Genomic DNA, 143475 nt, shown 5'->3' with positions numbered 1-143475 from the left:
TGAAGTTCATGTTTACATACCTCATTGGCATATCAGCGCCCTGGTGGCATCAGCCTGGCCATGTGATTTGCCTCAGCCCATGAAATGTGAACAGAAGTGATCTTATCCATTCCCAGAAGACACTGTAGGACTATGGTTGGGCTCTGTTGATGTCTCTCATCATTTTCTGTCTATCTGGATAAGTTCGTCAAAGGTCAGTTCCCAGGTCAGATCTTAGACGAATATGGCATGGAGCAGGGCTGTGTTGAATATGGACACCCGTGACCACACGCAGGAACTCAGATCTGGCTGAGTCCATTACTGAATTCTGGGGGTGTTTTTTGATATAAGGAAATCCAGTCTGAGCTGGCTGGTGTGGTTTATGAACTGACTCAAGAGAGACAAAGGCAGTACAAACTCAAAGCTGGGCTCACACTCTGCTGCTCCTGCCTGGAGCCAGAAGTCTTAGAGCCTCATGAGCTGCAACCAGATCTGATCCTCATCCCACACCTTGGCACCAGAGAAGCTTCTCTAACTGGGCCGTGTTTGTTCCCAGAGAGCCTTACTCCACGGTCTTGTCTCCACACCTCAGGCTCCACAAACTCCTTGAGTACATGTCCCCTTCCCAGTTAGTGTGAATGCCACTGATGAGACACTGGGCCACACAGAATCTCTCCGGCCAAGCCTTTTATGCTCTGCTTAAGTGGAGTCAAGTGTCTTGTTCCTCACACCTTAGGTTGTCCATCCGTTGCCTTCTTAATGGCTTAGTTAATGCCTATCCTGAGAACCTGGTGAAGGTTGGCATCCATTCCAGGACCTTCTCTAAGGCTCTCAGCATTCTGGGAAACTGGGGAGGGAGGGGCTTTTCCTCTAGTTTCTACCTCAGGTGGTCTCTGTGTCCTAATTATTTTTTGTGGTTCTCCTCACTATGATTGTCTCCCTCCTGGCTGGCCTGTGGTAGAGACTCCTTCTTCCATTCCACACTGCTTTATACTGATGCTGAGACACCTGGAAGCCTGGTAGAACAGACAGAACCACAACATGGGACAGAAACCTTAGATTTAGGGACTCATGACAGTTGGGAAGAGCAAGAATTACCTGGGTGCTGGAGCATCTTCCCCAAGGGGCTTCCTCAGCTCCCCAGATGGGGCTCCCCAGCCTGCGTCTACCCACCTAGGGACCACTCACTTTCTCTTCTCTCCAGTTTCAGGCTACTATCCCTCCCAACCTGGTAGTGCCAGGGAAACACTTTCTGACTGTGCCTCTTTGCAAGGCAGATGGGCCCTCTTCTCTGTCATTCTTTCCCATCTAAGTAGAAAAGACACAGCTGTTGCCCGGAGCTGCCTGAAAGCTGTACAACCAGGGGCATATTCCTGCGGGACAGACTGGGACAGACTGGGCGGCCCCCTTTTCTCCTGCAGCAGGACTCAGAGCGCTGGGGGCTCCATCTTCTGCTCAGCTCCCATCAAAGGAGCATCTTTTCCCATCTCTGCATACAGCACGTTGTGTCGGACAGGGCAGTAAAGCCCCAGCATTTCCTTTGCTGGCCCTGAGCTGCAAGCTGCCTGTCCTGTGAGCCATTTTGCTAGTGGGGATGTCTGTCATATTCACTCCCACCTCTGACAGGCTAGCCTGGCTCTGCCTGAGCTCAGCAGCAGGCAGCCTCACTTGGAGACAGCTGGGGTGACAGGAGCGATTCCCAAAGCCCCCAGCACTGAACCTCTCTGAGAAGGCAAGGTGACTTTTGGGGGGGGGGGTGCAAGGCAGAGGAGGTGGGGAAGACACCTGTGTGAACACTTTGCGGAAACTTATAATGATTTTAATCAGCATTTTCCTTCCATTTAAAACCCCAAACTCAGCTACTTAATCAAATGTCATGCTTAAGACACATTTACCTCCTTGGGAGAAAAATGAACAACGGCAGCTCAATTTGGCTTTGGATGGGTTTTAAAAATAGTCAAGTCTGGGAAGGCCATTAGGTAAATGGCCTCAGAGAGCTTCAAGGAGGACCTCCTGCGGGGCTGTGGCTCCTTTGTTGAGAAACTGGGAAAGGGAGAGGTGAGGAGATGCTTAGCAGTTCCAGGCCCAGATGTCTGCCAGGCAGAAGGGAAACTGGCAGAAGCCACAAGAGGACCTGCACTTTGCACAGAGAGCCCCGGTAAGGGGTCCTGTCTGCTCACTGAGGCTGGCAAGTGTGTGCCTATGCGTGATGCATGCATGTGTTTGCATTCATGTGCATACATGTATATGTCTGGTGGAGTGACAACCCCCCCACCCCCAGACAGCTAGCTACAGGACAGCCTTGAATTCTAGGGAACAGGTCACACATGGTGAGATGGAAGTTTTAATGTTTTCCCATCTGTAAAATAATCAGGGATTTTTTTTTTAAATCAAGAGATAAAGAAAAACAAAGAAATAATACACAAGGGCTTGCCTTGGGGAGGTTTGGATGTGTGTTACCCTAGGGAAAGCTGACGTTTCGTGCCCAGGTTCCGGGTTCTAAAGTTATATCAAGTCCTGGTGTGGGCTGAGGGTCCCCTCCCTTGCCTAAACAGAGAGGCCCCATTTTGTGTTACTGTGGTTGGTCCTTTTTCTTTTTCTGGAGAATTCTGCCATTTAATGGACCCAGCCTTGCTTGCAGAAAACGCTTCTAGCCGTTGTCTTTTTTAGTCCAGCCCTTCCCTGTCAGGATAGTATCCATCAGGTCTGGAAACTTGGGCAAGCAAATGTGATCTTGGCTTCGTTAACTCTCATGGAAGTCGGGCATTTCCTTGAGTCATGACTGTAGGTGGCCAACTGAGGGCTGAGTGGTACCTGTGCCATCAAATAGAAGCTACAGGCATTTTGTAGGCAACTGAGGTTGCAAGCGTCTCAGAGTGCATCTGGCTGTCGGTTTTATTGGCAATTGGTAGTTGCTTATTTAATGTGTCAACAAGAACATGCATGTTTAAGTCGCACGCTGGCTTCATTAATCTGTTTCTGTGCATGTGCTGGGGATTGAACCCTGGGTCTCACCCAGGCTAAGCTGTACAGGCTCTTCATCTAGCTGCATCCCAACCCTGATTCATTAACCACTGAGACTACACTTCACTAACACCATAAGCTTAATGGGGATGCACTTACCACATTCTCAGGGGGCAGTGGATCTTGTAAGGCTGGGAAGGGTCTGTAGAAGAAACCAGGTCAGAACCCCACTCCACCCCCACCCCTCCCCCCAGCCACCTGGCTGTTGAGATGCCACCGGAAGGACTCCTCGGGCTGCTGGAAGGTCCTCCTTTGCAGCACTCCAGCTTTTCCCGCTAGGTGGCAGCAGTGCAGGCATCGCCTTCCTGGTTGGCAAGTGGGTCCAGCTTGTCTGCTAGGCCCTCCCGGCCTTCTGGCTTTGTAAGATCATCTCTCCACAACCCTTCAGGACCAGGATGGGAAGATGACCCCAAAGTGGCCAAACAATCAAAGTGCTGAGTCACCTGGGTGTCTCTGGACCACAGACTGGCACACAGCTAGTAACAGTTGCAGGTGTGCCCGGCCAACTCATTTAGTTCTAATTAAAACCTCCAGAGGGAAGCGACAGGAAACGGGTCTTATAGATGAGAAGACCACGAGTCAGAGAGGCTGTATAATACACCCAGGGCAGTGGCACCCCATACCCATGTCCAGGCTCTTGCCACCATGTTGCTCTTTCTTTAGGTCCCGAGAGGGAAAACAGAACCACCCTGTCCTGTCCAGCCTGGGTGGGGGGAATCTCTGGCTGCCAAATACCTTGAGCTGGAGGCTGGGGGATGGGCCTGCCTGGGGCTCACTGTGAGTCCCAGTCAGACTCTGTTGGCTCCTCCTCCACCACCACCACCACCAGCAACCCTCCTAAGGAGGCCTCACCCTCTCAGAGGAGGCCAACTGCTGGGCTGAAACCACTGCACACAGCACTCTGCGGAGTCCGGGCTAGCTTCTCTTTACCCTCCTGATTTTGGCTCTCATGTCCATTCAGGAAGGCCGCTGGCTGCAGCTCATTTCTAAGGCTCTTGACTGCACTTCTCCGCCCCGGTGTGTGGAGTTCAAAGCTGAGTTTTGTCCCGACAGTTCCTCAGGGACTCAGCAGCTCTGGCCTCCATGGGAGCCTCTGCCTCGGTGTCACGTCTGTCAGAGAAAGAGGACCTCAGAGTGCCTGTCTTTCAATAACCGGCCATGCTGATACGACTAACCAGGTAAGGCACCGGGAAGTGCTGGATCGGGGAGTGGACAAGATTTCTGAGAGTCTGGGAGACCCAGGTTCCGAACTCTCTGGCTCTGAGAAGGCGGCAGTTGTCATAAAACTAGGAGGGAGAAGGACGCTGGGCTGGAGACTAAATAACCAGGCGGAAACACGCTCCAACCGAATGCTGAAACTTCATCCGCCTGGACGGAGGCCAGGCCCAGGTAGTGGGGAGGACTCCCCAGAGGGGAGGACCCTCCCCAGCCTCCCACAGCTTCTCGCATCACCAGCGGCTTGCAGCTCCGCGGGAGGAAACTTTTCGTACAGCCCTAGCTCCCCGAGCCGCACAAGAACGTCCCCTCCCCAAATCAGCCCTCCGCGTCCACTGGGCGTACTTAGAACCGGGTCCGAACCTCTTAACTGCTTCGCATGCCATCCGGTTACCGTGGCAACACCATCCGGCGGCGCCCGGCGGTCCAATCGGAGCCTGCGGCCTCTTTCGAGCCTTTCCCAAGGTGGAGACCGGGACGCGGCTAGGGATGGGGAAGGGGCGGGCCAGAATCCTGTCTCCGGCGCCGCCCAGGCCACTCAGAGCCCAGGTCGCCAGTTCAGCTCCAGCGAGGTGGGCTGGCGAGCCGAGCCGGCCGGCCGGGTTGGGGGCTCCGACTCCAGGTTGAGGGGCGGGGAAGGAGGGTGACGTGAGCCGGGCCGGGCGGGCGGAGTTGGGACCCGCTCGCGGAGGCGGGGGCAAGCGCCCGGAGGCAGACGCGCAGAGGGAGGCGGCCAAGCGGCGCGGGCGGCTCTGCGGAGGGCGCGGTGGGCGCGGGCGGCGGGGCCCGGGATCCCCGCGCGCCTCCTCCGCGCGGCGCCGCCGCCGCGCGTCCCCACGCCCCGCGCTCCACGCGCCCTCGCCCCGCGCCTCCCCTGCCCGCCTCCTGCCAGCTTCCCGGCCTCCGCCGTCTGCAGAGCGAGCGCTCAGACGGAGCTCTCCGGCAACTTGATCGGTGTCGGAACCCGGGACGGAGCCCCCACCGGGATCTGGCGGCGCGTGGAGGCGACCCGCGTGGGCCAGAGGGGTGATCTTCTAAAGCCCCTCGGCCACGCCGATCACAGCCTCGCAGGTCCTTGCACGGTGCGTCGCACCACCGGCTTCGCTGCCTGCCGCCCCGGAGGGCGAAGCCGCGCTCCTCGGACCCTCGAGGCCGGTGACAGCTCCGGAGAGTGCCAGCATCGCCGCCGCCCGCGCCGTGTGACCTGCGGAGGGGGCCCTGAGACCCGGCGGGAGGATGTGCGCCCCCGCGGGCCGGCCCGCCTGAGCCATGCGCCCCCTCGGCGGCGGCGCGCCGGCCGGCATGGAGCCCCGCGCGGCCGCGCTCTGACTCGCTGTGCGCCCCGCGGCCGGCGGGCGGCGGGTGGCGGCGGCCCGAAGCCGGCGAGCGGCGCCACGGGACGGGAGCGAGCGGGCGCGGGCGGATGGCCGGGGCAAGCAAGGTCTGAGGCTCGGCTCCCCGAAACGTGACCATGTGGATCCAACAGCTTTTAGGACTCAGGTGAGCGACCGATCAGGAGGTAGGGTGCGTGGGGGTGCGTGGGTGCTGGGCTGGGCTGCTGCTCACTGTTGCAAACGAAGGCACCGCTTCTTGCCTCCCTGAGGCGGCTCGCGTGGTGCACCCGAAGCCGCGCAGCGCGGCCGCCTGCTGCTGGTTCCTGCGGCCGGGCAGGGAGCTCCGCGAGTCTGGGGTCGCTTGCCCCAGTGACCTGGAAGCCAGGCGCGCCCTCAGCTCGGGACGCCAGCAGCGCAGTGTCCTGGCCCGTGGCCCCGGCGCGCCTCCTCTCGGGAGCCCGGCGCGAGTTGCGGGCCGTTGGGCGCGGCGGACTCGGGGGCCGGGCTGACGCCGGAGCCGCTGGGGAGAGCCACCAGCCCTCCTAGTTCCCGAGCCAGCTTTGCTACGGAGTTGGAGGAGCCCAGAACCCCACAGCTGCTCCGCCAGCCCTTCTGTTGGTCTCTCGGGGCCCTGGGGGCCCTGAACAGGAGTGTAGTAGGAGCCCAGCTGCCGACCCAGCTGCTTTGGGGGTGACCTCCGGGCAGAAGGTCGCACGCAGCTGAGGGACAGCTGGGTCTGGAGAGCTTGGGTTCTGGGGAGCGATAACAGGCAGACACCCTCGAACCACCTTTCACAGACACACGGGCACACAGGGCTTGTCTGTGTCTGGGACGTTAGGGCCAGCAGGAACTCAAGCCCTGCGCAGTTAAGGGGCCGGCCAGAAAGACCCTTCTCTGCAAACTTTGCCCACCCACTGAGTCACTCTGTTCTCTGGATCCTGCCCTGGGCAGCCTAGGGGTCTCTAGGATGCAGTTGCCCCTTTCGCAGGGCGGGGTGCCTACTACCCTTGCCCTCAAGTAAGGGGTCTTTGGCCAGAGCTGGTGCTCCTGGGTCGGGGGTGGGACTTAGGCTGAAACAACGCAGATGGAAGCAGAGAAAGGCTACTTGCGCTTCTCGTGTTTGTCCACTGGGATGCACTGCGCTCCCGTGTTGAGGATACAAGGGGTCGGTGGCTGCTGGAGCAGGCTGCCTCGGCAACCCCCAACAGCATGAAGCTGGGGAGAAAGTGGGGCCAAAGGAGGGAGGAACATGTGTGCGACCTGATTTTGAGAAGTCTGAAGGAGACTGGCATGCGAGTGTTTTCTAGCTGTCCTTGATTTACGAGTGGATTTGGTGCCTAGGAATAGATGCTGGTCGGCATCATCTAGTGAGGATTGTCACACGTCATTACTGGCGTTCCTTTTCCTGATGGCTGGGTTTGTTTGCGCTGTAGGCTTTAAGAGGTTAATCATCAGGCTGATCGGCTGAGTGTCGGGCGCTGGCTGGGCCTCAGTCCATCAGTGGACTGTGGTGAGATAAGTCTTAGACTCCGCAGTTCTGGGGTGTGGACCAAAGAAAACAAGAACAGCTCTTCTGGCATGACCCCGATCTAGATGCCCCATCTGTCTGTCTGTCTGTCTGCCCTCCCTTCTGGTCCCGACTGTTCCAGTGCTCAGCTAGATCCCAGGGCTTCGAGGGCAACCCAGCGGATTCCCTCCCTGCCCAGAGGCAGCTTGAGCTCCTAGCTGCTTTGGGAGCTGCAGTCTGTCGCTTGCTCGCTTGCTGGTGGCAACTTACCTGCACAAGTTGTTAGACTGAAAGGCTAGTACAGTTTGATAAGGGGAGAGAACAAACACCAGCAAAGAAACCTCCTTTGGGGCTCAAAATTGACTTAAACAGTTACCATAGCACCACAATCGCCGTGCCAGGTTTTCAGAAATGCTTCTGTTGGTGATTTTGAAGTTTGACCTTTTAGGGTCCCTCCCCACCAGATGTTAGCATGCAAGGTTTTCTACACATGCATCTCCCTTCCGCACCCCGGGAAAGGCTGCTACCTTTCAGCAATCCCGATAGAGCTAGCCGAAGGTTTGTGGCAGGGGTCTAGGTGATTTTGTTTCCCTCTGGGCGGCCGCCCCGAGCCTGAGCCAGGAGTTGTACTTCTGCTTTGCAGCCCTTCATCCTCTCTTGCTAACTGCTTCCCACGGCTCCCTAGGTGAGCACTGGACGTCTTGCTGCCAAGCTGGGAGCCTGGTTGGGCCCAGGTGGCAGAGCAGCATTCATTCTGCCTGGGAAAAGGTGGTTCCCTGCAAGCCCAGGGAGGGCCTTCCTAGCTCCCACCCAGAAGAGTCAGGGTTGGTTACTTCTGTGATGAAGCCAAGCTGTACGTGGAGCCTTGATCCTTTAGGAGGCAGAAGCAGATGGAATTGGATTTTTCTGCTTTTACGTCTTTATGTATTTATTTGTTGGTGGGAGTTGTATCAGGCTTCCTTGGGTCCAGAGAAAGGCAGTCCTTGAAGGAGACTTGGGGTTTGCTGTCCAGCCCCTGAGCAGCTCAGAGGATATGCTTTCTCAGCAGGCAGCCCAAGTCCCCAGGTCTGGCGCTGGTGGCTGGTTGCCTCTGAGGCTATGACCTGAGGAAACTTGGAGTAGCTGGGAGCAAGCACCCACAATGTTTGCTGGGTTGTGATCAGGACCAGGCAGACAGTCATAGACTCCACCCTGGCCATGTTCCTCAGCGTAGTTCCTGTCTCCCAAGCCTGACCTTTCAGCATCCTTTCTGCTCAGAAGGCCCTAAGTACGCGTTCAGAACACAATTCACAGTTTTCTCAAGCCCTCCCAATGTGTGCTGTGTTGTGTCTGGGCTTCCCGGCAGGAATCCACAGGGCTGGCTGTCACCAGCCCCAGCACGAAGTCCCCCAGCAGCTGGGACTGCGCAGCCAGGCTTTAGTGGATGGAGTCAATGCTTTGCCCGCAAACACTGGGCACAGGGTGAATGCTGGCTCACTCTCATTTCCAGCTGCTGCTACTGAATTGATTGCAACTGGAATCCATCTAGGGTCAGAGGCCATGACACTCATCTGGATAATAATGCTGGAATAAATGGTAAATTGAGGAGATAGTGGAGAGCTTCCAGCAACATCAGCACACCCCACCCCTCTCTGTCATCCTTGGGCCAAGTGGAGGAGCTGGTAGTAGACATCCCTTCCGGGTCTGTCTCTATTTATTTATTTTATCCCCCGCTTCCTTCTCTTCTGTGCCTTGGGGAAAGGCGCAGGGCACACAGCCCATAAGCAGCTCTACACCTCCCTGAGATGTCTACCTCTGGTCCCTGGAGACAGGACAGCTTGCTTATCCCTCTGTGTGCCTGCATTCTCCTAGCTGGGACCACTTGGGGGCAAGCTGCCTCCTACCCAGCCTCGAAGCCTCAGTGTCATCTCCGACCCTGACAAAAGCAGGGTGTTTGCTAGACATGGCCCTGAGCGTTCTTTGGGAAAAACACGAACGCCCAGAGCATGCCGTGGAAGCCTGGGTTCTTCCAGAGCCTACGGAGTGGGTCTCCTGAACCTGGGGCTTTTCTCTAGGGGTTACGGGGGAGTCACATGGTTTTAATACACCGTTGCTAGGTTTGCTTCAAAGGGTTACAAGTCAGTAGAGACCAAACTGATGTAAAGATTAGCTGAGAAAGCCAAATATATCCCTGATCTAGATTCCAGTGTTTGAAGTCTGGCTGGAGAGGGTTTTGCTTGCCTCCTTTCCGGCAGGCTGAGGGGGAGACAGGCTGGGGGCTTGTGGGTCTAGAGCAGTCAAGTGCAAGTCAGGCTTTTCCTCCTCTGAGACCCTGTCCAGGAATTCAAAGGGGCTGGTGACTCATGAAGTGTTGGTGGGGAGCTGCGGTTACATAACTCAGATAAACTCAGCTAAGCTGCCTGGAATAGAGTCAGGCCGGAGTGTGCCCCTGTCAGAGCCCAAGCTGGTGGCCCCTAGGTCCCCTGACTGGCACCCATATCAGAGGGAGGGTCAGACTAGCTGTAAGGATTGACCTAGTTGCTGAGGAGCCTCATTAGGGTAGTAACGTGCACCCCTGCCATCATCAGCCAGGAGTAGGGAGTGCTTGCTTCTTCGGGGTAAGCCATAAGGGCTTACCAGGACAGTCCTAGTAAGCTGAGGACAGTCCCCTACTTCCAGTAGGGCAGTGTGGTAGCTTCTGAGCTGTGGGCAGATGGCCTGGGTTAAGTGGGACAGGCAGGTGCAGGGAGGTGGCTAGAAGGCTATGCTGGCTCCTCACTCCTCCCCCTGCAAAAAGTTCCAAGGATGGAAGTAGCTGTAAATCCACCATGGGGCTGTGGGACCCCCAAAATTCTTCATTAGAGTGAAGGACAGTGTCCAAAATTGTAATTTGTAAGAGATCTCCTGTGCCCCCTCCCACCCTTCCCCTCATCTCACTCTTATTCTCCCTGGGTCTAGGACAGGCAAAAGGAGAGAGGAGCATGCCTGCACCCTGCAGAAGTCCACTTCTTCCACTTTTATCCCTTCCGTTCCATGAAAAAGTTGGGGTGCAGAGCTGGGATTCACCTGCTTCCATGATTCCTGCCAGCATGACATTCATCCATGTCGCCTCCAACCTTCTCGGTTGTGCTCATTGTCACACTTTCCCTCCAGGACCGACCTGCACCCGCTGACTCCCCTCCCCCTTTCTGACCCCAGCCTTGCCTTGGTTGCTTGGGCGTGGTCCTGAGTCAGTCTTGGGGTGTTACCTCCACTCTTGCTCTTTTGTCCTGCTTGCATTTGGCCACAGGAGCCACTGGAAAGGGGCAGCAGCAGTGGCGGGAACGTGTACCTTGCTGTGGGGACTGGACACGGTGGGGAGGGAGGTGATGCCATGTAAAGAGGCTCAGTGACATGCACATGAGCATCCTGGGTTGTGCTGGATGGGATGCCCAGGGTCCATGGGCTGACGGTGTGCCCCATTCCTCATCGCTTCCCGGGAAGATCGCCTGACAAGTGGTAGATGCACGGGAAATGCCTGTACAAGCTTAAATGTGTCAGCATGGCACAGTGCCCCTATTTTATCAAGTCCCACTTTTGTGCTTCTCGCTGGATCGCTGCTGAAATCCAGGAGAGAGTTTCCAGCCTTAGGCTTAGACGTCCTCCTGCTCCAAATAGATACTGCTTCTTCAACCTGGCTTATTGGGGGTGAATCACATTATTGGGTTTTTACCATTAGAGCTGCACTCCTTTGGCTGGAAGATTTTTCCCCACAATTAGAATACAGACATGCTTGACAAAACAATCCCTTCCAACCCTTTCAGTTATTATCAGCTCAGTATGAGAGACTTTTAACTATTTGGGAGAAAGGGTGCTTGTGGGTGAGAAGAGGGCATGGAGGTGGTGTCTGTCTGGCCATGGGGCTGGGGAGGAAGGAGGGGAGAGCCCTGAGGGGCAAGGTGGGCAAAAGTGCGTCTGACTTTGCAGTTTGCCGGTGCCTCTTGTCTCTCCCTGTCTGCAGCTTAGGCCAGTTTTTTACTGCCTTTTAGGATGGCAGATCCTTGTCTGCTCATTCTGAAGATGGGTCTCTCTGTCTCTCTCTCTCTCTCTCTCTCTCTCTCTCTCTCTCTCTCTCTCTCTCTCTCTCTGTCTCTCTCTGTGTGTGTGTGTGTGTGTGTGTGTGTGTGTGTGTGTGTGTGTGTGTGCAGGAGAGGCTAAAGGAGGAGTCGGTTAATGAGCTGTGGCCAGTACACATCCAAGGAGCTGCCTGCGTGCTGGGCCAAACATGTGTAGTAGAACCATATTGCCCGCTGCTCTCGATGCCTTCTGTGGGAGAAATGCCCAGCTCTGCCCTCATCTGCCCACCTCATTCATGGAGAGCTTATTCCTGATGTGCGTGGCGAGACCAGGTACTCACAGATGCTTTCCCCAACCCACACACCAGTCCAGCCCTCAGAGGTGTAGCTGACCAATGAGGGTGCTCTTCAGGGGGTCAGGACACACGGAACATGGGCTGAACAAAGACTTTGAAATTTCTGTTAGCCACATTAAAACAAGTGGAAGCCACTCAGAATCCGTTTTGTCTAGACAAATAGCATTGTGCCATTGCAAGTCAGCATAAAATCAAGTTGTGACTTGTACAAATTTCAAGTCAGGTGTCTCTGCCCTTCTTAGGACACAAGTGCTCAATTCCAATTGCCCAGTGGCCACCTGGGACCAGTGACCATTATGCTGGATGTTGGCTCACTGAGCATATTTCCTACAGAAACACAGGAGGGAAGTTATTTTCTTGAAGCCTGTCCCCTTTGCCCTCAAGCCTGCCCCTAGGACAGCGCTGACTCAACATAGGTTCCGTGGCCAGTCCTGGCTGTGGCCCTCTTCAGTGCTGAGGGGCCCTTGCTCTGTGAAGGCTGAAGCTGTGTCTGAATGGCTTGCAGCCCTGAGAGTGGAGCCACTGACCAAGCTGAGCTGGCTGGGCCCCTGGGCACCTCTCCACCATTTTAAATAGTTGTCTGACTCTGGGGACCTAAGGGCGGTTCCCTTGGCCACTCACTGTCACAGAGGCCTCCTGAAGTCAGGATGGGGAAGTGACTGGCGGGGATAAGAGCAGCATATGAAGGGCATAGGTTACCCAGGAAAGACCAAACTGGCCTATGTGGTTGACATCTCCAGCATCCTCCTCCTGTGAAGTGCCCAGACAGCACTGGGGTGGACCGTGTATCTGCTGAAGTGATTTATATGGCATGAGGCACGGGCACCCCAGGCTGCCCCTCGAGAGCTGTAAGAGAGAAACGATGCAGTAAAAGTGTGTGTGTGTGTGTGTGTGTGTGTGTGTGTGTGTCTGAGTATGGAGATGAGTGTGTATCAGAGCGTTTGTCATTAGTGGCTCTCTTATTGAGAGAAGAACCAGCTTCTTCACCGAAGAAGGAGACTTGCGTGGTCCCAGGATGAAGTCTGAATGAGATGCTGTGGTGTAAGCTATGGCTGCCCCCGGCGCTGCTGCTGCTGCTGCCGACAGAGAGGCAAGGGTCTCCATGGGGATGACGGGCGTACTTCTGGTACTGGGCAGATAGCCAGGCCCAGCCTCTGGAAGATGGAGCTTAACTTGCATAATGAGATGAGCAGACAAGAACATACCCAGGTGTCTGAATACTGAAGGGGTCACTAGTGGGCACCTCTCTTCAAGTATTCACATAAAGAATTTAGGTTGCATGGCAGTTTGAAGTTATGTCTAAACCAGACAGGAAACCAAGTTCTGATAAGTAACATTGATGTGGCTTAAATTATTTTGCATTTACTGGCTTAGTTAGCAGGGCAGATTCTTTTGAAGACCCCTAAATTCAAACTTGTGAAACTTAAGCGTCTCAAAGGAGATCATGTGGCTTTGCCATGGCCGGATCCAAGGCTACTGTCTCTTTCCTCTGACATATGGACTTCCTCCGCTGCCCTGCTAGATTCTGTTAAAGAAGGCACGTGCCTCGGGCTGCAGGAGCAGAGTGTCACCGGAGGAGAAGGGACTTGGTGTTGACTGGTGAGCCACAGTATAGTTGGACTGTGGAGGCCATTTTCATGCTACCTCCGGCAAGGTCTGATTTAGAAAAAGTGTGTGCTAAAAAAGGGCCGCGGTCCTCACAGAGGCAGCCCAGCATCAGTAAAAGGCTGCTCAGAAATGAATGTTCTTATGAAACATTTTTAGATTGAACAAAGCTCTCTCTCTCTCACACACACATCCCTATAGACTAATAATGTTCGTGAAAATGCACAAAATATTCTTTTAAAAAACATGTGTAGGAGTGTTTTTTCTGCTTATGTATAAGTGCACCACGTGCATGCAGTACCCAAGGAGGCCAGAGGGTGGCATCAGATCCACTGGAACTGGAGTTTCGGATGGTTGCAAGTTGCCACATGGGTGCTGGGAATTGAATCCGGGTCTTCTGCAAGAGCAGCAAATACTATTAACTGTGAGCCATTTCTTTCCACAAAATATTCTTAGATAATAATAAATGTCAACAGTATGTTAAAAAAATGTTCACAAAGTAGTGAGGAGTATTCTGTGACTACAAGGATGGTTTGATATCTGACCATCACCTAATGTGGTCTGCCCTATTAAACAGCTAAAGGAAAAAGCCATACAATCATCTCAACGGATACAGAAAATGAATCTGATAAAATCAACCTATTCTCATGCCAGCTCTCAGAACAGGAACAGGTTTTTGTTGTTTTTTCCTTAGCTTGATAATGAACATCTGTATTGGCCTATGACTAACATCATTCTTAACACTGAAAAAACAAACAAAAAAAAACTGGCTTCATTTCTTCTGAGACTGGGAACAAGTGACAATGTACATGATCATCACGCTTATTCCACAGCAGGAACTGAAGTGGGTACAGGATGACAAAGAAATAAAAGGCAGACAGACAAGGGGAAAATGATCCTTCTTGTGATGTTCTGATTGTCTACTAGAACATAATACATAGATTATTGAAAAGCAGCTTTTTGGAACTTCTAAATGTGTTCCATAAGGTCTCAGAAAACAAGATAAACGTACACAGTCAATTGTATTTCTATCTTTTGGCAATAAACATGTGGAGAACTAAGTAAGAAACATGATACTGTGCATTTCGATTTGCTTTCTCTCGATGTGATGAACTTGGCCAAAAGCAACTTTGAGGAATGGATTTATTTCATCTTACAGGCTGCAGTTTACCATTGAGGGAAATCAGGGCTCAAGCAGGATTTGAATCAGAAACCATGGAGGAAGACTGCTGACTGGCTTGCTCTCGGCTCATGTTTAGCTACATTCTTATACAGCTAAGACCCATCTGCCTGTGGATGGCACTGTGCATAGTGGGCTGTGTCATCCTACATCAATTACCAATCAGGAAAATGCCCCACAGACACACCCACAGGCTGCTCTGATGGAGGCAGTTCTTTAAGTGAGGTTCCCACTTAGAATTCTGGGCTATGTCAAGTTGACAGCTGTCACTGACTAGAAGATGGTGTTATCAGCTTTCCTTTCTTTTGGCAAATGATGAGTCATCCTAAAAAAATGGAAGACTTATTTTAGTTCATAGTTTCATAACTTTCAAACAACATCACTCAGTTTGTTGCTTTGAGTGCATGTGGTGGCAGGCGCTGCCCGCCTCGTGGTAACTGGGAAGGCCTGGGCTCCTAATATCTGTTCTCTCCTAGTGCACACCCCCAGTGACCTAACATCTTTCCACTGCCCCCACACTCAAGGGCCCACCACTTACCAATAGCATCATCGAATGACAGCCACACCTTTGACACATCTTGGGGATACATTCCAGTGGCTCAGAATGAAACAATTGTGGATATGTCTAAGAAAGAAATAAACTTGACTCTGTGTGCTGAAAACTATACAGTACCAGTAAAAGATGTCAAAGAAACCATAAGTGGATGGAGAGACATACCATGTTCATGAATCAGACATTAGTTCTCTTCAGCTTGATAAACCTTCCTGAACACTACTCTCATCCATAGATCAACAAATTACATGTGTTGTGAGAGGTGAAGTTTTCATGCGAAGCCAGAGGAACTAGGCTACCTGATGGTAAGATCCACTGTGTGATACCAGTGGTGTCTGTGAACACAGAGACATTTGGTCAGGGACACAGAACGGGCTCAGGAGTGGAGCCCAAGCCCACACAGTGGCAGGAAGATTACTTTTCCCCAATTGGGGCTGGTGCAACCACACACCAGTGCCACAAAAGAATAATGAACCTCAATTCTCATGCTCTAGTAACAGATATGCTCAGAATGGTTCACAGAATTAGGTATCAAATGCAGAACTGTAAACTTTTAGGAAACAAATTCTTCTGGAAATGTCTTTAGACTTGGCATTGAAAACATGACTCCTACAAGGAAAAAAAAAATAGGATACCTTGAACTTTATCAGAATTCTAAAGTTTGGGGCCTGAGGAAGTGGTCCAGGAGGTAAAGTCCTCCCTGCTTGGCATGAGGACCTGAATTTGGATCCCCAGAATCCATGTAAAAATTGAGGGGTAGGAGTGTGAACCTGTATACCTTGTGCATTGAGAAGCAAAGACGGATGGATTCCTGGAGTTCCCTGGAGAGCAAGCCCAGCTGACCAGCAAACTCCAGGTCCAGTGAAAGACTCTGTTTCATAAACTAAGACAGGGAAGGATTGAAGAAGACGCTGATGTAGACTTCCGGTTTCCATGTGTATTCACACATGTGTATGTGCACTCACACCTATACGCATGTGCATCCACACATGAAAACACAAGGCAAAAGTGGGAGGTGGTATTTTCCAGGATCGCTCTTCTTAGCACAGAAAGTGCCCTTAAACCTAGAACTGCACTAGCAAAACCAGGCAGAGGGCCCCCTCATGGGCAAAAATGTTTACATGACCGCCCTCCAAACCCAAGATAATTCACATGAGAAGCTGTGAGGAAAATATTCATGGAAACGCCAGCAAGACACACTGCCTGCCCGCCCATCAGAATGGCTGGGATAAAAAACAAAGTTGGTTCCACCAAGCACTGGCAGGGATATGGAGAAACTGGGCCACCCCTTCAGCATGGGTGGGAGGGAAATGTCACGGCTGTGCTGAGAAGATCTTGGCAGGGTCTTCTGAAGTTAGACACCTGCACCTGTCATACACCGAGCCTCGCTTTTCTTCTCATGGGTGAGAGAAATCTGCATGCGAGGGTTTGTAGCTTGTCTATGTGCAGTTGGAGCAGGGCTTCTAGTGGATGACCAGCTGTACAAGCAGGCACAGCCCCGCGCAGAACGGGGGCAGACGTAGGGTTACAGCCAGCAGCCTGCAGGGACCTCCAGCGAGTGACCCTGGGGGAACCACTTCCAGAAGGATGCACACAGCGAGAGTCCCAGGCCAGCCTGGCAAAGCTCTAGATGGCTGGAGTCTGGTTTCTGGGGGCAGAAGAGAAAAGAGGGAAGAGGGGGCAGAGAGGTTGTCATGCAGGGCAGAAGGAGGGGTCTTGGAGGTGATGGTGGGCATGTTTACCTCTGCCAGTGCCAATAACCCGATTGCATTATTTACTCAATTGTAGTTTCTCAAGATGTCACCATGAGGGAGAACTGAGTGAGTAAAGGTGCAGAGGAGGTCACCATGCTTCGTGTGACCATGGATGTGAATGTACGATGAACTTAAAAGCAAGCATTTAATTAAGGAAAGCAAGCTGACGCCGTTTACTCATGTGTGGGAGACTAGCACCTGGTGATGGCGTGCGCCTGCGTGCTGGGCTCCTCGAGGACACAGATCTGGATGCCTTGGCAGGGATGACTTGGAGGTGGGGGATGCTCCTTGACAAAGCTGGCTGTGGATGTGAGCCCTGGAGTGGGCCCTGTGTGTGGCTGCTTCGGGCCTCTGAGTGTAAGCGTGCAAGCCTTGCTGGCTTTGAGATCCACTGTCAGTGGAGGTAACAAGTGACCTGCAGCATAATTACAGGATCAGACGAACTGTCCAGATCCTTACATAAACCAGGTCAGCTCCGGAAATAGAGCAGCCATTTTGGGGTCAGTCCTGCCATCCTACATTGGCTCCAGTGTTCTGAGACCAGACTCGGGGATTTGAAGTTAGATAGGAAAAAAATCAGTGTCTTCCTTCTGGTTCAGTGACGAGCAGAAGGTAGGCTGAGGTGGAGGCCAGGGTGGTCCTGGTCCTCACATTCTGGTTCTGATAAGAAAGAACTGGGTCGGGGAGGGAGCCCATCAGCATGAACTGATTGAAGTCAGAAGCATGGAGGAAGCTCCACCTTGGACTTGGCCGTGGGCTCGGGTGACCTCATCTGCACCTCGTGAGGTGCTGAGACCAAACGTCTCTGGCTTTCTGCATGGCTTCCCTCCACCCTGGTGTTGTGCCCAGCCTCAGTGAGCCAGACACTTGATCCACCTTGTCTTAGCCCTTCCTCCTGGCGCTCAAGTAAAAACAGGAGTGGCTGCCCTCGTTCCTCTCCGGGACGAAAACGAAGCAGAAAGAAACGGATTGACTTACTAACACCACACAGCTGGAAAGTGGAAGAGCTTGGGTTTGAACCCAGGTTTCAAGAACTCCAAGGTTCACCGTTCCTCATTGCAAAACCCCTTTAGCTTTTGTGTTTCATGTAAAATGTGTTTCTCTTTCCCTTAAGTTACTTACTGGCTTTTAGGGAAAAAAAAGAAGAAAATAAAAATAAATAAATAGATAGATAGATAAATAAATAAATGAATAAATAGATAATATCTAGAAGTTCCAGCTGTGGTGACAAATTCAACACCGTGATTTAGCCCCACATGCAGTTGACTCTAAAATCACATCTCTCTGGCACCCACAGTCTTCAGGAAAATGTTCTCAGATTATTTTGCATCCTCTGTGTTGTGCATGCATGCATGTGTATGTCTGGCGTGTGTGTGTGTGTGTGTGTGTGTGTGTGTGTGTGTGTGTGTGTTGATGTGTGTCTACGTGTACATTTCTATGACACAGACATTGATGTCCAATATTTATTTGGTAAATAGAAATAATTATCACCACATCCTGGAGGTCTGGCTGGAGGGTACTCACTCACGACATGGTGTATGTCATATAGAGAGTGTTCAGGAGAGCATTAAGCTGTGAGATTTGCACTCCTCGCATGGGTGGGAAGGCTGCCCATTCCCGGTGTCTGTGTGTTTGAAGAACAATGTTCACAGTGTGAAACCCCAAGCCAACAGTTCAAAGGTCTGTCAGCTCTCTCCTGTCTCCACAGCCTAGCGTAGCAAAGTTTGAGCCCTGGCGTGCTCCCTCTCGCTGTGCCTGGTGAGTCTGGGTTCTGGAGCCTCCCTGAGACCCTCTGACCTGGTTCTGTCTCTCTGGATTCTGCTGTCCTGAGATATCCTGCAGGTGGAATTCTCCACATGTGGTTTTTATGTTCGGCTTGCTTTGTTCAGCCTCCAGGTCTCAGGGTTTGCCCACATGAAAGTACACTGCCTTCACTTCTTTTTCATTATTGAGTAGTATTCCACTTTTCTGGACATGCCACAGTGTGTGTCTATTGCATGGTCATATGCATGCCTGTGTGACCATTGTCCTCACTGCCTTTGCCTCCATTGTTCTTCTATTTTAATTTGTATGTGGGTGCACACACATGGACACACGCACACACACACACACACACACATTTACTCCATGGTTGCCTGCAGAGGTCAGAGAATAAGCTCAGGTATTGGTTTGTATCTGTCTTGTTGTTTACCACTGCACCAGGCTGCCTGGCTGCAAGCTTGTGGGGGGGTTCTGTCTCCACACACCCCCCCACCCCCGCATCATGTGTGTGAGGACGACACTAGTTCGCAGCTGTGTCCACTTCTGTGTGAGTTCTGGGAACCTGAACTCTGGCCCTCAAGCTTGTGTGGTAAGTGCCCTAACCACTGAGCTCTTTCCCCGGCCACTCCGTTTTGTAACAGCAGGTGTGGATACCACAGCATCCCAGGAAGCTCTCTGTGTGTGCTCAGATTGATGGGAAATGCATGGCCAGCTGTCTAGTGTTCACTCCTGGCTGGAATCTGCTCCTTCCTGGTCTCTGAGGAGACATGTTCCCTGCAGAGACTATTGTTCAGTTGTTCATTTCTCCTTCCAGAAGCATTTGTTATGTGTCCTCGGTGTGCCTCCTCAGTGCTGTGTGTCGGTGTGCTTAGTCAAGAACAGAATTTTCCACTCTCCTTAGTAAGGAGAGGCTGTGGACCAGGGTATTTAGCTCTTTAGAAGGTGGGATCTTGGCCAGTGCAATGCATAGAGTTGGAGAGGACATGCCATCAGGGTCCCATAAGGGGTCCAGTGTGCTCCTCCCTGTGAACGGGGGTGGCATGGCCCCGTGGGAGAGGAGAAACAATGTTGTAGATCATGTGCCTCCTTCTGAGAGCCTCTGCGGCCATCTGTCTTATGGAACGTTCTGTGGCCAGGGTCATTATTTAGGTACATGGAGCCGGAAAAGCACAGACGAGCTCCAGGCAAGTCCTGGGGGAAAGCACAGGCCTCTGCTCTGCCCTGTGTCTGTCTACAGAAGGACATGGAATCCCAGACAGGATTGTCCCTGTGGGAGCCAGGAGCTGAGGGGACAGTCACCTTCCTGGCAGGACAGGCCAGTCGCCTGGGCACCGTTCACTCCTTCTGGGGCTGTGGCATGCCAAGAGCACAGGCTGCAGCGGCCTTCCCAGACTTGGCCCTCTGTGCAAGCCTGGGCCAGCCCCACGGGCCAGCACAGTCTCTTAGACTCCGTCCTCCTTGGCTCCATGCTGAGCAGGACTCTGTGGCTCAGAGGGGAAGGTGCTGTTGACCGTTGTCACTCTGCGGGAGGGCACAGGGTGTAAGTATGATGACCTGAGCAGTTTTGTCTCTCTGGAAGGATGGTGCAGTGTACACTGCAGTCCTGAGCCAATGCCCTCAGTGACATCTGTAGGTCCTGCTGGTGAGTATGGGCTGTGAGGTAAGCGGCCACATTCTCAGTCTTCATCTTCAACACCTGCCACTCTTCCTAGTGTATTGCTGGCCTGCGGCACTTGAATTACTTCCTTTTCCAGGGAAAACCAGCGAGGTTCCAGGACGGGACTCAATCAGCTCTTCCATATGCTTGGCCACACCTTCCTTGGGACTGCTGTGGGGTGGGTTTGGAACGAATGCCATCCCTGTCCAGGTCAGAAGTAGCCCAGAGGTAGAATGGGTGATTCTACAGATGGACAGAGTCAGCTAGGCCTGCCTCAGTTTCCCAGGTCCCACTTTTTGGTGACTTTCCTCTTGGCTCCCAGTCGTTGCCTTTGGAGTATTGGGATGGTTCCACTCACCTTGTTTAGCAGTGAATGCCCCATTTCATGCTCATCATGACAGCCGCCACCATGAACCAGCATGAGGACTGCCGGGAGCCTCCAGGATTTTATTTGTTTTGGGTAGGGTAGTCTGTCATCTGATGTGTAACTGAGCATGGTCTTGGCCTTCTGATTCTTCTGCCTTACGTCTGAGTGCCAGGACTGTAGGCGTATAGCACCACACCTCGTTTACATGGTGCTGGGGATGGAATCCTGAGTGTTCCTGCATGCTAGGCAAACACTTTACCAACTGAATTACATTAAAGCCCAACTACTCGATGTTTTAAACAGCCTTTTCGTGCATATGGATCTTTTGCCTGCCTGTATGTCTGTGCACCATGTGTGTGCAGTACCCACAGGGGCCAGAAGAGGGCATTGGCTCCCCTAGAATGGGAGTTACAGAGGGTTGTGAGCTGACATACGGGTGCTGGGAATCAAATATGAGTCCTCTGCGAGAGCACCCAGTACTCTTAACCACTCTCCAACTTCACAACTGGATATTTTTTTTAACTTAAATTTTTAAAAGAGATTTGTTTATTTTTTATGTGTATGAATGTCTTGCCTGTATGTATGTATGTACACAACCACATGCATGCCTGGTACCTGTGGAAATCAGAAGAGGGTGGTTGAATTCCCTGGAACTGGGGTTACTGACAGTTGTGAGCCACCATGTGGATGATGAGAATTGAACTCAGGTCCTCTGCAAGAGCAGCCTCTGCTCATAACTACTGGGCCATCCCACCAGCTTCACAACTAGCTATTTTCAAATGAATATTTGAGAGTTAATTTCCAGGCCGGTCTCTGCATCTGTGTATGCAAAGGACTTCCCCAAATTTGGAGGTAATCTTTGAGAGCCTCTGTTTCAGGATCGACAAGGGCCAAGCTCTCTCACAAGATTGTTACCTGGATGGTGAATGTCCTGTCTCCAGCCAGTGCTCAGTCCCTGCCCCCTCTCCCCACCTCACCCCTCTTCTGTAAAGAGAAAGTTCTAGGCTGTGCTTCCTGCTGTGGGATGCTGCGGTGGATCCTTCAGGGAGCCAATTACACAAAGAGAGAGCAAGAATGTTTATTTTTACGACACTGTTTCAAACCCCCAGAAATTGATGATGGAACGGCCCCATTAGGTCCCTGAAGCTGTGGCATTATGCCCACAGGCTTCCTGGGCCTTTGCCTGGCTCCCAGTGCCTGGCCTGGGCTGGTGGGCTGATTGGCTCAGATTCCACCCATGAGGTCACTTCAAGCCCCTGCTAAGGGCTCTGCTCCCCGCATTCAGTACTTTCTAGCCCTGTCTGTTTCTCTCGATGGAGGCCAAAAGTCACACACAAGCAGACCAGAGTTGAGTTTGTACTAGGGTGGGCTAGCTGCAGGCCAGGCAGCCCATGGCTCCGGCTAGGTAGAGTTGGGGAGCTGTCTTGTGTGTGCTGAAGGGCATGTGAGTACAGGAGGAGGCAATCTAGACCCATTCCCAGACGTTCAGGAGATTGGAAGGCTGGAGTGGGGTCAGGTGGGACGTGACGAAGCAGGACCCTGCCTTGGAACAGTGAGGAGAAGAAATGTCAAATGGAGTCTTGTGAGCCCATGAGGGCTGAAGGAGGAGGGGAGGAAGAGAAGAGAGAAAGGAGGGGGAGGGGTTTCAGGCAGAGGGGGAGAGAGAGAGAGAGAGAGAGAGAGAGAGAGAGAGAGAGAGAGAGAGAGAGAGAGAGATATTCTTATTCCTGCTTACTTGGGAAGGTGTATCAGGGACTCACTGATCCTGGCCTTCCCTAGTTCCCCCAAGGTGAAATATGGGTTCTGGGAAGGGAAACAGGTCCATCTGTCCTCTAGGGGCTTGTAGGAGGGGCTGCAGAGACAGTGTGGTCCTCCAGCTTGGAGCAATGTTCTGGACAAACATTCTTGACTTACATGTTCATGGAGGAGGAGAGATAGACCACAGGAAGGACACCCCATGGCAGCTGTGTGTAGAGTCCAGTGTCTTGGGGAAGCCTGCTCAGAGGAGAACATTCCAAACCCAGAGAGACACAGGGAGAATCTTGGAGGAGGCCCTGGAATCCAGAGGACAACAGCCTGGTCAGGCCATTGCAGTCCTCCCCTCATCCACATTCTCAGGATGCTAGCCAAGCCCCAGCTCAGCCCGCTCTGCTGCCTCCCACTCTGGTCCCCACCTGCAGCTCCCACCCTTAGACGACACCTGGGCCCTGAGCTCTTGTCCATCACCTATCCCTCTCAGGGCCATCACCACCCCACTATCATGAACTCGGACGGTCATCGTGCCAAAGCTTGTGCATGTGAAATGGGGCTGAGCTCCTGAGGTGTTAGGTGGTGACCCACCAGTGGGAGTCAATGGGAGTTTCCAGTGGAGCTGGGCTTGCAGCTTCCACTGTCTCTTTGTGGGGCTGACCTCATGCAGTAGTGAGGCTGAAGGTCTTTCTCTCAAGGCAGCAAGTGGGAGGAACAGCATGGGAGAGTGTGTTTCTGTGCCTAGGAGTGTGTTAGGTGCATGAGTTCATGTGCATGTGCGTGTGCGTGTGCGTGTGTGTGTGTGTGTGTGTGTGTGTGTGGTGTGCATATGTGTGTGTGTCTTGATGTGCATGTGTGTGTATATGTGGTGTGTGTTGGTGTGTGCATATCTTGTTGTACGTGCATGTCTTGGTGTGTGTGTGTGTGTGTGTGTGTGTGTGTGTGTGTGTGTGTGTGTCTTGATATGTGTGTATATGTGGTGTGTGTTTTTATGTATGTGGTGTGCATATGTGTGTTTGTCTTGGTGTGTGTGAGTGTGGTGTGTGAGTGTGGTGTGTGTGTGTCTTGGGTGGTGTGTGTCTGATGAGTGTACATCTCAGTGTGTGGTGCTGTAAGGGTGTAGGTTGTGAAGCACCACTGAATGTGAAAATCACTAGTTCCTCTGCATCTGCCCTCTCTGTCTACAGCCAACCAGCAGTTCAAATACTTTAATTAACAGACCTCTCAGCAGTCTGTTGAGGTCAGGGAATATCATTAGCCTTATTTCACAGATGGGTAAACTGAGGCGGAGCAGGGCTAAGCAATTCTCTGAGGTCTTGCAGAGTCAGCAGAGCAGTGCCTGAGGATACCAGCTGAGTTCACCTAACATCTAACCCGAGTCCATCCACCACAGCCTGTCGAGGGAGCAAGGCTGCTCTGTGCTTCTGCAGGCCCAAGGGCCGAGCCTGCCCTGGCTGGGCGCCATTGTTACTCTCATTTATGTGGTGAGGGGGTGGTGTTCATGCAGTCTCTAGGGTTGTGGGAAATGGGGGCTCATGCCTGCCTCCTCCATCATCCCACTGTCCCTTCTACTGTTCCAAGCCATCCTGGGTCGGAACACCAGACACACTAGGTAGGATTTATGTCCATGGCAACAGGCATGTTTAGGTTTCCAGAAAGGACTCAGAATCATAAAGCGGGACTTGGACTCTGCCAAAAGGAATGGGAACTCAGCTCAACTAATAGGAAGGACTCAAACTCGACCAACCACCCGTCTATGGCCATATTTACAGTGCATACCCCAGGGACGTTCAGCTCACCCCAGTCACCACTACACTCCAGTTCTAAACCTTCTTTTGCCATCCCATGGGCAGCTCTGCACTGTTGCGTGTCCATAGCTCGTCCTGCTGGTGACAGTCCAGCTTAGCCACTTCCTGTGGATTGGTTAGTTCTAGATGTTTTATATAAATCTTGGGCGACATTTTCAGCCTGGTTTCTTTCATTCGGCATGGTGCTTCTGAGGGTCACTCACACTGGTAGGAGGAACCAGGGACTGAATGGGGGTCGTGCCTGCCTCTGTAACAATCTGTGACCCCCCCAGTGCTGTTTCATAGGCGCCTTTGTTGGTGGGCGTCCAGCGATGCTGTCTCTGGCTGTTTTGAGTGGTGCTACAGTGGACATGTGTATGCAAATACGATTCTCTGTTTGCAGTTCTTCGAGGTACACACTGCTTTTCTTGTTGCTCTGACCAACTACTTGACAGAAACAGATTAAGGGAGACGTTCATTTTGTTTATGGTTTGGGAGAGTGTCATCCACCCAGGAGGGGATTCTGGAGGAGCAGGCAGGAAATGGGGTACACTCTGGAACCAGGACACCATAAACTGCCTCTAGAGGCCTTTTGCCAGCCAGGCCACACTTCCTAAAGGCTCTACAGCCTTCAGAATAGTGCCATAGGCTGGAGGCTGAATTCAGAACATGAGCCTTTGGGGGCGTTTCAGAGCCACAGCACAGCAGGGTCACACTTGGCTTCTGTCTTAGATGGGGATTTCCTTGTTCTTCCAGGCCAGGGCACTGCCTGGGTTGCTACTTGATCCTTGTGTGTTTTCAGGGTCCCTCTGAGCTCTGCAAATGAAGCTTCCATCACTCACTGGAAAGATGGAAGGGACTGGAGTTTTTGAAGTATGTGATTCTGATCAGTGACAGTTCTAGCCAGGCCAGGTCCCTGGACTATCCCACTGCACACAAGCCCTAACTCCCGAGCATCTGCGTTGGTGCACAGGCTCAGAGTGGCCTTCCTCTCATTTTCTTACCTAACCAGTCCCCTGGGAGGGAAAAGGCATTTTATAACTCTCTGCTAAGCAGGGATTAGGAGCCATTTGGGGAGTGGATTAGTGCAATTGCCCCTGGGATGAGTTCCTACTCTTCATGACTTTTGCTTTTTCCTCATCCTGGACTTTAGCGCTGAGCCACGTGGTCTATTGAAAGCGCGTAAGCTGACACTGATCCTTTTGCTCAACACCAGCCTGGACCCAGGGAAACAGGGAACCTGTGACCCAGCCTCCATGGCGAGCCTGCTGCTTCCCTGGGGATACACTGGCTTGGGAGCCTGCCTGTCACTGTCTGTTTAAAGCAGCTTTCTAACGGACTGCTTTGCACTGCTCGGTTCTCTGTGGGCTCTCCACACACTGCCGGCCACGGCATCTGCATCTGAGTCTCTCACAGATCTGGGACAGGGGTCTTCACTCCCAGCCTTGAACATCTGTAGGTTCTGACTCCAAGAACCTGCTGGAAGATCTCCTCAGGAAAAGCACATGAAAGAAAGAGCAAGCCCCAGGTAACTGGAACAGGCGTGCCCCAGTTAACTAGAACAGGCTTTCACAGTGTGTTCTGGGGTGTTCCAAAATGTTCTGGATGTTTTGTCTCTTCCCTTCCGGAGAAGCAGGGAAGAGAATGAGAAACAAAAAGAGGTAGACGTTAGGGGCTGAAGTTTTCCCAAAATATTTCTCAGGGAGCCCCAGCATGCAAAGTATTCCAGCCAGTGTCTTGAAGCCCTTTCCTCTGCCTGAGGGGTACTCATGGTCCCTTGGCTGGAGATCACGCCTTCCCCAGACAGTTCCGTTGTTCTTCACGGTGGATAGAGCTGAGTCGGGCTGTGCCTCCTACAGAAGAAGCAGAATAGAGGCACAGAGAACGGCAGCAGCGCCTGCATCACCAGATGACGTTAACAACATGGCGGCGGCGGCGGCGGCGGCGGCGGCGGCGGTGGCAGCGCTGGGCCTCAGCGGGGTCAGATCGCACGTCCCAGCACACGCACGTCCTCTCCTGTGCTCCTCACCCCCATTCCAGGCCTTCAGTGCCTTCAGAACCCAGCTCTTCCCCAATGCTGAACCCACCTTGGTCCCTCAGTTCCTCCCCAGCATGCTTTCTAACTCTGAGTCCCCATGGCATCCCTGTTCATCCAAGAATGTTGGTGTGGAGACCAGGAAGTCGGGAAACCCCCTTAGCTCTAATTCTAAAAGCTGTTAGCCTGTCACTTGTTGTCGATTCTGCAAGTCGAAGCAAAAACGGATTCCTGGGTATTCAGGAGGGTGATTAATGGGAATGTGGTATTTGGGGGGAAAGTTGATGGGGCCCGATGGTACTGTAGTGGTCCTATCCACAGGCTGCAGACTGCTCCATCCTGCTCTCCCAGGAGCTGGTGAGAGCAGACTTGGAAGCCAGTGCTCTATCACCACAGGGTCAAGGTCCCTGTCACCTGGGTGTAGTCGCTTCTGAGACTCAGAACTGCTGGGAACCCTGTAACCACGTGTGTACTGAGTGGCCTGCCTTTGCAGCCTATGCTGTGTGTGGTGATCTGGGGCCCTCAAACTGGCTTGGAGTAGACTGAGCACTTCCAGTCACACTGGCCTCCACAGTGGACTTTATTTCAACTAGTTTCCTCTGGGACTGTTGGACCCTAACTCATCCCAGCATGAATGGGACTAAGGTATGGCAGCAGCAAAGTCTACCAGCCACAGCTGCCTCAGCCCCAAAGGCCACAGGCACACACACAGTGAGTCTAGACAGAGCTGGTCTCCCAGCCTCAGTGCAGGGCACAGAGGCCCACACAGAGGTGGATGGTTTGTTTTTCTGTATTTGTTTCAAGCTCACCCCCCCGACCTGGAGCCCCAGGAGAGATTGCCAGATAGGCACCTGAGAATCCAGGGCAGAGGCACTTCCATGGAGGACACAGCCATCTGGGGTTGGGACAGGCATCTGCAGGAGTGTGGCTGGCTCCCTGGTGTGTGCCCCTGTCATGTAGATGGCGCAGGAGAACTTCAGGTCCCACTGAGATACTTCACCACCTTGGAACTGCAAGTCTAATCAGAAGCCATACTTATTGTCTCCTCTCACGTCACTGGGAGCCTGATGCCCAGAGTGAATCTGGGCAGCTTTGGCTCAGGTTCCCACCTGCAGGGCTCAGGGTCCATCCCAGGCTCAGGGCCAAAGAGACACTGAAGTAGCTATGCCGGGAGGATGCAGGACATGGTGTGCAGGCCATGTCTTCCTCTCTCTCCCGCCCATGTTTCTGGATCTCTGGCAGAAAGTTTGGTGCAAAAGAAAGGCTTGCTTCGTCTCCGTCTCCACGGGCCTATTTCTGTCGCGCTGTCTGCCTCTGCTCTCCTTTTTTGACATTCAGCATTTTCAAACACAGATTTTGCACAGATCCAGTGTGAGTCACAGAGCTGTGTGGCCACATGGAGAATTCTGGAGTGCAGGCTCTAGGGTCTCTCTGCATGCAGACTGGAGAGCACCGCCCCTTTGATGGGAGACAGGGACAGGAGAGTTGTGTGACTGTCATCGCTCTGTCCCTGCCCACTGTTCTGAACCAGCACTGGGAGCACCCATGCTAACCCCCTCACTCTGGCAGTCACTGCAGCTCCTGGGGTCTGGGACCCTCAGGCTTCATTACAGCCAGACAAGCAGGGGGCAAATAATGTCATACTGAGAGCTATGGTGGTCCTAGAAAAGGAACACGGACCCAAGTCCACTGGAAGAAGAGTCTTGTGGGGCAGTGGCCAGGATTCCAGAGAGTTTAGCTGCCCTGTTTGCATAGTCGAGATGTACCACTTTCCTGCCATGTCCTGTGGGTGACAGCATGTGAGTCTATAAGGCTCAGCCACATAGACATGGCTGAATGCTGCACGGCCAACTTCTGTCTCAATCCTCTGGTGGTTGAGGGACTAGTGTGTGACAGAGACATTTACCTTGGGCAGGACAGCCCAGGGACTTGAGCCTCCCAGGAGCTGAGGTAAAAGACCTCTTCGGGCCAGTGTGCCAGAGACCAGATGCTTCAGAACCCCACAGTCCACAGTGGGCAGTCGAAGGCAGCTATGTTGCTGGCAGAAAAGCTGGGGAGAAGCCGCCAGGGCTGCATCATCACAGCAGGACAGGCTGAACAGCTTCCCTATGGGTCAGACGCCTGTGTCCAGGGGAAAGCCTTGCCGTGTCCCTTACAAAGACAGCCAGCCCGAGGGTCACTCGCTGACCGTTTCACACCTCCTCCTTGGCTTCCCAGACACTGACACCCTGTACAGGGAGCTGCTTTCCTCTGACTTTTCATTGCCATGGAGACAGAGGCGGGCCTCACCTCCTTGTTTCATTTCCGGTGCCTCGGTCTTAGTCACGCTCCTCTGACTTCCTCATCTCCCATACACTTGCTTGTTTGATTAAAAAAAAAAAAAGTTCCAAAAAAAGACGATTTGTGTGAAGGGAGTGAAAATTGAGTTTATTTACGACAAATCAGTAGAATCCAAACTTTGGCAAAGAACTCCAGAAGAGGCCTCTGGCAGCCGAGGCATGCATGTTGTGTCATGGAGTGTGATGTTTCTGGTCCAGCTCGATTGAGGAGGCTCTGACCTGGCTCTGGCCTCTTAGGGCCGGATGCCTACTTGGGCAGCACCTCTCCTCATAGATGTAAAGTTGCCACCACTGAAGGGACTCTGCAGAGCCACCCACCAGCTCCAGAGCAGGACAGGAGGGAAGACCTAGTCCCCTGGGGCATCCAGCTCAGAAAGTGCTGGACTTGGGGATGTGGGAATGAGGGGCTCAGGGTGAATAGGTGGCCCACTTACTTGTCCTCTGATTTGGGCACAGCACACCCTTAGACAGGTCATCTCCACGTCAGTCTGCTGGAGAAGCCAGGAATCAGGACACACAGGGAGCACTGCGTGCTAGAGCTCATGGGGGAAAGTGTTATTGAATTTGCCCAAAGTCGGGAGGACAGTTGCAATGGTATTAGCTCCAGAAGTTAAAAAGAGAAGAACCAAAATCTGTGTTCAGAAGGGCCATTGATGCTCTGTGTCACTTTCCCAAGGCGAGCAGGGGACAATCTGGCCACAGGGCTTTCCAGAGCACAGCACTGGCTTGTGACTGGATTTTCTAAGCTGAAGAGGGCATGGCCAGGCAGAGTCCTGGCTGCCCCAGGCTGACCTTCACCCCACCTCTACACTCCAGCCTCCAGGGCCAGGTGGCTCCACCTCTGCCCAGGGTAGAGCAGCCATGCCTCATGGCTTGCCCACATTTGTGAGGTACTGAGTTTGCAGGACATCTCCTGGAGAAGACCCTGGAGTTCCTGACCCATACCTCCTACACACCTTTCTGTTTCTTGGCAGAGGCAGCTAGGCCAGCAAGTTATTCCAAAAATCATGGAGAAAACATTCTAGAAGCAAGAATAGCTCCCCAGAGGGCTGGCTGCCCGGCACTTTTCTTGGCTTGCTAGCTCCTGCCTTGCAGGTTCCAGTTCCAATGGGTTGTCTCTGGCCATCCTGCCCATGGGCCTGCCATGTTCTCAGCTTACCCTCCTCTGTGGGGCGCTTAGGTCACCTATGGTGACTTACCCTGTTCCTCCCACAATAACAGGAGCTCTGGAGTGTGTGTAGCTTTGTTGGTCTGCTTTTCTTGGGTCCTGGTGCCAGGCTCATGCTCTGCTTGTCCCTAGTGATGCTCAAACATGGCATGCTAGTCACATGGGTAGAGAATGGAAGGCAGAGAGGAAACTGTGAACGTGTATTCATCCAAGATGGGAGGCAGCTTGGGAAAGTGGAGGGTGGGGAGGTCAAGGCCATGAAAGCTGGCATCATAGGTGGGAGGGCTGGATGAATGTGTGTGCAGACCCCAGGCTAGAAAGGGAAGCATAAGCAGGGTCACACAGAAAGCTGGGGCAGTTCAGAGTAAACAGTGATGTCATTGTAGGATAGGTCTGTCGAGGAAACGAGCTGCGCATGGTGAGGATGAATTCCTCAGAGGAGGTGAGTAAGTCCACGGCTGGCGTGTGGCAGGGACAATGTGCATGCGGTCTACCTAGGCTGTGACCTTGTGCAGGATTTTTCCTTTGTAGAAACCCAAAGGCAGAGGGTTCCAACCTCACACCCAGCTTCCACCATGCCCACTTGTAGTAAGGGGAGCCTTCATGTGAAAGAAGGGAGCCTCCATAATGCTTAGATGGTGGCCTCCTGTTCCCTTTCCTAGAAAGAATTCCACTCTGCTTTTACCTGCCCTGCTGGTTAAGCCAAGATGACAGATTCAAGGGGTGGGGAGGGAAGGAGGGAGGGAGAACATTATAAATCTCTGAGGTCTGACACCAGAACTCACCGTGCTGGGCATGCAAATGGCCTTAGCACGTGGGGATAGCTCATCCTCCTGGGGTGGGCGGAAAGGTGATGGGGCAGTGAACAGGGAACAGCATGTATGCATCCAGGCCATAAGCAGCCAAGACTGAGCAGGTCCCCAAATCGATGGTGGCTAGTTCCTTCTGCGGCCACGCTGCTCTAGTTGGGTCCAAGTCCACACATTTGAATACACAAGGCACATGGTGGGCAGTGCTCCTTGTTTGAGTGGGATAAAGGTTTTCCTGGTGGCTGCATGAGGTGACTTGGACTTAGCAGCCCCCAAGCAGCTGATTGACACTTAACCCCATCCAGCAGGAAGAGCCCTCCAGCAAAGTCTGCAAGGTGGCTTCCCGTTTCCAGTGAGGGGGTCTAGTTGACTTGCTCACCGAGTTTGTGGGATTTCTTCGCGCAGATGAGGAAGGATGAAGTCCTAGGTCAGTCTGTAGAATACGTTAGAGATAAGTACCCAACAGCTTGTACCGTGAACCTTTGCCCTTCTGGACCAGGACTGTGCTCTATCAGCCCATCTGTTGCTACCTGGAGAACTACTACAACTGGGATGTTTTGATAGAAAAGACATTAAACATGTGACATGTTACCCAGGTCAGGTGTCTGGGCATGGCTCATCTGGGTGCTGTGTGGGGCTGAGGTCAATGTTTGGGGCCAGGGGCATAGCTCAGCTGAGTACTGTGGAAGGCTGAGGTCAATGTCTGGAGTCAGAACATTGGCAAGGCTCAGCTGGGCACTGTGTAGGGATCCATCCTGGTAAATGGGGCTGTGGTCTCAAGTGCAGTTTGGCAGATAAGGGTGGTAGCCAGGCTGATGGTGTTGATGGTGAGTAGGATCTTGAAGGCTGGCTGGCTCTGCTTTATGGAAGCTATAAGCTCCTCTTATGGCCCCTGACACTGGGCTCTTCCACCAGCCACTGTTGCCTTACAGTCAGCAGGGAATTCAGCTGCAGCAAGATGGACTTTGCAACAGCAGGCCGTGCCGTCACTTCCATGACCACAATTCTGCTGTAATCTATCTGTTCATTGTGAGCAAGGCATGGGTCCTGCCTCTTGACAGGAGGGGGTCTGTGTAACATGTGAACCAGAAGGTAGAGACTCCTGGTGACTCCATATATCCTCACCACCTTCAGCAGTTTGTGAGGGGTCAAGCTTATCCTCAGCGGTGACTGAATGTGCAGCCCCAGGTCAGGTGCACCAGCACAGGGATCCTTGTGTTTTCTGACTGGGCTAGCTGTTGCCCTTGCTCCGTTTCACAGCCTAGGGATCCGACTCACAGGCAGGCTTAGCAAATACCCAAACCCTGCACTTGGGTGTGCCTCGCCTCCTCAAGTCCTATGGAATTCCTCCCTTGATATCCCGATTCTTGGCAGAGTCTTGGTCTTCAGGGTTGGCTTGCTCTCGGGGCCTCCTGTGCCACAGCCCTCCTTTCTTACCTAGCTGTGTCTGCTGCCTTGTGATCTCTGGGGTGGTGAGTTGTGTGTTGTTCTCCCAGCTCCCACCACAAAGACCCCTAAATGCAAGGCACTAAGTAAACAGATGACAGGAAAATGAGTGAACAGAGTACCCATATATCCTCAGCTTTGTCAGGGCACCTGTCAGAGTTGCTTCTGTGGCTGTGATAAGATGCCACAACCAAAGCAACTTGTAAAAGAAAGAGCTTATTTGGGGCTTACAGTTTCAGAGGGCCAGAGTCCATGATCATGGGGAGGAGAGCATGGCAGCAGGTAGCAGGCATGGTGCCGGAGCAGTGGCTGAGAGCTCACGTCATCTTGACCTGTAAGCGTGAGGGTGAGAGGACTAACAGGAATAGGGAGAGTCTCTTGAAAACCCACAGCCCACCCCCAGTGACACATTCCACCACCAAGGTCACACCTACTAATCCTTCCCTAACAGTTCCACCAGCTGGGGACCAAGTATTCAAGCCTGTGAGCCTATGAGGCCATTCTTATTCAAACCACTCCAGCCCCAGTGGTCCCAAACTTCTGGGCCTGCCATCATGAAGAGCTGCTCACTATACGTTTGTTCCTCTTGCAGCTCTCCAGGCCAGATGCCAAAATCGAGCTGAGGGCAGACACTCCTTCTGAAGATGCTGGGGAAAATCTTCCTGCCTCCGCCATCCTTGGTGGACACTGGCATCCTGGGCACTCCCTGTCATGTGGCCTCATGTCTCAATCTCTGCTTGTCTTCAGAAGGCTTTTTCCTATTCTGTGTATCCTGTTTTCTCTGTAAAGATGCACATTGTCTTAAAACCATAGTGTGTGTGTGTGTGTGTGTGTGTGTGTGTGTGTGTGTGTGTGTATGTGTGTGTGTGTGTGTATGTGTGTGTCCATGGACAGTTTCTGACTAATAATGGCTCAGCTTACAGTTTTTTTTTCACTTTTTGATGGACTGAAAGTTGTACACTTACAGTAGAAACTGTTTATTGGATTTTGAGTTTGACGCTTAGACTGGTGACAGGTCTTTCTGGAGATGCTCGGCAGTCACAGCCACTCAACAGGGTGCTGTTATGTCACTCCATTGACAGAGTGTCTTCAAATGTATTAAAATTATATTTATTTATTGTGGGGGGGGCACTACTGGTGTGTGTGTGTGTGTGTGTGTGTGTGTGTGTGTGTGTGTGTGTGTGCAGGGAACTGGGTGGGGAAGAGAGAGATGTATAAGGGCTCAGTTATTAGGAGAGCAGAGGCTGAAAAGTCCCAAGATTTTCAGCCTAGCAGCTGGAAAAAGACTGGAGCTGCCTGTGCAACTCCTGTCTGCTGGCAGGGAAGTCCATCATCTCGGCTGGAAGGGAGCCCTCCATGCCATGCCTTTTGTGCTTGCAGGTTCTGCATCAATTGGACAAGCCTACTTTGCCCTCACTGGAGATGCATCAGCTTTACACATCTGTGAACTCAGAGATTCCTCACAGAACATCCAGAGTGATGTGTGACCAAAAGTCTAGGCACCTGCATCCCAGTCACATGGACACACCTTATCCTTGGTACCACTGGGTCCAGGGCCTCCTCGATAGGACGTGGCCTCATCTTCTCTTAGGCACGTTTTGGAAGATGCTATTTCCAAATGTGGTCACAATTTGAGGCTCAGAGAGACAAGATGTGATGGGGATACTGTTGGGCACAGTGCACAGCTGCAGGAGGAGGTAGTGGCTGAGCAGGTTTTGGGGTATATCTTTGACCTGTATTTTCTTCCCACTCTGTGTCAGGAATTTAGCAAAAGAGTGATTCTAGCAGAGCCACTGGTTCCACCATTAGCTGTCATCTCCACCACTAATGTCCGTCTTCTGTCTCTTGGGAAGCTACCTTTGAGTCTGACACTGACGCTGGGTGTTGGCGCCTTCCTGGGAGAGGAAGATTAACAGCTGTATTTGCAGGCACGCTGGCGTTTTTATACAGACATAAAATCTGTTTCCATCCCAGTTAAATGGTGAAGTTCAATGTCGCGTGGCTCCTTGGGCTCCTTGACTCCGTCGTGGGTGTCTCTTCGACAGTGTTTTTATATGGACTTTTGGCTGAAGGGAGTGTAAATGGCCCATTTCTCTTCAGGATTACACTTTACTGTCTTATAACCTGTGCAATATATGAGCTAAATAATGGGTCTTTGGCATCAGAATCTTGGTGGATTTGGAAATATAACAAAAATAGACTTCTAAGTAGGTTCTGTTTGAAATAGAGTGTTCGCCAGCACCCAATATTGGCTTAAAATCCTGGGGGGAAGAGTTAAATAAATCAAAGAGACAGGTGCAGTTTTTAGATTAAACAGCCAAACTCATACAAAATCCCTTTGTCTAGACTGGACAAACACGGAGTGTTATTTGAGACTCTTTGATCAAATGCCCCACTGTTAACCCACAGCCCGCTAAATGCCCACAGTGTTTGGGAAAGCCCGTGTTTGGGGCACCTCGGACAGTGTGCAAAATTGCCACAGACTGTGACAGGGAGGAATGCCAAGTGGGCCACACTCAGCATCCCTGTCACCAATCCCCAGCCAAGGAAAGGAGGCAGAGTGGCAGACACACCCGCACAGAATGCAGGCGTCTGGGGAGACTAAGGAGGTAGCCAGAGGGTCTGGGGAGAGGCCCAGTGGGCAGTTTTCCTGCCTCAGGGGCATTGGGAACCGAGCCTGCAGAAAGGCTAGATCTTGTCTGTGATCCAGGCACCTCTTCCTGCCACACCTAGATAGATGAGCCCAGCAGGTGCATTAGCATAAGCTTAGAAGCTGTGCTGGGAGAGAATGCTTCTCCTTCTGCCAAAGTTCTGCTCACATCCCTAGTTTGTGCACCTCAGAGATCTATGAGCAGGAAGCTGAACACCTGGGCTCAGGTAAATACAGAGAGGAAGCCAGCAGCTGGTGGTTCCAAACACCCCCCACCCTTGTGATCTCTGTGTTGGCCTAGGCACCCAGAGATCCCTCTGCCTTCAGAGTCCAGCACCAGCTGCATCTGTACCGACGGCTGGAGACAGAACTTTCTAAATGGAAAGCAACAAGGTTCAGTGTCGCCTGCTGTGTGACCATAGGCACCTAGCCTATGTCTTTGGTCCTTGTTAGGTGCACCAGGTAGACTGACTTGTGTCATGAGTGCAGATCATTTGCCTTGGCAAGGATGGACCAAGGCTTTCCTTTTGCCCACAGAGTTCTGAAGTATGATTGCAAAGCCCATGTTTGACTGGGCCCAGTCTATCACATCAGAGTCACAGGTACAAGTGGCACTGATAAAGTAACTTTCCCATCAGGCCTTGAGTGATACTGGCACTACTGAGTTGGGAACCCCATTCTTGAAGGTCCCTGAGACAGGCCCTCAATGCCCATGGGTTTGTGAGATAAGAGGTGCTTTAAGGATAGGTGTGACTCCCACTGCCCAGGAGAGCAAGCTAATAGGGCTGCTTTTCTGTGCAGTTCAGGGAAAACAGGGCTTGTGTTTTCTCCATTATATTCTCCACGTACGTGGCGGCTTTCCTGAGACTAACCTGACTGACAGTGAGTCTCCATTCTTTCCCGTATTCATTCCACACATCTGAGGGAACTGGGACACCTGCTGGGACTTGGACAGGGCAATGTGAGAATATCAAGGTTTCTGGCTACACAGACCTGGGAGTGCGATGGAAACCAGGTCTGGGGGGAAGAGGAGCAGCACGGACTGGAGCCTGGCTACCCAGGGACTGACTCAGACTGGGTGAGCTTCTGCCTTAGGTAGGGCCCAGGGTGAGAACGTGGCTAATCTTGCTTGTTTTGAGGGCAGCTGTGAGCAAAGTGTGGTTGTTCATTGAATGAACTAGTTCCACTGCTCTTGGCTCAGCTCATTCCCAGGTCAAGAGTTAGGGCAGATGCAAAGGATCAGGCCAGTGCTAGGGACTCATGCCGTCTTTGTAGGTGGGCTTGGGGACATCGGGTTAGTAAGCTGTTGGAGAGGTCAGGATGCCTTCCGCTAGAATGCTGCTGAGGTGAGAACTCACAGGCGCACTCACACGTTCCCACTGTCCTGCACCCAGGAGCTTCTCCACTGTTTCGAGTCCTTCCCCTGAAGCTCTTCCAGGATGATGCAGAGCCTCTGGCTGGGGCCTCAGAGCAGCTGAGCCTTAACCTTCCAGATAGACAGTCCTGTCTCTGTCTCTTGGAGGTGAACACCAAGGCTTAGAGATGTCCAGGCAGATAACTGAGACTGGACAACAAAGACTCCCTTGGCCTAGGCCTGCTGGCTAAGCCTTGCCTTTTCCACCTGGGACTGTTGAAGAGGCTGCCAAGGTGGCAAAGGAAGAATAGAGGTCTTGTTCCCTTGAACGGCAGGGTACAATGGTGGACTTGGTGAATGGATTTACAGACCACATCGCAGGCCATTGTCTTTTCTGCCTTTGCTGCTTAAGTCACCGTGGCCAGAGTAAAAATGGTGGAACACCAAAGCCAACTGGGCTTCCAGCTCCCTCTCTGGTAGAACTTCCCTGGAGAGGTTGAGAACAGTGTCCTGGCCCCTGGCCCTTCTATCCTGCATGCAGAGCTGTGATAGCCAGTCTTCCTGGGTACATTGCTGGTGTGATTGTGTCCAGCACCAGGGGCTGCCAAATGCTCCAAGTTCATAAATCATAGGAAACAAGGACACAACCTTGATTCTCTGTGCTGCCAGTACATTCCTAATCCAATCGTGAGATGGAAGAGCAGCTCCATTTGTATAATTTCCTATGAAAAACAGCAGATCTTTGCATTTTAAATGCTGCCCGTGCAGCCTCTCCATGGGGACGGCCATGGCCTCCTTTTGATGGAACAAGTGTTGAACAGAAATGATATAAACAAGGCCTGGTGTGGCTACCTTCCTGGGGACACTTATTTGGGGGTCTTCTAATGCCTCCCTGTGATGGTTTCTTTGAAAATGGTGTGCAAGATGTCAACATGAGCATTTCATGATTTGTTGGTGTTGGGAACAGCCAGAGTGCAAACTAGAGAGGCTGATCTGTCTTTACACTGTCTGACAGCAGCACCCCTTCTTGGGCCTGTGTTACCAGGACTCCATTCCTCCTGCTGCCTCTGCCCAGGTGTGAACAGACAGACCTAATGAAGAACACATGCTAGTAGTATATTAGTTTTTACTGTGGGGGCATCCAGTCTGCCCCTCTCAGGCACAGATACCCTTCATGGCTCTTAATCAGCTATCTGGTCAACCCAAGACAAACCTGAGAGACAGATCTGTTGGGTTAGTTGTTGCAAGCCTGTGCTTCAGGATTGAAAGCAAGTGTCAGTTGCATCAAAGGGCCCAGGCAGCTACAGGGACACGTGCCAACAAGTCTGAGAAGACCCTCTTCTTTTAGGGCTGACTTCTGTGTCCTCTGGGTCCAGCTTAAATGTGTGTTGGTGGCAAATGTCCATCTCTGAGGAGTCAGCAAGTGCCATGTAGGGGCAGCTGACAGCTGATGGCTGCCGAAAGGGCTGGAAGAGCTGGTCTCCCTCAGACTTGTTCACCAAAGTCCTCAGGGGCCATTCTGTGGTGACTCTGTCTGACAGTGTACTGGGCTGCACAACAAGTCCCACAAATCAAGTATCTGATACCAGCCGGAGTTCTTTCCATGTTGCACTGGAGGTCTTGAGTCCAGAACAAGAAGTCCTCGGAGCAACACACCCTTCAAGGCTCTGGGGCGTGGGGCTCCTTCCTGTCTCTGCCAGTCCCTGGTGGGTTTTGGCCAGCAGCCTGGCTCCCACCTTCGGCTGTTCTGTGTCCTGGATGTCTGCCTTTATCTTTTGAGGACACATGAATTTCAGGCCTCCTTGCACTGAGAGCAGAGATCTTCCTTCTGAGCCACATCTCATTCAAGGGTTTACCAAAGGCGTATATTTTCCTGTGACCGGTCAACTTGCTACAGTGACATCATCATGTGGGGTCCCTGCTCCGTTCATCCCTTTTGTTGCTCGTTAACTCCCATGGGCATCTGTATTCTCCAGCGATGACCCAGGAAGTCACAGGTGTGAACGCCTTCATGGGATGTCGAGCAGCAGGGGAGCTGGGGTTGAGCTGAGCTGCAGATCACCACAGTTCAAGGGCAGATTCCCTCTGCCCGCCCTGGCTTCCTCCCTGAAGTTTGTTTGACTCAAGGGAGCTGCATCCAGTGCAGATAGAACCAAAACACCATGTCCAAGTTGCATCCTCCCTCTATATAAACATACAAATGCATACAGTGCATATAATACATACATGAATAAAACACACATATGCATATACACACATGCATACATAGATACATACATGCATATACACACATACTTGTTCATACATATTGCATGTAGACATATATACACACTCAAACACCATACACATACACAAATAACCATATAATCACTCATTGACATATGAATGCATATATATACATAAACATGCACATGTATACACTTATACTCACATATAAACTTATTACATACACTCATACATTTACATGCAAGATAAACATAATACATAAACACATAATATACATACACATATACACTTGCACATATAAATGTACACATGAGCATATGTATACATTCACACATAAAAACACAATGTACTAATTTACAGTTTCAATATGCATGCAAATGTGCATACACATATACTCACATATAAACAAATGCATACATACACATATATAAACATACATTGGACATATGTACATATTCACATATAGACACACATGTATGTAAACACACGTGATCACATGAATAGACATACTCTAACACATGTAAACAAACACATTCATATAGAGCAGATGGACCAGCCAGGGCCTCTGCAGCTCTCTCAGTTTTTATACGTTAGGAATTTATCTTCTCTCCCAGGCCCATGATCTCAGCACGCTGCCGTGGACTAGGAGAGGATAGTGTGAGGTTTACACGGATGCTGGGATTCTAGAATGTTCCCGACTGTCCGGCTGTGGTCAGGATGTAGGCCTGGCCTCATGCTGCTTTAGGGCGGGAGACGTGTTGTTCATCTTTTCCCTCTGAAGATATGACACGTCCACGTCAGTCTCTATGATCTGGAATCGACTCAATTTGGGGTGTCACTCTTCACATGGGACACCCCCAGAGGGCTCAAGTCACTGGTTTGGGCCGGTGTCCTGAGGTTATCTCCCCGTCCTCAGATCCCATCCCCAGGCCCCGTCCCCAGGTCCCCAGGCCCTGTCCCCAGGTCCTGTCCCCAGGTCCCATCCCCAGGTCCTCAGATCCCGTCCCCAGGCCCCATCCCCAGGTCCTCAGATCCCATCCCCAGGCCCCATCCCCAGGTCCTCAGATCCCGTCCCCAAGCCCCATCCCCAGGTCCTCAGATCCCGTCCCCAGGCCCCATCCCCAGGTCCCCAGGCCCCATCCCCAGGTCCTCAGATCCCGTCCCCAGGTCCCATGCCCAGATCCCTAGGTCCCACCCCCAGATCCCCAGATCCCCAGGTCCCCATTAGTCACTGAGCACAGCCAGCCCCACTGGACAGATGGAGCCGGGAACAGAGCTAATCCCTGCATCGGGCCTTCCCCTGGCCATGGCATCTTGAGGACCCCACGCCTCTGTCCCTGTCTTTCTTCTGGTCTCTACAGACTATTCCAGACATGTGGAGAATTATTCAATGTTTGGAACCAAGATCACGGCAGGAGTGTCAGTTCAAGGGCCCGAGACTCCTTGAAACCTGTCACCAGCACCTGCCACTTAGCAGCACTGTAGGAGCGTTTATTTTAGGAATCCAGGGATGATTTTGCTATGTCCTATAATGATCTGTGCCTCTCAGCTGATGTTTGGAGATGAGTGGCCCTTAAGTTACCAGGCACGGGAGGTACAGGAGCCTGCCTCCCCAGTCCGCTGCAGTGTACTGATTCCATGTGATCCCGGGGGTGGGGAGTGATGGGGTGGGGAGCGATGATGGGGTGGGGAGCGATGATGGGGTGGGGAACGATGATGGGGTGGGGAGCAATGATGGGGTGGGGACTGATGATGGGTTGGGGAGCAATGATGTGGTGGGGGAGACTATGGGGTGGGGAGCAATGATGGGGTGGGGAGACTATGGGGTGGGGAGCGATGATGGGGTGGGGAGACTATGGGGTGGGGAGCGATGATGGGGTGGGGAGACTATGGGGTGGGGAGCGATGATGGGGTGGGGAGCGATGATGGGGTGGACAGCGCTGTGGGGGGCCTGGTGGGCAACATCAGCCCATAGCAGGGAATGGGGTACTCGTGTGTTCCACATGTGTAGACGTCCTGATGGCTCAGCCCACAGCGTGGCAGAGGACAAGCCAAGAGCTTTGAACAGTTTGAATCTTCAAAAGCAGAACATCCTCATCTAGATTAGGTCTCTGGGGCAACAGCTGAACAGCGCTGGTGTACCAAGAGCTCATGGTTGCTCCTGGGAGAAGACGGGGGCTCCGTGCAGGCTTGGTACAGGGGAGTTCTGTAGCAGAGAGAGCACAGCCCTGCTCACTCTTCATTCATTCATTCATTCATTCATTCATCAGCCTGCTGGTTCCCAGAGCACTGTGTGTGGGTGCTATGGGTACAGGTGAATGGAGCCCCTAAGCCCTGATGAAGGTGACAGCTAGCTAGCTACAGAGAGCTTCTAATCATGAGTTCCAATGTCTTTTCTGAGCTGTTTCGGACCAAAGAAGGGTGTCAGGGTATGAATGACCCCTGGGCCAGAGGGTGGAGAAGCAGGTAACAGACAGGGGCAAGTTATGCCCTATTGGATGACGCTATCTGCAGGGTCCATGCCCCCCCCAGCCTTGGGTGGGCAGAGAGACAGGAGGCAGATGTGTGGAGGATGTCAGGTGGAGAGGGGACTCTGAGTGTGGAGTCATGGTCTCTATGGACATCTGGTATCAGAGCCACTGCCTGGCGAGCTGGATCTTTCACTTCCAGCAGCCAATGTATACCATCCCTCACCATCTGGTTACAGGTCGTCTTCCCAGGGTTTCACAGGCTGCATTCTGAGCTCTTGGGACCCTTACCTGCCCACCCCTCGCCCTAAGGGCGGATTTGCATCTTGTCTTATGCCCAGAGCCTGGAGCAAGGCCCACACAGAGAGTATGTCTGATCTCTATGTCTGACCAAAGTGGGCTGAGAGGCAGAGGAGGAAAGGGAGGAGGGTTGACAGTGCAGGTGACTGATGGGGTGGGTGGAGCTGAGGACCTCTAATGGAATGACAGCTGGGAGAAGCACAAACACCACCATTCTCAGTCCCATTCAGGGAAAAACTATAAACAAGCCAGTGGTCACCTCTGGGGAGAAGAGGCCTCCATTTGCTATTTCTCTTCATGTTTTATTCTCTGAGATCATCTCAACTCCTGAAGCTCATGGGCGATCCCTGGGCATATCGTTCTGTGGAAGGGGAAACTGAGTCTCAGAGTCACCTATTATGCTTCCCACCCCAGCCTTGCCATTTGGTGGGCGTGCCCACTCACTGCCCATCATGGGAACAAGGACTTAGGCTGGGGGTCTGAGAGTCCCTCGCCCCATCCCTCATTCAAGAGTAACCAGGGAAGCTTGTACAGAAGGGCTGTGGTCCACAGTGTGTTTTCTTCCCTAGGGAAAATCCCCAAGATCTTGTGGAGGGAACCGAGCATCCAGACCCATCTCTGACAGCAAAGGTGTAGAAACACAGAGAATTCCCTAATCTGAAAAAGGTTTCAGAGACAATTACCAATAAATCAGAGGCCATGCCAGTGGGAAGTCGGCTGATAAAAGTGGTTAAATTGTTTTTCCCTTGCCAAAGGATTGCCCGATTAACCACTGAATAAGCAATTTGTTGCAACTGAAAATACCTATTTTGTGATTTAATATCAAGGGGAGGAGGGGACCCTTGTGTAGTCCTGCCCATGGGTGGACAATAGGCTGGCTTACAAGGACTGGGAAGTCTGAGAGAAGGCTGTCCTGGAGGGCAGGACTCTGCACAGGTCAGGAAAAGCGTGTGCGCTGGGACCCTTTGTTACCTGCATCTTGGAATAGAGATGAGACGCAATGGGGGCTTCAGAGCTAGGCTTGGCCTCTGATCTTCACATGGGAGGAGAGGGGTGCACCCATCACTGGACTTGAGTCTCCGTTTCCTCAACCTGGGAATGAGGGCAGACGGTGACCTTGTGCCCAGGGTCCACAGTATCTGGCGTAACTGAGAACTTGGCATGAGTAACAAGTGTCCGCTCTATTGTAAATAAGTCACAGAAGCCATTCTGGCCCTGCTCTCACTCCTGACCACCTCCCAGGAGCAGGGCTTCCCCTTATCATCCATACAGGAACATGCTGGCTCTCGCATGTGGATTTGTGGGGACACATTAGACTGTGGTAGAACCATAGGCAGAGGCTGCCACAGGGTCTGGCAGAAAGGGTTGGAGCCCAAGAGGGGGTCATGTTACTAGATCCCGCTTGTCCATACTTCTCTACTGGGTGGCGTTAGGCTCCCACCTTGACCTAGAAAACTGCGGCTTCCATCTGCTTGTTGAGTCCTCAAGTCCTGGGCCTGGGGGACAGTCCTTCATCTGACCCCATCCCTGATGCCAGGTCCATTTTCCAGATGTGGACACTGAAGGTTTAAATGGCTGTGAGCCACATGGTCCACAAGCAGGGTGGGACTTCCCTAGACCATCTCAATGCTTGTGTTACCATATGTGGTGGAAAGGAGCCTGAACATGGAAACTGCATATAGGGGCATCTTTGCTTATGTCGGCACAATTCTTCACCCAAGGAACCAGGACCATGGGGCAGCCACTGTGCTCTGAGCTATTGACTAGAGCTGGCTTCCATCTCATGTAGAAGGACCAAGTGGGTTCACTATGCCGTCCAGTACGCCGTGCTTGTAGCTGGCCCCAGAAGCATCTAAAGGCATCCTGTGAATGATAACAAGAGGCCATGGTCAGATAGCCTTCACATGGAGAGTAGCAGCTTGAAGTCCAGGGCGCAGTTCTGAGGTCCGTGTGTGTGCTAGGAATGAAGAAGGGGTGGAGGAGTTCTGTCCCAGCGTGAGGAGTGTGAGGTTGGCAGGGCTGTGACTCCTAGTTATAAAAATGACTGAGCTAAGACCAGGAGCAAGGCACCCACAGACCCACATCAGGCCTTCCAGGCAGAGGATTCCACGTGGAACTGCACAGTGTCCAGTTACTCCAGAGCAGTCTCTTCCCTAGCCTGGGATGAGACCAACGAGATCTACAGTAGGGTCTTTGGATGCTGTGCACAAGGCAGTTATCAGGGCCAGTGCTTACGTGAGCTGATGCCCCTGCCTCTTAGTCCTCTATTACCCACTGTCCCTGGAGTGTTGAGCACACAAGGGTCCAGGAAATTACTGCACACTTGTCCAGAGCATATCCTGCAGTGCTAGGTCTGCGGGTTCATCTTGACCATGAGCCTAAGTTGTTGGACAAGAATCCAGGAGGCAACTGACAGCACATAGGAGATGCCCCTACAGGCATCAGCACTTGGCATTGCAAGGCAAAAGCAGCCAACTGCCCAGGGCTGAGTGCAGGGGTCCCCACTTCTCACTTCCTGGGCAGCCTCTCATCCCAAGTGGACCCCACAGATCAAGCCTCAGCCTTCCTTCTGTTCTCCCCAGTAGATCCCCACTTGGTCTTTGAGACATCTCACCTCCACCAAGAGCCTTTCAGGCTTACACAAGAAGAGCTGAATTCACTCCAGCATGCTGACTGGATTCTCCTAGATCCTGAAAGCTGAAACATCCATCTTCTTAGCGGGGCCTGTAAGCCCCCGATCTACCCACCCATTCATCTGCCTATCCATGTACCCATCCATCCATTCACTCTTCCACTCATCCATCCACTAATTGTCCATCCATCCATTCATCCATCTATGCATTCATACATCAATCCATCCACCTATCCACCCACTCATCCATCCATGTATCCATCCTTCCATTCACACACCAGTCTACCCATCCCTCTCCTCACCCACCGACACATCTGTTCCTCCATCCATGCACTAATTTATACACCCATCCACTCATACATGCACCTACTCATCCATCCATGCATTCACTCATCCATCTATCTATCCATCTATTCCTGCATACACTCATCCACTCACCGATCCACCTATCCATCCATTCCTCCATCCCTCCATCCCTCCATCCACCTACACACCTGTCCACTGTGAGCCGTGTGGTAGGGAAGAGAGGAAAAGACGTGACCACTCAGCTCTAGAACATGCCTCACCACAGCAGGTGCTTCTTAAGTGGCTGCTAAGTAACTGTATCGACTGAAAATGAATAAGCATGATTAGCATTCCTATTAAAGCATAATTAATATTAAACAAGAATCAAGGTTCCTGAGCTTTGTGCTTTACTATCCTGTGCAAGCTGCCTCTGTCTTGGCTCCTCATAGGTCCCCATACTCTCCAAGACTGTGAAGGATGACAAGGCCACAGGCTCAGGAGACAGCTACATATGAGGTCACTGACCAGCAGTCATGGATTCAAGGCCACATGTGGTGCCTTGGGCAGGAAGAGCCTCCTGGTCAGCAGGCACCAGAACCCAAGTCCGGTTACCAGCAGGATGGTCCTTTCTCCCCAAAGAGGCTGTCCATAACACTGGGCTCCAGGGGACCGATTCACGTGTGGGAACCTGGTTTCTGGGGGGCAGGTTAAGCCAGGTTGCACATTCATGTTAGGGAGCATGCTCCACTTGCTCAGTGTTCTTCCTTCCCGCTTCTTTCTATTAAGTGCTTGTCTTTAAACATAGGTACATCCTGGTTTGTCTGGGTCAGGATCTCACCTGTCAACTTGGGAGGAAAACAGTTTACCCATGACAGGATATCCTGAGGAAGTCTGGATGACCTGAGGGGAAATCTTCTGGTGAGAAGGCGAAAGTCGAGGCAGCCATGACTTGGAGCAGGAGCAGAGATCCCCCTCTCTGTGGTCATTGTCACAGAGCAATGAGTGAGAGGAAGATCAGAATATTCTGGAATAGACAGAAGGCTCCAGCAAGGGTCCTTCAGGGAAGAACTTACCTCGTGTCCCAGTGGCGAAGACGATGCCCGGTCTTTGTGCTTAGGTTTCAGGAGGTTTTCTTTGGGCTCTCTCCTCAAGAATTGAACCTCTTCTCAGCTTCATACCTCGAAAGTGTGCAGCGCCAACAGGAGCCACCTGACCTTCCCTGTTGTCCTTGGAAACAGTCTGACCAGTGTGCTTTGGAGGAGACCTTCTTCACTTCCCCTGTCAAAGGGCCCCTTTAGAGCCAGGAGCCTTGTAGTGTGACAGTGTTAGAGCTCAGGGTTGTGGTGACATGGAGAGCTGGGTGTGACATGGGGCCGCCATGGTGGTGGCCCCTGTGGCTCTGGCTGTACAGTCCAGCCTGATGGAGGATTGTACATCTGCAGAATGGTCTCCCCGTCATCTGCAGGTGAGATGTGCTGTCTCACCTGCTCAAAAGACAGAACATTCCAGATCGTGATGTCACACCCTTTCTAGAAAAATTCACAATGAAAGAAGCTAGAGGTGGCCAAGGAGGGACTCAGGACCAGCAGGGGCTAGAAGCTTGCCCATACTGATGCCAGAAACTTTAGGTGTGCCGGTGCAGGTGTGGGGGGTGTCTCCAGGCCCATCCACTCTGGCCTCTGATCAGCCAGACCTAGTGTTTCCTTTGCTGCACATCTCAGCCCAGAAACCTGGGCCTTCCAGGAAATCTGTTGGGTTTCCAGGCTTCCAGAAAGAGTCCTGTGACACCTACATCCCAGGAACACAAGACAGCATCACTAGGAACCTGGCAGTTCCGATCCCAGGGGAGCCGCTCCTGGGCTACACAGCTGGCGCAGCTCCACTGTGCTCTCTGGAGGAGTAATTACCCAGTGACTACATCTTGTCCCCATGCCAGCCAACTTCCGTCACAGCAGCTTTATGCCATGGTGCATTCCTGCTGGGCTCTGGGCGCTCCTCAGGGAGACCTCTGCAGACAGTGTGCTGCAGGGAGGTGACCAAGAGGGATGCTGTAATGGCTGAGGCTCCGGAGATAAGGGGGTGATGAGAAAGGATAAGATGTGTATAAGCTAGTCATGCTGTGTGTATGTGAGCACTATGTGCAAGTATATGTGCATGTGTATGAGCCTGTGTTTGCACACATTTCCTATTCATAGATGGTATACCTGTGCGTGCATGTGTGGTATGAGCATGTGTGTGCATGTATGTCTGTATTTTGTATGTTCCCGCTGCCTGTGCCTGGCCCTGTGACTGCAGGTCTTCATGTATAAGTGCATCCAAGTTCTGTGTCCAGAGTGGCAATGTTGGGTCACATATGACCCAAAGGTGAGAATAGAGCATAAGAGTGAAACAGACCCGGGACCCCAGGGAGCAGAAATATCCAGTGGGTGCTGACAGCCTCATGAGAAGACTTTTCTAACACTTGCTGTCCTCATTCCATGTTCTTTGGAAGAAGTGGGATCTCTATCAGCATCTCAGTTCAGACAGCAACCAGGAAACCACTCTCTACAGTCCAGTCCACCCCTGGGAGTTGAACTGGCCTCCTAGATCTTTGCACTGACCCTGCTGCTGCCTCTGCAGTGTGCTCTCACCTCTGCAGTCTCCACTGTCTCCCCTGCCTCTACACTGTCCCCCTACCTCTGTACTGCCTCCCCTGCCTCTACACTTTCTCCCCTGCTTCTGCAGTGTGCTCTCACCTCTGCACTGTCTCCTCTGACTCTGCACTGTCTCCTCTGACTCTGCACTGTCTCCTCTGACTCTGCACTGTCTCCACTGACTCTGCACTGTCTCCACTGACTCTGTAGTGTCTCCCCTGACTCTGCAGTGTCACCGCTGACTCTGCACTGTCTCCGCTGACTCTGCAGTGTCTCCACTGACTCTGCACTGTCTCCACTGACTCTGTAGTGTCTCCATTGACTCTGCAGTGTCTCTATTGACTCTGCGCTGTCTCCCCTGACTCTACACTGTCTCCCCTGACTCTGCACTGTCTCCGCTGACTCTGCACTGTCTCCCCTGACTCTGCAGTGTCACCGCTGACTCTGCACTGTCTCCGCTGACTCTGCAGTGTCTCCCCTGACTCTGCACTGTCTCCCCTGACTCTGCACTGTCTCCCCTGACTCTGCAGTGTCTCCACTGACTCTGCAGTGTCTCCACTGACTCTGCAGTGTCTCCATTGACTCTGCACTGTCTCCACTGACTCTGCACTGTCTCCTCTGACTCTGCAGTGTCTCCTCTGACTCTGCAGTGTCTCCACTGACTCTGCAGTGTCTCCATTGACTCTGCACTGTCTCCCCTGACTCTGCACTGTCTCCCCTGACTCTGCAGTGTCTCCACTGACTCTGCAGTGTCTCCACTGACTCTGCACTGTCTCCCCTGACTCTGCACTGTCTCCACTGACTCTGCACTGTCTCCACTGACTCTGCACTGTTTCCATTGACTCTGCACTGTCTCCACTGACTCTGTACTGTCTCTTCTGCCTCTACACTGTCCCCCTACCTCTGCACTGCCTCCCCTGAATCTTTAGTGTCTCCCTGCCTCTGTAGTGTCTCCCCTGTTTCTGTACCCTCTCCTCTGCCTCTGCACTCTATCCCATCCCTCTGCACTCTATCCCGTCCCTCTGCACCCCTTCCCTCACCTCTGCATTTCCTGTCCTGCCTCTGTACTGTGTCTCCACATGAAACTTTTTATGCAGTGACCTCAGAGGCTATTTACTCAGCTTCTTCTCATGGGTGGCACAGAGTTCTGTGGTTGCAGTGTGGATAGGTGTGGCCTAGAGACCAGGAGAAGACTGTGGGGTGCCTGGCTGCTCCTACCACCTGCCCACTTGGTCATCCCTTCCCACCACTGCCTTGACTGGCTGTCTTTCAGTGCTGGGCACAGCTGGCTGGGACCATGGGGTGATATGGTGAGATTTCAGGATCCCCTTCCCACTTCCAGCTGGTTTAGCTAGGCCCTCCAAAGGAGCTCTGCCACCACCGTCACATCTGCAGGTGCCAGGAGAGACCCATAGACTCACCCTGGCCTTTGGGGACTCACTGTGGCATATCTGTCAGCTTACAGCTACCTAACCTCTCTGTGTTGTCCACAACCATTTGTCCTTGGGGCCTCTGGCAGCTCCTCTCTGCCCATCAGTATGCCTCTTCCTGTCTCTATGGTTCTGGGAGTTTAGGGACTAAGACCAATTGTCTGTGCACTCCACTTTTTTCTTTGCCAGTTTAACAAGTTCCCAGCTGCCTTGGTGGTTTTGCAGAGAACAGTGCGACAGTTGTAACCAAGCCAAATTAGTAATTTCCTGAGATGATATGGAGAGGCCAATGGGTGCTTTAGATGCTGGTGACAAGTTGGCATTATTAATAATGAGCTACCATGCTTTCCCCAGGAGCATGGGCAGCTAACTGAGAGGATTCTGTAGTTTTCAGTCCAACAGGGAATCTCCAAGAAGCCCAAGTCTCTCTCCGGACACACTGCTTACTTCTCTACACACCACTTCGTTTAGTTTGTATTTTAAGATACATCCCTGTAGAGAGGCCCAGCTACTATTTTTTTGCCATTTTTTCCCCTGCAAGATGAGAGTAACAGCACTTCCTCTTCTCGGTTACCAAAGCGTGAGGTGAACGGTGAGAGAGACGCGGAGCTCTGAGCCTGGCACGCCGCTGTTGCTCGCTCAGTCTCCGTGCCAGCTATTTTAGGGTCCCGCCGTCTTTTCTCTCCGCACACAGTCCTCTGCTGTTTGGCTTGCCGTCGTTAGATACACATGGTGCTGTGGCTCTCGTGTTTTGCATGATGGCCTAGAACCTTCCCTGAGTATCTTCCCAGCCAGATATCCCCGTCTGAGAGATGATCCACCATGCTCAGAACTGCTCAGTGATTTGCCCATGTGCCTGCCTGTACCCATGTTCTGCTAGAGGGTCTGCCCTGTTACCTGGCTTTGCTGCTGTCTCCTGATGCTATTCCCTGCCCTCATGCTGTATCTTTAATTGAGAATAGATTTAAAATGAGATTAAAGTGAGGTCCTTGGGTGAGTGTGGGGCCTGACATACCAACCCCACAAAGATGCCCAAGAGGACTTTTTAGGGCCTGTAACTCTGCCATGGTAACATGCAGAGTGGTCTCTGTCCCCTGGCCCCCTGAGATTCCTGGTGATGTGATTGCTTAACTGCAGACCTAATCCAGCACATCTGTGTCTGGCTGTGCCACGTCTGTTCTGAGCCTCCAGGGAGATGGAGAGGGCATGGGGCTTAACCCTGCTTGTGAGTCAGCTCATCCTGGGGGACCTGACTTAGACCTTTGTCCCCATCTGCAGAGGAGGGCTCAAGGCATGTGATAAGGTGGCTGGTAGATGAGCAGCCCACTACTCAGAAAGAGTGCAGCTGTGACAGGGGAACATGTGACAGAGCCAAGCCAAGGTGTGCAGCAGAGCTACAGGCATTTCAGAAGGTAGCAGATCCTGTGTCCCATTGGGGCATTTCTGTAAGGGAGACACAGCAGCCAGAGATCAGCCATAGACACAGAAGGAGACTCCCTGCTGCTGGGACTGAGAACATTACCACCCACTGTCCTGCCCACCCACAGCTTGTCACCACTTCACTCCTCCAGAATGCTTGCGGGCATGTTGCCCAGGCAACCAGAACGCCAGTGTGTTGCTACCCTTCCATCTCCTCCAAGCACCTGTGAAGGCTGTGGAGCCTCATCCCCCTGGCCCCAAAGTCACTGTGTACTCCCAGGAAGGAGCAGGGGCCTGGGCTTGCTTGGCTCCAGAACAGTCCAGAAATTGTAGGGCCCCAGGGCACCTACAGAGCGTGGCCAGCAATACTTGCCACAGTACCTCAGTGCACCTTTCAAAGAGCATCCTGAGTTTACCCTGCTCTGCAGTCAGGGAAACTGAGGCACAGAGCAGTTAGGTAAATTGTCCATGCTCACGTAGTAGCGTGCAATGCCAAGGCGTAGACCACCCTCTGAGACTGTCTTCACTCTTGCCAAGATGCTCTACTGCAATAAGAACAGTGCTTCCCCTCAGTGATCCTCCTTTCCAAATCCACAATCCCAGTGCCCACAAACTATCAGAGCCAGACTGAGGGACATCTATAACACCCCACTGGCCTAGAGATCAAACTCATCAAAATCCAGAAAAACTGTCACAGTGAAAAGTAGCCTCAGGTAGTCAGAGGCTCCACACAAAGTTAGGTGGGGTCTTGGGCGGATCTTAAACCAAAACAAGCAAGATTGGAATACAGCATGGAGCCAGCAGCTGCGAGGTGGTGACAAGGGGACTCTGTGATGTGCCGTGTCACATCAGGGGAAGCTGGGAGGAGCGTCCCCAGAACGTACCATTCTTTTGCAACTTCTGTGTAAATCTCAAGTATTCTGAGGTGAACAGTGTTCTTAGCAAGTTCACAAAGGAGAGCAACAGCCAGGAAGTGTCTGGGTATGGGATCATGGTTCTGCTGTCCCCATCCCAGGTGAGCCCCAGGTGAAGGGGCATCCTGATCAAGCATGAGAGAGGACAGGCCCACCCAAGGCTGATCAGACAACTGTCTTCCTGCAGCTGTCTCTGTATCTACCTGTCTCCTGGAGATCACTCCCAGCCTTGCTGAGACATTGCTGAACACGGAAGGTTGAGTCTTGTTTGAAGGGAAAGAGACCTCAGACTCCATACTCTAGCTAGCTTGTTGGTGGTGGGAAAACAGGGCCTCGCAGAAGAGAATCAACAAGCCTGGGCTCTGGCTGACGTCCACAGCAAACTTCAAGGTGCAGAGCTGGGATAACACAGCAGGTGCAGACTCCTGTAGGGGGCTCTGAGGCAGAAGCAGCCCAGACTTGCCCCCTCTGGACAGCTCAGGCAGCTTTGGCTTCTCATACTACCCACCGTGTCTGAGGCGGCCCTGGCCGCACAACACCAGGCCCTCACCCTTCCAACTCCCCTTGACTCTTGCCCCATCGAGAGGAAACCGCAGCTCCAGGAGCACATGCCACCACATCTGGCCCCCCGGGAGCGTATGACGGGGTGAAGAGATATCTGTCTCCCTTAATTGACAGTGATTTTCGTCCCGTGGAGAAACTATACAGAAGGGAGTGAATTGAACCTCCATCCACTGAATCTTATTAAACCGTTCTTGGGGAAAAGTGATTTCAATAAAACTTTAAAAGGAAGAGGAGCAAGGAACTGCAAACCAGAAAATAAAGGCAGATGGAGGCAAACAGGGTGCGCAGCTTGAGGCTCGGCTTTTCCTTTGCACAGTGTCCTTGGAGACAAACAAGAGGTGACTGTCATGAGCTTATCCGCAAAGGAGCGTAGGTCTCCATGTTCAGGCAAGGAGGAACCCTAAATCCTAGGGACTCCCACAGAGCCCCCACTACATACAGGCTGAGTCTGCACAGCACTCACACGCCTCTCCTGTGACTCAGAAGGCTGGCTCAGGCCTTCTGGTTTGCAGCCAGCGTCCAGGATTAGGAGGCCATGGAGAGAATCCACGTCAGTCCCTAGTACACTTACACACACTCCCTTCTGGGTCCTGTTCCCTTTTTATTGTTACTGAGATATAATCTACATGCCATTAACTTCACTGCTTCTGAGTGCATGGTTCAATGGTTTTGTGTATTCGTAGGGTGTGTAACCACCACTGCAATGAATTCCAGGACATTCCGTTACCCCAAAAGAACCCCTCCAGGAGGCAATCACTCCCAAACAGTCTTCCCTGTACTCCCTGGCAGCCACCGGTCTCCCTGCAATGTCTGGGAATCTTCCGTCTATGACTAAGCCTGAGGGATCATGCCCTGAGTCTTCCATCTATGTGTGGCTCTACTCCTGGCTCCTTTGCCTTCACTTGTGGATGGTACTTCCTGCCTTTTGAGGGTCAAATGCTACTATGTGTCTGGATGTGTGCCCTGTGCCTGTCCACTGGGGGGATGCTTGGGGTGTTTGCATTCGGAGCTACCATGAGACGCTGCAGTAGACACGTGAGTGTACAGGTTTGTACCTTAAAGACTATAATTGCCACATCGGTGGTAGCTGTAATTTTCCAAGGGTCACTAAACCGTTTTCTACGGCAGGCAGGACAGTCCCCATCCCACCATGAGAGCGTGGATCCTAGTCTCCCAGCAGCAGCTGCAATTGGTGTGATCTGTCTTTATTGCCCTTGATGACTTTGAGGAGTGGAGTGGGTGACACGTTCTGGAGGATGACACTTTCCGAAGGGGCCGGTTTAATGTCCCAGAGTTTTAGGGAAATGGTACTATCTCTGCCTGGCCTCCCAGGTGAGCATGTGGCCCATTGGCCCTGAGAGTTAATGGTAGGGTAGGCCACCATGTTGCAAAGCTTCCACCTGTCATCTGGGTAGACACCTTGGTGCCCTCCTGAGGTGGGGCCCTCCAAGAACAGCTTCATTTTGTATCTGAGCATGTCCAAGGACCCCTAACGCTACACTGAACACCCAGGGTTCTGCAGGAAGCATGAGGAGAGGAAGACCTTGTAAGTTTACAGGGGTCCTTGCAGATCAGTCCAGGTGTGTCCCCTGCAGGCCAGACCCACTGCCATGAGATCAGGCCTCCTGCAGGGCTAGTACTCTACTGTCCAGTGGGGCAAGCCCTTGTCCCAGCTGACAACCACTTCCCCCGCACTGCCCTCTATTTCCCCTCTGAGCAAATGCATCCCTTTAAACGGGATCTGCCGGGCTGAGGAGGAGCAGGGCATCCGCCTCCCCAGCCCCATTGCCATGGTTGGGTTTTCTGCATAACAGCTGGGTGTCTTGGAAATGAGAAGGTTTCTATGGTAACCAATTACAGCCCATGATTGGTGAAAAATCACAGAAATATCCTGTGTGTGAAGTTATGCTGGGGAGGCAGGCCCAGGCTTAGGTACTGTGGTTTTAATTTCCTGGGGCAATATTTCTTGGGTACTGATGGCAGGCAACTCTGCTTTCGAGCTTCCCAGTCAGCCTGCCCAGTGGGGCTACGGGACATCTAGAGGGACTTGAGGGGGTCTGCTGGAATCTGGCAGAATTTGGAGGGACCTACTGAGTTCTGGTGGGGTGTGATGGAGCCTGGGGAAGCTAGCATAGGCCTAGGGAAACTAGAAGGACCTAGCATTGGGCCAGTAGAAGTCTGACCGGAACTGCTGGGGGGTCTGGATGGGTCTGGGTCTCTAGGGCAGCTGGATGAGGGCACAGGTGCTAATGGGGCCAGGAGAGGCTTGGAAGAACCTGATGGAGCCTTTGGGGATCCAATGGGGCTTGCTGGGGTCTGGTGGAGTCTAGTAGGGCTGAATGGAGCCCAGAGGGATATGGTGAGACTTGGTGGGATGGGTTGAGACCTGGAGGGTAATAGAGTGTTCCAGTAGAATTTGGAAGGGTCTATTGAGTCCTGGAGGGGCCCAAGGGCCCTAGTGAAGTCTGGAGGAAACCAGTGGGATCCAGTGGGGTCTATAGAGCCCTGAGGGGCCTGATAAAATTTGCTAGAGACTAGCAGAGCTTGGTGGCGTTTGGTTGCTGGTGCCATGAAAAGCTGGAAAGGCTTGATAAAGCCTGGAAGACCTGACAGGGCCTAGTGAGGCCTCACACCTACCCAGAGCATCTTACTCACAGGGAGACAGACACCTATCCAGATATGCAGGCAGAGAATGACCAGGTTCTCACTGTTGCACCCCCACAGGGTCACCCGCCGCTCTGAGGAGAGGCCCTTCCAAGTATGCAGGGTAGTCTCACACTGACCTAGATTTCTCCTCACAGTGATGACAACCCTGTCCCTATTGGAGTTTGGCTGCTCGTGCAGAGTCACAACACAAAGGTAGAAACAGCCCAGAGGCATCAGCCTAATGAGCTCTTCCTCCTTGCTACAGCAAAGTGCTTTCATTCTGATTAAAAAGCCGGGCCCTATTATTTGGGGACCAGTCTTTTTTGCTAATTAGTCCCAGTGAACTCAAGTTTCTTTCTCAGGGACCAACTCCTTCCCAAGCATCAGTGGGTGCCAGCTTCAGGCACACGGGGTTCAGCCCAGGCTGAGAAAGAACACACACACCCTTGAATAAACACAGTTACATACACTGAATGGCAAACAAGGACATGCTTGCATGCTGACACCGACACAGACCCACACTTGGGCATAGAGATGTACAGATCCATCGAGAGATATAGATAAAGGTACACTCACCAAGACACGTGGATGCACACAAAACTAATCACACAGATGGACATAGTGGTGCCTTCTTGCACACTGACTCTCACACCCAGGGAAACACTCGCAGATACATCAGCACACCCACACATGCTCAGTCTCACGCTGGCAAATACACTCACAAATTGACTCCCTCAGACTCTCAAGCACAAGCAGTCACATCCGGCACTCATGCACACCCACCTGGATGTGCTCCACCCCCTGCCAGCACACACATCCACGTGGGCTTCACAGGCATATACAGTGGCACACCCTGACAACATGCAGTCACTTTAAAAAAAAATCACATGTGACACCTTATAAAGAAAAACAACCCCACGTGTGTTTGTGGGCCTGGCAAGCCCAGCTGCGGAGGCTGGTAGTTCAGGGTACCTGATGTCCTGTACCTTCTCTCCTCAGCAGCCTCTGGGGAAGTTTTAGATTCCTTCTAACTTTCAGATGTGAATTTGGTTGATGATGAGAGCTGACTTTGAGTGGCACCTATAATCAGTGTTCAATTACCTATGCTGGGGAGGAAGGAGCGTGGGCTGCATCCTCCGTACCGAGCTGTGTGGGTCGGTGCGCTGTTCTGGATTTTCCTGTGATGTTTCCATGGGTCTAGAGGGGACTTGTGCTCAGCAAGTGGAGCTGCCCATGGACTCTGGGTGGCGACTGTCCCAACAGGCCCCGGACAAGCCATTATCATTCTTCCCACCTGCTCCCAGCAGGGTGAGCATCAGTCTCACCTCCTGATTGGCTATGCTCAGTCTGGTCTTTCTCTACACAGCCCCAGCTGAAGATGAGAAGTTTCCAAAGGGCATCTATATGGGAGATAAACAGGGGGAGTGGAAATGTCAACAGAGCAAAAGCCAAGGGCTAAAGCCTAGCAATCGGTTCCCAGAATGACACCCAGGGAAGGCCAGACATAAGGAGATTTGCTTGGCTGTGCCCAGGTGGAGGGCAAGCAGGTGTATGTTCAACTCTGAAGGACTAGAGAATTGTAGTATTTGGGAAGGGCAGAGCAGACCCTGCACTCTAGGGGAAGACCCCTCTCTTCTGCCTTATGTAGCCTCCCAGAGCCTGAGGCCTCTTTGATTCACAGGCCTCAGGAGTCAGATGACTACCTGGATTTGAGTCAGTTCTAATGTGGAGAGGCCCCAGATCTGGGAGCAGATGTTCTCATCACCTTTTGTACCTTTTGTGTTCTTAGAGTCTCAGCTTCATTGTGGGCAAGTCTTCAAGGGCGTTTTGCAAGATGGGGTGGTGCTGGTGCTGGTGGCTGGATCCCTTGCCATGAAAGGGGGCTCTTAGGTTACCATCCAGGAGGTGCCTGAGCTAGAAGCAGCCATCTCCAACACATAGTGGGCACCGTCCTTCTGGAATGTAGATAAACAATGCGCTTGAGCTGGCCCAGAAGGCTTCTGGGGTCCTTTCCAGGTTCAGATGAACTCTTTACAACCAAGGTTGTCCCCATCCAGTGGGCATAGAGGTGGCCCTGGGCAGAGCCCTCTTGCTGCCCCACTGTCAGCTGACTGCTCTGCTCTCTCTCCTCAGCTCCATGTCCATCCGCTGGCCCGGCCGCTCTCTCGGAAGCCATGCCTGGATACTCATAGCCATGCTGCAGCTTGCAGTCGACTTCCCGTCCTGTGACTCGTTAGGCTCAGGGCCTGAGTTCCGGCTCCTGTCTCGTCCACAGAGGCCCCAGCGGCTGTGGAGTCTGCGAAGCGGACCCCCAACAAGGCTACCAACACCAGCCTGGAGTCCCCGTGCTGCCCGGGCCGAACGTGCCCATGGGTCCATACAGATGCAGACTCCCCGTGCTCGGAGGGCCCACAGGCCCAGGGACCAGGTGGCCACCCTCGGACCCAAAGGGGGACTCACCAAGCCCCCTGCTGCCACGGGATCCAGTCCTTCCCTCACCTCTGCGTCGGCCTCATCCTCCATGGTGGCTGCTGGCACTGCAGAGCATCAGAGCCTCGTAAGGCGGAGTAGGAGGCACACGCTTGATGCAGAGTTCAATGATTTCGACTTTCGTGGCGGCAGGCCCACGACAGAGACAGAATTTATAGCCTGGGGGCCCACAGGGGACGAGGAAGCCCTAGAATCCAACACTTTCCCCGGTGGCTTCGGCCCCACCACGGTCTCCATCTTGCAAACACGGAAGACAACTGTGGCCACCACCACCACGACGGCCAGCACGGCCACCACCATGACATTGCAGACTAAGGGGGTCACCGAGTCCCTAGATCCCTGGAAAAGGACCCCTGTTGGGGTTAGCACAACAGAGCCTTCCACCAGTCCCAGCAACAATGGGAAAGACATCCAGCCCCCAAGGATCTTGGGGGAGACCTCAGGTAGGAGACCTCTTTGTATTTCTGCTCTGGCTTGAGGAGAGGCAGGATGCAGGGTGGTTTGGAACAGGGAGATGCTGAAATGTTCCCAGGTGTGTAGTATAAACAGTGGCAGAAGGAGAAGAGCTGAGCTTGGACTCCGAGGAGAGATAGGCTGCCATGTGGAACACAGTGACTTTGGTGTCTACCTACATGCTTATATCCAGGCTACAGTCTCCGGGGCACACCACACACCAATGTTAAGGACCATGTGATCTTCAAAACCTTCAGGGTGTTAGCCCTTTGAGGCTGGTTCATTGCTAGATGGAGCTTGGCCCGAGGTTAGGAATGACCTTGAATAGCAGGACAGACTAAGGGCAGATAAAGGGAAGAACTGCCTGTGTTGCTAACTGAAGCTCTGCAGATGGGTTCGTCTTTTCCCTCAGGGAGGAGCTGGGGGAGGGCATCTGGAGGTGGGGACAAGATCCATGGCTTCGGCTCTCTGGCCCTGCAGTCTTCTCAGGCCTCGTGGACAGTTGCAGCTCCTTGGCTTGAGACATCTCCTTCTGAGCGACTATGGGTTCTGTTCATCTTTTGTGCCTCATTCTCTAATATCTGCAACAGGAGTAGCCCTGGCCACGTCCCAGGCCAGGATTTGTCCCTATGCCAGCAGCATGGGAGAGGGAGCTGGCAGTTAGTCCTCTCCCACCATCCCCAGCATGGCCCATGGTGACATGGAAGTTCACAAAGGCGTGTGGGCAGCACCCCTCACAAACGGCAGCCCTTGCTGATGCCCTCTAGTCCGGAGAAGCTCTGTGGGTGTCAGTAAGAATGGCTGGTGGTGAGCAGTGGCCTCTTCCAGACTGAAGTCTCAGACTAGGGGGGGGGCAGCTCCTGAGGTCCACTTTGGGGCAGTTGGTATGGCATCCCTGCACCTGGCTGTGCATCCTCCGACCTTGGGCAGTCAGACATGGGCTAGCAGTTGGACAGATTTTCACGGGGTACACGCCCTTTGTCCTTCAGTCACCGACAACATCCTTCCTGCCCTGAAGGGCAGAACCCACTGGTTTTATCCTGCAGCACCTTGGTCCTCATGGGTAGTTCACCTCTAAAAACAGAGCTAGTCTTATACCATGCCAACGCCAAGGGCAACACTAAGCCTGGGAAGGAGACCTAGGGCTGCATAGGCGTCTGTCCCACAGCCTCCCCGGGGAATCCACAGTGTTGAAGTGGGGACAGGGCCGTGGAGGAGGGGTGCATGGCTGTTCATCTCAGGGCCAGACGCCTGCAAGCAATTCCCATAGCATCTGTTTTAGCTTCTACCGACTCATCAGCCATAATCATAATGGAATTTGGCGCTTCTCTCACTGACTGTCACCTCCCCTGAATACGTCACTTACTGTATAGACACGGATGAGGAAACAAGTTCCCATTTGTCCCAAATTACATCTGCTATTACGAACGCTAAATGCCTGGGACAGCACTGTGAGGCTTAGCAAATTAACTCACGGTACATCGGCTGTTGCTAATCCAACCCGACAGATGCTTATCTCCGAAAAGATTTATGGTTCTTCATAATATAATCTGCTGCTAGATTAATTTGTTTAGCAAAACAGATTTAGAAGAGGGAAAATATGTGTGTTTGCTTCGAATGCAGAGAAATGTAAATTCTGGCAACGATGCCAGCCTGCAGGAGAGGGAGGGCCTCTGAGCTGGCCTGCTTGGGGGCTGGACAGTGGTGGCTCAGTGAGAGAAGAGATGCTTGAGAGGACGTCCATAACCAGACTCCCTGCAGTCCTGCTCTCAGCAGAAGCAGTTCATGTTAGACCCTGGAGAGAGCTGCATTGGCACTGAAGATGGAATACTTTCTTGCATGACTGAGGAAGGGCCGTATAGTTTCCTAACCCTTGGTTACAATATCATATGGAATCTGAGGCAGTAGGGGTGCTGTAGAGAATCTCCTAGCTGTGGCCTGTGGAGTCCTACTTGACTGCAGCAAGGAGCAGGTGGTGAGGGCTGCCTGTCTGCCTGATTCTGCCCTCTGTTTTATATGGCTGTGTCTCCCTGGGCAAGGTCTCTTCTCACAAAGTCATTTTTTTCATCTGAAAACTTGAAGCTGGAAACTTGTCCTGCATACCTGCTGTGCAGGTTCCATGATCAGTGCTGAGAACAGGGTCTAGCTCTGGCAAAGAAAGCCCCATGCCTACCTGCTGTTTTTATACCCAGCTAGAGTAGCCAGAGGATGTGTTTGACCATGTCAGAGGCAGGATCGCTCGGCAGAGATTGGAGAATCTGGTCATCTTACCCAGCTCCTATTGGTAGCATCCTGAAACCTGGAACTGGGATTCCATGAAGTCAGTTCTGTTCTCCACTGATCTTTGGAATCTAGTTTAGGAATTCAGGGTTTTAGTTTGGTTGCTTCTGTGTAGGACAATTTAGGAAGGGTAGGTTACATTTTTCTGTGTGTCTGTCTGAGGTCCAGGTATTCCTATTGGTAATGTGGTGGGGGGTGGGCTCTGGAGTTACTCAGGGTCTGGAATTACAAAGAGTAGCTGCTGGAATTTCCAGAGAGCTCCACTCTCAGGAGTCAGATTACAGGTGAAATGACTAGGAAGTGTCTCTGGATTTTAGAGTAATGAGCTTGGGCAACATGTTCATCCTCTCCATGCCTCCATGGAAACTTACGTTGTAAGATTAAAGTACATAGTTCCCCTTCATGAGCTTAGGGTCTGGCACCTCATAGCTGTTTAGTATGTGTTTGTCGATGTTAATGTAAGTATGAGGATGGTGATGGTGATGGTGATAGTGTTGAAGATGGAGATGACAGTAATGGCGGCAATGATAGTATCCATGGTTATGATGATGATGATGATGATGATAGTGAGGTGATAGTGGTGGTACAGATAGTGATGGGGAGATGATGATGATGATGTAGACACTGGTAATTCTGGTCACGCTGGGGATGGTCATTCTAGTGAACTTAGTGATCCTGGTAATGGTGGTACTAACAATATTGGTTGTGATGCTGCTGAAGAAACTGGTGATGTTGGTGATTGTACTGATGGGATGGTAATGGTAGTAGTGCTGCTGCTGATGGTGGAGATAGTGGTGATGGTAATGATTGTGGTGATGGTGATGATTGTGGTGATAGTGATGATAGTTTGATGGTAGTGGTGTTGGTGATGATGTTATTGATGGTGATGACAGGATGATGATGGTGTTAGTGGTGATAGAAAGTTGAGGATAGTGATGGAGTTGGTGATGGAATTGATGGCAATGATGGTGGGGATGATTGATGATGATGAAGCTAATGGTAACAGTTATGGTGATGGTAAAGGGGATGATAGTTGTAGAGTTCATCATGGTGGAGGTGGTGATAGAGGTGATGTGATGGTAATGATGGTGATGGTATCAATGTTATGAGTGGTGATGGTGCTGGTGCTGCTGCTGCTGCTGCTGGGGTGGGAACAGGAATGTAAATGACAACAACAACTTCATCTCACATCTTTGTGTTGATTGGCTGTTACCAGCTTTAAGGAATCCTGTAATGAAGTCCCTTGTCTCTGACCTTGATGCTGTCTGGAGAGGTGTCGATGCCTCTAGCCTGGAACTGCTTGGGATGGAAAATCACCTGGTACATAGCACAGAGGTGACAAGCTGCAGCCTTCCTTGAGTGCTGGCAGCAGAGGGACAAGTCATGTGGGTCAGCAGTTTGCCTGAGGTTGAAAGAGGAGGGATCCCTGCAGGGTGGCTTGGTCTGCCTCTCACAGCCCTCTCACTGGTCACGTTCCAAATCAGAAACCCAGGAGAAACAAAGTCCTTGCATGAGTTTTCATCTTAAACTCCTAAAGGAGTCCACAAGGAGGTCAACCAACAGATTTCTAGCTGGTGGACATGCTCACTTCAGGAATGCTTGGAAGGTGGGCATTTGACCAGCTGTGAAATTCATATCTCTCAGGAGGTGAGCCATCCAGGAGGGCAGCCAGGCCCGGAAGTCCCTATCTTCACTGAAGGTCTCTCTTTCTCGATTCTTCCCTTCCTGTGACTCCAGCCCCTGAGGATCTGATGGTGATGGCTTAGATGTCACTGGAGTACTTGTCTCATCATTTTTGCATTGCAATCCACTTATGTGTTTCCAGGGATCACCTCCAAGTTGCCTCATGCTTTTTACCGTTGAGGCCTTCAGTGCCTTCCAGCTGTGTCTTCTGTAAGCACCGGAGGTGGAGTAGTGTTGTTTTCTTTGTGCCTCAGTGGTCAGCTGGCCTGAGCAGGGGAATGGACCGGCTGATCCTGGGATAATGTCTAGTGACAGTGAAATATTCTCTAAATACTGGAGTTGGGGTGGGAGGAAACCAGAAGCACTTGCAGCCCGTGAGAGGCCAGTGAAATATTCTCTAAATACTGGAGTTGGGGTGGGAGGGAACCAGAAGCACTTGCAGCCCGTGAGAGGCCAGTGAAATATTCTCTAAATACTGGAGTTGGGGTGGGAGGAAACCAGAAGCACTTGCAGCCCGTGAGAGGCCAGTGAAATATTCTCTAAATACTGGAGTTGGGGTGGGAGGGAACCAGAAGCACTTGCAGCCCGTGAGAGGCCAGTGAAATATTCTCTAAATACTGGAGTTGGAGTGGGAGGGAACCAGAAGCACTTGCAGCCCGTGAGAGGCCAACTCTTTCTGTTGGGAGCCACCGTGGCAATTTGAACAGTGAGCCCCTTTTAATTAAGTTGCTGGGTGTTTGCTACCGGGAAGTGGATCTGTCCTTAATTTAATGACATCTGAAGCAAAATGGCTCATGAACTTCAAAAGTTTCGAGTGGCTTAATTGGGATAAAAGCACCAAAGAACAAAAGTGTATGAAGCTTCTCAACATCTTAAACTGTAGACCGAAGCTTCCAGAGCCTCTGTCTAGACTGTCCCAGTCAACAAGGTCCAGCAACATGCAAATGCTGTGGGGTTGGAAGACACTGTGCATAGTGTTTATGGTCACAGATGAGGGTGAGGGATGACCAGTAACCCCTGGTCCCACAGGGTCTGTGGGAACAAGACCCCTCTCTGCTTTTGCTGAGCGGAGCCCTGCTCACACCCAGGCGGAGGGAGACTCTTCTCAGCTCTCCTCTCCTGGGGAGGGCTCGGTTGGCCTTCTTTCATTTCCTGTAAGTGTGCTGCAGCCTTGCTTTACTGCACTCAGTGCCTCTTCAGCTCCTTTTGTCCCCCAGGGCCTTGTTCTCCTTCTGAGGGCACATCAGGAGCGGGAGGCTCTCAGAGACTGGCCCCACCCACTGCCCATCCTGAGCATAGGCTACCTGGGAGCTGCTGAGACTGACTCTCCCCAGCATTTCCCTTCCTGGGACCTGGAGAGCTGTCTCTGCTTATTGTCCTGCAGAGGGGTGGATGTGCAGCAGTGAGGGACCCGGCAGTCCTCCTGCCTAGAAACCAGTTTCCTCTGAGAGTGAGGCTGCTGGCTAAGTGGGGTTGGGGGAGTTGGGAGTCTCACAAGTGCACCCTGATGGATACATTGCAGTGCACATGTCACTGTATGCTGCATCCGTGACAACTCTGTGTAACACACATGTGACTGAACGTATGTATACATGGCTGTTACCTATGCCTGGGGGAGCCACCCTGAGCACTGAGCTTGGATATCAGACAGAATGCCATTTTTAGCATCATTATTCCTGGTGTAAGAAGGTCAGCTTTAGAGTCACTGGCTTCTTGATCACTCAGGCACCAAGCCGCCATCTACTCTTTTTAGTTGATGTAAAAGGCTATATCTCTGATAGGAGTGGGGCAGGGGCAGGAAAGCCTAGCCTTTTGCTCTCTTTCCAAGGGAATTGAAGATCCATTTGGAGAGTGAGACAGGTTGGGACACACCCCTACGTAAGGACAGCAGAGTTGTCATAAAGCCCCAACTCCATGAGTGACACTGGCAGTGCTGGGGCCAGAGGACAAGGAGACCACTGAAGTGGGAGGGGCCAGGCCAGGTTGTGGGAAGGTGGCACTGGTTGATGAGTGGAGTGGATACAGCCTCCCCAAACCTAGAGTCCTTGCTGGAAAAATTAATTCTGAAGACCACTGTTCCTCCACTGCTCTCTACTGCCCCTCCACTGCCCCTCCACTGTTCCTCCGCTGCCCCCATGCTCCTCTGCTGCCCCTCCACTGCCCCTCCACTGCCCGCCATGCCCCTCCACTGCTTCTCCTTTGAACTTACCCCCACCTACCCACCTCCAAACCCCAGTCCACAGTCAGTTGTCGTAATGAGCTGGATTGAGTGCTTGGCCATTGTGGAGAATGTTCTAGGGCTTTCAGTTTGGAGTGCCAAGCAGCTTCTCTCCTGGTGAACTCTTCTCTGCCCTTGAGCAGGAAGGTCCTGCCTTGAGGATGTCAGGTACCAGGTTTGAAAGGGGCTCCCTGATAGAATGTGATGTGCAGGCGGTATAAGTTTGTCACTCCTATCTTTACGGCAGGTAAGTTCCCAATGACGCTCCAGGGCTCCCCGCTTCTGTGGATTCTAGAGAGTCAGCCAAAATTGCAGCGGCTAAACTCCTGGAGGATGTGCCAGATGGTTGGATGCAGAGATAAGGCTGCATGCTTCTGCTCAGATGTGGATCAGCGAGTTCTGAAACCCAACACCTTGAGTTCTGTTGTAGCATGCAGCAGTCAGCTGTAATGGAGGGAGGAAGGTTCCTTTCCAGAAGTTTCTTGCAGCAGTGAGAGATAAGTTTGCCATGGGGGAGGTGTCTGGAGGGCAAGCTGAGGAGATCAAGCCAATCCTGGCAGGAGGAGAGCCTGCAGGTGAAGACTCAGCTGGGCCTCTGTCCATGGCAGCATCCCTATGTGTCCTTGGCTGCACTGTGTGACCTCGCTGGTCTTGTGGCTTCTTCGCTTGCACAATTGAAAAGTAACTTTCCTCTCCCAAGGTTGCTCTGGGACTGGGCTGTGTCAGTTGTGTGGACACTAGCACTGGGGCCAGTGGCCAGGCATGTACGATGCATCCACGGCTACCTCCCTGGGCTGCCCTGGGGTGTTTCAGTGTTGGAGGCTCAGAGTGGTACCAGCTCTGCCTTCTTCGTGACTCTCTCCAAAGTCAACATTATGGATGACTGTCTGTCTAAGGCTGTCCTGTCCCTCTCTTTTCTGTGGGGGTCCTCCAGACTTCAGGACCCCTCACCCTGGGCGACAGGCCCACCATTCCCCTGTGGTTTGTGAGAGCAGGCAGACCTAAGATTTGCATGTCAAACTCATGTTCTGTGGGGTAGGAAATGTCCCTGTCCTTCATATTGAAAGTTAGTCACGTGATGAACAGATGTCTTTTGTTCATCAGCACCATTGTCCAGTCTTAAGGTCCAGAGACAGTGTTTCTGTCACCCAGCCTGTGTGTGTGTGTGTGTGTGTGTGTGTGTGTGTGTGTGTGTGTGTGTGTGTGTGTGTTGGAGCTGATCTGACTCATCACTACTTTCTGGTGGTATGGACCAGATGTGTTCTCTTAAGCCCTGGAGGCTAGGGGCCTGATAATGGCTGAGGGCGGGCCATGCTATTTCTGGTGGCCCCAAGGGAGGATCTTCTGTGTCTCTGAGTTCCTGCAGCTCCAGGCCATTCTTGGATTGTGACTGTATTGCTGACTCCCACCTCCATCTTCCTAGGGTTATCATTCCTATACTCTTCTGTCTATCTTGTAAGGCCACCTGTCTTGGATTTGTGTCCACTTGGACAACCATCACACTCTCACGGCCAGCCACTTGACTACATTGCTTCTGTGGAGCCCTTTGTCTACATGAGGTCACACCCAGAGGTTCTAAATGGTAATTCATAGACAGAGAGAAAGGGCCCTGTCTGGCTGAACTGTTCAGGTCCTATGGTTTGGGAGCGTCAGGGTTTCTCTGCAGAGGTCATCTCCACACCATACCCTGCTCCAAATCCATCTGTGCTAGAGAGGACGGTGGGACCAAGGGGACATTGTGGGCTCCCCAGAGAGCCCTGAGACTAGAGTGGGTGCCCTCTTGGGAGATGAGGCTTGGGAAGGCAGGGTCTAGAGAAGATGAGGCCTGAAGAAGATTGGACCAGGCGGAGCCTGCCCTGGCACTGTCATGCAAAGCTGGGCAAGCTCAATGTCCAGGAAGCATCTCATTGCATGGGCCCTGCCCTCATGAACCTGTCCTCCACCCATGCAGGGGCTCGTCTCTTGAAGGAGTACTCCGGGCACCTGCAGGCTTGTGTGCATTGTGGTTATAGCGGATGCCAGTGATGCAGAGCCCCTGATCCCCGCATCTTCCCACCTAAAGCAGCAGGCATAAGAAACGAGAAATCTCCTGCTCTGCTTGTCAGGTGGGAGGAGAGGTAATGTGGGAAGGGAGAAAGATGCCTCAGAGATGTTTCTCTCTGAGCTAGCCATGCAGATGGACATGAAAGCTGCGGAGGAGGCAGCAGTGATACAGGGGTCAGGAGAGACAGAATAGCGCAGGACAAGGGAAAGCGCCCCAGCAGCAGAGGAGGCACCCCAGGTGTGGGAAGCAAGGAGTGGGCAGGGCCAAGACTGCAGAGGTGCCCAGTAGCTGACAGGAGAGCATAGGAATACAGTCAAAGTAAGATGGGGTTGGCCTAGGGTGATGGCTCAGTAGATCGGACACTATGGCACAAACCCGAGGACCCCTGTTCAAGTCCCCAGGACCCATGTAAAGCTGTGCTTGTTGCATGTGTCTATAATGTCATAATCCTATAGCAAGATGGGAGGCAGAAACAGACGAATTCCTGGAGGCTCCTAGGTCAGCTAGACTGGTGTACGCAGCAGTCAGCAAGAGACCCTGTCTCAAATATGATGGAAGGACCAATGCGTTTGTCCCCTGACCACAGCAAGTGTACTCACACTTCAAACATGCACACTCAAGCCACACATACACTCACGCACATAAAGTAAGTGCACACTCAAGCCACACATACACTCACGCACATAAAGTAAGTCTGACGGGGTCACAGGGTGATTGGCAGCGGCTCTGGGAGTACCTTGGTGTTCTATGGACAGTTGCAGAAGGACGATGAGGCAGTGACTGGAGCCAGAGGGAGGTGATGACCAGAATCCAGGCAGGAGGTGCTGGCAGCCATCTTGCAGAGATGAGGCTGCATTGGCACGTTTCTGTTCCAAGGCCTTGTGGATGACTCCAATGTGGATGGTGAGAAAAAGATCAGTCTAGAACGTTTCCCAAGTCTGAAGTCTAAGAAACTCTTGTCTTCTGTGGGATGGAGTATCTTTAACTAGCCAAACAAAACATGATGGACAGCGGCCTGGAGCAGACAGTCAACCATGCCTTTCTGCAGTTACATTAAGCAGCTTTATTAGAACTGTGTATTGGTCAGCTTCCGGTCACTGTAACAAATGCCTGAGGTAGTTCAACTTAAGAAGATGAAAGGTTTTTTTGAAGGCGTTATGCTATGGCTGGTTGTTGATTTGGCCCTGTGGCAGCTTGGAACATTTGTGTGAAGCGTGGGTGGAGGAGGGCTGTTCATTGTGTGTCTTGGCGTGATGCACTAGAAGCAGAGAGCAGGGTCCTATTGGCTCCTTTAGGGACACCCCCCCCCCCAATGACCTCAAAGTGCTCACTGGATCTTGCCTCTGACTGGCCCCATCACTTTCCAATGGCACCTAGGCAGTGTCAAGCCTTCAACATACAGGTCTCAGGGGACTTTTAAGGCTCACACATAGCAATGCCCCAGGGAAGAGGCCTGGTGAGGCTGCCCCAGGGGTGACTGGGAAACCTGAGTGGAGCTCAAAAGACATCCATGGATGCGTAGCTGGCTTGACCATTGCAGAAATGGTGGTCTGCCTGGGCAGAGTGCGGACAGCCCGAGAGGAGGAGAGGGGGTGGGGGTGGGGGGGGTTAGTGTGCCTTTCAAACAGGGAAAAGTTGGCCCTGGCTAGGGAGTTGGCAGACCTGCTTTCTAGAGCTATGAGCTGCTAGCGTGACAAGTTTGGGAGCCTGGGGCAGATTCCCATGCCTCTGAGCTGAAGGAAGTGGCCTGCTGTCCCAGCACAGCTGGAGGTTAGCCCCCTGTACTGTACTGACTATCGGGGAGCCCCTGCTGCCCTGCTCCACACAAGGCTGGTCCCTCCTCTCTAGAATCCCTGGCTCACACAAAGAGCAGCAGCAAGGCCTCCAGCGCTGCTGCAGGCCACTCCCACCCTTACTTTAAAGAATTATCTTATTATTTAAAACCATATTATGTGTCTGTGTGTGTGAGTCCAAGTGCCAGAGGGTCCGGGGGTCCTCTTGGAGCTGGAGTTACAGGTGGCTGTGAGCTGCCTGTCATGGGTACTGGAAGCCAAATTCAGGTCCTCTGGAAGAGTGTAAGCACTCTTAAGCACTAAGCCACCTCTCCAGCTCCCTCCCACCTCTTGAAATAGACCTTAAGACAGTGACAGAAGGACATGCCCTTAAGAGATGCCCCACCCTCTTCCCTGTGGCCTCTTCTGGGTGTGAGTCCCCACAGAAGGCCCAGCCCCACCCCTCTGCAGAATACTACCTGTGCAGCTGTTCGCTTTGTGGTGTGGGTGACATCTGTTCCTCCCTGAGTCATCAGCTCAAAGCTCTCAACACTCCAGGTGCCCTTTCCCAGGCTCAGGCAGGTAAATACCAGGAGGTGACAAAACCGGCACATCCCTCAGCTCCGGAGGAAAGACAGCATGTAGGGCCGTGGGAAGTGGGCTCACGTCTCCCCTTTCCTCTCTGGAGCCCAGAGGCAGCCTGACAGTGGCTGATCTCCTTCCTGTCAGAGTCCCAGCACGTCTTTGGTCCCCATTCCCTACTTTTCCCATGGTGATGCTGGAACTCTTGATCCCTGCAGGTGGTATTTACAGCCCCTTGCTCACCTCACCCTGGCATCTATCTGCAGCATTGTGTTACTGCTGTTGTTGACCTTAATGTTATATATGTAACCACTTATTTACCGTTGAGAAGCAGAAGGACTGTACTGTCCATGTGTATCCCCTGCTCTGGCCCAGCGCCTGGTGCCCAGCATACTCTATTCTTGAGTGTTTTCCGCTTTTCCTCCTGCCTGTGTGGACCCTGCCCCCTGTGCCCCCAGTGTGGGCAGAGCCCCTCCTGCAGCTGGTGGGATTTGACCAGGAGAGGGGATTTCATCCAAAACTCTTTCAGGCATTGGAGTCTGTCCTGTTGGTGCACTCACTGGGAGGCCCACGTTGCTGGCCTCGTGGATATGGCAGAGCTCTGTGAAGGGGCCAGTGAGGGGCCTGTGTGGTGGGTATCTGAATGCTGGACTTTCTGCCTCCATCAGGAGGAAACGGATCTTGACAGCACTTGGGATGCCCTGCCCCAGCTGTTGGGACCTAGACCAACCTCAGAACATTGGAATTCTGACCTCTCTCCATATCTGTGAACCCCTGAGTGGGGCCCAAGCCCCAGATCCAGACCCTGCAAGTTTCCTGACCCGTGTCTATGTGTCTGTCCTGTTCTCTGCTGTCTGGTGGAAAGGGCCTAGTCCGGGTGGGGGAATGGGTCTGAGAGCAGAATGAATGAAGCCAAGGGTGGCAGGTTGGGTGACTTTTGGGTGTGGTGGCTGGGCTTGGCTGACCCACTCAGCTACTACCATGGCCTGCTCAGTGATTCGGTGCCAAGACTCAAGGGACTTCAGTCACACAACAAACCTTTCCCTAAGACATAAGAGATGGCTTTACCAGATCTGCTTTCCAGTGTTCCCTGCATGGTTGGAGGCCCCTCTTCATTGGGGCACAAAGAAGCCACTGCCACCCACACTGTCCTGGAGGGCCTCCAACATCCCAGGCTCTTATGACTACTGGGGACCTGGCTAGTGGATGGGGGTGTGCAGTGGGTTCAGGGACAGCCAACCACAACCTTCCAGCCTGGTCCAGGAAGGTGCCGGAAAGCAAGCAGGGCTGTGCCTGGTGCTGAACCCAGGGCGTCACTGCACTGTACCGGAACTTCAGTCTTCGGTGGCAGATGGCTGTGTGCCGGCACCTCGGAGCAGAGCAGGGTGTACTTAGTAGAGTTCCTGGCATTTCTCTAGCTAGACCCAGGGCTCTTTGCTTCTGACATGCTGTCAGGCTCTGCCCTCGGCTTCCAGGAGCCGGCAGGAACTGTGGACACACGGCTCTCTGGGTGTCCATTGGCACTGGCCTTGACTATAGACCCTGCATCCACTTCCCTCTTACATACGCTCAGGGTGAATCTTGTACCCGGTGCCCACAAGGAGACTTACTCATTGTGCCTATGTTTCCGTCAGCCCTGGGCTGTGAGGTGCTTACTGGTATGTGACTGCCTGGGAAAAACGTCACTGAGGTAGATTATACTACAATTCCCAGGGATGGTTCATTCATTAATGAACACCCTCCTGGACTTCCTCTGTGACAACATCTACAATAAACAGATAAGCAGCCCAACTTCTCAGATCAGGACATGGGGCACTGTCTTATTGGCAGAGGCAGGGCAGGTTGGAGAGACAGGGTTGCTGCATCGGGTCTGCATCCTCTGAGGACCACTGATGTGCACACCTCTGTACTGAGGCTCTTCTGGTGAGGCAGTCTGCATCCTCTGAGGACCACTGATGTGCACACCTCTGTACTGAGGCTCTTCTGGTGAGGCAGTCTGCATCCTCTGAGGACCACTGATGTGCATACCTCTGTACTGAGGCTCTTCTTGTCCAGCTACAGTGTTGAGTTCCCCACCAGGATGATCCTCTTGACCTGTGTGGGTTCTTGACTAGCTGTCCATTGGACATGGTGGCACAGTGGTCATGTGAAGGTCTCCAGGAGGCTGAGGGGGGGTCCCTGCAGTGGGCTGCCAGCAGCTGCTCCAGCTGAGTGTGGGCAGGGCTGGTTCCTTCTGAAGCTGAGGGGGACTCAGTTCCTCCTCTCTTCCCACTATGTGGCTTCGGGTTATTCCTTGGCTTGTGGATGGACAGACACCTCTTCCTTTGTTATGTGCTTCTGCCCAGAACTGCCTGTCTTCCCAGGGACCTCAGCTGTTACTGCCCTTGATGACTTCATGGTAACTTGATGAACTCATTGTAGTAAGGCTACATTCACAGGTGGTGGGGTTAAGACTCAAGTCTGTGGACTTGGAGTTGGGGTGAAGTTCAGTGCAATGGCTTTGGGGATCATTTGGTAATCTAGAAAGACCTCATCTCAAACATCCTGATGTCATTCCATCCACAGAGACTGGCCTTCCACATAAAGTTCCATCCATAGGTGCCAGGGTCAGTACTTCACTGTTTCTGGCTGCCAAGTTTAGTCTATGTGGTAGCCTCCCTTCACTCTGCACCTGTTGCTTAGCAACAGAGTGCTTCTCAGAGCCATGGCCTGGTGTGACTCAGTCAGGGGGAAGCTGGAGATGGGATGTGAGGAGATGGGGTGAAGAGGGAAGGGGAGTTCTGTTAGAGGTCTGTACTGCGTAGGCACCTACAAACTTTTCAACCCAAGGGAAGACAGGGAAGAACTGGCAGAGTGGCCAGGCTTGGAGTCTAGGAGTCCAGTGTCAGAGGAGCTCACCCAGCTAGGCCCTGGAGAGGGCCCGCCATCTTGATCTCTCTTCCCTCCAAACCTCCATCACCACAAAGCAGGAGCTACCATTTCTCTCACTGAACTTGCCCGGCTGCCCATCACTGCCTGGAAAGTGCACTGTGTTCCTGTTAGCCAAGCAGTAGAAGCTCTGTGTCTGTCTGTCAGTCAGTCAGCCCTGTGTCAGTCAGTCAGTCAGCCCTGTGTCCGTCAGTCAGTCAGCCCTGTGTCTGTCAGTCAGTCAGCTCAGTGTCTGTAAATCATTCATATTCCCAGCAATCATTTATACCAGAGCAGCCATCTTCCCCAAAGGAGAAGGCCAGTTGTTGATATAGGTGAGCAGCCTGCTGGAGTGAAGGATAGCCCATCTTCCCACAGAGAGCAGCCAGTAACCCTGGAATACCTGCCAGGGGCACATGGAGCTGGGTACTCAAAACAGGAAGGCAGATGCTCAGACTGGTGCTCTGCCTGCCTAGCCTCCCTCCACACTCTGTGGATGGTCTCACCCCTGCCAGACTGGATCGAACGTCACCTGACACCTTCAGGGCCCACTGAGTCCGTTCCTCCCTCTTCGCTGTCTCCTCTTGGTCTAACTCTGTAGACTTGACTCCAAACTTTCCAGAATGTTCATCCTGTTGTCTCATGGAAATTAAGGGGGCTTGAGTATCCTCAGCCAACAGAGTCCTGCCACTTCAGAGTTACGGGGACAGCCTGAGAAGTGGGAAGGAAGCTCCAGTGTCTGTGGTCCCAAGATGCGCTGATGGCACTGGGCTCCAGGTGTGGTCAGCTCGCTCAGAGCTCTAAGAGCCTGTCTGCACTGTGTGTGAGCAGCAGGGCTCTCCACTGGCCTGAGGGGAGCTAGCAATGCAAGCGTGCATCCCCCACCCATCTCCCAGTGTTGGAGGAGTGGGCTTCTGAGGAATACTGACGGCACCTGTTCCCTGCACCCTTTGGTCCTGTAAGGCGGGGCTTGCTCACAATGTCTCTGCAGAGTCTGTGCTCTATACCTCTCCATGGTCAGTGGCATCCTGTGGACAGTGGGTGTAAAGTAAGCCAACACTGCCCTGGTATTTGTGAGCCTGCTTCCCAGGGCAGACAGATGTGTACTGGGAAATACACGTCTTTGTGGATGAGAAAACCCCATCTCCCTTCCCTTCCCCAGACAGCCTGAGAAAATGCAGGCTGGTGGCTGATGGCTCCTCAGGTCTGAAGTGAGCAAACAGTGTCTGTTTGGGGGACATCCTCCCCCATTCTCTGATCCTCACAGGAACTTTTACTGTTTGATGTGTATTTCTCTATGTATGTGTGTATATGTTGGGAGGTGGGTAGTGTTCCTGTGGCACCCAGGACAAGGTTGCCCCCTGGGGGAAGAAGAAGATATTGTCTGAGTCCTGGAGTGTTTGTTCATGCTGACTTGCTCCATAGCTCTGCCCAGGTCTCTCCTTTCCTCTCAGGGCTTATCAGCAGTCCCCAAATCTGAGTTCCGAGGCCCAGGAACTCGGACATCTCAGTAAGGATTCCAGATCTGCACCACGCTCTGTCCTCAGTGTCGCCCCCTCCTGAAAGCTCCACTCACGGTGTTGTTGGTGGCCAGTACAGAGCTGCATGGCAGGGTCCTCCTGGGGGGCCTGGGTGAGTTAGGGCGTGTGCCTGGCACAGATGGGGAGGTGAACAGCCACAGAGTGGCACCTGCCTGTCCCATGAGACCGTGAGATCCCTCTGGGCTGACAGTACAGCAGCACCCTCCCCTAGATCTGTGTGGCCACAGGGCAAAGCCTGAGGCTGGGACTCTGCACCTTTCAGAAACCACACATCAGAGGGAAGCAGGTTTGCTCTTGACCCAGGCCCTCAGCCTCTGCTGTCTGCATCTCCAAACCCTGGGTGCATAGCCCAGAGGGGCAGCCTAACAGGGTCCACTCTCAGCAGGAGGAGCGGCCCACAGGTCACTCACTCACTTGTCTGTGTTTCAGTCACTCTCTATGCAGCCCACCAGAACACACCTCTTACCTACGCCACACACCTGGACCCCAAGGGGCAGCATCAAGCCAGGGTGACCACTCCCCTCCGTCCCCTCTGTGTCAGGGCCAGAGGAGGGCCGCCGTGACGCTTGCTGTTTCCCGTAGACCAGCAAATGCTGGCCTTGGGATCTGCCCACACGCCGTGGTCTGTTAGACCAGAAATAGAACGGGAAGCGTTTCGCTCTGATTTCTGTGCTCATAATTCTAGGGCAAGATGCCCTTATGAGATGTAGATCAAGGGGGGGGGGGGTGGTCATGTGACTGGCGTGCATGGCTGCATGTCCTTGACAGAGCTCCAGTTAGTGGCTCTCCTAAGTGGTCACGTTTGAGTATTGACTAGTGTCAGCCTAGAGAGAGTGAGAGAGCAGGAACATTTTCAAAGCTTCCCATCACGACAATTAAAATACAAATTCAGACAGATGGGCAAAGGCCTTGAACCCTGGGCTCTTGTTCTAAAGCAAACACCCACCCAGACCCCAGACTTTTGCAGATGAAAGCAGCAGAGGCATGGGTCTCACTGGTACCTCCTACTGTAACATTATCACTTAGCACAGCTTTCCTGCAGGCTTGTGGAGAGCACATGCTAATGGTTCGTCTTGCATTAAATCTAGAAATGTGTGCAAATGATTCAGGAGGTAGGCACGCCCCTGATCCCCAGTCAGCCAAGGGTGGTAACAGAGGCTCAGAGAGGTTAAGTGGCTTGCCCTAGGTCACACAGCCTGTCAGGGCAGAGTCAGGATTCTAACTCCAGCTTTAAGGATGTGACTGTGATCACACGTCAGCCTTGTCCTATTTCATTCAGTTTTCTCATCCCCCCTGAGGGGTGGATGGTATTTTAAAAAGCCATTTTACAATTAGGAAGTTCAAAGAGTCTGTCACCTGTCCATTACTGCCATGTGACCACAGACACATTGGGTGGAGTGACTGTGGGCATTCCGAATGTGATCTGTGAACAGTCTTTGTGGGGCTTGTGGAGAGAGTGAGGGAAGGAGGTGGTGGGCCCCCAGGAGGAGCCATGGGGAGTATGCAGCATGATGGGGAGGGCAGTGCTGCTCTCCCCCAGGTCTGGGCACGGTTTCTGAGGCCAGCAGCACCCTTGAGTTCTTATGGGGAGTGCTGCATCCCTCCCACGCCTGTGAGCCTTTGGCTTCCCTTCAGTCTCCTAGCTTACCTTTCTGCTTCTCAAGCTGCCCCCCAGAGTACCCTCCCCGACCCCACACACAGACACCTGCCCTGTCTGAGCTGGGTCACAGTGCTGTTTGGGTTTTTGTCAACTTGACACAAACCTAGACGTATCTGGGAAGAGGGACTCTCAACCGAGAACGTGCCTCCATAAGATTAGCCTGCGTGCAGGTCTGTGGGGGCATTTTCTTGATGGATGATTGATGAAATAAATCCTTTTCTCCCTAAGGTTTTTTTGGTTTGTTTTGGATAGGCAGGGTGTTTTTCACAGTAATGGAAACCAAACTAAGACAGTGATGTAGGGTGGCTGCAGCCTTCTCTGAGACACCATGGTGGAACTGGAGGGACTCTCTTGGTGACCCTGGCCAGTGATGCTAGTGTGACTGATGGACAACAGGAAGGGGCGCTTGTGGAGGCTTCAGGCAGCCTGTTCTCAGGGTCCACACTCCTCTCCCTGAGAAGAAGAGCAAAGGAGAGAAGCGTCCAGTTACAGGTTCTTCCCCAAGCAGCTCAGCATCTCACCTGCTGGGGCTCTATTCAGGTTGGAGGGAAAAATTATTTCTATGGCATGGATGTGATGTCTGGCTGAGGGAGGAGAACGTGGCTGGAAGACCCACTCCATGCCGAGTTCAGCCCCTCTGGTTGAATGTCCAGCCCACAGTGATGGTTACATTTACATACACCTGGCAGGGTGAGTCTGGGGAAGTGTGGTTCCTGACTCTCAGCCCATTTGAGAGTGACTATGGAAGGCTTAGCTGTGTCGATAAGGCCTGCTCTCCCCCATAGGGTAGGCATCATTTCCTGCTGGCATCCAAGTTGGAACCAGAAGCTGAAGGAAGGCCTGCCCTGCCTCTCCCCTGGTCTCTCTGGGGGAGGGCTAACCCCTCTTTCTTCCTCTCTGTCTTCCTGAGCGGGGCCATCCTTTTTTTCTTGCCTGAACCTTAGAGCCCTGGATTGCCAGGCTCTTGACCCTGCAGCCCCAGGTTCTCCGGTCTTGGGTCTGGGACTGAGTGGTACCCTTAGATGCCCTGGCTCTGGGGATAGACCACTGCAGCTTCACAGGGTCTTAGGCTTCAGAGAGCCCACAGTGGGTCCACTCAGCCTCCATGACTCAAGCAGATTCTGCTCTTGGGTCTCAAGCACACACAACCTTGCTTCCAGGGTCTGAATCTGGACTTTCCTGCTGTGCAGCCATTCAAACAAACCCACCCAGTACTTTTCATATAAGCTGTGTTTGGAACGCTGAGTTTGGGGCTCTCTTGGGCCCGTACTGTGAGGTGTGAGCCTCTCCTTAAGCATTAGGCTGGCAGCTCTGGCAGCAGCAGGATCCCAGGAGAATGGCTTGCTCCCTACACTGTCCTGTGAGCATAAGACAGGCTAAGTGTGTCAGGCAATGGAGGCAACACCTATCTATCCAACTTGTGCTGACATCAGCGTGGGGGTATGCTAGGAACAGCCTAGTCTATCTGAAACCAAGAATGCCTGTGTCCCTGTCTACACCTCGTTATCCTGGCTTCTCAGAAGGTCCCTGGCAAATATAACCACCAAAGTTCTGGACAAACTGCCCAACAGAAAAATGGGATGGAGGATTTGAAGATCAGATGGACACAGTCACTGACCACACTGGAGGGTGTCAGAGTCACAGCTGGGTCTAGACAGGCTCCCCCTGTGAGGATTGGGGGTGCGGTGTAGGACAGGTCAGGGACACCTTTTCTCTTCCCCCCAGGAGGCTGGATTCTCCATTGATTGGTAACTGGCAGAGACCATAGGTACCTGAAGCTAAATGTCAAGGAGACCAAGCCACCTTAGAACACATGTCCCAGCCTCAGGGTCTTTAGCTGTGGGGAGCTGCCTCCCACCCAGGCACCAATGGCTGCCTGCTGCCCACACCCATTCCTGATGACAAGCCCCTAGGACCATGCTGGAAGCACATCCCCTATGTGACGCTGGCCAGCCCCTGGCCCACACTTCCTACACACAGTGTTAACTGCAGGGCTCCTTGTGGCCTCTGGAGCTTTCTGGGGGAAATAAGTCACAAAGTTAATTTGATTTTGAACAGATTCTTAAACTGGTTCCCAGAGGCCTTGATCAATTTGCATTCTGTGTTCCATCGTCCTCTGCCCTTGTGGCGGTGCAGGGGCAACGCTGGTAGGTTTCATGTTCTCTTGCCTGCAGAAGTGGCCCTCAAAGCACAGCGTTTGAAGTCACTGCCAATCAAAGACAGGAACTGCAGACATTGTTTTCCGTATTCTCCTTATTTTCTTTTGTGCTTCATATGTCTGTTCCTTGTGCCGAGTCCCGGCTGTGTGGCTCTTGAGACTGACATGGAACTGTGCTTTATCAAACACCTGTTTTATTTCCTGTTTCTCTGCGAGAGTTCAAGTTTCCTTCATTTGCTCCCGAAAGAGCTGTAGGCCCTCAACACTCACCTGAGTAGGTTTCTCCACACACTCTTGACAGGAACAAAGGATCTCACAGGGTTTGTACTCCAAATGATTGAATGTAGAGTGACCCTTGTGTTCACAGTGACGTCATCAGCAGGAGTTAAGTAGTGCCCATTGGCAGATGAGTGGGGTGCTATGTAGCCTTAAAATGGGAGGGAATTGTGTCTGCAATATGGATGGGCCAGGGGCACTGTGCTCAAGCATGCAAGAGGCCAGGTACTGTTCCATGTGTGTAACAGTCCTTGCATGATCTGATTTGTAGAGAGACAACAGGACCAAAGTGTCAACCACAAGCTGTGAAGAGGTTCTGGGGACTTGGGTTTTGTGGGGACAAGGTCTCAGGTTGGAGCTGTGGGACAGTTCAGGGGATTGACAATAGTGATATTTGTACAACATGAGTGAGCTGGGTGCTTCAGGGTGGACACTTAGAAGTGTCCACCTGGCCGGGCAGTGGTGGTCTTTAATCCTAGTGCTTGGGAGGTAGAGACAGGCAGATGTCTGTGAGTTTGAGGCCAGCCTGATCTACAGATCGAGTTCCAGGACAGCCAGGAATAAACACAGAGAAACCCTGTCTTGAAAAAACAAGAAGGTTGGGGGAGAAGGCTACCTATGTCACACATATCTTATCAAAGTGTAAAGTATGTACAAGAGGACTGTCCTGAAAAGTGGGGACCAGATTCTATCCTGGGCAGTATCTGACTCCATTATTATCCTCAGGTCCCTGCACAGTACCTTGGCTAGAGATGGGGTGGCCTGTGTCTTCCATGGGGACATCCAGCTGGGACATGGAGGTCAAGTGCATTGAATGGGCAGTGACAGGTTTCCTGCATGGAGGGGCACAGATGGAGGCAGGTGTACAGCTGCAAGAAGCTGGCCGTGCCGAACAGGGTCAAGCCAGTGTGTGAACCTCCTCGACTGCTGTGTGGGAGCTGGTGGACAAGGGGACTGGAAAGGCAGAAATGTGTTTCCTCACAGCTCTTCAGGCTGGAAGTCTAAATGCTGGTTTTTTTGCAGGAACACATTCCTTCCAGGTTCCGTCATTGCATGGTGTCTCGTGGGTTGCAGCCACATCATTCCCATGTCCTCTTTGATCCTCTCAGGGCTTCTCCCCTGAACATCTCTGTGTCTTGTCCGAAATCATTATAGACACAGTGTACATGGAGTCAATACCTTTGAAAGCCTGTTCCCCAAAGAGCTGCACTCTGAGACCTAGTGAATGTGAGTTTTCAACCCAATATAGAGGTGCTGGCTCCAGGCATGTTCCTGTGGACACCCCTGGCTCTCCACCCACAAGTGCCCTGCACTTAGACTTCTGTTGCCAGCATTTTTCATAGAAGGAACCCAGGCTCCATAATACATTTCCCAGGCTAAGTGTTAAAGGGCACTTGCTGCTCTTGCAGAGGATGGAGTTCAGTTCACAGTACTCCTGTGGTGGCTCACAGCCATCTATAACTCCAGTTCCAGTGGATCCAACAGCCTCTGGCCTCCCCAGGCACTGCGTTCATGTGCATATACCCCCATACAGACATACATGCACATACCTAATTTAAAACAAATTTAATCTTAAGAAAAGGGTATTCTTTGTCACTGCAGGATGTCGGATGGCCTCTACAGGAGAGCTCAGCCCTTCCACTGTCCCCATCAGATCAGGGAGAATTCAACCTGGCTGTGCTCAGACAAAAACTGCATCAGTGACTCTGCTCAAGAGTCAGCTTCGGGGGGGAGGTCCATGCAATGACTGATAGTCTTAAAACTGTCAAGGTCACAAAAGCCTAAACGTTGGTGACAGGAGACATAGAAGCTGTAAGTCACTCAGGACAATTCTCCTGCTTTGGAAGGCAGGCGTAACACCCTGGGATGGGGGTGCTGGTGAAGGGTCCTGGGATCACTGCCTCTTCTTTCCAAAATTGAAATTGTTTCAAAATATAAAGCAAATAAATCAAGTCAGTAAATCAATCACATATGGTAACAATCACAAAAGGTGACAATCATTGTTACTTTTTTTTCAGTTAGTGGCTTCTTACACAAGGACCACCTCCCCTCAGGGAGAAGTTTCCTGCCTGTGAATGCAGGCAAGTTTCTGTGGGGACCACATCCTCCCCCTACCCGACACACACACATACACACACTACAGAACGTGTCTTTCCTGAAAGTCATGACAGGGTTAATATACAGTGTGTACAAGTGTGAAGGAACCCGCAGAGATTGGAGGAGGGTGTCGTAGTCCCTGGAATTGGAGTTACAGGTGGTGTGAGCCTCCCCATGTGTGTGCTGGGAACCGAACCCTGATCCTCTGCAAGAGAAACAGGTGCTCTTACCCACTGAGCATCTCTCCAGCTCTTGTGTTTTCATTGGTCACTGCATTCAGTTCAGACTTGTGGCCATGATGGTGATGGCCAAAGCAGCCAGCCAGTGTGGTAGGCTAGAGTTCAGGTCCAGTTACCAGGAGGGGAAGTAGCAGGTGTGCTAGGGTGATCTGGAAAATGCCCTGTCAACCTCTTGTGGGTTCAGTTACACTGCAGAGTATAATTGGGATCCCAGAACCTGCCTGTGGTACCCCTCGCCCCCCCACTGTTATGGAACTGTGTTCTCTGAGCCTGACGAGGGGAAGCTGTGATCACCTGCTGAGACCCTCCACCATCAGGCCTGTTGCTGTTCCTTGACAGCAGGTGGGAAGGGTCAGCACGCTGTCTGTCATCTGAGATCCCAGGTGGTAAAATGCATAGATTGGCTGAAGCAGAGGGCTCCACCTTGGCAGCATGAGAAGGCTGTCACCCACTTTGGGATTGGATTTTTCAGTGATATAGTTGTTTTGGACTCATCTACAGTACTCCTGTAAATGATTCCCTCATGCCTCATGACCCCTCATGCCTCGTGCCCCCCATGTTCCTGTGACCCCCATGCCCTGTGACTCCTCCCCCATGCTCCTGTGACCCCTCCCCATGTTCCTGTGACCCCTTCCCCATGCTCTTGTGACCCCTCCCCCATGTTCCTGTGACTCCTCCCCCATGCTCCTGTGACCCCTCCCCATGTTCCTGTGACTCCCCCATGTTCCTGTGACCCTTCCCCCATGCTCCTGTGACCCCTCATGCTCCTGTGACCCCTCCCCCATGCTCCTGTGACCCCCATGTTCCTGTGACCCCTCCCCATGCTCCTGTGACCCCTCCCCATGTTCCTGTGACTCCTCCCCTATGCTCCTGTGACCCCCTCCCCATGTTCCTGTGACTCCCCCATGTTCCTGTGACCCCTCTCCCATGTTCCTGTGACTCCCCCATGTTCCTGTGACCCCCTCCCCCGTGTTCCTGTGACCCCTTCCCTGTCTTCCTGTGACCCGTCCCCCGTGCTCCTGTGACTCCTCCCCCATGCTCCTGTGAACCCTCCCCCATGCTCCTGTGACCCCTCCCCCATGCTCCTGTGACTCCCCCCCATGTTTCCGCAGCTCTGCTCAGTGAACTCATTGCTTCACCAAGCTTGACTTGGGTGGAATGACTTCTTTCGTCTGTCTTCTGTCTGTTCACAATTCCCAATGAAAATTGTGCCACACCCATGGTCATCACAGCACTGACTTTGTCCCATCTGCTCCTGCCCTCAAGGCTTGGAAACAGAGCCCTGTTCTTGGGACCCACAGAGTCATTTGGTTCTTTGTTGTCTGGTCCTGAGGGGACAGGATGTGTGGCAGGGGCTGTGAGACTAGAGTCTGTCTGTGTTAGGGGTGTGGCCAGGGTGGGAACCATGAGGGCTGAGAGTTCAGGGCATAGACAGAAGTCAGTGAAGGGGCAGGAGACACACATCGTGCAAAGCCAAGAGTGTGAGAGACAGGCGAGTGTGGAACACTGTGGAAAGATGAGCAACACAAACCAGAGACGCCGCACACATCACCTGCCTCCTGCCCTGTGCACTCATTCACAGAGGTGTGTGATCTTTCCTGCATTCATTCTGTCATGCATGCATGCATTCATTCACAGCAGGTCAGCGGATGGATGCCGAGACTTAGAAGGAGATTGAGGACTTTCCGATCCCCCCACCCTCCCACCCCCATCATGGATTAGTAGCTCAACTTGAACCCTTAGGTGCTTTGTGCAGCTGGGCAGGGCTGCAACTGAAGGTCAGGCCAGCTGAACCCCATCTTCAGGAGGTGTCCAGGAAAACAATGTCTGCCTTACCTGCTGGAGATTGATCAGAGAGTAATTGGCCTCCTAAATTCAATGATCTGCATGCTGATTATGTCTTGATGATATAATTATGGGGGGAGGCAGGGCTACAGCAAGCTTAGCATGAGCCCAGTCGGGGCTCTGGCTCTGCTACACACCACAGAACATGCGGCAACAGGAAGGCAGAGGGATTTATTTAGGGAGAGCTTAGATCCATGTATTCAGGGCCTAAGGGTTAGATGTCCCAGTCCAAGAAAGAGAGCAGACAGGACACAGAGGCAGGCTGGATTCTGTCAATGCTATGGAGAACTCTGGGGACCTGAGTGTGAGGTCCAGTTGGCTGTGGAGGGTCTGAGTCATTGTGTCAATCACCATGCTACTTACATGTGGGGTTGGGTTCAAAAGGTGCTGTAGCTTCCTGTGCTGACCCTTGAAGTTCCCTCACATGCTGCTCACAGCCGTTCCCCCCACAGGAGCTGCATGCAGAATCCTGTTTGCACAGTGCTCTGTGGTTGTTAAGGACTTGCACCTATTGGTCCTCTGGCAGATGAGTAGGCTGAGAACATGAGTGATTTGTTCAAGGTCAATGAGTCAATCAGCAGAGCAATTATTGAACTCTATTAGAGAGCTCATTGCAGCGGCCTCAGGGAGATGCTGGTCGGGAAGGACACAGACCTGTTTGGGCTCTGCAGTGGGGGAAAGGTTGGGTGTAGACAGAGACACACCCAGGGCACTCTCCAGCAAGTGCATTCATTCACATATGCACAGACATTATGTCCTTTGGACAGATGCATGTGTGTGCACAGGACATATGCATACTCATACACATGCCTTCATGCCCAGCCAGGTCATAGAGCATGCACACTCACATGTGCTTCCAACCTACAAACACAGACACCATGGAAATACAAAGAGAATCACTGGAGTGAGGTCATGCCTTGTGTGTGGATAGCTGTCACCCACAAATATGACAGGCAAGCCGAGGAAGCAGCTTCCTTGGACTGTGAGCTTCCGACCTGACATAGCCCAGTGGCAGACGGAGTGGCTTGTGAGGAGCTAAGTGTCTAGATGCAGTTGCCCCACCTTGGTCTCAGCTACCACACCCATAGTCTCCTAGGAAAGAGTGAGTGAGCCCAGGCAGGCGCTTCTTGCGGCAGCTCCCTCCGCAGCTGGAAAGGAAATAATCAAAATAATCGGTGCAATCATGCTAAATAACACAGAGTAGCGATAACAAATGGTCTTCAGAGACACCCTTGGAGGCCCTAGTATGCTGAAGAGAGCACCATGACAATTTCCTAAATTAATTGTTTCAGGCCCCGCAGCCACATGCAGCCTGTGCCAAGGCGCAATAGCTTAAGGCCACCTGTACTGAGTATGGCTCCATCTTCTCTGGTCTGCTTCTGCCCAGGGAAAACACAGTGTCCCTGGCTCAGCTCCTTCTCCCATGAGAGCCTGGACTTTCCTGAACTCCTTTGGTGGTGATACTGCCCACCTTCCATCCTCTCTGGAAAGCCCTGCTCTGCAGGGTCTGGACTGTGAAACTGGCCTCCATCATCACCTCAGGCCTCCTTACCTCATCAGTAGCGACTTCTGTACTCACTGGCTCATGGAACTAAATTTACGCATGCCTTGGAGTTCTAGAGTGCCTGATGGAACCCTGAGGACCAAAAATGAGAGGACTCTTCCAGAAAGTGTGGGCTCACTGTGTGCCATTGGCTCCAAGTGCTGAGCAGGCAGGTCTGAGATGGAGGAGCTGATGGGCCCTGCACTCTCTGTACTCTCTCTGGAGGATCCACGAGGATCCTCCTGTCTCCCCCAGATCCTGGGGGCACAGGCAAGCCTTGGCTTGTGGTTACATCCCTCCTCCATCCTCATGGAACCAACCCAAATGCTGTGTGCCTCCATCTCCCAGCAGCTTCAGGGTCTTTGCTGTAGAAAGACGTCTGATATTTCCAGATGGTACTCAGGTTTGCACATCAGAACCCGAGCGAGCCATCCTCTGCCTGAATCATTCACTAGCATTTCCTAATCTTTGCCTCCATTCTGCTGACTTACAAAACTCCACCTTGGATGAGTGGGGCATCCTGCCAGCTCGTGTCTTCAGACTAGCAGGGCAGACGCTGGCAGCCACTCTGAGTCCAAGTCACGAGCACCGGCTTCAGCTGGAAGCTCACTTCCTGTCTCTGCTGCCCAGGTCTAGCTCGGGGTGCACACTGCCCTTCCTGGCACCTGGATATCATCAGTACCCACCCTATATGGTGTAGACACTCACAGAGGAGAGCTTCCCCAGGCTTGCTTTGTGTTGGTAGCACCTGCTGTTAGATGCGTGATCTCATTGGCCCGCAAAGGTATGCTGCCTTCTGTGTCTTCCCCTTGTTCTATGAGGGCTGCCCGAGGTGCTGAGCTCTGCTTCCCTCAGAGCTTGTATGGAGTGAATAGGCTTCTGCCTACATAAGGTCTTCATGATGCATGAACATCTTCCAAAAGAGATGGAATGAGCCTATGCTGCTGTGAAGACACAGTAGCACGCAGCCATCTTGGAAAGAGTGGGTTCTCACCAGACAGATACTGCTGGCCTTGACCTTGAACGCTCAGCCTTAGGAACCATGGACTCCCTGTGGAGCTGGACTGTTACAGCCACACCAAAGGATGACAGTAGGGCTTCATCCATCTTCACTGGTGGACAGGATTCCACTGATAGCACTGTTCCCAAAGACCATCACATCCCAGCTCCAACCTTCCCCCTCCTCCCTGCCCCAGCCCCAGCCCAGCTCCTAAGGGGCCTGTGTTCAGTCTTATTAATAATTATTTCCCTCTGGTCTATAAAGCACCTTCAGTGATTTTAAACAGCTGGTAAGACCTATCCCGGGTCTCAAGGGAATTGCGGACATCTCTTGGGAGACTCAGCACCCAGGCGGAAGGACAGTCCCACATGCAGAGTCAGCACTCCCTTCAAGTCATGCTTCACTCTGAGCCAGCCACTGTCCCGCTGAAGTCACCTTATCCTGGAAGCTCAGTGTCCCTGTCTGTAAAGTAGAGATAACGTCTGACTCACCACTGGCCAGTGTTTCTACAAAGAGCAGAAGATAGGAAATGTTAATATCCCAGAGCTGCAGGTTTTGCCTGCCATATCTACCATTCCCATCAGCATCCCTGCCTTACACACACGCACACACACACACACACACACACACACGCACGCACGCACGCACGCACGCACACACGCACGGGGGTTGGTGCAACGCTTTTGTGTACATAAAGGAGGATTAGGACAAGCAAATAAAAGTCTAGAAGTCCTGGGTACATTCCACATCTAGTCGGCAGGCACAGGAACCCAGTTACCTGATGTGTAGCAGATTTGTGTGCCAAATGCTAGGGTCTTTGCATCAGAGAGGGTCATAGGAAGGGTATCTGTATGTTCATGCATACCCATGTGTGTGCATTTTATGTCCATGCATGTGTGTCTGTGCCCCAGTGCTTGTGTCTGTTTATTCATGCCTGTGTGTTTGTGTTCACAGCTGTGCCTATTTACAGGTCTGTGCATGTATGTTTATGTATGCACATGCGTATTAGTGTGTGCACACATATATAGTGAAGGAGACACTGGAAATGTGAAGAGATTTCTCCTTTGAGGCAGGAGTCTGGCCGCCCCACATTGCCTAGCTAGAGCTGTGGCCATGGGGCCTTGAAGTTGTTTTGAAAATCAGTTTCCGGCCTTGAGAGAAAAGTACACATAGTGACTGCCTTGATAGACAGAGCTGTCCTGCCCGCCAGGCCAGGGTGAACCACGGACGGAGTAAGAACTGCAGGACTCAAGGAAGCCCCTTATTGCCATCGCCATGTGAGGACGCCGTTCTCACTCCAGGAAGAGCAGGTGGTCCCACCATGGGACTAGGTAAGAAGGGATTTCCCCTTCAGAGAGAGAGAATAGTGTGGCCACTCTGTCCCACAGCACCCCTTTGTCCCAGAGAGTAAGGAACACATCAGATGGGGCTGCCAGGAAGCTGGGCCAAGACCCACACCTTCCTGGCCCACAGAAACGACAAATGGAGGAGCCTGGGGAGCTTACCTGGATCTACAGCTGAATGGTCACATGACCTCTCTGGTCAGGTCACTAAGCTGGCAGTAGTGAGCTCACAACAGGAACATCCAGGCCTCCGAGGCTAGTGTTCCCCTCTCCCTGTATTCCTCAACCCAAAGGCCATCTATGAGCTTGCTCCACAGGCACACACCCTAGTCACCATCTGAGGTGACAGCAGCTTTATGCAGAATGTCCCCACCACATGCAGGTTGGCACACACAAGCACCTTGAGTCCTCTTAGCACCAGAACACAAGAATGCGGTGGACATGCTCACTGGGTCGCTGACTCGCTGCAGGAGCTGAGGGAGGTCTGGCCCGCAGTCAGGCTGTGCCTCAGGGGAGCTAAGAGAAAGAGCCGTGCGGGGACACGATCAGAGGCTGTGTCCTACTCCACTCAGTCAGTTGCCAAATATTTACTATGTGGCTGTGCTCTGGGGACTTGGAGACAAGAGAGATGTGGAACTTCATTCTAGGAGCTCACAGTCCAAGCAACTCATCCCACAGCTGTGTGAGTTTTGCTTAGGATTACAGTTCCCACACTTTCATCTAGAAACTGGCCAAGCGATTCGAGAACAGAGAGACCTGGTGGGCAGGCAGGATGCCAGTGCTCTATCCAGGAGTAGAAATCACGGTGCCACAGAAGCCAAGCCGAGGAGACCCTATTGTCTGTGCAGTGTTATTACATAAGACAGGACTGTGGGCAGCAAGCCCCCTAAGTGTCCTCAAGGACGTGGAACAGAACAGCTGGATAGGACACAGCTGGGTATCCTCAGCCACATGCTTGTCCTGGCCTAATGCAGCCTCTGCACACCAGCTCCTGTCTCTCTGGATGTTGTTACTGTTGGCCCAAAGGCGGCAGGGTTGGATTGGGGTTAGGTTGGCCAGGAAAGCCACAGGCCAACCAGAGCCCTCAGATAGGTGAAGAAAGCTCCATTCTACATATGCAACACAAAAGGTTGGTAAAACAGCATCATGAAAGAGGCTGACAGAAAGGTGGAGGAGAAGGGGGAGGAGAGGGAAGGGGAGAGGGAGCAGGATCAGGAGGAGAGGAGGGCGAAAAGAAGAGAAGAGGATGGGAGAGCTGGCAGAAGGAGGGGTGCTGGAGGAGGGGAAGATGCTGTGATACCCACGGAGATGATGAAGCAGAGGGCAAGAGGTTTGCTATAAGAGCCTCAAGTTGCTCCCAGGGAACTGTCGGCACAGTGCGGAGGTGAGGGATCGGGTAAGAAGGATGTGCTGGTGCAGCCAGTGCAGAGATCATAACTACAGGCCTGTGAGGTGGCTGGATGGCCCATGCAACCTCTGAGCTCCATGCTACCCTACGTGCAAGAGCTAGGAGACTGAGTGGTCCACCTGGCACACAATGAGTCCTAGGCAAATGTCAAGCAGGAAGGACCTGGGCCAGCGAGTGTCAGCAGGAATGTGTTGTAGGAGCTGGTGTTCTTTTGCATTAGTTTCTTGGTGTCATTGCTCTGACAAAATGCCTGAGGAAAACACTTTTAGTAAAGGTTCATTTCGGGTCACAGTCTGTCATGGTGGAAAGGTGGACAGGGAGAGAAGAAAGCAGTTGTCTACTGTGGCCACACTCGGGAAGCAGAGATGAATGTTCAGTTTGCTTTCTCCTCTTTGTTCAGTCTGGCTCCATCCCACCCCTCATTCAGGATGGTTCTTCCTGCCTCAATTAACCTAATCTAAATAATCCCTCATAGGCATGCCCCGCACTTTGTTTCCATGGTGACTTTAAATCCCATCAATGTGGCAAGCGAGATTAGCCATGGTGCCATCCCCTTCTCTTCCTGATGCCCTCACTAATGTCAAGGCCAGGAGCACCCTTCCTTCTGAGCCCCTCTGTCAGCAGGAAGCGCTCTGGCCACTTGTGTCCACTCCCACCCTGACCCCATGATGCTGCCTCATGATAATTGACTCTTCTGAGCAGCTTCTCAAAAGGAAGGACAAATGAAATGACTTGGAGGTGGGAGGCAGAGGCTGGGCTCTGAGGGTAGACCTCAGAGAGCACCTGGCTCTGCTCAGGCCTCCCCATGTTCTTTGAAGACGTACACCAAACTAAGACCTCTGGCCCATGGCCCTCTTCTCATCGTCTCCTAAGAGGCTGGGTGGAGCCCATGTAGCTGGTAAGGTTCCTGGCTCAGGTGCCTTGTGCGATGATTTTCAAACTTCCTTTTAGCTAAACCTTTCCTGGTGTGTTGTTAAACAGGTTCAAGGGAAGCAGACTGTATGCAGAGTAAGAACCCAGGAATTGCCTTCTTGGTCCCATTCAGGCCCCAGCAGTTGCAGTCTTAAAACTCAAGAGAGAACTTGAAGGCAGGCCAAAGACCCAAAACCCATTCCTCTTTGCATACAGAGGAAAATCACACCCACAAAAGGAAGTGAACATTGCTCACGACCAATAACAGAGGGATTAACAGGAATAAACTCCACTCTCCTCAAACATTTCACATGTATTATTCATATATGAATTATTCATACACATTATTTACATATACAATATTAGCATTATCTGTGTCCCAATTCTCTCTTGGAATCCTCCATCCTCCCATATCTTTTAATGTTTATTAATCACTGTTATTTCAGAGCTAGCGTCTGATAACTCCAGGGTACATTTAGTTACTCCCTGCAATGATTTCTTGGGTCTTTTCTGTTTTCTTTCCTTGGTTTTTGTTCTTCAGCCCTGTCCTCTGGCATGTGTGGTAATCTTGTGTTGAACGTTGGGCATTGTGTGTGCAGAACTACAAAGAGAATGTGAGGCTGTCCACCAGAGTTTGGCAAATGACAGCCCATGGTCTAAGTTCAGCCTGTTTCCTGTATGTGTTCACTCTAGGAGCTAAAGATGGCTTTTGTGCATTTAAAAGGTGTGCTCTTTCACAACACATGGAAATGGCTTGAAATTTGAATTTCATCGTCCACATGCAACATCACATGAGTGCTTAGCCATGGCTGTCCACTTGTATTTGTCCTTGGCAGAGTGAGTGGTTGCTACAGAGGTAGTGTGTGATTCCCAGAGCCATCGTTCTCTGCCAACTCCTTCTCTGAGGCTAACCTCCGATGTAGGGTAGACCCCTTTCTCTGCCAACAAGCAGCCAGCCTTCTGTGGTCTAAGAACTGGGCTTCCCTCTTTCTCTGCCGTTTGCCCTTCTTGAGCATTTTTACCCCCCCCTCCCCCCCCCCCCACACACCTTCTTTTCCCCTGTGGATGCTTCTCTGGCCTCCAGGAGCTATCATTGTGAGGTGAGGGAGGGAGGACCATGGGTTGTCTGCATCCTTACACTCTCAGGGTCATCCTGGCTTCTGATGTTCCGGGCTAACCTGGATGGCTTGGGCATGTTTCTATTGTTCTCGCTGATGTCATGGTCTTGGGCCTTGGAAAACGCAGGTTAAGATGTCATGGGGACCAAGCACAGAGCAGAGAGCAATGGCTTCCTGCTGGCTGCTCTCTTCCTACAGGAGCCTCTGAGCTCTGGCTTCAGACTCCTCCACCTCCCTCTAGTCTGTCCTCTTCAGCTGAGGCCAGGTATGGTGGGGGCAGTGCCTGAAGCGGACACTATCAACTTACAGCAACCCCAGTGGGTAAATTTCAGGGGGGATGCCCTGCTTAGGTGTGACCATCCCCTGCTGACATTAAAGCTGGGAGGTGGGGTCTAGTAATTCTCAGTCCTGTTCTTATCTGCAGGCTCCGGTCTCTGCCCACTGCCATCAGAGAAGGGGTTTGTGCGAGTGCAGCAGGGATAGGAGCCTTTCAAATGGATCTACTCACCTCTTTACTGGTGGCATAATGGTGAGGACTGCTACTGAATTTAGTTAGTCTCTAGGGGATACGTTAGCACTGGAGAAGCTCTGGGGAGTTAGGCCTGCCCTCACAGTGACCCCTTCTAGACTGTACCCTAACTTCAGATTCCCCTGCAGTTGCTCAGCCACCTGGCTGTAGCTCCCTAGGGTGACCGAGATGACCACGCCTTCAAAGGCTCTGAGAATGACACTGTGGGTAGATACAAAGCTGAGCCTCCACTACCACATCTGGGCCTGTGGCAGCGGTGGGTGTTGCTCCAGAATGATTATGCAAGGCCTACCCTGCCTCTGGACTCAATCTAAGCATGGAGGTGTGGCTCAGAACTCTTGGGAAGATCTGAGTCTGGGTTCAGGAAGACATTTGTCAGGAAACTGCTAGATCACTGGGTGGAAGACTGCCTAGAGCCTGGGGGGTGGGTGAGGATCTGCCTCCCCATTTCATGATTCTGCTGGGGCGGGGGGAGAAGGTGGCACAGCAGGGCAGGTGGGGACCAGCTTGGAGTAGAGTCAAGGTGGGCAAATAACCAAGAGGAGCTCTCAGTGGGAAAGGGATCTCGCTAGACAGACCTGACTGGAATTTTGCTGAAGGCAGGCCAGGGTCTCTGAGGAGTCTGGGGTGGAGGATGGGAACCCTGGTTAGATGTGGGGGGTGGAGGTTCTAGCTAAACTGATTGGTAGAGTACTAGGTAAGTGTGGGTTTACCAGACAGTGCACACAGGCCTGGGGAAGGGCTGGGAGCCACCTTGAGTCAAGCAGACACCATCACTCATGTTTAGCTCCCTCAGGGCTAGTGTCTCTCAACGTGGCGACAGAAGTATGGTCTCAGTTCCTCCCCAGGCCGCATTTCAGCCGGAAGCTACCAGCCCTGCGAGGGTGTCAGCACTGCGGATTGTAGTCCCGTGAGGGCTGAGGCGTGGATGACAGTCCACGCAGTGGGTTCTCGTGGCTTGGGGCTGCTGGCCAGGTCAGAGTTCATGGGTGCCCCAGTGCTTTCACGTGCACAGTGGTCACGTCTTCTATGACTAGCAAGAACCAGCCATACCGAGGGGCCTCACCAAGTACCAGGCCTCCTAGGCTGGCATTTCTCAAGCCACCTCTGCCTTCCTGCCTGCTGTTTATGGGGAGTCTGAGCAATAGGCATGACTAGAAAAGAGGGCCCACAGGACAGACACCACAGCAAGACTCTCACACCTATCCTAAACAACTCCTCCTGTGTTCACGCCTATGGGTTTTGTGGTTCTGACTCAGTCCATGGCAAGAGTACAGAGCCCAGGAAATGCAGACTAAACAGATCGAGTCAGGTCTGCTTTATGGAATTTCTCAGCTCTGCCATCTGACTTTCAGAGTGCACAGCATGCCCTCTACCCAGCTGAGTGCTGGTGCTCAGTTTCAGCTTGGGAAGGACCTGAGAATGGTCTTAAAGAAGGTAAGAGGCCACAGCTCCCATGGCCTCCCAGTTGGAGCGTAGAGACTGTCCACAGCCCTCCCCATATCCTCATTTCATCTACAAAGTCAAGTTCACGCCTCTGACCTTGTCTAGTCTCCTATGCGACAAAGACCCCTGAAAGTGGGTGGTGGGGTCATAGTGAGACTTGTGGAGGATGTAGCTAGAGATGGCTCCTCCTCTGGCCTTTTTCTTGGGGCCCATTGATACTCTAATGCATTAGTGGCAACACCTGTCTTGAAGCTGCCTAGATGACACACTTCCGCTCTCCCAGGCAGTCCTTTCCTATCTGCTGCCCCTTCCCTTCTTCACTCAGCTTTAGCTGATGACTGGCTTTGGCCTTCAGCTCATCCAGCCTTTAATGGACTGCCAGGCTCACTGTATACGGGACTGCACGGTCACCTGACTTGCGTCCTCCTCCACCGTGGCGATGGCTGCTGCTTCTGGCTCTTCTCCATGAGCCCCTCATCCTATAGCTGGCCCAAATACTTCCTCGATGGATCATAAGCTTGAGAACAGCCAGTTCCAATCCCCCACTCGCAGTCTCTGCCCCCCACAGTGACAGTGGCTGGAGATACAGAAGCAGAGCTGGAGATACCATGGGGGAAGGCCTCCTGAATTGGCTCTTATAGTCACATGTGGTACCTATAGCCTTTGAAGTCTCTGGGATGGATACCAGTGCCCATGTTGAGGTCTGTTAGTGAGGAGCTGCCTTTTACATGGCACTTGCTCCTGTGGAAACTCTGTCTAGCTCTCTTCATCTCTGTAGTCTTAGAGATAGTAATATCAGCACACAGCAGGACCTCAGTAAACAGTTATCCAATGAACTGGTGAGTGACAGAGGCCTGTGCCTTTCCATCTTTCCATCTGGGGCATCACTCCCCAATCACATCTCCCTGGAGGATCCTTGGACCCGAGGAGGAAAATCTGAGGGTGACAGTTGAGTGGAGACACATCCTTGCCCGAGATCCTCTCATTAAAAAGGCATTTTTACATGTCACCTATCACAAGGGTGCTCAGTGATGGACCATTCACATGAATGACCTATGTCTACAGGATACAGTGAACAGCATCTATCTGAAGACAAGCTCTCTGTGAAGGTCCCTGAACCACCTCTTCCCTCCCTAATCTAGGACAGACAGTGCACCTGCCCTGAACCCAATGCTGGCCTGCAAGCTTTGTGTGTATTACCTCTGAGCTTCAGCTGATGGACTCAGTGTGAGTCAAATCCACTGCAAAGCTGGTCAATTTCACGACTCTATCCATCTTTGTCTTGATCTATTTTCTGCTGCCCCAGACCAGGAAGTTTTTAAAGTAGAGGCTTTTGTTTGGGTTACAGTCCTGGAGACTGGGAAGTCCAAGAGCATAGGATAGCCTCTGGCAATAGCCGTCTGGCTGTGTCATAACATGACAGGGCCTTGTGATGAAAGATAGAGCGAATGTGCCATCTCAGATCAAGCCACTGGCATCACCATGGGTGCCCAGCCCACACACCCTCATCTAACCCTGGTGACCTCCCAAGGCCCTGCCTTCAAGTGTCATCAACATAGGAAACTGGGATCATGTCTCCCACACAGGCACTTTAGGAGACACGTTCAAACCATGGCTATCATGGGCCCATGACTGCATTGAGCTGTGACCACCAAGAGACCTCTGTCATAGAAAACACAGTAGGGCAGAGCTGCTCCTTCATGGGGGCCAGGAAGCAAAGACTGACCGGAAAGGGGCAGCCAAATGATTCTCTTCAAAGCTACATCCTTAGTGACCAAATTCCCCCAACAAGACACACCTCCAGCCATCCACAGCCATGCCATCAAATCCACCAGTGAATTCATCTACAGAAGTAGGCAGCACCTCCATGACCCACCTCTCAGTGGTTGTCTCCATTAGCACCACGCCTTCAACATGTGATGCTTTCAGGGGGTAACTTCATACCTGTGATGTGAAATGAGCAACTTCAGCTTTCAGATGGCCATGGTGTGGGTCCTATTGGTTTGGACCCGATCTACACAGAGGGTCTCTGAATGTTTTGCACTAAGCCAGACATGTCCCATCCCTGACCCTCTGTGTGGAATCTGCCAAAGTCACAACCAGAGTGAATGGTCACCCTCCTTTGAGAATCTACTGTGTGCCAGCAGGCTCCTGTATGGGCAGCATCCTTCGAGTAACTCCCCTCCCCTCCCTTCCCTGGGCACTGAACCATTCACAGAACACTGTCTTCCTGACAGGTCACTGTAGACAGAGGTGTGCTGACTTTGAAAGGAGCTGCCCTTGCTGACAAGACTGGCCCATTTGCCTAAAGGGTTAGAGGCAGCCAGTGCTGGGAGGACTGCTGGTGCCTCCGGGATGGGGTGCTGGTGCCTCCAGGATGGGGTGCTGGTGCCTCCGGGATGGGGTGCTGGTGCCTCCGGGATGGGGTGCTGGTGCCTCCGGGATGGGGTGCTGGTGCCTCCGGGATGGGGTGCTGGTGCCTCCGGGATGGGGTGCTGGTGCCTCTGGGATGGGGTGCTGGTGCCTCTGGGATGGAGTGCTGGTTGCTGTTGGGATGGATGCCGGGTCTCAAAGTGGCAGTTCAGAACTCACAAGTGGCTTGTGGAGGCTGGTACCTGGCCCTGGAAAATGTCTGCCTTGTCCCTGACTATCCCTCTACTAAATGGAGCTTCCCGCACTGAAGAGAGCCTTGTCATGTCTGCTCTGCCTAGTGTCCCCTCTTGTCCTTGGAATGGCCCCTCCTAATCTCTTCTTAGCACCTAGTGAGGCCAGCTTGCCCGCACCAGCCTCTGGAGCCCGCTTCTTTGTAGAAGATTCAAACACTGCCTGAGTTCAGAGAGAGAGAGAAGTGGGTCATTTCCATATCTGCTCTGTAGCTCACTCAGAGCTACCAGTCAGCTGCCTGTGTCCTCCAGCAAGATGAGCGGTTCAGGACATGCTGCCCGAGTGAGCTTGTGATTGGAAATGCTGGAAGTTTCTAGTACAACCCTCTCTCTCGGCAAGCTCTGAATGTCCCTGGTGACTGGCCTTCCTGCTGGGGAAGATGCTGCCTGTCAAGTAGCTAACCTTATTCCCCAAGTTTAAGCAGCCAGGAAAACCAAGTCTCCTCCACCCCAGCCCAGCCCTGATCCCTATTTATCTGCCAGGCTGTGGCCTGTAGGGTCTGAGTGGCAGATGGATGGGCCCCGCTTGTCGGTGTAACCCATTTCCCGAGCCAATGCACTGGATCTGAAGGAGGCAGCCTTCCCTGGTTTTCAGAGTAGCTGAAACTATGCCAGCTCGCACTGATTGGGCTGGTCATGCAGTAGGAGGTGAATGGAGAAGATACTACCCATCCCTCGATCCCTGCCTCACCACAGTGTCCACCCTAGAACTCTAGGGTCCTCTTGGGCAACAGCCACAGATGACTTCTTTAATGTGTGTGTGTGTGTGTGTGTGTGTGTGTGTGTGTGTGTGTGTGTGTACTTGTTGGCATGTTCATATGCACATGTATATACATCCATATAGAGGCCAGAAAACATCCTTGAATGTTATCATTAGAAGTGGTCCACCTCCATTGAGACAGGGTCTCTCATTGGCCTGGTGCTCACTAATTGGTTTAGAATGGCTGACCAGTGCATTCCCGAGATCCTCCTGTCCCTGCTTCCCCTAGCTGGGGTTGCAAGCATGTGTCATTGTGCCTGACATTGTTATGGGATATTCTGGTGATTGAACATAGGTTGTTATTCTCAAAAGACAAGCAGTTTATTAACTGAGTTTCCTTCCCAGCCTACAGACATTTTCTTAAATGCCCAAATGAACTCAGTCCACCAGGGAGATTATAGAAATGAGCTAAGAAAGCATTACAGAATCTGCCAGCAGCTCCCCACTCCTCACTGTTCCCTTCAGTCTGTTTCTGGGCTGGAACTGTGGGGTCCGTATCCTCGGGGAGAGGTCACGTCAGCAGACCAGTGGCATCAAGGTCTGCAGTGATCCTCCCTGGAGGTCTCAGATGTGTGGCCAGAAGCAGATTCATAGGCCTGTGTGTGGAAGCGGCTGCTCACGAGGACCTGTGCACTGGATGTGGCTGGGAGTCCATGTTTGTTCTCTTCATGGACCTTCCCACTGTTAGTTCCTAAGTAAGAACACCCACTCGGCACAGTGTATGGCTTCATGGGGTTGCCCTGGGAAGTAGGTGTTAACAGGCACTGGAGGCTGAAGTCCGGCCTCCTGCTGGGGTCCACTATGGAAGCCCCTTCCTTCTCTGTCTGGTGGGTCTCAACATTCCTTGGCTTGTGGCCGCATCACCCTGACCTTTGCCTCCATCTTGACATGGACTCTTTCTCTGTGCCTCTCCTCTCTTCCCTCTTAGGAGGACAATAGCCATGGATTTGGGGCTTACTCTGAATCTAGGTTGATTTTTTTTTCTTGAGATTCACAGGGAATCATGTCTAGTGAGACATTGTAGAAATCAGATACATTTTGATGGCTATGTAGGAAGCCTGGCTTCTGGAGGGACACCTTCCAACCTGTCACAGAAGGCTAAGCCGCCTGCCCAGGGGCTGGAAGCCCAGGCCTCCATGTCTACCATCTCTTCTGAGGAGCCAGGCTCCTCAGGAGTATTATGGTGTTATAAGCAGGGTAAGACCAACTAAAAGATGCCCTCTGCCCTGGTTTGCTTTTCTGTTGCTGGGAGGAAGCACTAACCAAAAGCAACTTGGGGAGAAAGGGGTTTATTTAACTTACAATCACAATCCCTCACTGAGGGAAGTCAGGGTAGGAACTCAAGACAGAAACCTGGAGACGGGAACTGAAGCCATGCCCACGGAGGAAGCTACTTGCTTACTGGCTTGCTCCCTGTGGCTTTCTCTGTAGTTTGACTTTCTTTTGGGGACCACCAGCCCCAAATAATGACACAGAGATGTCTTATTAATTTTGAAAGCTTGGCCATTAGCTTGTCCCACTTGTTCTTATGACTTAAATTAACCTGCTTTTATTAATCTACATTCTGTCACATAACCCAGTTACCTCTGCTCTGTACCGTTATGTCCAACCTCTTCAGTGTCCCCCTGGTATCTCCTGTGCACCTAGATTCTAACCCCCTGGAAGTCCTGCCTATTCTCTCCTGACTACCTATTGGCCATTCAGCTCTTTACTGAACCAATCACAGTGACACATCTTCACATGGTATAAGCAACTATTTATAACATTTATAACCTGCTTTATTATACAGCCCAGGACCACTTGCCTTACCCATAATGAGCTGGGCCCTCCCTCACCAATCACTATTCAAAAAAACCACACCACAGGCTTGTCTAGAGGTAGCTGGGTGGAGGTATTTTCTCAACGGAGGTTTCCTCTGCCCAGATGAGTCTACCTTGTGTCGAGTTGACAAAAATACTAGCCAGCACGCCCTCCAAAAGACTTCCAAAGACAAACCCTACTGCAGCCAGTAAGTTCTGTGGGCCCTTCTGCCCTCCAAGTGTGTCCAACTGTCAAAAGGCAAAGCTAACCCCTCAGGATCAGCAGCAAGAATGGCCTAAACATGGCCAGGATGGTGGCTCTGAGAAGCTTCTTGGGGTTAGGCGCTGCTTGGTGTGTGGTTATTCTGGTCAGGGTGAGTCCCCATCTCTGACACTTCCCGTCTGTGGTACTAGCTTTTCTCAAGTTAAAAGGAAATGCCAATGTAAATTCTGTTTTATCCAGAGGAACTTACTCACTGATGTGGCCCACCCAGAGTTAACCCTGCCCAATGTCAGGACCCTGAGAGAAACCTCAGGTCCCTATTGGATCCCCAACCAGCACAAAGTTTGGGGTAATCTGCAAGTGTCACTTGGTCATAGCACTATGGCCAGAGCTGGTCCCCTTGTGGAGAAGAGACAGCCCTTCCTCAAGGGCTTGAGATGTAGTGTAGAGGGCGTTGGTTCTGGAATGAGCCTGCTCGAGTCTGTCTCTATGTCTTAGCTGTGTGTACAGTACAGGTTAGTCCCACCCTAGGAAATGTCCTTGTTCTAAGTTCCTAAGGTGACCTCTAAGCCTTGGATGTCCTGCCTGAGATGATTGTGTTCATTTGTCTGGGGGCTTGGCCCACATGGTACCTGTTGCATCTTTGGAGGGGCTGGAGACTGAGATCTGCTAAGCAGGCAATCAGCCACGTGATGGACATTGAGCTAAGAGGAACATCTGTCATGGCTACTCTGCACATCACCCATAGCTTCTGGAAGCAGTTAGTGCTCCTCACCTTCTTGTGTTTGGCAGGGCCATCTGGATATTCACACCTGCTCTCACCTCAGGCCGTGCTGATCTTTCTCTTTCTGATCGTGAATGGTGTCCTAATGTCCATCTGCCACTACCCACCTGACTCTCCCCAGTGCCCCCACCATGTCTTCCTTCTAATTTCAAGCCCTCTTTTTTTTCTTGTTACTTGTAATACCTTGAGTCCAGTCAGGACTCACATGCACGTGGGTGTAGGGGCATCCACTGGAGCACAGACAACCTTCCATTGTTCATGTCCAGTGTCCTAAGGAGAGTGACTCTTGCCAGGCATGGTGGCGCAACCTTTAATCCTAGCACTTGGGAGGCAGAGCCAGGTGGATGTCTATGAGTTTGAGGCCAGCCTGATCTACAGAATGAGATCCAGGACAGGCCCCAAAACTACACAGAGAAATCCTGTCTCGAAAAACCAAAAAAAAAAAAAAAAAAAAAAAAGAGTGACTCTTCCTCCCTCTAAGCCACAAACTGCTAGTAGTTCTTCACAAGAAACCACCCCTAGCAGAAAAGCTATTTTTTTAAATAAAATTTATGTAGCGTTATAGCTCTACCTGGCTTCAAACTTGCTATATAACCAAGGATGGTCTTGAACTCCTGATCCCCTTGCTTCTACTGTATTCCATGCATGTACCACCCTGCCTGCTTTATGTGATGCTAGGGATCAAACCCAGGGTTTTATCATGTTAGCCAAGCCCTCTGCCAGCTGAGCTATATCCCAGCCCTGTGATCAGCTGTGATTAAATATGTAAGATCTTTCTGAGTGCCATGAGTCTCCCTAGATAATTCCTTAACTTGAAGGTGGTCATGAGCCCCCCCCCCCAAATTGCATGATACAGACTTAATATCCTTGAATTCTACCCAACCCCCTCGGTGCTGTAGCAAGCTGAGCATGAATTAACTGCCCTGGAACAATGATTAGTTCTGTCACCACCATGTGAATGTCATCTCTTGTCCCTCCCCCAGGCCACTGTGTCACCAGTAAGGCAGAGCCTGGAGGGAGGATTATAAATGGGGTGGGGGGTGACCAGAGAGATCACATTTTGAGGCCACACACCTGTGGTTAAAGGACATTGCTACCATCCAACCCATGTCTTCTCGGCCTTGGAACTCCAGTCCTGTCAGGTTGGTCCCCTCTTCCTTAAGCCGTGAACTTGTACACTGTGGGATGGTTACCAGTCTCTCTGGCCTCTGCTTACTGTGCCCCAATGGAACCACCACCCTCTGCCCCAGTTGTCACAATGAAATGTGTATCAAGATACCAATAAATGTTGTCTATCAGTCTCAGCACTGTGTGGAGCTGAGATCCTTTGGGGTGGCTCTCAGAGGACCCCCTTTTCATTGAGCTGCTGTGATGAAGCTGAAACCAGTAAGGTAGCAGAGTCCTTCCCTTGGTGGGTTCTGTCTCTTGAGTGTGACCCTGTCCTAAGCTGAAGACCCTTCTTATGAATGGAGCCTACTTACATCTTCTTGACTTGAAGCACTTTGAACCAGACTGTCACTTAAAGTGATGGTGAATTCTGTGTGTCAACTAGGCCAGGGGAAGTGTGCATCAATATTTCTGGTTAGTTCTGGAAAACATCAGTGTTCATATCAGTAGAGAGAGCCCAAATCTTCTTTCACCATTGTATACAGCCATCTGCTAATCAGCTGAGAGTGCTGATGGACCAGAAAGGCTGGGGAAGAGCCACATCCATCTCCTTCTGCCCTTGTGTGTTAGACTTCTTAAGTCCTTGGACCTCTGGACTCTGACACCCATTCATCCACGTCTGATACTCAGACTTTGGGTCTTGAACTGAAGTTCTCATCATGAGTTCCAGTTTTAGGCCTTTGGCCTGGGACAGAACAACACAATGGATGTGCTGGCTCTCCTGCTTACTATTGGCAGATGGTGGGATTTCTTGGCCCCAATAACCTCATAAGCAAGTTCCCTCACATCTCTCCCCAAGAATCTCTCTGCATACATGCTATTTGCTGTGTTTGTCAGAATGACCCAGATGGACACACCCACCCCTCAGAAGGCTTCACAGAGTTGCTCTCTGAGTTTCTGCTGTCAAAGCCAGTGGTCTTGTTTTCCTGTGAACACCCAAGAACTGGCACATTTGGATTTCCCATGTAACCTTCTACCTGTCAAACTGGCCCCTGCAAGACAGCCTTGCTTGCTCCCAGTGGCCACCAGGCCTTTGCTCACATAACACAAGGCCCCTGCACTGTCAAATGAGCTACTCTAAGCACAGAAATGTCATCCATTTGCCTTGGCAAATTCCAAGGCCATCGCTCTTGTCTTCATCCAAGCTTGACAGCCAAATGCAATGCTCACCCCTCTCATGCTAGAAGAGAAGCCATGATGGGTTTGTTTTTGCTACGGACAATGGCCCGTGTTTGATTCAGCTTCTTTTAATAAGACCTCGTTCAGACCCAGAGATGGATTACCAACTTCCCCATCAATCTTCAGGGCCAGATCTTATTACAAACCACCACAAATATAACCATAAAAGCCCTATTGATTGATGTGGAGCTTGGTAATCCATCTGTCCCCATCCATTATTCTGGGTATAATTTTTCATTATCTGCATGGCAGCTGATTCCTAGCACATTAGTACACAGTGGCAATTACCAGGAGCAGAAAGAGCCCCTAAATTAGCAGGGACAATAACACCTGTCAGGACAGGGAAGCATGCATTCCCACACTGCATGCTTCCAGACTCCAGGGCCACATCCAAATTCAAAGAGTTACAAGATGCAACTCAATATTGACCTTGAAAGTGGAGGAAAGTTCATAGCTTTTTAAAACTTCATCTGGGGAATGCATATTTCTTTGAGGGAACGTTATTGTCAAGCTGATCACAGCCCGCCTGACAGCTGGAGTGGGGACAGCTCAAGGATTGCTTTGTACAGGGTCAGTGGGTTTATGGGGCAGATGTCCCCACACGTGTTATTTAAGGGCCGCCAGAGACTTAGCCAGAGGGAACTGATTCAAGGTAGGAGTGTTGAGAGACACTGGTAAGAAAAAGGGATTGGGGGATTTCTACCTGAGAATTTGACATCCACACAGCAGGCAGAATCCTTTCCAGAGACCAATGTGACACGTTCCTAAAGGACCTGGGTAGTCTCCTTTAAGGTTTTTAATGTTTGTTTTTTATTTATAGACGTGTATACACTTGTGTATTCACACACATGCACAGATGGATATGTATATGGAGGACAGGACAACCTTGGGGGTCATCCTCAGGAATGCCATCCACCTCCTTTGAGACAGCTCTCTCACTGTCTTGGAGCTCACTGATTGGGCTGTAATGGGTGGCCAGCAAGGCTTAAGGATCCTCTGGTTTCTGCTTTCCTTGTACTGGGAATTCACCACGCTGCACCAGGCCCAGCCTTTGTGTGTGGATTCTAAGTCCTCATGCTTGAAAAGCGAGTTCTGTAGTGATGGAGCCGTGCCATCCCTGTGATCTGGCCATCCTCATCCACAAGATGCAGGTTCTTTTCAATGTGAATGGAGACAATTGAGACAGACAGACGCACAGCTGAAATATTTCTGAGTGCCACTGAAGGGATTAAATCAGTCAATTTCTCTGTGAGCTTTGATTTTCAAAAATCAAGAATCCCATCAAACTGAGTTCTCTAGAGACCCATCATGCAAAGTGGCCTACTGTCAAACTGCTGCACGGGGGGCAGACCCAATCCAGCACAGTGAGTACTGCTGCTGGGCAGAGGACCGTGGCTCTCTGTAAATCATCTAGACAGTGGCCAGTGAAAATCTGTGATGACAATGACCCTTTGGTGAGGGAAAGGGATGATTCTAGTCTTTTGAACCCCAGGTTTACAGTGGGAACCTCAACTTTAGTCATTCAAAACAAAAAAAATACTTTCATTAAGGCTACAAATAAAACCCCCTTTGGCTACTTACCTCAGTGAGAATTCTGAAAAATGTCATCCATGGTCTGAATATGGCAGCTGTTTGTTTTTATAAATAAAATTTTGTTGAAAACAGTTACAGCTATTTTTTGCACCTCATCTGTATGGTGGGTTTTGTACCTTGGTGGCAGAGCCAGGTACTGTAGCTAGAGTTTTCCTGCCTGGCCCACAGTCAGGACTAATCTCTGTCACCCGCCAGTCCCACAGCCACTCAGACCCAAACAAGTAAACACAGAGACTTATATTGTTTACAAACTGTATGGCCATGGCAGGCTTCTTGCTAACTGTTCTTATATCTTAAATGAACCCATTTCTATAAATCTATACCTTGCCACATGGCTCGTGGCTTACCAGCATCTTTACATGCTGCTTATCATGGCGGCAGCTGGCAGTGTCTCTCTGACTCAGCCTTCCACTTCCCAGAATTCTCCTCTCTCCTTGTCCTGCCTATACTTCCTGCCTGGCCACTGGCCAATCAGTGTTTTATTTATACAGAACGATATCCACAGCAAGGTACAGAGGCTGATATATTTGGGGTGTAGCCTAAGTGGCTGCAAGAGTCCATTGCAACTGGAAACTTGATCACAGCATGATGGAATGTAAAGTGCTGGGGCCTTTAAGAACTGAGGTCTAAGGGGAGGTACTTAGAATACTGGCTACATGCCCTCGGGTGGAACTGTGAGATCCAAGAGTCTGCATACTTCTCACTCTCTTTTCACCCGGCTCTCTGTAACTATTTGACTCATGTATATTCTCTAACTATTACTATCCATCAGAATGTGATGGAGCTGTTACTAGAACTAGGTTGATTCGGGTACCACATCCTTGAACCTCCAAAACTGTGAGCTGAAGAAACCTTTTCTCTTTATAAAGTTGGCTACCTCCAATATTTTATTGCAGTGATGCAAGCTGACTGCACATGACTGTGCATAATAATAAACCAATAAATATTAAAATAATATTAATAATATTATAATGTAATAAAATAATAATATACTAATATATAATACAAGCTGACTATACATACTACACTTTCTACAAAGCCTAAAGTATTTCTTAATTTTATCTTGTGAAAAAAGATTCGCCTACATTAGCTCCGTCTGAAAATGAGTAGCTTCAGATGATGAGTGAACAATTTCTCCTGGCATCTGAGGAACATCAGCTCAAAAATGACAGATTCTGTAAACATCATATAACTTCCCATGTGGCTCTACTCTCTTCTTGGTAGACAGCCTTCCAATGGGAGGAAAGAGTGAGGCATGTGTACAGATATCCCATAATCCTAACTGCATCCCACAAGTATTATTTGGACCAGTCTCTGTTCAGCCCTCATAACTGTGGGGTCTATAGGCTCTTCTCATAGCTCTTGCTTCTGAAGCAGGAGGCCAGAAGTGAGACAGTGTCTTCTGGACATGACAGATTACATCCATGTAATCTCAACAGTATGGATGCCAGCATGATGACATCCTCAGTCAACAGGCCGAGGTGTTAGGCAGAATTTCACAAGGGCTCACCCCTAGATTAAGAACTACAGGTAATCAAAGTCTGCTGAGAGAGGGATAGTCAGGCTTCTCCAGGGACAGTGCCCCCTCCCCCAATAGGTCATCCAATTCCAAGTGGTCAGCTCGAAACACATGTACATATGAGACATACTGAAATGGCTCAGTAGGCTGGTTTGCTGATATGTGTCTATAATAATAATATTAGAAGAAGTCATGAATTTGAGAAGAAAGGGGAACTTGGGAGTTGGGGAAGAGGGAGAGGTGGAAGTTATGTAAATAAAGAACACATGTGTGAAATTCTCCAAAAAAAATTTTTTTAATGTGCACTAGGTTTTGACCCTTGTCTTAGTTTGGATTTCTATTGCTGTGACAAAACACCATGACCAAAAGCAACTTGAGGAGGAGAGTTTATTTCATCAAAATAGCTTGTAGCCCATCATGAAGGAAGCCAAGGCAGGAACTCAAGCAGAAGTCATGAAGGAACACTGCTTACTGGCTTGCTCCCTGTGGCTTGCTCACTTTGCTTTCTTACATACCCAGAGCCACCTGGCCAAGCATGGTTATTAATCAAAAAATGAACCCCCAGACTTGCCCACAGGCCAGTTCAGTGGAGGCAATTCCTCAGCTAAGGTTTCTCATCCCAAGTGACTCTAGTTTATGTCAAGTTGATGAAAACCTAACTGGTGCACCTTTGTTCCTGTTTTCCTTATTTATTACTTCTTAGTAATAAATATAGCAATATGACAAGTAACTACTATTGTACGGTTCTAGGCAAGGTTGTGTGTGTGCATGGAGTAGACACAGATGCTCAGATGGTGATGATTTGAGCCCTTTTGAAAGGGTTCAAAAACTTACAAGGACCATAGCCAAAGGTTGGTATTCTTCATTCAAAGTCATCACTGAGGAGAGTCTCCTGAGTCAACCATTTCCCTCTCTAGGCCTCTATTTCTTTCCCCTATCAGAAGAGTAGACTTGGTAGTTTTCCATTCTCACCTGCGGGAAAGGTGGTGAGCAATTCAATATGGACGATGCCTCTGTTCATGCACCTCTTCTCCTCTGTGAACTCAGGCATCTGCAGATAGCTCAGTGAAAAGATTCTCTCAGGAATAACAGAAGGGGTCAGAGTTGAGGGGCACCCTGTGTCTCCTCTGATCCTGCAGATAGTTGAAAGTGGACAGCAGAGTCTGTTGTCTCTGTGAGGGATTCCCTTTGCCCCTCAAGGTCCCTGGTGAGCCAGCCCTGCTGCTGCTGCTGCTGCTGCTGCTGCTGCTGCTGCTGCTGCTGCTGCTGTCACTCACCTCTGCTTGCTGCCTCTTTCTAAATCTGCCGTGCATCCAGCCACTGAATTCTCCAGGCTTGACCTAGAATGTGGCACATTCACCACAAGGAGCAATATAGCTTTTGAGGTAGTTTTTGACATGGGAATTAGGATGTGGCATGTCATGAGGTGGCGGGAAGGCCCATGGCGTTGGCCTGGAGTAGTGTCCACAGAGCCTTCCCACAAGAAGAGGTGGTGTGGTGTGAGCATCTGCCCGCACGGGAGTATGAGCTTGTTTTCCCCAGGCTTTCAAGTGGAGAGGAGCTGGCCTCTGACACAGAAGCAGGGAGAAAGTAGATCAAGACAATACTTAGATTAACCAAGGCTGCCCAGGGTTGTGCAGTACAATTGGTGTTGGAGCCAGCGGGTCCTGCATGATCTGAGGAATGTGCACAGATTGCCTGGGTGATTTTCCCTTCTGTAACCAGTAACTGTAGAGTCTACTACTCTTAACTACCATTAAGAGGTGCTGCTAGGACTACATGGGAGAACAGCACACTGCTACTTGTTGAGTGTGTGTCTGTGATCATCTCTGTCACCATCACGTCAGCACCATCCTCTCATGTCACCATTGTCACTGTGATAACAGCAGCAATGATGATCATGATGCTGATGACTGTGAGAGGATGATGCTGATAATGACAGTAATGAATAGAATTTGAGTCACGCCAATGACGGTTGTGACCGTCATCACCATCCCCAAAATCTAAATGTATGTCATCATCAACGTCACACTAGCATCATCATCAGGATTGCCATCATCACCCTTCTCACTACTACAGTCCCTGTGACCATGGCCCTCCTCATATCACCACTGCCATCATCACCATCACCATCACCACCATTCTCAACACCATCACCATCACCACCACCCTCATCTTCACCACCTATCACCTTTATCCCCACTATCACCATCCACATTATTATCACCATCACCACAATCATCATTGCCATCATTACTAGCCACAGAGCATATTGCCACTATAAACATCATCACCATCACTCTGGTAGTCGTCCTCACCACCACCGCCATCATAATCACTGCCGCCATAGCTACTGTAATCACCACCATCATCACCGTCTTTACCGTCAGCTTCCTCCTTCTTGCTGTACGCACAGGCACAGGATCAGCATGTTCTTCATGACCATGCTAGGGGAATCTGTGGATACAGCATGACAGGATACTGAGCAAGCAACACCCTTTCTATGGTTCTCCATTAAACTGCCCATCCGTTTCAACTTTTCTCCTGCTTGCAAGATCTTTGGTGGTTCTTAGACTCCAGTGAGCAGAGACTCCTGTTGGTCAGCTTGAAGATGGCTTCTGCAGGATAGCTTGGCTTTAACCCCACTGGCAAGCTGAATAGTGGTCTTGGAGGATAGAATATTCACCCAGAGGTCTAAAGCAAGTGCCCCAAACTGAGCACAGGTGTATGGGAAGCCACGGGCCAAAATGAGCAGTGAGAGCTACAACGTCAAAGCATGTGGTGTTGAACTGCTATTTCCTGAGGGCAGCCACGATGGCTAAGATGGCCACTACCAGCACCGGGCAGCACAGAGGGAAAAACACCCCACAGTGGCTCTTGAGTCAACAGATAAAAATGGAGGGTGGCTGTCACACGCTTGTGTCAGCTCCACTGTTTCTTAGTGATGCTCTTCCTGTGGACTGGAATGGGAATCCTTCGTGAAAATGGCACCTCGCCACAGAAGATGGTGGGGGGCGGGGGAGGCAGGGAGTCGGGACATGTGTTCTGGCCTTGCCAACTTGGAATCATTCATGAAATAGTCTCCCTTGATGATCACATTTAGCAGCGAAGTAACATCTGCTTGTGCGATGGTCTCTGGGAGGCTGCCAGCAACCTCTGAACACTGCAGCCTGCCACACGGGAACATATGCCCTAACACCCCAGACATCAGATGTGCCAAGCTGGAGTCTGGAGAGTGGGTGTTAGAATTGGGTGCCGGGTACCCAATTGGTACAGGACAGGGCCTGGACGTCACGAAGACATCATCCCTTGGAGGATGATGCTTTCCCCTTTAGGGTCCCCAAGCTGCCTTGGTCTTCTTTTCAGGTTCCATGTTTACTAACACTGGGGGCTGTGTACCTTGCAGACCACTCTGGCTGGCCGGTAGAGTCAGCTGGGGATACTCTTTGTTTCCATGTCCCAGGAAGACTGTGACAAATGAGGTCCAAAAGAAATGTGGCCTAGGGTGGAACCAGAGGTGGGAGCTATTACCTTTTCTCTGCCCTGCATCACTGGTGGGGAGCACTGGAGGGGGATGACAGAGAAATCCTAACCTTGGGCATCTGCAGGGCCAGCAAATGACTGTTAGGCTCTGGCTATCCTGCTGCAGAAGTGGCCCTGCCCGTCTATCCCCATTCTGTCAACACCATGGTGCTGTCCACTGTCGTTCTTCACTGGGGAGAGGGACAGGGTTACAAGGCCAGGTGACAGAAGCCTCGCCCTTCCCTGCCCTTGGTCTTTCAGTGGTAGGAACTAACTTTGCAGGCAGTGAATGATAGGGAGGGTTCTAGAGACAAGAGACAACCCTGGGGAGAGTGCCCTCGGGGTCTGCAGTTGGGGAACCTATCTTCTCCTAGAAGTCCTAGGTGGCCTGGGCCAGTCCCTCTCCGATGCTCATGTCCCCATAATTGAGACACAGAACATTTGTGCCAGGCAAGGAGAAGGGCGTGGGGCTTGGGAATCTCAGTAGAGTTACTTGAATTCAGATAAAAGCAGCAGGTTGAGGGCACAGCTGCCCATGGGACGCTGAGAGTGGGAAGGAAGAGATCGGGGCTGGAGACTCCCTTTCTGGACCCAGGTGATAACAGCCTTGGTGCTTCAAACCTAAGCACCCGTCCGCCCCTCTTCCTCCATTCTGCCCCTGCTGGCTCCAGTCCAGGCCCCTCCCATGTGCTGACCTTGGCCTCTGTCTCCTCCCCTCCAGGTCTGGCTGTACATCAGATCATCACCATCACCGTCTCCCTCATCATGGTCATCGCTGCACTCATCACAACTCTTGTCTTAAAAAATTGGTAAGGCCTGGGATTGATGGGCTTTGGGGTACCGAGGGAGGTCTGCATAGAGAGCCCCAACTTTTAAAGACTGTGCCTAGGAGCTGGAACTCTAACTCTGCTGGCAGAATGTTTGTCCAGCTTGCGTAAAACCCTGGCTTCCATCCCAGCTCTTCATATACTGAGTGTGCTGGCCTGTGCCTCTAACTCCAGCACTCAGGAAGTGGAGGCAAGAGGATCAGAAGTTCAAGGTCATCCTCAGCCACACAGCCTGTGATACAGAAGACCCTATTTCAAATAAGACATTCTGTTCTGAATGGCAGCCTACAGGCTGCACTCCCACTGAAGTAGGAGGTCCCAGGTGACTACAGCCACAGCACTTTGGCCACCGCTGGCTTCAGCTGGGTCCACTTTCTAGTGTAGCCCTCAGCATGGCTCCTGTGCAAGAGGTGGTAAGCCCAACATCCACGACACAGTGTCCCAGGATGTATGTTTCCTTGGTCACCCAGCTCTGTCTGGCCCCATATGTACCTGTGTATGTTGCCCACCAGGGTGCGGTCCATGCCATACCTCTGAAAGGCAGAAACAGCAGCAGCGTGCTCAGACCCCCCCCGGACCCCTGCCCTCCTCTGAGGTCCAGGCAGCTCACCAGCCAGCCTCCTCATCTCGTCTCCTTGAGCAGCCATTCTCTGCTGTCACACCAGGTGGCTGCCTTGCTGCAGGTGGCTCCCCTTCCCTGTTCCCTCCTCTAAAATGGCCTGCTTTGAGGCTAGCCTTGTTGGGCGTGTACATCCGACATAGCCCAAGAAACTGAGGGGGCTGCTAGGGCTCCTTGCTGCCCGCGGCACCCGAAATGCAGATCTACCTGAAGCTGCTTGAAAGGTGTCTGTTGCTTGTGAGCATCAAGGAAGGCTCAAGCTCACCGTGGAGCAGTGTGCCCCGTGATTCCCAGATAGATGGGAATGACAAGTAGGGTCCCAGCAACAGGACAAACCCAGAAACGGGAGAGCCAAAGGTAGGTAGCAAGGGGGGGACACAGCCCAAGACAAACCCCATTCTACGAGCCTCACACCTGATAGGTGGGTGGGTCTCTGGTGGATCCAGGACACATGGATAGTAAAGTAGCTCCTGCCAAGCTTCTAGAGCAGAGGGTGGGGTGGAGGGGCCACAGGTCCACGCGTGTGTGGGGCAGTGTAGCCTCGTGACCATCTCAGGAGGAGAAGAAGACTTGTGACCCCCTTCTGTGACAGGCCACCTCCCTCTCTGGGAGAGCAGCCAAGGGTGGCTAAGAAGGGTCAGCACGTCTCAGCATTTTCTGCTGAGGGACCTTCTGCCTCATGCTCACTTTCAGTAGCCATCAGACCCCCCCACACACACTCCCCAACCCCACCTTGAGGAAGAGGCAAGGAGTAAAGTGAGATCCACAGAAAACAGGACACCTTGTTTTAATGATACCCTGCACTCCACATGACATTCCTTCACAGATGAGAGTGGGTTCCCCAGTTCATCTTCCACAGCCACTGGAAGCCCTCACAGACGGAGCAGTGGGGAGTGTGGAGGAAACACAAGGGGCATGAGAACATTTCTTTGTTAGATCCTGGCAAGGATGAACTCAAGTCAGTTTCCAGTTTGTAGATGTGTTCTGGATGAGGTAACTGCCAGGGGCTCCCTCTCAACAGTTCATCTAACAGCAAAACAACCTCCCACCGGGCTATCCACGGAGGACCCCTCCTGCCTCCCCAGGCCCTCTTGTAGTGAACATTATCAACCTTTGCATCCCATTAAGGCATTGGAGGGAAACTGAGTCAGCCCCCTCAGTCTAGCTGACATTCTTCAGGCAAGCAAGGTCCCATAGCCTCACCACTCACCTCCAAGCTCTCTTGTGATAATGGCCACATTTAAAATTCAGATTTTATATTTGAAAAAAAAAGGAGCTGATTACTTGATTGTGGTTGATCTTTCTGAAGAGGCCGAGAATTACTATGTAATATAAATGATGCCTAGCAGTGAAGGCTTCGCAGTGGGTGTGTGGGAGAAGTCTGCACGTTGCTCCAGTACCTGCCCACCCTACTCAAACCTCTCTGTCTCTCTGCTAGCTGTGCCCCAAGCGGGCACACTCGGAGGAACAGCCACCAGCGGAAGATGAACCAGCAGGAGGAAAGCTGCCAGAACTTAACAGACTTCACCCCGGCCCGGGTGCCCAGCAGCGTGGACATCTTCACGGCCTATAACGAGACGCTGCAGTGTTCCCATGAGTGTGTCAGGGCATCCGTGCCCGTGTACGCCGATGAGACGCTGCACTCGACAGGGGAATACAAGTCCACGTTCAATGGAAACCGGTGAGCTCTGTGTGACCCGGTCTCCAAGGCTCTGCGTGGTTGAACCAGGCACTGTCCTCTTGTCTGGTCACTCTGTAGATCTTTCAGGGGCCCAGCACATGAAGACAGCTGATTTGTCAAAACAATAGCAGTGAAGTAGAACCAATAGGTATTAGTCACCCCGGGAGGCACAACAGCAGCCATGGGAAAAAACGTATCCCAGACCACAAGACGGTGACCAAGACGCATTCCCAGACCCTCACTACTACACCTGGAGGCTGAATGTCTGCTCCCCCAACCCCCCAGTCTCAGGGTTCAAAGCTAGCCAAGTACTCACTGCCCTCTGGAGCATCAGCAAATTATGACAGGTCCCTCCCACAGTCGGTGTCTCTTGGACTCTGTCAACAAAATGTCAGCAGCCAGCTCAGAAAAAACAGCAAATACCAAGCAGACTCCAGGCTGCAGTCCCTTATTAAATGCTCTTTTGTTATTCATGGGTGATCCCTCAAAGAAGACACACTTCTCCAACCATCCCAGGGAATGGTTAAGAAACCCCTGAGTCAGCTGCACAAGGTTTGTCCAGCATTAAATTAAAATATCAATAAGCTATTTTTTAAGTGACTGTGCACCCATGCATCATTTGTGATTAGAAAAAATGAGAAGAAAGAAATGAGGCAGTTGGCAGGCTGCTCATATGCCTCGAAGGCTCCTCCCCTCTCAGTCCGCAGCTGAGATAAGAGGGTCTCCTGGGACCATGGCTGGGCGGTCAGCTCTGGGTCACCCTGTGCCTTCCATCCTGTTTGCTGCTTTACCTATAAGCAGAAGTGGGCTTGGAGTTCCAGCTCTTCTGGCCACCAGAGTAACCACAGTTCATATGCTCCTGTGCCACCACTGGCTACAGTGAGCAGGTGTACTGTGCCCATGTCCAGCTGTAGAGGGTGGAGTAGCTGCTGCTCTCATATCCTGATATGGAGCCAGGAAGGATAACACTCTGGTGTCTGCCACTGGGCTGGGAAGGGGTAGTTGTCTGCTTCATTTCTGTTGCTGTAATAAAATACCTCGACAAAACACAGTTTGGAGTAGAGAAGTTTATTCAGCTTGTGGTTCCAGGTTTCAGTCCATCATAGAAGGGAATTCACAGTGGCAGGAGCTTAAAGCGGCCAGTCTAGGGCAGAGAGAAGTAAATGCATGCACACCTGCTTGCTTGTTTCCTTCACTTCTATACAGTTCAGGATCCCCTGCCTAGGGAATGGTGCCACTCATGGTGGTCTCAATCCCCCCTATCAATTAACAATCAAGATACCCCCCACACACACACACAGACAGCCTCACAGGCCAACCTGGTCTATACAATCCCTCAGTGAGACTCTCTTCCCGGGTGATTCTAGGCTGTCAAATGGGTAGTTAAAGCTAACCATCACAGTAACCTAGCTTCAATGACAAAATGTGAAGGGGACATTTTAGGAGCTAGGTTTTGTCCCTTCTGTCGTGTGCAATACTATGCATCCAGTCTCGCCTATGGAAGCCCAGACCCTGGTTCTGGGCTCATCCCAAAGTCAGCATCTGCAAATGGCACAAGAGTGAGGGATGGCCAGCCTCCCCACATGAGTCCCTCAACCCTGCATCCATCAGCCTCTCGGCTAGTGGGCCTGAGAGACAGTTCTATCTAGAGGTTGGTAAAGACCCATCTCAGAGAACCCACTCCCCCTGCAGGCTGACCAGCTTGCCTGCCATGTGCAGGCTCACACAGCTCACATGGCACAAAGCCTTCTTCTCTGCTTTCCACAGATCCTCATCTGCAGATCGGCATCTCATCCCTGTGGCCTTTGTGTCTGAGAAATGGTTTGAAATCTCCTGCTGACTGGCCGAAGGCTTTTTACCTCCTGGGGGCGGGGCAGACGCCATGTGTCTGTTTCATGGTATGTATCTCCCTGAGGCAGCCTGCCCTCTACCCTCTTTATCTCCCTTCCCCTCACCTTCTCCCCTTACCTCTGCTTTGGGATGATCAGGAGCCCCTCTCTAAAGCAGTGGGTTTCTCAATACATCCCCTGTGTGGATACTGGACCACGGGTCTCTCAGCACATCTATAAGACAAACAGTTAGGACTTCTCAGGGAGGGAGGCGTTCCCAGGATCTCCTTGCAACAGCAACAGCACCATCTCAGGGCCATGCCCTCCCTGTGCAGAACTGTGAGCTGAAATTACCTTCAGAAACAAGCTCTGGGTACAACATTCCCTTCCCTCAGCAGGAAGCCACCAGGGCAGCAGCTAAGCAGACAGGGATCACACCCTCAGCACACAATCATGCCGGGAGGGAGTAGGGCAGGAGCGGAATTAAAATGCAGTCTTGAAATATGAAAATAAGAGATAAGAAATAACATGATAAAGAAAGAAAGTGAAGAGTTGAGACATCTACTAATTTGAAGCTGGAGACTGGCACCCAAACAGGATGAATTCTTCACGCTCTGCTGCCTGGGAACATTCAGCTTGCTTTGGATGGTATTAACTCGGATGCTAACATTAAATGGCTTCTGTACTGAGTCTATGAACAGTGGCCTAAGGGGTGGGGAGTGAGTGCCTCTCCCAGGAGCAGCGCAGCCCACACGCCCCACTTACACATGCTGCAGGCACAGCCCATGGGTAGTGTGGGTTTGACATCTTTTCCTTTGTGATTCCAGGCTTGCTGGGGACCTTCCTTTTGCCCAGTGTCACAGCAGAGTGAGCCAGTCTACATCACCCTTACAAAAGGCATCCAATCATTTTCCATGAGATGGCAACCCTGTTTCTTAGATAGGACACAGATTCCGCAAATATTTTCCTCTTACTCATTGCTCACCTTCTGCATGGGGATTAAGTAAAAAGGGCAGAAGGCTGAGGGCTGGACATGGCTCCAGGGTTCCATACCCAGCCCTTTCCAGCAGGAAGCAAGGAGCAAGCTGAGGCCAGCATGGGAACGAATCGGTCAGTTCTTAATCCCAGCACTAATGAATCGCAAGATTGGTCCAAATCAAATCTCCAGCCCTCAGTCTCTGTCCCAAAGCCAACATGTTCCGCCAACGGGCAAGAAAAAGTAATTAGATTAAACTGGAAACGAGCCTCCTGCAGAGGCTTTCACGGAGCCCGCGTGGCAAGCACGGCCTTCTAGCAGGCAGGACACAGAGCCTGGCACATCCTCAGAGCACGGAGCCACGGCCTGCCAATGCAGCTTATTCCATTAAGGCTGTGGACATCCCTCTTGGATGTGCCAGCTCAGCTAGTGTTGGGGAGCAGTGGATGCCCCAGTTGCCTGGTAAAGCTTGGCAGGCCCCAGGGTAGGATAGGCACCACATCTCTGTTACAGCTTTAGAAGGTCGTTAAAGGTGGGCATGATGGCTAATGCCTGTAATTAATGCCAAGCAGTCAGGAGTCTGAGGCAGGGGAATCACTGAGAGTATGAAGACAAACTCAGAGTCAGATCATGTATTAATTAAAAACAAAACAAAAAGGAAAAAAAAATGTGTTAGGCCGTAGTTCATTGACATGGAGATGATGAACCGGCCAACTCAGCTGACAGTTCCCAGGAGAGCTAAAGGCCCGTAGGCCGCGTGTCTTCTGCTCTTGGGGCAACTTTGTCATATAGATGGCCACTTTTTACATACAGCAGTGCATTCACTCCCCCGGCAAGCCCGTCTACAAAGAGGGAAACCGAGGCTGAGGAAAGGCAGACAACTTGACCAAGATGCTCTAGGTTGTCAGTGGTGAATCCAATCATCTAAGGTTGTCTGGTTCCAGGGTATCACATTACCTACTCTACAGATGGTTCTGTTTTGAAAACCCCTTGCAGGGTCTGAGACCATGCCTTTCTCTATGCCAAGTGCCTCTGCTCACCTGAGGCCAGCCCGAAGTTGTAGGCAGGCTGAGGATAGAGTGGAGCTGCAGGATGACCAGTCCCAAGTGCTCAAGGACCTGAGCTCTGAAGCCTTCTGCAGGAAGCTGCAGCATGGACATTTACAAGAATACAGAACGTAGGTGGCAGGATATATGGTTTTACTTGTTCCTCAGTTCCAAAAAACCCTGTTGTCTTTCCTATGGCATTCTCTCCTCCCTGGAGTGATCAAGTTCCCACTGTTTTGATTAGGTATCCCAGCACACTGATCTTGGGTGGGGTGTAAGATGTAGGTGCCCCAGGAGCTACTTGAGAGTCACCCCCCTATCTACATGAGACTACCCATTTCCAGACCACTACTGCCCCCATGTGCATCCTGGGGACCCTCTGGATTGAGTTGAACTAGGCGTTGCATCTCCTTGCAAAACAGATGAACTCTGCCAGCATGGCTGCCGTGCGTCACCTCCAGTGACTTTCAGTAGACCAGAACCAGTAGAGCTGTGCAAAGAGTCTCATTAGTCTCTAATAAATGCTTAAAGATCCCATCGCCCTGTGCCAGGCGAGGTATTCATCACTCACTGGGATGAAAGCCTTCGGATTCTGAGCACCGCCTGGGTCTTGTAATTAACGCCTGGGCACGATCGGCAAGCAGAGACTAGCTGGAGAGATCTCTCAGATTTACATGGGTACTTGTTGTCCCTTAAATAAATAGCAATTAATAGAAAAACATTTAATTAAGGTTTAATAGTCAATGGAGATATTTATCTCTTGTAGAGCCTTTAAGACTTTCAGATAGCTTTTTATTGGTGATGTAGCAATTTCTTTAAAAGAATTTGTTTTATCTGTGTGTGTCAGTGTGTGTGTATGTGTGTGTGTGTGTGTGTGTGTGTGTGTGTGTGTGTGTGTGTGTGTGTGATGCATGGGCATGAATATATCGTACAGTTGGATATCAAAACAACTTCCCAGTTGGTTCTCTCTTTCCACGGTGTGTTCTGGGCATTGAACTCAGGTCCTTGGCTTTTGAGACAAGCTCTTTTACCCTGAGTTGTCTTGCTGGTCCCGTGCAGCAGTCCCTTACCCCAACATAATCTTGTTCCCTTATAGGAATAGGTGTGCACAAGTTGCAGCTAACTGTGGCCACGTCTCTTCCCTGCAGATGGACTCCTGGGGAAACCTGGGGCTCACGGCAGACAAGAGCCTGCTTCCCTTCTTCGGCCAGTCCTTGTCCCTTCCCACCTCGTGGTAGATACAGACAGCTCTGGGTGAAACCAGATGATGCTGGCTTCCTGTACTCTGGCTCCCACAGAGGGGACCTCAGAGACTCACCTGCCATTGGCTCATGGCTTATTTCCTGTCATATTTTTCCCCACAGAGGATGGCTGAACTTCAGAGAACCCCATTAGATGTAGTTAGGTTTGTCCTACTCGCCAAAGCTGCTTCCTTCTGAACCATGCCTCGCAAACTATAAAGACTGTCTCATCTGGAGCAAACAAGGGATACATCACTATTAGTATTCTCAAACCAATTAAATCACATGATCGATAAAAAATGGGAAGTGCTGAGCCCTCCCACAAAACAAAATGAAACACATCTCAGGGGCTGGGGAGATGGCTCTTTGGGTAAACTGCTTTCCAATCCCTAACACACATATAAAAAGCCAGACACATGCCGGGTGGTGGTGGTGCACACCTTTAATCCCAGCAATCGGGTCTGTGAGTTCGAGGCCAGCTTGGTCTACAGAGCGAGTTCCAGGACAGGCACCAAAACTACACAGAGAAACCCTGTCTCGAAAAACCAAAACAACAAAAACAAAAACAAAAGAGCCAGACACAGACAAGCAGTCTGTGAGCGCTGGGTTCCTTGAGACACCTTGTCTCAAGATGGAAGGGATTGAGAACAGTACTTGATGTCAATCCCTGGCATCTACATGCCTGTGCACAAGCTGGAACATGTACACACACACACACACACACACACACACACACACACACACACACACCATACTCAGAATACAAAGCTCTCGTAACTCAAAGGAAGCACAGAGAACCTTCTAGAAGCTGTGCTTGCTGATATCCAGCACAAAGAAAACATGGGGGCACAGGGGCCCTTTCAGACTGTGGTGACTCTGACTAGTTAGGAGCTGTGGCACCAGGGACTAGGCTGCCCTGCTGTCTCTGTTTTCAAAGCAGAGTCTTACTTAGTTAGCATCAAGTTCTTGAGCCCAGGATACCCGCTGCCCAATCTCCTTCCAAGCAGCAGGGGGCAGAATGTACCCCAGAATTTATCTTCAAGATTGCTTTGCAGCAACCAGCTTTCCTGTCTCTCCCTGTTCCCTGTGGGGTCCAGTCCCACCTCCTGCTGGGTGGTGGCCTTCCCCATGGCCTGGGCTCCTGGTCGTTCTCCAGCTCAGGACCAAGAGCCTCCTGCACTGAGCCTCTGCAGCTGGAGGTCCTGGTCCTCACTACAGGCCAGAACTAGAGAACAGCAGGACTGAGTGCTGGGGCAGGCCTGCAGGGAGGTAGCAGCCTCCCATCTCTGTCTTCCCTGGCCTGAGGCTAGGATGGGGCCCTGCCCTTGCCTGGAACCTCTTCTGCTCTCTGCAGGGAATCCAGTACTGCTGTTACAGGGGCAGACTCAGTCGGAGCCATCAGTGGCTCAGTCTCTCTCTTTTCTACCAGCAGACAAGTGTCCAGAGGCTTGCCACAGATTCCTCCTTCTGTGGCTCCACATTCCTCCCTGTGTGGCTCCACATGATCACTTTCCAGGGGACAGTCCCTGTCATCAGCCTCTATCTTCCAGCTGTCCTGGGAGTGGGTTTTAAGTCAAGAAAGACCCATGTTGGTGACCCAGAATGGGCTACTGAGCCTTGTCTTCCTCTTAGCTTTCTTCAGAGTTGGGTACCAATCCATGTAGATGCAGAGCAGGAATCTAAGGGAGCCTGAAGTGACCCTCACTGTAGTCAGGGAATGTCCTGTTGCCTGGGACATGCAATGCTTGCTGGACTGAAAATCCCAGGAGACTCTTATACCTGGGGAGCAAGACAGATAGAAATTGAGGGCATGTCTGAATAGAGGAGAGAGGTCAGCTGAGATTAGCAATTTGAGACCTGTGTACCACTGTGAATTTGAGAGGAGGAGGGAGGGGTGTGGTGGAGGGAGGAGCAACTGAGTCAGGGATGGTGGGAGGAGCCAGCATGGAAAGCAAGGATAAAGGTCCCTCTTGGGAGTGTCTGGGAGAAGGCTGGCAGGGAGGGGGCGGGGCTGTCCCTCTAGCCTTGCTTTGTTTAAGTCCAGGGTCAGGGACCAGAACCCCACCTCCACAGGAGCCTTTCTCATGAAGTGGGGGCAGCCCTGGGACTTACAACCACCCTGAGATGGAAGCCAGTAACCAGTCACCAGAAGCCAGCTTTGTTAGTGCGGCTCGGGATCCCAGCACTCAGGACACGGAGGCAGGAAGATGGCAAGTGGAAGCCCAGACTAGGCTGCATAGAGAGACCCTGTCTCAAATAAACAAACAAACAAGTAATCAACAATCAGAATAGGGACAGAAATCTCAGTCACCCATATTTCACTGACCTAGGCCACTACTGCCAAGTGTGAAGTCACCAAGCCCTGCCTTTAGTGAGCCCATTAAAAATTACATTTAATTGCATAAAATAGAACTAATAAATGCTATTTTAACCTTTCTATTTCTCTATCTTTCTCTGTTCTCTGTCTCTCCGTTTCTGTCTCTCTGTCTCTGTCTCTTTGTGTGCGCGAGTGTATGCCTCTGTGTGTGTGTGTGTGTGTGTGTGTGTGTGTGTGTGTGTGTGTGTGTGTATGTGTGTGTGTTATTGTTGGCTATGTGTTTCTGTGGGTATGTGCTTATGTGTGGAGGCCAGAGGTCAATGTTGGGTGTCCTCCTCTATCAATATCTGCCATGTTTTTTGAGACAGATTCTCTCACTGACCCCGAAGCTCACCAATTCTGCTAGACTGGCTGGCCAGTAAGACCCAGGGATCCTCCTGTCTCTGTGTCCCCAGCACGGGGTGGGGGTGGGGTACAGACCCGTACTGCCATGCCTAGCTTGTATGTGGATGCTGTGGATCTAAGCCCAGGTCTTCACACGGGCACAGCAGGCCCTTCACTCACCCAGCTGTCTCCCCAGCCCCTTAACTTTTCTTCAGTATGTGGTTCGGTGGCATTTGCTGTGTCACTGTCCCCACTAAAACATCCCTCTGAACATTGGCATCCCTAATGTGTACAAATGCACACAGACTAACCACACCCACCCTCTGCCTGTTCAAATGCATGTCCTGGGTCACTCGTGTTAGTGGTTTCCCACAGTACTGTGTTTTAACTTCAAAGATGTTCAAATGAAAACAGGTGCACAAGTTGGCTCTTTCTCTCTGCAGTAAAGTGCATGTCTGTTTGAAATGCTTGACCCGGAGCATGGGGGTTGAGTAGGGACATAGCTGGAGGAGGGCCCACCAACAGGAGCCTAGGACTGATCTGATTTGATGTCCCATTCCTTTGTGCAAGATCACCTGAGGTCCACAGTAGGTGGACATCCCCACAGAGGCACAGTGGATTCTTCAACTTAGGCCTCATAGAGCTCCAAAACGGGGGTTTGTCTGAATACCCCTCCAACAGAAGGCAAGTTGGAGGGGTATTCAGGGAGCCTCTGTTGTCCATTCTGGGCCACAGGGAAGGAGCTGCGCCTTCAATTCTCTTTTCCACCTCACTGGAGAGACGAGTCGAGGCTCTGGGTGCAAACATGGGTCCTGAACTGAGCAGGAGCAGGCCTTCCAGCCCTGCCCATACCTCCAAGACAAAACCTGCATGTGCCTCCTGGAAACCTCAGTGTTCAAAGTCCACCACCATTGAGACGGAAGGAAGGATGTCACACTGGGGCCCTCTGGAGGAGCTGGGTCCCATCACCACCCTGACTGCAACTGTGGGGGACTCTTAAAAACCAGCTTGCTTCCAGGTCTCCTGAGAAGGCACAGGGCCGTATGTTTCCGGAAGGTTCTGAACACACTGTGATGGATCTTCTAATCTGGCCATTTGCTGGGCCTGGTGACTGTGGGGCAACACCAGCATTCAACTCTCGCCCTTCTGCCAACTTCGTCCAAGGATCACTGAGGCCCTTGCTTCTTGACTTGTGTTATCTAGAGGTGTGGAGGAACTTCCCTCCCTGCTTGAGGGTCTACGTGGCCTGTAATTGTGGAGTGTTTCCACTGAGAGCATTGAGTGGCAGTGGAGGCCCCCACACATCACCCCACAACTCATACAGCACCGAACAGAATCGCCCATAGCTGTGACGTGATGTATCCTCATGCCCAGGGGCATGCCCATCACTGGACTTTCTCTTACTGGAAGACTGGGCTTCCACTCACCGGGTCTGGGTGTCCTTTCGTGGCCAGGCTGCTGGAGAATGTTGCAGCCCTTGGCTTTCCTAGATTCCCTTTCTTTCTCTCTCGGGAAGACTCAGGTTGGCTTTGCTGATCGATCCAGAAGTCTGTCCTGGGTCTTGGTCCCAGTGAGCCTCCAGCTGGTAGTGGATGGAAAGGGAGCCCATGGGTTCCTCCCTGCATTGAAGGTGTAGCAAGCAAAGCTCCTCCCTCTATGGGTTGGAGAGGGAGAGAGGAAGAATACAGGTCGGCACACTAGCCAGTGACATGCATAGTTGGGATACTGGGTTCCGTATGAGTTAATGGAGGAAATGGACCTCTCAGAGGCCAGGGGACAGCTCCACATCGCCACCCTCAGCAGCCTGAGCACTCCGAGCTCAACCTAGACCGAAGCAGAACTTATGGCTTTAACACTGAAAGGAATTTCAGGACTGGCTGGTGTCCTAAGCCAAACTGGGAGTTTTGTTAAAGATATTTGAATATAGGCTTAAGACTGAGACAGTAAAAGAGTGCTCAGAAGACATTAGGACACCCACAGGAGCATGGGTGTGGGCCTCTCAAACAAAGAGCCGGATTTCAGAGAGGGGTGACTATAGGTTGGTGTTCAGGAAATTTTTTCTCAGACCCCACCCATTCTCTGCATCTGTTTCCTTCTTTGATAGTGGGGTGACAGATTGGCTCCAGAGGAAATGGGAAAGGCCCTAACAGTTGGAAATTTGTGGGTGAGAGGCTTCACTCAGATGTCTAGGGGAGGGGCTCTTTTCCCTGCTCATGCCTCCCAGATTTCCTGTGTCTTTCTGTCCTGTCTCAGGCCCAGCCCTTCCTGGGAGGCTCTGAACAGGGGGCTGAGCTCTTCCTCATGGCCCCACCAATCCTTGGTGACCAGAGTGGATGTGTGTGGGCTTTGTGTGGGCAGGAAGCCTCCTTGTGCCCTAGGGCCTGCTGCCATTAAATCTCTTCTCTCCTTCCTCCACAGGATTCCGTTGGTGAACTTGTACAAACAAAACAACAAAACAAAAAATTATAAAACCTAAAACTAAACTATCTAAGGAGAGGGTCCCGCACCTGCCGCTTCTGTTGCCCGTGGGAAACTCAGCAGAGCAGGACACCCAAGGCCAAATCTATTTTTGTAAAATTGCTCGTGCCTAGGGGCGCTCCCTTCTCCCAGAGTTTTCTTCGGAGAGCAGAAAGAAGAAATGCAAGAAGCGACTAGAGACAGCAGAGAAAGCAAGCAGAAGGACAGGAGACAGCTCCCGACGCCTGGGACTCGCACCACGATTCTGAACCTGTGCCAATAATACCACTATGTGCCATGTAATGACCCGGAAGCTCGGCCGGAGCCGAGCCCAGCGAACCACGCGGAGAAATCTTACAGAGGACAGGGGTGGGGGATCACTTCCGGTAGAGTCACTATTTCTGGTTAATATACATATATAAATATATAAATACCAACACACAGACACACACACCTTTTTTGTACTGTAGCAATTTTTGAAGATCTTCAATGTTCCTTTTTAAAAAAAATTGTGTTATAGTTACAAAATTTGATTTATTTAACATGCTTAGTATGAACAGAATAAACTCGTGTTTTGTACTTGGGCAACTCACATCACACGCTGCACACACACACACACACACACACACACACACACACCTGCACACACAAACACACAAGCATTTATACGCATATATTGGAGAAGCAGTTCCACAGGTGACCTGGTATATTTCATCGCCATTCATCCAGGGAGACAATCTCAACCCAGATGAGGAGGCCCTTACATGACATCCTTCATCTGTCAGATACCTGCCGAATGGCACTCAGTGTGTGGCTTATCACCTTGGGCCAGAATTAAGAATGCTGTGGTTTTCTCTATATGTATTCACACACATGATCAGTGCTATATTTCTTCATTTAACTGTCTGAAGATGCTAACAGCCACATGCGTTCACGTAGCTGACTGCCAACGAGTGAGCCTGAGCACCAGGTTGGGTGGGTGGTGGATTCTCGAACATTTGTGTTATACAAGCATAGACTGAATTAAAGAAATTTTCCAGTTCCATAATTAAAGGAATATATCCATACCCGGTGTGTGCTTATGTGAGGGCAGCACTCAGGAGCCCAGGAGGGATCAAAACCCCATGGTTCTGTGTGTGCCCAGCCCAGGTGATCCCTGTTGGCTATGTTCTGGTACAGGCTGTGTCCTTCCCACAGTGGTACTGTGTTTTTCCTCAGGTCCAGGTGTGACCAGGAAGGTAGGGGAAACTGAGGACCCGGTGATGTGTTTTCTTACGAAGATGTTACTTTGGGGCTTCTGTTGGGTCCTAGACTGAAGCCTCATAGTAAATCCCCAGCGTACTCCCTTGTTTGGAATAACTGCCATCTCCACTGTAGGCAGCTCAGCTAATCTCCCTGTTCCCTAGACTCTATTAGTAGCAGGTGCTGGGAGGAGCCTGTGAACCTGCTCCACACTCTTTGCCCATAGGGGTGTCTTGCTTGTATAAGTGTAACATGTGCACGCGGTGGCCATGGATGTCAGGCTGAGACCCCCTGGAATTGGAGTTCATGTGGTTGTGAGCTTCCCCGAGGATGCTGGGAACCAAATTTGCTCCTCTGGAGGAGCAGCCAGTGCCCTGAGCAGCTGGGCCATCTCACAGCCCCACATCTGATGTTCCTGTGGCACACCTAGCAGAGGCTGGGTCATCTGTTGGGGAATCTCCCAAGGATGTGTCCGCTCTGCATGGCTCCACATCACCAGCAGGAGAATGAGTGAAAAAATGGAGAGAGAGTCTACAGACAGGGCTGAAAGATCGAAGGCCAGACAGACAGCCTCTCTTGCCCTTGCTTATGTCTAAGTGGCCAAAGTTTTGCTTCTTTCCAGGGACTCTGCCCTCTGGGAACAACCTGACATGACATGAGTTTGATGAAGTTAGCTTCTGTATCCCCCCTGGGCACGTGAAAGCCGAGTCTGATGGTGAAGGGGATGGTGCTTTTACAATTCAGATGTGTTGAGATCTCTATCAAGGATGTTGCTCAAAAATTTGGAAGATGGTTCTTCTGGATTTTGTTTCTGTTTTGGTACCCATGTCCCAAAACAAGACAATGTTCCCAAGACAATGCAAACATACGCCACTGTGACATTGCCATGTTACAGCTCCAGGTTCCCAGGATTCTCCTCCACGCCTCTGAGATGTGCGTCTTTCTCTGCCCCTCCCATTGTCCTCAAGCTCTCTCATCAGAGGTGAGCTCTGCAGTTTCCTTGGCCCCGGGTGAACAAGGTAAGATGAGGGATGGCAGCATCACTTTGTAGTGGGGCCTGGTGGTCAAGTGTGAGCAATTCCCCTTCTGCCTTTTACCTCTAGAATTGGGTCCACTAGCAGATACTTCCCTCCAACAATGGGTCTGTCTGTTTACTTCAGCAGCTGTCCTTACCAAGGTATCCAAGGAGGGTGATATCCGTGGTGATGTCCCTGAACATATGTCCACTTGAGTTGTACCCCTTTGGCTTCCCATGGCCACAGGCTTCCAAGTCAGCAGTCCCTCTGCTGAATGTGACTGTTCGCTTGTTCCTCACCACAGATTTTGAAGTAATTAGCATTGGCTCTTGAAAGCAATCTTACTGAAAGGCAGTTGAGCCCGTCTCTAGGCTCACTCACTTCTAATCTCTACACCTTTGCTATCTATTTGGTGTCGTTCAAATAGGCAAGTGGTTACTTTGTTTTTAAACGGTAAGTGTGACTGGTGAGATTTCTCAACACAGCTGAAGGAAGCCTTTGGATCTTCTCTTGGGCTCACCTTTCTGAGATAGGTCTGAGACAAACCTAGGTGTGTGATACCACTCCACCCCAAGGGCTGCTTCCCACATATGGACACCCAAGGGCACATGGACAGCCAAGGCAGGTGGGTCAGCCTCCTCGCAGGAAAAGTAGAGGCTCTGGGTTCCTCCTGTGGGTTTCTGGTCCTCTCTTCCCATCTTTGGTCTGGTAGTCTTCTGTCACCTCCAACCCCTCCATCATTCCTTGGAGACCTTACCAACTCTCTGCTCTTGGTCTTAGGAAGTTGCCTTTACTGTTAATATCAACCTTGCCTTCTTAAGTTTCAAGCATCCCAAATACCTCCCAGCACCACTTCCCTGTCAGCATCCATCTTCAGTGTCTGTCTTCAGACCATCTTGTATGAACACGCCCAGCTCATCAGTTTAGTTACAAAGTGAGTGATCTGTTAAAGTCTCTATTTTGGCTCTCCAGAATAGATGGAGTAGGGAGAGAGAGAGAGACACAGAGACAGAGACAGAGACAGAGACTCACTGAGACAGACAGAGACACAGAGACAGAAGGATACACACAGAGAAGAGAGAGACATAGAAAGAGGGAGAGAAGAGACAGATGTGGGGTGATCATCATTTCCCTTCTCCCAGATGGTCTAGCCTCTTCTGAAACTCTTGAGGGGCAAGATGGGGAGACAGGACTGAGGCTAGACCACAGCATTTCCACATTGAGGCTGGAGGTTCACTGTCATTTATACCAACCAGCACCAGTATCCACATTTTCTTTGTCCCATCAGTTGCCCATTGCCATTTTTTATTAGAGCAAGCTTGGGGCTTGTGAGCCCCGATGCACCCATGGGCTCCAGTCAGAAAGACATTGGGAAGCCTGATGCTCGGCACTGTTCTAATCTCAGCCTATGGATTCCTTAGTATATCACTCACAGATAGAGGCGTGTCTCATCATGGTTGGCTGTCACTCATTAGTCTGTCAATCTTCTACTGTGTTGGCTACAGGACTGGAAGTGAGAGGGACATAGTCCTGTCCTTGTGGGTGGGTTTTATGGTCTGCTGTGGGTGAACAAAGAAACACATACAGTAATCAACAAATAGATAAATAGTGGAGGAGCCATGGAGCAGAGCATTAAGAAGGAAGGGGAAGATGATGGGTGTTACACCTCTTCCTTCCATCCTTTTCCTCCTGGGAACTATCTCTTGCTTACTGAGGGGTGGTCTAGGGTTGGATGATATGGGAAAGCCTCTTACTTCTCAGATAGAAATGCAATGTAAAGGCAGGTATGAGATGCTCTGATTACAGAAGGCTCTACCTGACTCTCCACCCATCCCCCTGTTCATCCCAGTGAGGGCAGAGCTAAAATACAGAGCACAGGGCCAAGTGAGTACTGTCATTATGACAGGAAACTTGCCCTGCTCACCAAGCCCCATCTCTACCCATGCCCCCTCTTCATGCTCCAACTGCTCTATCAGGTCAACCAGATTTAAGGAGGGTTGGCAAGGGACCTGAGGTCAGAAACTTAGCCCCAGGCATCAGGACACTATCACTGCTGGTTTCAGAAGGCAGCTGACTTCCCCAGACTCCTCCAAATGCCCAGCGTGTTTAGACCCACCCTTCTCACACAGCATCTGCTTTTAAGTAAGCAGTTAATCAAAAACATGTCATGACTCACGTCTGTTTATGGTGCTCGGTTTGGAGCAGTTTGCCGATTTGCTATTGTACAGCTTTTTGATTGTTTTGTTTCCAGTGAAGATGGCATAGCCCACGTGAATGGAGCAAACTCTTGGCACCCTCCTGCTTCGCACTAGGCACTATCTGTGTCCCCTGGGAGGAAGGCGGGCTCTTGCTTCACTCTGAGCTGAGGCCATATATGACTTACTCAGGAGTCTTTGGGGATCCTGTAGAATTCTAGAATATGCCACCAGGTTTCAAGGCACAAAGCATAGGTGGCATATGGTTTCTTGTAATTTCTGGGTTTCTGGCTTGTGTTCTGATGTCAGGAGGTGGTGAAGAAAGGCTCCAATGAGGGTTGGTATCCTTCCTGTCACCCAACCAAAGAGTAGGCTGCTGCTGCTGCTGCCCTCAAATCATTCTAGAAAGATCTCAGCTAACAAGCATTCAATGGCCCATCTATAGAGCTCACCATGTGGCCAGGGAGCCCAAGCTAGGGAGCTTGCCTATACAATGATATCCTGGAACTGACAGGCCCAACGTAGCTCTTGGCTTGCACTTTGCCAAAGGAGTGATCCCATGATCACAAGAAAAAATGAGAAATGGAAGTGAGGTGCAGATATGCTCACATCACCCTTTTGGGGACTGTTCACTTCAATTGCCGGTTAAGCACCTGAGCTGTGCCTGGTTAGGAATGTTGTGTGCACTATTACCCAGATTCATAATGAGCCAGGAGCTAATGGGAGGTGCCTGGCTAGGTTCCTCACAACAGTGGTGGGCATGGGCAGTGGGAAGAGGGACAATCTCTGTGGACTGTCAATGGCCAGTGATAGGGCTATGTGCTAAGCCTGCAAACACACAGCCACAGTACCCCAGTAGAACGGTCCCTAGGTTTCGACATGAATCACAGTGGAAAATAAATCCTTCCAGGAACCCCATCATCTTCTCCTCCTGATGGATTCTCCTCCTGAGTCTTCTGAGAGGGGCTGGGCATTAAATCAAGAGAGTTGGTTTTGAGAAGACCCATGAATCCTGATCGCATGTGGGACAGCCTGGACCAAAGAGATGAAAACAGGGCCAACCTTGCACATGTGGGACACTGAAGACAAAGAAGTTACATTTATCGCTGACCGTGTGGAGGGAGATACTGAAATGTAACTGGCTGTGCCGTGTCTACACATGTGGCTTAGAGTCTGAGCAATATGCCATAGATAATTTTCAATTTGCCAAGCTAATACACTAAGCCAAGAGAGTAGTTGGTACACCCCACGGGGCCAAGTCTGCTCTTGTCGCTTTCTTGCCTTCCATGGTCCGACATCTGCAGAGTTATAGATGGTGAGCACAGATGCAGAGCATATGGCATTGTAGAAAGGTCTCTTTCATAAAGGGTAATTAGTTTTTTTGAAGGTGGGCTTTCTCTTAAAACAGAATCCCCTAGAGATCTGGGCTTCCAGTAGAACTCAACACTCAGGTATCTATGACATTAAATTACAGCTGCCTGGAAGCTTCCTTCTAATGGGGCCGTAACTCAGCTGGTCACCTGGTTAGCTTTTGTCAGGCTTCTGAATTTCGGCAATAAAATTCTTTGGTGGAGATGTTTACAGCTTTGGAACTGACAAGTGTCAGTTAACACCTGAATCACTGTGTGGGAAGTTGCCACACTGAAGAGAACCAGGGGTGCTCTGTACCACAGGAGAAGCAAGAAGACCATGCTATTAGAAGTTTATTTTTCACACCATTATATTCTGGAAAAATCTGCAACCCCTGCACTAGGTAGCACTTGGGGCACCTCTACTGTAATTGGCTCAAGTCAGAATTTCAGGGCTAACACCATCCACCCCAAATCACCATCCTGCTCTTTCTGGCTTCTTCCTGACCTTCACATCACCTTCTGACATCCTAAATTAGCAAGGTGACACTGAATCCTTTGTGATACTCTTACCCCAGTTTTCAACCTTTGGAGGATTCGCTGGGTATCACAAAGGCAGAGCACCACACAGGGTTGCCAAGCAAGCCAGGAACATTGCTTGACAATGTTTTCCATTGTAGGGCAGCTGCCATCAGGGAAGAAGCCCTCTCCAATCTCCAGTTCCCAGTGATAAAATCCTCGTTCTGCGCTGTTTCTCTCACAGGCATACAAACTCCTAATGCCAATCTGTGAGACCACCTACCACTCAAGGCCAGTCTAGAAGCTTGGGTTCTTTTTCCTTGAGTGGCCCCAGAGAGTTCCGGAGGGAGATAACTCTCTACAACGCTCTTAGAAATGATGGCACTCCCAGATACAAGCAGAATGACTCTGTAAGTTCTGGGTCTGTTCTGTTGTTTGTGTGTAAATGATTTCAAGGCCGATCACTCCACATTGAACAACCAATAAGGGGGCTCATCCCTGGAAGAGGTTGGTTCTCCGTGCTCTAGCATTTAATAGTTGCCTGTATTTGTTTGTCTAGAGGTGGGACCCTACAAAACTCCCCCTTGTTGTATGATATTTTGTTTGTGTTCTCACAAATAAAGCTTGCCTGGAGATCAGAGGGCAGAGCTAGCCATAGAGGCCAGGCAATGGTGGCACACACCTTTAATCTCAGCACTTGGGAGGAGGAAGCAGGAAGGTCAAGAGTTCTTGTGTAGTCCCTGGGCTACACAAGATTGAACAAGTCTAAAAGAGAAACAACCAGGCAATGGTGGTACATGCCTTTAATCCCAGCACTAGAGAGGTGGAGACAGGATCTCGCTCATTCACCCTGAGAAATCAGAGACAGGATCTTCCCCTTTTGGTCTGAGATTTCAGGGAGGTAAGAACTCTCTGGTGGCTGGCTGCTCTGCTTCTCTGATCTTTCAAGCAAGCTTTATTTGTCAGGACACAAACAAAATATCATCAACACTCCCTTGCATATTAGTGTGCCCAATGGTATTGCCGATGTTTCTGTCTTGTTTATGCAGCCGTTTCTAGGAGACTGCTTCACAGTGGGCCACCCCTCTCCTTTCTGTGTTGTTCTCCAAGCCGTGGGTGCAGGAGCTGTGATGTAGACAGGAGGACTCCTGGCTGAACCTGGAGCTTGCTGTGGCCAGGCACACCCTTGGGAATTTTCTCACCTCAGTCTCCCAGTGCTGGAATTAAGGCATGAAGCACAGTGCTCAGCTCTTAGATTCTGGGGATCCCAAATCAAATCTTCTGGATACACTGCCACTGAGCCATCTCTCTGCCACCACCTCTCTCCTGTGGCTCCCAGGGCAGTGAGAGAGCAGCATTAAACTACGTAATGCCCGAAAAGATTCCCACTGAGAGAATCTTGGATGAGAGTCTTGTACCCATGCTGGGAGAGAATTCATCCAAATAGTTGATGTTATCAACATCAGGGGACACCTTGGACACATGCAGTGTTCACTGAGTGCCAGAGAGTTCTGGCTTTTCTAGGCATGCTCTGACACAGCAAGTGGAGTGTGTATGAGCAGAGTCTCTGTTCTCAGTGGAGTGGGGGTTCACTCTTCTAAGATTTCTAATGTGGTGATGACTGTAGTACCAAGGTTGCATGCACCATCAAGCATTCTGTGTGTCAGATGAGGTAGACCAAGATATAAAGAGAACCCCAACATTTGAAGGCCCCCTGGATAAACCTGGAAAGACTCTAACCCCGTGCTCACAGCCTTAGGAAATGTTTCTATGGAAGGCTCACCAGCTGGTCTATGTTCCTACCTCTATGTTTTAGGAGGCAATGGGGAACAAGGCCTCCCTTGTAGCCTAGATTGGCATTGAAACCCAAGCCTTCCTCCTTCCATCTTCTGATCCCCAGAGCACTGGGACTGTAAGTTAGGCCACCATCCCTGCTCTGGTTCCATTGCTGGATCCACGGCCCAGCAGCAGGACGATTCGGGGAAGACAAGCCAGACCCACAGTCAGAACAGCAGAAGCAGAGCAAAGCAGGTTGACAGGTAGGAAAGGACCAGAGTAAGAGAACCACAGAGCTGGGAATGGAGGTCTCAGCTGTCTGTGCTTGTGGGGTGTCCTCACTGACTTGTCAACTGGTGGTGTCATTTTTCAGGCGTTATATACACAGCTTTGTGGTTGAGGTTTCCTTGGTTGCAGCTTTCCCGCCATCCTTAGAAGACATGATCTCAGCAGATGTACTGGCCCTCTGGCTTTTACCCTCTTCCTGCCCCTCTTCTGTGATGTTCACCCAGCTTTGAGAGTAGCGATTATGTTGTATATGTATCAATTAGGGTTGAATGACCTACTGCCAGTTTATCTCTACATGTTGACCAGTTGCAAATTTCTGCAATGGTCTCTGTCTGCTGCAAAACAAGCTTTTTTGATGAGGGGTGAAAGCTGCACTCACCTGTGGGTAGAAGGATAAGAAGTCAGATTGCAGTGAGAAACTAGACTGGTTTAGGAAAGTGTCAGTAGTAGGTTCTCCTCTAGGCCCATGACCTCACCAGCCCTGGGCAGCTGGTTAGGTTTACAGTACCAGACACAAAATCTCTCTTCTTGAGTAGGCCTTAAGTCTAACTAGAAAACCATTGACTAAGCCCAAGATACAAGCACACTTGGGGAATACCATGCCACGCTGGCCATTGCAGGCTTTAGAGCTAGGTAGGACTGTGGCTTGCTTTTCTCCCTTGGCAGCTTGCATAGCACCTTCAGTAATGCTCAGAAGATCCCCCTAAGGACACAGCAGTTCTGGCAGCTGAGAAACAGGATAGAAGTTCCCTTAGGAACCAGGAGAGAATGTTCCTTCCGTGTAATTAGCTCTTCATGACAATCATCCTAGGTCCCTTCTCCATGCTGCAGAATAGAGGGACATTTACCTGGTACCCCTTGCACATTTCCAGGGGCCCTGTCCTCCATGCTTCAAGTCCAGTTTGTTTGTGAGGCTGTGGGCTGGCAGATGGCTGAAACGACCACCACTCCCCAGGGAGCCTCTCCAGCGTCAGTGAGGGGCTCAGTGCCCTCAGACACATGATGAATGGGATACATAACAGCCTTTAACAAGCAGAAAAAACAATACCACTTCGGTCATTTAACTGATTTAAACAAATCAACAGCCTGGATGCCATTAAAGCAAACTCAATTTGCTCACCACTGAGAGCGGGAACCTGGGCTGCTGGAATCCATTTGCTGGTGTGTACTGCTCTTGCCTTTGAACTGAAGCCAGGGAAATGAACACGGGGCCCCAACATGGCTGAGTAAACTTGGCAGTGTCTCCCTTGGATGGGCTTCCAAACGGGCAAGCACGTTGGAAACACTGACCCCACGTGATGCCCAGAGCCGGTGGCGGAGAAGTTGCTCAGTGAGTGAAGTACTTATGTGCATCCAAGAGGACTTGAGTTTGGATCCTCAGCACCCACGTTAAAAAGCTGAGCACCCTGCTGCATGCCTGTAATTCCAGCACTGGAAGGTGGAAGTGAGAGGACTCTTCCCTCTGGGGCAGGGATGGAGGCGAACATTCCCAGCCATAGCGGACTATTTTCCCAATAATCCCAGGGAGGTCAGAGAAATATGGCCTCAGGGAGCAAGGACATTTCCACGTTCCTCCTTCCTTGGGAAAAACTGACCTGTTGGAAATCAAAGATGCAAACAGGGCTGGCTACCAAGACCAGTGATCCGGCTGCGGCTGAACTGGGAGAGAGCCCTGTATGCTGGGCCCTGCTAGTCTGCAGGTGTTCGTGTTGCCACCATTTGTTGGGCCTTACGTGAGTCGAGCTCTCTTCAGGTAGGCATCACCTGGGCCTAATGGTGGCACTAACTTCAGAGCCAAGAGCACACGCTGTGAGGTGGCGCCATGACTCTCCGGCTCAGTCATTCTCCAGGGTGATTTTGTGCCCTGAATTTTTCTCTTCATCCAGAGACATTTGGCCCTGTCTGAGGACATGTTTCACTGTTACACAAGTAAGGATATGTCCTAATTTGTTTTCCAATGCTGTGACAAACACCGTAGCCAAAAATAACCATGGGAGGAAATAGTTTATTTGGCTTACAAGTTATGGTCCATCACTAAGGGAAGCCAGAGCAGGAACTCAAACAGGAGCCTAGAGGTGGCACTCAAGGGGAACCCCTGGAGGAATGGTGCTCACTGGCTTGATGCCTGCAGCTTACCCATTTGCTTTATTTTTTTCAACCACCCGGGACCACCTGTGCAGGTATGGCACAGCCCAGAGTAGGCTGAACCCTCTCACATCAATCAACACGCTCTCACAGACCTGCCTACCCACCAAACTAAAGGAAGTATTTCCTCTTTTGAGGTTCCATGATGTTAAATTATATCAGGCTCCCCCCCCCAAAAAAAAATCAACAAAACAGCACATGGAAGGCCAAGGATGTTGTTCAGTACCTCCAGTGCAGAGGCACCTCATCTCAAGAAAGGTTGAGGGTGTCCATGGTGTTGGCTGGGAGAAAACCATCCCTGGGGAAGGCAATACCAGGGTTGCACACTCTTTGCAGGAGGCAACATGAGTGGATTGGATGTGCATTATCAGAATTGTTAGGTCTTCCTAGTTTAGTGCCCAGGCCTGACCCTTTGAGGCCCCACCCCCAGCCAGAGCCTCCACCGGAAGATGGCAGAAACATCCCAAGAGCAATGAGAGCTCCCATGATGCTTCATCTTCAGCGTTAGATTTGTCATCTTCACCTCAGAGACACACCCTGGGCTCGTGTGTGAGGCTGTGTAACTAAGGTGGGAAGGTCTGAATGTGGGTGGCGCCATCCCACATGCTGGGGTCATAGACTGAACAAAAAGGAGAGAGCGACCTGAGCACCAGCATGCGCCTCTCTGCTTCCTGACTGTGAACGAGATGCAGACCTCCTCAAACTCCTGCCACCTCAGCCTACCCATGATGGACCCGCGCCCGCAAACAACATTTCATTTCTTACTGACATTACTTTGGTCACAGCAATAAGAGAAGTAACTAATACCCTCTGTCACACAGTTGTGTTTTATAACCTGTGATTTTAGTTCACTGAAGCTTCTGTAGCCAAGTGCTACACTCTGGATGCTTCTGAACAAGGCAGGTTTACTACCTCACACTCCTAGAGACCAAAAGTCTGAGATCAGGTGTCTGCAGGGCTGGGTTCCCACAGACTGTGGCAGTGGAGAATCTGACTGAGCCCCTTTGCCTTCCTTGCCTCCCGGTGGTGTGAATCCCTTCTGTATATGACATGTACATCCATACCCAAAGTTCCCCCTTTTAATATGCTACAATCGGACAAATACTCTGGTATAATCCACTTCAGCTTCTGTCTGCAATGACCCAACTTCCAAATAAGGTCATGTTCTAGGTACTAGAATTAGGATTTCAGCATCTGTGGGGTGACCAGTGGTGACCAGAAAAAACACATCCATAGTCCCAAAGCCTGCCTTATTTTTCCCTGCAATTTATTCTGAGAAAAGGTGAGTGATATAGGGACAGGGGAATCCAGAAAAGGGACTCAAATTCCTTCAGCCTCAATGACCACCCAAGCCTGCCCAGGAAACACAGGTGGTGGTGGCTTCATCCTTAGCTCCAGGGAAGCAGTGTTGATACATTGAAAGGGAAATCATTCTTCTTTAAGGTGACTGTCCCCACAGCAGTGTTGCTGTTATGGTTTAGAAATGAGGCAGCTGCCTGGGTTACAAGTTGAATAGATGCTGAGGACAAGGGAGTGGCACTGAACATAGCCCCTCACCGAGTGCAGAGAGATGTGGCGGGTGTAGACATCTGCCTCCTTATTGTGTTTTTATTTGTTTTCATATGTGTGCCGTTATTTTGGTTTCCCTCTGGCTTGAGTCCCCAAGCTCCCTCTCTGGGTCTGGCCTGCTTCTTCATCAGTGTGGGCATTCCTGTGGTCAGGCTCTGCTCCCTGTCTGGGGTAAGGAGGATGTGCTGCAGTCAGAGGGGCTTGGAGCTTGCCTGTGAGTGGCGGCTCCATTCAAGCCCTTCCACACATACTCACCTTTGTTAGTAGGGTCTAACTTGAGAGGGCCCTTCTCATCTGGCCTGACCCAGTTCCTGACACACCTTTCTTTCCCAAGCTCGTCCAGTGTTTCCCAACTCTTTGACCTTGAACTTGGTGGAAATGACACAGCAGAAAATCGGATCTCTGAGGTTGTGTTTCTCCAGCTGTGCAAAATTTCTGGGAGTGAGGCTGGAGGTACTGAAGCTAGAGGCAAGGTCAGAGTTCAGGATAACATGGCTGTCTGCAGGCTGAAAAGGCATGAAGGCCAGAGCGCCAACCTCCCTCCACCCTGCCCCGCCCCCAGCTCTCCATGGTGCTGAAGAGGGAGGCTTGCTCTCTTTGAAGCCAATGTGTACATACCCTGCTGCTAGGTTTATTGACTATCAGCCAGAACACCATTGCTGAGAACCATTCTGTGCGAACAACAGTTTCTGGGAAGCTGCAAGGCAATGAGGTTTTGATAATGACCCAGAGAGAGTCCTGGATACAGACTAGATCTTCCTGGATCACAAACTGCCTCTGATTGACTGGTCCTATGGATACCAGCAGGCTTCTTGGGACTTGCCATTACCAGAGGCAGCAGAAGGTTCAAAGGCCACAAGGTCCTTTACCACCCAACTGTGGTGTGTGTGTGTGTGTGTGTGTGTGTGTGTGTGTGTGTGTGTGTATGTATGTATGTATGTATTTATAAACGTATATGGAGGCCAGAGGAGAAGACCAGGTGTCCTTCTCTATCACTTTCCCTTGAGACAGGGTCTCTCACTGAATCCAGAGCTAGGCTGGAAGCTAGAAAACCCTAGTGAGCTCCCTGTATCTGCCCCCTGCAGAGTTGGGGTCACAGGTACACATGGCCATGCCCAGATTTCTCTGTGGACCTAGGATCCGAACTGAAGTCCTCATGCTTGCACAACATGCACTTTTACTCACTGAGTCATCTCTCTGGCTCCCCTTTATCTTGGTAAGCTATGTGCCATGGTGGTTTCCTGTCGAAATCAGCCAGGAACCACTCATTGTATTGACTATCTGTGGACCATGGAGGAAAAGCCCTAATGAGACTTCTTTGCAGGCACAGGTGTGTGATCTTTGTTCTTTCCCAGTGAGATTCCTCTGTGAAGGAAGCAGACACCTGACTCCTAACCCAGGACCTCACTGGGCTTTGATACCATGCACTTTGCATGAGTAACATTTGGAATGGCAGCATCTCTCAGCCCAAGTCTTTACACTTGAGATCATTATGCAGAAAAATCACAAGAACCATCGAAAGCTGTGGCTCACTTTGGGATTGAATTGCCACTTAAATCAAACTGACAGTGGGCAGGGGGCTTGAAGAATGAAATTAAGGGGGATGCTGTATTTCAACTGGGAAGCCCTGGGTGCTTTCCAGGAGAGCAGGTCTCCTCTAAATGAAATATAACCCTGAGCTCTCATTGCGCCCTCTTTGATTTATCTGAGCCAGAGAGACTTGTTTCAATGGCTCCAAATGTTATTTTCAAAGAGCAAATGAACATCTCATGCTGGAAGCAATGACACAGGAAACCAGCCTGCCAGGATCTGGTACTGGAAGAGGCAGGAAGGAACTCTGAGCCCTGCCTGCTGTCTTCTCATTTCAAGTTCAGTGCGGCCTGAAGAGCTGATGGAGGAGAGAAGCCCACAGGTCCTGGTGGGGTGGGAGACAGGGATCTGCAGTGTTTCCTAGGAATATCTTCTACGGCCACTGTCCCTGGTCAGTATACGTGGAGGCTTGTGGCCAAAGTATGAAAGGAGAAAATGACCCAACTGGAGGACACAGGAGACTCCAAGCTCAGCTCAGCCCTGTCCTTCCCAGACCACCGCAGTGTCTGCCTCCCCACTCTGCAAATTAGAATCTCCCATTTGCTCTAGCTATAGAGATGGAAAATGGTGCTTGTATCAGTGAGGAACAGAAATAATAGAGTCAATGTGTATTACAAAGGGATTTGCCAGATTGGCTTGCACAATGGGGGCTGGCTAGTCCAACAGTGCCCGTCTGCACATTAGAGAGGCTGAGAACCCAGGAGCTGCTCAGTCCACGAGGCTGGACACTTCACTTGAGCGGTCTGACACTGAAGACCTGGGGGGTTCCCAAGGAGCTGCTGGGTTCAGTCCATGTTGGAAGACTGACAAAGCTGGTTCTCATGTCCAGAGCGAATAACAGCGGTAGCAATAACAGAGGGAATGCCCTCACTGGCAAGAAGCAAAGGCAGGCAGGCCAAAGGCCCTTCCTTGGGGGAACACATATATCTTACCTGCAGCCAGAAGACTTGGGGGAAGTCGGGTCCTGTCATCAGAGAGAGCTTCTCTGAGTAGGTGAGCGGGAGACACGCCTGCCTCTACAACCCACAGGCCTGACCTAGACAACCAGGCGTGTGTGTGTGTGTGTGTGTGTGTGTGTGTGCGCGCAGGATACGGCACCTCAGGTGAGATGTATGCAAGGAAGCTGGGAAGACACAGATTGCTCCAATGTATAATCATTTTAATTACATTTTACTTGCTTATTTATTTGGGGTGTTGCACGTGTGACCTGGGTGTGCACATAGAGGTCAGAGGACAACTTGCAGGAGTTGGTTCTCTCCTTCCACCACGTGAGCTCAGGGAATTGAACTCAGATTGTCAGGTCTGTCAGCAAGTTCCTTTTCTAGTTGCACCCACAGGGTCTGCTCTCCTGACCTGACTCGGGGTTGGGGGCGTGTCAAACTGCATATTGCCTGCTTAGGAAAACAACCACATTGAAGGTGAAAGTTTCCATTTCTATTGAATGAGTAGTGTGGCACCATTGTACAGCAGGCTCAGCTGGAGAAAAACACATCACCAAACTTGCCCACCTGAGCTAGATTCCCAGGACCCACATGGCAGAAAGAGAGAACCAACTCTTGTAATTGTCCTCTGGGCTCCACATGCAAACACCTCCATTGATGCTAATAATATATAATAAAACTTCTTATGGTCCTGTCAAAGACTGTGTGTTGGGGTCCCTATTCTAATCCCATCTGAGGTCCCACAACCTTGCTCGACACACATCTGGTTGTCCAGGTCAGGCCTTTATGATGTAGAAGCAAACAGGATGGGTACATCTGCTCTGAAAACTCCCTCTGATGACACAGGACCTGACTTCCCTCCAGCTGGTACTCGGAGCCGGGAATTCTATGCTGACAAGCAAACTCTGAGAAGAAGAGCAGCCAGTATGGTAACTCTCCTTTGTCCATTCTGAGGGACTTCTCCAAGAAGGTGGTTGCTATTGGAGGCTCTGCAGAAACCCTGCCCAGCCAAGAAACCTTGCTGCTGTTCAGGGGTGGCCCCGGCCAGAACATAACTACACCCCATGTTGCACTGTGCCCTGCCTTCCAGCCTGGCTTCCTTTTCTAGCTGTGGTGCTCTCAGAATGCCTCTCCAGTAAAGCATCATGTACAAGCCTTGCCTCAAGCTCTGGATTGCAGGAACTTAACAGGCTCTTCTCGGGATGTGGCTTCCCTCTGTGGACCTTCAGGAGCTTGAAAACAGAAATATAAATACTTAAAAGGTAGTTTGACTCTATATCCCTTTAGCTTAATATCTATAATAAATTCTTCCCCAGACCCTGTGACATCTCCATTGGTTTTTGCCCAGGCTTACAGTACCAGGTGTCTTAGTTAGTGTCCCATTGCTGTGAAGAGACACCATGACCAAGGCAACTCTTATAAAAGAAAGTATTTAATTGAGGGCTTGCTTACAGTTTCAGAGTCTTAGCCCATTATTATCATGACAGGGAGCATGGTGGCAGGCAGGCATGGTGCTGGAGAAGCAGCTGAGAGTTACATCCTGATCTACAGGCACCAGGCATGGTGCTGGAGAAGCAGCTGAGAGTTACATTCTGATCTACAGGCATCAGACATGGTGCTGGAGAAACAGCTGAGAGCTACACCCTGATCTACAGGCATCAGGCATGGTGCTGGAGAAGCAGCTGAGACTTACATCCTAATCTATAGGCACCAGGCATGGTGCTGGAGAAGCAGCTGAGACTTACATCCTAATCTACAGGCACCAGGCATGGTGCTGGAGAAGCAGCTGAGAGCTACACCCTGATCTACAGGTACCAGGCATGGTGCTGGAGAAGTAGCCAAAAGCACACATCTGATCTGAAAGTTGTAAGCTGAGAAAGTGAGGCTGGGCCTGGTGTGGTCTTTTAAACCCTCAAAGCCCACCTCCAATGACAGACTTCCAAACAACTCACCAACTGGGGGCTAAGCAAGCAAATAAATGAGCCTATAGGGCCATTCTCAATCAAACCACCACACCATCAGGTATGTATTTCTTCCCAGGTAGTGGGCTTCAAATCCAAGCCTAAAATGATTGGTTACTCACCAAACAATTGTGCCACTACTACATCAATGGGGACATCTTACCTGGCAGGTCAGTACTGCAGTATTCAGGAGCCACTACTGGATAAGTTTCTCCCCCTGCTTACACCTTCCAGAACAATGGGCATTAACCAGCAGAATGGAGGCTTCCTGAGCAGTGCCAGTTTCATGGTAATTTGGTAGGTTTCTATACAGCTTTTCCCTCTCTCCTAAGTTTTGGTTGACTGATTCTCCCATTTCCTGACCCCCCCCCCCCCGCCATCCTTTTTGAAACCTTTCCAGTCCTAATACTCCCCTCACTCTGCTTTCATGTGGCTTGTGATTTACTATGCCTCCCCCTCTTCCCCTCCGCCCCTCCCCCACCTGTGACTCCTTTCTTGAGGGAAGTGACTTTCCATTGTGTTTTGCTTAGGGAAGAGTGTCCCTTGGAGGCTGACAGGAAGCAGGGCTTTGCTATTTCACAAAAGCTGAGGACTAGTTCCCCAGAGATGGTCTGGCCATCCCCTTGAAGAACTTCTCTTTCCCTATTCTATCCAGGCCTCTGTGTCTACTTCAATTATGTGAGGCCAGCAGTTTTTCTCCACACTGTTCTCTTCCTGTCATCTGTCATCTATGCACAGTTTGGAAGTTAACTAAGGCACCCTCCCACAGGGGAGTACCTCTCTCCTCTTCTAGTAAGTTGGAGCTCTGCCTGGTGACAGATTTAAGAATACCAGAAAAAGAGGAGGCATCTTGAGCACCTGTGAGAAGTAGCCTGCCTCTAGCCATACTTTTCTCCTATGTGGCCTAGGTAGGGGTGTGGGTGTCCAGGCAAATGGGTTCCTAGCATCCCGCCTGCAGCCCAGGATCCTTGACTCAGTACAGGGAGCTGAAAGAACACCTTTCCAAGGAATAACTCAGAACCTTCTAGAAATATTAATGGCCAAGTCAGGGTCCTATCTCTTATAGCTTCATGCCTCTGATACTATCTACTAAATCCTCTAGAGGCTCCTGAGATAATGTGCTCGGGCCATTACTCTTGCTTTCAGTGCCCACCTGAGAAGTTTCGACGTCACACAGGCTGGGTCACTCAAGATGAGTCAAGAGTCTCCAGGGCTGAGATATTTCTACTGGTGAGAATCTGCCTGCTCTCACACATACATCTATTTGGACAGGCTCCTCCCCACCTCCAGCCTTGATGGCCCTCACCCTTTTGACTCCATCTTAAAGACAAAAGCTAAAGAGTTGGCTTTCAATCTGACTTCTTCCTGAGGCCTGTGCTTGAGGTGTTTGTCCAGAAAATAGTATTATTCTACCTTCTTGTTTTTCCACCTCCTGGAACACTCTTATCTCATCTCCTCATGTGTTCTGACCTTTGGGTATGATCATGAGTACTAGTGGTAACCATGGCAATAGACAGTATCCACTGAGTGGGTCCCTTATGCTCACTCATAGTGTGGTCCCCTGAACTTTGAACTGATTGGACAGTGCAAAAAGAAGTTAAAGGCCCCATCACCCAACACTGTGCAGCAAAGCTCCTGAGAAGCATCTCCAAATGCCCTGGGAGTGTCTGGGCTCTGCTGAGTGGTTCTCCCTTGAGGTTGACCTTATGGTTACAGCCAGATAGTGGCATATTGGCCTGAGATAGCATGGCAACTGGGATTACATGGTGGCTGAAAAGGAATGGTCTAGGATAGGTTGATGGTGGCTGGGATCACAGAATAGCTGGATTCAGACTGGTATTAAGATGGTGGTTGGGACAGACTGAGAAGAGCTGATATCTGTGCTGATATCTTGAATAGGCTGGTGTCTGGGAAGGGCTGGTATCTGGGATGGCAGTTAGGATTAGATGGTGTCTGGGTGTGATGGATATTTCTGGTTTTCTACTTGATTACATTGAGAATTAACTAAAACACAAATGGCTGGACATACCTCTGAGGGATTTTTTTCTTAACTAAATCATTTTAAGTGGGAAGACCCATTTCTAATCTGGATTTTTGAAGTGGAAAGATACTTCTTTAATCTGGACCACACGTGCTGCTGGCAGCCTCTATAAAGGACATGGGAAAAGGAAGCTTCCTCTCTTTTTACCTGCTTGCTCTTGTTCTCACTAGCAAGTCCATTCCTTCACTGACGTTAGAGCCTGCTTCTTCAGGATTCCAGCATATACTGAAGACCAGCTAAGACATTCAGCCTTGTGGACTAAATAACTACTGAATTTTGAACCTTCCATTGGTAGACAGCCATTGTTGGATTACCTGGACCACAGCCTGTAAATCACTGTAATAAATTCTATATATACTCATTCTATAAGTTCATCTATCTAAGTTCATTCATTCTGTCTGTCTATCTATCTATGTATCTATCTCTCTATGTATCTATCTATCTATACTTCTATCTATCTATCTATCTGTCTGTCTGTCTATCTATCCTTCTATCTATCTATCTATCTGTCTGTCTGTCTGTCTATCTATCCTTCTATCTATCTATCTATCTATCTATCTATCTATCTATCTATCTACTTATCACCTCAGCATACAATATTTGACATCACTTTACAATGGTGCCACACTACTCATCCAATAAAAATGGAAACTTGCACCTTGAATGTGGTTGTTTTCCTGGCAATATGCAGTTTGACATGCCCTCATCCTTAAATCAGGCTGAGCAGTAGGCCAGGAGAGCAGACCATGGTTGCAACTAGAGAAGGGACTGGCTGACAAATCTGACAACCTGAGTTTGATCCCCAGAGCCCGTGTAGTGGAAGAAGAGAACCAACTCCTGCAAGTTGTCCTCTGACCTCTACATGCACACCAGGTCATGTGTACAATACCCCGTGTGTGTGTGTGTGTGTGTGTGTGTGTGTGTGTATGTAAAATCGATAGATGGATATATAGATGATAGAAAGAAAGAAAGATAGATAGATAGATAGATGATAGATAGATAGATGATAGATAGACAGACAGACATTTATTCTGTAAGCTATACCACAACCTGTATGTTCATTCTGTAAGCTCTGCTCCTTTTGAGAACCCTGACTAATACACTAGTGCTGTGGGATGTTCTGTATGGCAAATGTGTTGCTAATTAGTCAATAAATAAAACACTGATTGGCCATTGGCTAGGCAGGAAGTGTAGGCGGGACAAGGAGGAGAATAAAGCTGGGAAGTGGAAGGCTGAGTCAGAGAGACACTGCCAGCCGCCACGATGACAAAAAGCTTGTGAAGATGCCGGTAAGCCACGAGCCATGTGGCAAGGTATAGATTAAAGGAAATGGATTAATTTAAGCTATAAGAACAGTTAGCAAGAAGCCTGCCACGGCCATACAGTTTGAAAGCAACATAAGTCTCTGTGTTTACTTGGTAGGGTCTGAGAGGCTGTGGGACTGGCAGGTGAAAGAGATATATCCTGACTGTGGGCCAGGCAGAAAAACTTAAGCTACACACTAGAATAAGATGGTGGCTGGGATAAACTTGTAGGTAGATAGATGGCTTGGAATCTGGCATAGGATGGTAGCTGCAATAGCATAGTGGCTGGGGTAGGATGTGACTGGATGCCCTGGCAGCTGGGATTAGGTTGTGGCTGGGATAAAGTGGTAGCTAGGACAAAATTATAGCTAGATGACCTGGAAGCTGAGATTAGATGATGGTTGGGATAGGGCAATGACTAGAAAAGGATGGTGGCTGGGGTAGGATGGTGGTTGGGGTATGGCTGGAAGCTGGGGCCCACAGAAGGCTCCTTCCCTCACATATCAGGCCCTGAACTGGAGCATCACAGGTGTCTGGAAACCTTGGGGACCATATCTGTTTCTGAAGAGAATTTCCCCCACAAGCATCCATTTCCTCATCTTCAGAACAGTGAGCATATGACCTTACACATCCCAGCTGATGTGACAGAATCTCCGGGTTCTCAGGAGACTCTGGCCCTGCAGCCTCTAGGCTACCAGCCACATAAATGGTAGCATTTGTCAACGCAGGTTCAGAACAAGAATTGAGACAAATGGGTAAAAGGCACAAGGAGGAAGATCCTAGTGCAATTTCTAACAATGAAATACATTTGAAGTGGAACATGCTGCCATGACAGGAACACTCCCGGTTATCGAGTGGAGGATTCCACACTGCCAGCTGAGTGCTAGGGAGGATGATACAAGGGGGGTGTTACACTAAACAGTAGATCAGACATTCCTTCCTGGTGCTTCTAACTGAGCTCCCATGAGTCTCTGTCTCTGCTCTGAGTCTACCAATTCAGAGCATCCAATGTCTACATCACCCAGGCTTTTGCTAAGTCAACAAGTATGGCTCCCCCATCCTGTATGACAAGGTGATGTCTGTGATTGCAGCTTGAGAGCTAGATATACAGGAAGTTCAGCCTATCTGCTGGAGGAGACAAGCAATTACCAAGTCATGTGACAGGAGAAACACTCTGGACAATGAGCCTGGGGGAGGCCTCCCAGAACCACAGGTAAAAAACTGATGGAGAGGGGAATAGGGGTAGCTCATTGGTCAACATGCTTGTTATGGAAGTATGTGTATCTGAGTTTGAATCCCTAGTGCTCACATACAAAGTGATCCTGGCAACATATGCCTGTAATCCATACACTGGGAGGCAGAGACTGGGGGATCCCTGGGGTTTGCTGACCAGCCAGTCTAGTTGACTGACAGTCTAGGGTCAGTGAGAGACCCTGCTTCAAAAAATAGTGTGGAGAGTGGCCAAGGAAGGCACCCAACATCTCTGGCTTCCATATGCACATGCTCCTACACACACACACACACACACACACACACACACACACACACACACGGAACTTCCTAGAGGAAGCCATATTTCATTTGAGAGGTTTCCATACATAGTGTGGCTATGAGGGATAGAAAATAAGAATGAGCTCAGAAGAGAGAAGTAAATGGAAGATTCAGTGGGTAGGATGGCGGTGTAGGGAGGACACAGGATGCAGGTGGACTGATGTGTTGGCAGACCCTGCTTATCCTTGAGAGGCGCTCTGTGTCTATGCCATCAGCCTGCCTCCCCCTCAGTGTCCCCTTTGGAAAGCTATTATTGAGTTGACAGGGACTTGTCCCAGTAAAGTTGGGTCGACATTGAGAGAAGGGAGTATATTTAATAGATCTTCAAAGAACTGGCATACTTTGAAGCTGAATGGATTAAAGAGGAAGGTAGACAATAAAGTTAATGTTTAAAGATGGCCGAGACTTAAGCTTGTCAGACACCAGGTGACTGGAAAGAAGGGCTGATGCCAAGATAAGGAGTTCGTTTGGGACATGGTGACTCAGAGATAATAACAGGGCAGGAAATGTCCTCCAGATAATTACAGACGGGAGACCAGACATTGAGTGAAAGGCTAGGTTGTCTTTACTGACTCCAGGCCCATCAGAGAGATAGATCTCTGCTCCCACTGTGCTAAAGTAAATGGGGCAGCCCCCAGCTCCCATCACAGCAGCAAGAAAACTGCACAGAGCATGCAGAACACCAGACATCTGGCAATTCAGGCCGGGAACCCCAAGAGAAGCAAGCAAGATGGACGCTGCCTCCCCAGAGGGTGGAGAACCCTGGTGAAGAGTAGTGAAGAGTAGTGGTTAGTGATCTTGCCAAGATAAGGAGAAGGGCTTCTGATAAAGGATTCTGGAGGCCCAGCCCTGAGGAAGGCGGAGACGTAAGAATGGTTAAAAATGGACTTAAGAAATCTGTATAAACCGGGCAGTGCAGGCCTTAATCCCAGTATTTGGAAGGTAGAGGCAGATGGATCTCTGTGAGTTCGAGGCCAGCCTGGTCTACAAAGTGAGTTCCAGGACAGCCAGGACTGTTACACAGAGAAACCCTGTCTCAAAAAAAAGAAAGAAAGAAATTTACATAAAGTTTTTCAGGAGGCAGAAGCTAAATGCTAAGCAACAAGCAGACAGAGTGAAAACTCCATAGCATTTGGAAAGGTCTGGTGAGGAGCAACCATCAAGGAATTCTGTGGTATAGACCTGGCAGTAAGGCAAACAATTCCCAGAAGGAACACCTAGAATCACCGGGAGACACTTTGTCTAAGCCCTGTGGCACTCAAGGAAGACCAGATGTGTGACCTGTCAATGGGGTCACACTACTGTTGAATAGATGTGACTGTGGTAAGTAGCACACAGAACAGGACTCACAAACAGGATGCATGAGTGAGTTAACTTCAGCAAGAGCAAGACTCAGGGAACCCTGAAGGGTGACAGAACCGAGGCTCAGCAATGTGTAGGCTACAAGTCGAGAGCTGAGTAAAAACAACTAAACGTGTAAAGACAGACAGTGTGACCAAGTGCACAGAAAACATATTTGATAGAAGCAAGCTCCTAAGAGATGAACAAATGAAAAGAGAAGGTCACCAAAAGTTATAATTCATATTCTCAAGGGCTTCAAGGAAAATATGAAAACAATGAATAAACTAGAAGACACCAAAAGTCATTCAGTGAAACTCCTAGACCTTTGTCTAGAAGCGATGTGAGTGTCTGAGAAATGAACTCCCTGGATCGACTTTAGCAGCAGATTAAATGCATAAGCAAACTGGTCAGTGGATTCGAAAATACAGAAAGACAAACTGCCTGTCAGAAACACAAGAGGAAGAGGACTGTAAATAGCATAGCCCTTGGGAGGTTTGTTGGGCAAAACTGAGCATTGTGACGCCTATAATTTAAGGAGCTAAAATAGATTCCAAGAGGTCAAAACACATATTTGAATAAGTAATAGGTATAACTTTTGCAATTCGATAAAACTCTAGTGGATCTAAGAACTTAATAAGTCCCTTATTAAGAACTTAATAACTACATCTGAGAAGCAAAGTGTGGTGGCTGAGGTCAGAAGCCAAAGCACACAGGAGGCTGAGAGAGGAGGCCTGCAGTTAAATCTAGCCTGGGCTACATGGAGAGCTACAGGCCACCTAGGCTATAGTGTAAGGGCCCATTTAAAAAATAAAACAAAAAAGCCGGGTGGTGGTGGCGCACACTTTTAATCCCAGTACTCAGGAGGTAGAGGCAGGCAGATCTCTGTGAGTTCGAGGCCAGCCTGGTCTACAGAGCGAGTTCCAGGACAAGCTCCAAAGCTACACAGAGAAACCCTGTCTCAAAAAAAACATAAATAAATAGATAGATAGATAGATAGATAGATAGATAGATAGATAGATAGATAAAACAAAATAAAGGAATGAAAAGTTCTTAAATATAATATTTATTAATCAGAAAAATAGATTATGCAAAAATGGAGGAATGCTAAGGGATTAGAAAAATAACCCAAATGAGAGAATGTTTGGCCAGGAAAGCATGAAGAAATGTTTATACTTCTTTTGCAAGAGGAAACTGCAAAATACAACTGGAAAGCTGTCAACAGATATAATTTCTTTCATATTCATTTTTCAAAATATAATTTAGCAGTTAAATAAAAATATAGGACAAGGAAGAGTCATCCACATGTATAATTCCCAGCATTCAGAAAGTACAGGCTCAAGGACAGCAAGTTCGAAGCCAGCCTGGGCTACAGAGCAAGCCCCTGCCCAAGAAGTCAATCAGGCAAAGCAAAACCAAGGGTAACAAAGAAAACATCCCTGTGGAGTCTCAGCAAATATCAAAGTAGAATACAACATTGGCATGAAGGATCTGAGGAATAAATACAATTCATTACTGTAAAGGTACTAAATTATACATGAAATGTCATAATATTGAAGTCAGGTCAGAATTAGTTGAAATGCTTGTATGGTGAGCTGCAGATAAACAACAAACTTAGAGAGGTAGGGCTGAGCTGTAGGTAAAGTGGATCAAACTAGTCCAGAGTAAGGGAGGTAAGGAGGCTGGAGTGATGAATCACAAGACTTTAGGTGGCTCTTTCAGAGGACCAGAGCTCAGTACCCAGCACCCACACTGGGTGACTCACAACATGTGAAACTCTAGCTCCAGGGGACCCAACACTCTTCCAGGCTTCACAGGTACCTGCACTGATGTGCCAGTTACACACACACACACACACACACACACACACACACACACACACACACGCACACACGCACACACGCACACACGCACACACGCACACACGCACACGCACACGCACACACATATACATGTACACAAAAATATATAAAAGCTTTAAATATATAATACATACACACAAAAAATATAAAATATCTTTAAACACATACGCACACACACACACACACACACACACACACACCTATATATATGAACAGGAACAGAGGAACAAGGACATTTGTGTCATTACTGTGTGCATCACAGTGGGCTATGAGGGTCTACTTGTGTCATTTTTGTGTTTAACAACGCAGGTTCAAAAGGGTGTGTAATCATGTCATTCATGTGCCCATTCATGTTATTCCTGTGATCGTCACAGTGGATTGTAGGGCATGCTGGTTGGTCTTTGTCAACATGATACATGCCTGAGACACTCAGAGAGAAGGAGCCTCAACTGAGGAATTGCCTCTACTGGACTGGTCTGTATCGGAGTCTGTGGGCATTTTTTTGATTGCTAGTGGATGTGGGAGGGCTCAGCCTACTGTGGCAGTAATACCTCCAGGCAAGTGACCCTGGGTTGTGTAAGGAAGGTAGCTGATCAAGCCATGGGGCATGTGGTGGTTTGAATAAGAATGGCCCCCATAGGCTCATGTATTTGAATGCTTAGTCATGAGGGAGTGGCACTGTTTGAATAGATTAGGAGGTGTGGTATTTTTGGAGTAGATGTGGCCTTTTTGGAGGAAGTGTGTCACTGAGGGTGGGCTTTGAGGTTTCAAAAGCCCAAGCCAGACACAGTGACTCTCTCTTCTTCCTGCTGCCTTCAGATCTGGATGTAGAATTCTCAGCTACCATGTCTGCCCTTGTATTACCGTGCTTCCTGCTATGAGGATAATATACTAAACCTCTGAAACTATAAGCAAGCTCCAATTAAATGCTTTCCTTTGTAAGAGTTGCCAAGGTCATGGTGTCTCTTCACAGCAATAGAACACTGACTAAGACTGGGAGCAAGCCAGTAAGCAGCATCCCTCTGCAGCCTCTGCTTCAGTTCCTACCTCCAGGTTCCTGCCATGAGTTCTGCCTTGGCTTCCCAGGACGATGGTATGTAATTTGTCAGCCAAATAAACCCCCTCTTCTCCCACGTTTCTTTTGACCAGTGTTTTATCACAACAACAGAGAAACTCAAATAGAAATTGGTACCAGCTGTGTCCTGATGGACCTGACCATATTGTTTTTACCGAGGTTTGTGGAAGGATTTTGGAACTTGGGGTGGAAAAGCCATTGAATGCTTAAAGCTGCTCTGTGGAAGCTTGGAAGGTAAGAATGCTGACAGCATTACAGATGGTGGGGGAGTGCATTGCGGCTTTCAGGGGGAAGTTTTCCAGGCCCTCAAAGATTCTACCCAGGCTGTTTGTGATACATTGAATTAAAAATCTGTGGTTTCTGGTCAGCTGTGGCCGAAGAGTTAGCTATCTTTAACAAGAGA

General features: G+C 51.0%; 1 protein-coding gene across 1 annotated transcript; it reads left to right on the top strand.

Moving 5' to 3' along the window:
• The first annotated feature begins 25785 nt into the window (after positions 1-25785).
• Ajap1 (adherens junctions associated protein 1) lies at positions 25786-117924 on the top strand. The gene is made up of 7 exons (XM_059255930.1): positions 25786-25842; positions 27870-28009; positions 55314-56113; positions 104655-104742; positions 106818-107060; positions 108828-108958; positions 117272-117924. The coding sequence occupies exons 1-6, from the start codon at positions 25786-25788 to the stop codon at positions 108898-108900; spliced, it is 1401 nt and encodes a 466-aa protein (XP_059111913.1). The 3' UTR covers positions 108901-108958; positions 117272-117924.
• The last annotated feature ends 25551 nt before the right edge of the window (positions 117925-143475 follow it).

This window comes from Peromyscus eremicus, chromosome 2 (assembly GCF_949786415.1).
Source record: "Peromyscus eremicus chromosome 2, PerEre_H2_v1, whole genome shotgun sequence".
Taxonomy (NCBI): Eukaryota; Metazoa; Chordata; class Mammalia; order Rodentia; family Cricetidae; genus Peromyscus; species Peromyscus eremicus.
The sequence above is the reverse complement of the archived record's forward strand: the minus strand, read 5'-3'. Positions and strand labels throughout refer to the sequence as shown.

Coding starts and splice junctions, on each gene's coding strand:
- Ajap1 (XM_059255930.1), top strand. CDS start 25,786: ATGGCGGCGGCGGCGGCGGCGGCGGCGGCGGCGGTGGCAGCGCTGGGC. Junction 28,010..55,313: donor GCTGAACAGCTTCCCTATGG/GTCAGACGCCTG, acceptor CTCTCTCCTCAG/CTCCATGTCCATCCGCTGGC. Junction 107,061..108,827: donor TCCACGTTCAATGGAAACCG/GTGAGCTCTGTG, acceptor TGCTTTCCACAG/ATCCTCATCTGCAGATCGGC.